Source organism: Hippopotamus amphibius, chromosome 1 (genome assembly GCF_030028045.1).
Source record: "Hippopotamus amphibius kiboko isolate mHipAmp2 chromosome 1, mHipAmp2.hap2, whole genome shotgun sequence".
Lineage (NCBI taxonomy): Eukaryota > Metazoa > Chordata > Mammalia > Artiodactyla > Hippopotamidae > Hippopotamus > Hippopotamus amphibius.
The window spans coordinates 39822645-39953598 of NC_080186.1; the positions used below are offsets into that span (position 1 = coordinate 39822645).

Genomic DNA, 130954 nt, shown 5'->3' on the forward strand with positions numbered 1-130954 from the left:
AATTTAGCATAGATACTTAAGGTTGTCAAATTAATTTTCCCCATACAGTTTGTACATTGGGGCCTTATTAAGAAATCCTTTGCACACCAATGTCACAAAAACATCATTCTGAGTTTTTATTTGTATGTTTTTTTCCCATAGAGTGAGCCAGTTTTCCTCAAGGACCCCTCCTTTTTCAACTGACATGTGATTCCACCTGTGTTTAGTTAGGATTTTGGCAAGGAACACAAGGCAGTTTCAGATGACATTCTGAAGATAATCAAATGAAGAAAATGTTTATTTAAGAGTGATTGGAATTAAGTGAGCCAACCAGACCCTCAAGGTCTGGCTACATTGGGTACTTACTATTCCTCGACATTAACAACAAAGGATGAAAAAGAGTGTTCCCAGAGCCTAGGCGATCCAGAGCCCTGGGTGATGGGCCACACACATGAGTTGTAGTTGTGGGGGGAGGTGAGCAAATTGATGAAGTGTGGCAACAAAACAGGAAGGGAGCAAGGAAAGAGATGCTTTGGCCTTTTTTTTTTCCCATCCTTCAGTCTCCCACTGATGACTCTCATAGATCAGAAGAGACGGGATCCCAGGTGACTGACTTAGTAGAGGTCAGCTCTGCAAGCTACAGAATAAAGAAAAGGAGAGAATGGGTTTGAGGGGACAAATAGAGAAAGACCTACATACACCACTTATATCAAATATCACATTTACTTTTCTTGACTCTCTAGTCTATTCCATTTGGATTTGTCTTTTTTGCACCAATACCACTCTGGGTTTTTTTTCTTTTACTACGGCTTTATTATATATGTTAATCTCTGGTAAAGTGAATTTAGAAACGTTTCTCTTTATTGTTTTATGATTATCTTAGTTATTGGTAAATGTTAATTCTTCCACACAATTTTGAGATTAAACTACCCTATTGCTCCTAATATTCTGCTAGCATTGTATTAGAGTTTTATGGTCTATAGATTAATATGATGGCAACTTTTATCTTTAAAATGTTAATATTTTCCTCCTCCATGAATATGATATTGTTATCCAGTTGTTTAGGTTTAGAAGAATATTCTTAAAATTCCAAAGAGATCTCACACATTACTTAAGTTAACTTAAGCTGGAGAAAAAGAGTACTATTTTTTCAAATTTGTTTGCATTTGTCTATTTTCTCATTACTTTCCATGTAAATTATGTCATCCACATTTGTTCATTTTTCTCCTTCCTTTCTCATACTTGTGCTAAACTGACAGTTTTATTGTCTTATTGTGTTAGATAAAAACCTTTATTTAGATTTAAAGAGGAAGATTACAGAGATTTTTTTCTCATTAAAAATAATGTTTATGGAGATTTTTATAGATAACCTTTATCAAGATAAGGAAGGTCCTTCCTATTTTCCATTTTCAAAGACTATAATCACAATATTCCCCGATATAACATTCTTAAGACCGCATAGTGAAATTTCTCCTTTATAGATAGTTTAAATTGATCCAGATTATATGATACATAATAAACATTGTTTCATGCTTTACTTTCAAGGAGAGGCAGGTCAAGTTGAAACCTGCCCTTGCTTGAGAATTGTTGCTGAATCCTGATGGTAAAAATGAGTTTGAACAAGCAGTCCTGCACGCTAGGTGAGGTTGCCACCTTCGCATTTCTCTTGTGAAGGGATGTATACCTTAGACTGGAAAAATAAGCAGTTGCAGGCAGGCATCCATTGGGGTTCTTACAGAAAGCCCTGCTGATTGCTGTGTGACTATAGCACACCTGCTAGTAGTTTCTGTGACAGCAGGAACCCAGCTGATCCATGCATTGATCTACGAGGCATTTGGATGAGGCTCTTTCTGAAGGGCCTAGAGTCCTTCTTAGTCACATCCTCTATTTTCTGGGAACAAGTAAATGGGAAAATGTGAGATGTTTTTATTTGGTCCATCTCTTTCATTACTCCTTTGTTTGGCTATATGAGCTGCATAGAATGCTATCCAATATTCTTGACCTTAGGTCCTTTTTATTCTGTCTGGATTTTGTTTTGTCGTTTGTCTTTTTTTCTCATTTGGGTTTTTTTGCTTTTGTTTTTGTTTTTTGCTCCTTTTTCACTTCTTTCCTTGCAGAGCAGTTAGCTTTAGAGGTTAAGAAAAGTAATACGTACAGTAGGTCTCTATCACTTTAAAGAGTAGACTTCTTTCAGCTTTCATTAAAAACGAGCTAATAAATAGAAATAGTTATATGTATACCAAGCAGCAACAAATATATGCTACTCATTCCTTTGGCTTGATGATAATAATAATAAAAAAAAAATTGCCTCTGTTCAAGATATCCCTAAAATAGAGTAAACTAATTGTTCCATTTCCAGATAGAGTAGAAGCCAAGTTTGTGCCGTAAGTAACTAAAATAACTCTCTGAGAACTTAAAAATTTAATAAGTTGATTCATTTTATATATACATATGTGTATATACATTTGTGTATATATATTAAAACGTTTCATGACTCTATAAATCATGAATATAAATCTCCCATGCATATAAGATATAAGTTTAGTGATTCTTAGCCCATATGTGTGTGTTTAAGGGTGGATGAGATACATTTAAAATATCTGGAAGGAACCTAGGTCTTTAAACAATTTTGGGAATCTGGTTTACCAGTCTTGAAATGCTTGCCTTTGGTCTTTCATTTTGTTTAAGAAAACTTTAAAGATAAATAATTAGTAAAAATATTATTTATAATATATTTGCATTATAAAGAGTAACAATAAACTGAACAACCATGTAACTGCAACCTGTTTAAGAAAAAAAAAGACATATAAGTTTCATCATTAAACAAGATAAAAGAAGACCAAAGTTTGTTTTCATGGCCGGAGGGACAGCTTCATCAAGTTAAGGATCCAAGCTTCTATTTTACTTGTTGCCCCATCTTCAGCCTGTGGCTTCCACTGCAAGATCCAAGTTCTATCTAAGGTATAGCCATAGGATGGCCTTCAGTCTGGCTGTAAGGAGGAAGGAAAGGTGTGCCTCCTGAATTTAGGGATTAAATAAAGTTCTTTATAGTTCTGTTTACATCACATTGACCAAAAATCGGTCCCATAGCCTCACCTGGCTGCAAGGAATCTGAAAAGTGAAAAGTGTAATCTTTGAGTTGTCCAAGTTACTCCATAAAACCAGGTGTTCTTTCTAAGTAAGGAAGAATTATCTCTGTTAAGAGACAAACGAGCAATTTGTATGGCAAGGAGTAATTAATATATTTTAAATATTGAGCCTTTTGAGCTCTGGTTGTTGTAAATGTCTTCTTTATCAGGGCTTGCCATTTTACTTCCTTTATAGTGTCTTTAGATATAAACACACTATTAAATTTAATGGAGTTGAATTTAACATTCGCCATTGTCATTTTATTCTTAGTCTGAGGAATTTGTTCATATCCTAATTTCATGAAAAGTCTACTGTTATAAAATGGTCTAACATTTGCTTTGGCTTTCAATTCATGGCTTTGATCCATCCAGGATGCATCTGTGTGTGGTGTGAAGTGGAGATTCTAAGCCTATGCTTTTCCTGTGCAGTTGTCTCAGCACCATTCACAGAACAGTAATTCTTTCTTCATTGATTTGCAATCTTAGTCCTATCATGGATCAGGTTTCCATGTGTTTGGGTATGATATTGGGATCTTCATTTTGTTGATTTATCTATTTGTCTATGTCAAAGCTAACTTCACAATTCTTTAAATTACAGTAGCTTTATAATAAGTCTTGATGTCATTTAATTCAGGTTTTCTCACATTATTTTTCTTCTTCAGAAGAATCTTGGCTTTTTTTGGCCCATCACTGTTCTATGTATGTATTGGTCATCCTTTTAAGATTCACAATATAAAACAACAAAAAAAAACAAAAACAGAAAAAGTCAAATTTTTGACTGAATGTGCCTTGAATCTACAGAATATTTTGAATAGACTTGACTTTTAATTAAAAAAGAAACAAAATAAGTGTTATTCAGAAAATAGGATTTTTTGTGTTAAAAACTCAAAGGAACATATGGTTAAATTATTATAAATTACAAGTGATTTAAACAAATTGGTTAATAAAAAATCAGTTATTAACATCATGTTTGTGAAATTGTTTGTTGGATGTTGGTATTATTTTGGGTTGTATGTTTAGGCTGATTGCTAAGGATGTTTGTATTGTTCCAGTTTAGTTATGACCAATAATGTTATCAGGAAATTTATTGTAAATGTCTCTTGTGCATATGTGCATACATTTCTATTGATTACGTTCCAGAAGTAGAATTGCTGGATCATAGGCTATGTTTGCTTTCATCTTCTAGTAAAAGATGCTAAAGTGCTTTCAAATATCATCCTACCACCGTGAACATGAGGAATGCCCTGTACACTACATTACACCACATTACACCACATTATACCATTTTACACCACATTACACCACATCCTCATTAAAACTTGGTATTGTCAGCCTTTTTCATTGTACCCATTCTAGTGAGTGTGATATTGCACTGTGGTTTTAATACCCATTTTCCTGATTCTTAATGAGGGTCTGTACCTTTTCTTATCTTTACTGCTATTTGGGTATTTTCTATGCTGAGATTGTTTGGGTCCTTTAACTATTTTTCTTTCAGCATATCTACCTTAAAAATAATTTTCATAATTAAAATTTTGATAAGAGCCATTAATCAGTTGAAGTTTCTCAATTACCTACCCTCACTCGGTGGCAATGCTTTCATCTATCACACTCTTTCCAATCCCACTTATTTTTTAAATGGATATATTAAATCATTGCAAGAGACATCTTACCTGTAACTTTTCTCTCCTTTAATACATTATTTTATATTCTTGTATTGTAAAACACAAATCTCAAAATAGAATTGCACAGTTTATATTTTGCATTTACGCACTTTGTTTTCCAGTAGGTAAAATCTAGCATTTTATTTATTGACATATTTGAGATTCTTCATGAGCCAGATGTTGCTTAACTGTTGAGTATATGAAACCAAATACATGTCCCACGATCTGGCATGCTGACACGTATCTCTATACTTAAGCAGTGTTTGCTTGTTTGTTTTTTCCTCTGTTTAGGATCCCTAGACAAAAGAGCTGTGTCCAAACTTATCACTAAATGTGTGTTGGAGGAGGGTGCCGATTTAGACAGCAAGAGTGAGGGGGGAAATAAGGAAATAAAGCAAGAAAGGAGAGGCATTTATCTTCTGACTTTTTCTAATTTCTTATATCTGATTGATCCAAGTTTATCTGGCAGGCAATTAACACACCTTTACATCTGAGTTTTTTACACAGGCTCTCTGGCAGCTGCTGGAAAATTTAGACCTCACCACCCTGATGTGGCATTTCCTTTAAATGTTGAAGTAGTGGGTGGAGTCAGAAGGTCCACGGATCCTGGCAGGTCAGCCCTACTCATAACAGTGGGATTATGAATGTTTTGCTAAAGCTGGCCTGTTGCCCACAAGAGAAGGCACACAGGTGTTCCCATTAGGAAATGAGGCAACATCAGAGGCGGCAGCCAGGGCTCTGAACTGAGCAAGCGGCTTAAGCCAAGATGCAGATAAGGCCAAGTGAGTGTGGGATACTCATAGCTGGGTTCTGTACACCTTTTATGCTCTCTTCTACCATGGCTGCCATTCACAGTAGTAACCGAATGAAGGCAATGAGCCACAGTGAAGGCAATGAGCCACAGTAAAGGCACAGGAAGGAAAGAGGAAGAGACATAATCTCATTGGGTCCGACACCTGTGGTTTGACTAAGTCATTTGGTTGCACATCAAAGGGAATTCTCTCAAAAGGCAGGATTTCAAAATTCTCTGTTTGTTTTTTATTGTGTGTTACCATGATTCTTGCTGCCTGATGCTACAATTGCTATTTCATTTTCCAGGTGTGATGGAGCCTGCATTTTCCTATGTCATTCTCCTCTTACAGGTGATAGTTATAATCTCAGGTAGGGATATCTACCTCTTTTTCACGGTGTGTCACATCTATAAAGAAGAATAATGATGATAAATGAAACTGAAGGAAACGAGGAAACTTTTTCTGTTCTACTCTTCCTCAGATTCTATCCTCTCTGTTCTAGTTTTGAGGATAGAAATGAGTATTAAAACAACTTATGATTATAAAATGTTATTTCAATTCCTGTGTCTTTCTGAGCTGCAATGACGTGCCAAGAAGAGACAGATAACTAACAGACAGATAACTAAGAGACAGATAACTAAAGAAGCTAACATCTTCCCTTGGGAGGCTCAAATTCTCACTGGCAAATTATAATGAATAGATCCCTTATATTTAAGAACAAACTACTATCATTTATGCGATGATATGAATTATAAGTTTAATAGGACCTCAGATAAAGGAGAGGTTGGTGTGAGCTGGAGATGTCCACAAATTTTTCTTAGAGTAATAGGCCTTAAGTTTGATAATTTAGATACCTTACAGTGAAAAGGATAAATGTTTGCAGAGACATAAATGAATTTGGTGTAATCGAAAGGAGGAAAAACTAAGATTATGGGAGGAGCTGTGTGATAGGTACCTATAGTGTCAGAGCAAATTATCCCCCAAATTAGTGATTTAAAGCAACTATTTTATTATATCTCACATCTTGTTGGTCAGGAATTCTGGCCAGTGCTCAGCTGGGTGACTCTTCTGTTCCACATGACATAGACTGAGGTCTCTCGGTATATTCAGCTGGTGGGCAGAGTAGTCCAAAGGGCCGAAGTTAGCTTCATTCACACATCTAGCACTTTGGTGGAGGAGGCTGAAAGGCTGGGATCCACTGGGATTGTCAATTGGCATGTCAACATGCCTTTCTGTCATGATGGTCTCAGGGTTGTCAGACTTTGTATATGGCAGCTGACAGCTTCCAGAAAGAATGGTACAAAAAAAAAAAAAAAAAGGAAAGAAAGAAAAGAAAAAAGAAAAATGAATGAGACCTGCTCATTTCTTAAGACAGACCCAGAAATTATTGCAGGTTGTCTTCTGCCATATTCTACTGAGCAAAGCAATAGCAGAACACACAGTTTTAAGAGGAGGAGACATAGGCACTTTCTCTTCATGGATGGAGCATCAAAAAATTTGTTGCCATCTTTAACTAGCCAAAAATTGATACTGAAAAAAGCTGCTAGTGTATTTGACAAGTAAAGGCTGTTGTTTAGTACTAGTGATCCACATCTCACCTCTCGATGGTGGGCACCACCCACATTCCTTCATTAAATGTTTACGAAGTGCCTACCATGTTCAGGTAGTGTTTTATGCAGTGGGGATAATGAAGAGGACTTTTTTAAAAGATAGTTGCTGTTGTGTGGCTTACGTATTAGTTGGTTATGAGAGAAAATAAGGACGGGAATTAAAAATATCAGGTAGTGATAAGTGCTATGAAGATATGATTAGGGGAAATGTTAAGTGGGTGGTGATAAAATTTTTCTCTAAGGAGTTGACATTTAAGCTGGGACCTGAGAGATGAGAAGAGTCTGAGAGAAGAGTGCTGCTGTCAGAGTGAAGATATCCCCGAGAGCAAAGTTCAAGTCAGAAAGGACTTGGCATCAAGAACCGGGAAGAAGGCCAATGTGTCCAGAGCAGAGGGACCCAGGTAAAGCATTCTCCTATGGCATTCGGAATAAATCCTTGGTCTCTGACTTCTTCCACAGAGCAGTTTACTGTGAGCCGCTCCAGGAGCCACCAGGTGGTCCTGGCGGGTGGACGTGCTGAGCTCAGCTGCCAGCTGTCCCCACCACAGCGCCACAGCGTGCAGAGCACATGGAGGTGTGCTGATTTCTGAGCACTATTCCCAGCTAGTTTACCTGCACAAGGATGGGGAAGAACTCTCTAGAGAAAGAACTCTCAACTATATGAACCGCACAGTACTCCTGAAGGACACCCTAGGAGAGGGCAAAGTGACCCTGGGGATTCACAATATCAGTGATCTTGATGGGCGGCAGTACCACTGTTACTTTAAAGATGGTGGCACCTATGAAAAGGCCATCATGGATCTGAAGGTGGCAGGTAAGGACAGAAAAGTGTCATCTCCAAGTTTCCTTGGTAATGCTACCCTGGATCACTTCCTGAGAAAGTCTGCATATTTAGGTATGTGCATAATATACATAAACATACACATGTAGGGACTCCCTTGGTGGTCCAATGGCTAAGACTACGTGCTCCCAATGCAGCCCAGGTTCGATCCCTGGTCAGGGAACCAGATCCCGCATGCTGCAACTAGAAGAGCCCGCATGCCCCAACAAAGATCTCGTGTGCCACAACTAAGAACTGGCGCAGCCAAATAAATAAATAAATAGATAGATAGATAGATATTAAAAGAATACACATGTACATACATACAGACAAACAAGTATTATATATATCCATAAATATTTATATATCCATATCTTCTTTTAAATGCTAATACAGTATATACTTTATTTTGCAACTTGCTTTTTTTAACTTAATAGTGTAAACTGAAAGAAATTTCATATAAGTGTATGACTTTTTTCATATTCCTTCTGTGGTTGCAAAGCTTGCCATTATTTGGATGATTCAGATTTATTTGACCCATATTCTGTTAAAGAACATATAGGTTGCTTTCAAGCTTTTGGTATGCAAGCAATGCTCTAATTAATAATTTAAGTAAATTCCTACATATGTAATTTCACACATGTGCAAACCTATGTCTGTGTATGAAAATTTTAGCATAAGTTTGTCAAATCACACACACACATACACACACATATGCATACCCCCCCTCCTTGGGCTTTTAATTAGACTTCATTGAATTGATAGAGCAATTTGGAGACAACTGACATCTCTTTCTGCACCTGGTACAGTTCATTCTCCTGCTTCAGTATGAGCCCTACAGGATCCTAATCCATAGCATCACTTTCTTTTTCTTTTTTTTTTTTTTTGAACTTTTATTGAGATATAATCGACATATAAGAACTGCATATATTTAAAGTGTACAATTTGATTTTTTTTATTAGTAATGTATATATGTCAATCCCAATCTCCCAATTCATCCCACCCCAAATAGCATCACTTTCTTTCTTTCATTTTTTTCTTTTCTTTTTTCTTGGGGGGTTCGCACTGCGCAGCTTGTGAGATGTTAGTTGAACCCATGCCCTTGACGGTGAAAGCACAGAGTCCTAACCACTGGACAACCAGGGAATTATTCCCCATAGTATCACTTTCTATGTTGAGGTTTTTGCATTGGCAGTTGTCAAACTCCTTTAACGAAGGGCCCCCTCTACTTCTAGAGAAGTCCAAGCTGCTCATTATTCTCAAATTGCCTGTAGGTAATCAGCAAAGGTCTCCAGGGGAAAGGTCAAGAACTAGCTTATATCCACGTGGGTATGGGGTGGGGTCAATGCACCAGGATCTTCACCCTTCTGAGCCTCTGGGTTCCAATCCTTGCTCTTTTACTCCCAAAAGTTCTCTAAAAAAAACCCCAGGGTCATTAGTTACCCTCCCTGACAGACAATGACCAGGGGCAGAAATGACTAAACGCTCCCAGAATTCCAGTCCTTTACCTCTTCAAGTCTTGTAATTGCTTTTTATCTTGTTAGAAGTTGGAGCAAATCTTAGGAGATGTTTTTTGTATTTCATTCAGCTTTGGGTGGTCTTCAGCAGGAAGATTGGTTCAGAATACCTCATCATTATTACTACTCTAAACACATCATTAATACTTTTTAAATTGTATTTAATTATTTGTATAGTTACCTACTCCCCAAAATAAACTGATTCGGTTTCTGTGATCAAAAAGTGATGATGCAAATTTCAAAATAGCCAGTGTAGAGATGGGGATACCTAGTGGAATTTGGTTTTAGTTTGGCTTTTTAAAAATTATTTTTCTTTCTGTATTGAGGTATGATTTACATATAGTAGAGTGCACAAATCTTAAATGTACAGCTCAGTGAATTTTTATATATAGGGACACCCATGAACTCATCCTTCAGATGAAGATATTACCCAGATGGTTCCATCTTTCCCCTTCCTAGTCAATACCACTTTCCTCCTACTGAGGTAACTAACTTCTATCACCATAGCTTAGTTTTGCCTCTTCTAGAACTTGATATAAGTGAAAACATACATTTAATATATATGATTGCTCACCATTATTCATTTATATTGTGAATAGCAAAAGTTTGTTCTGCATTTCTTTGTAGTGTTCTATGCTATAACTGAACATTTGGGTTACTTTCAGTTTTGGACTATTATGAGTGACACTGCCATGAATATTCTCGAAAATACTTTTTGGTGGACAGGACATTAATTAACTCACTTCTCTTACATCGATATCTAGGAGTGAAATTGCTGGGTCATAAGTATTGCTTAACTTTAGTAGGTACTAATAATTTGCTGTAGAGGTTGGACCCATTTACACCCCTGGAGCCGGCCATATGGGAGAGCCCTGCCATCCGCTCCAGTCGTTGGTAATGTCAGTCCCAATGCTGTGCATTGTAAACATTCTGTTGGGGGTAAATTGGTATCTCCCTGAGATTTTACTTTGCATTTCTCTGATAGCTGGTGATGTTGAGCATATTTGCCTATACTTGTTGACCATATGGATATCTTTTTAAAAAAAGAAAAAGCAAATACCTCTCCAAATTTTCTGCTAATTTTAAAAAGCAAGTTTGTCTTATTGATTTATAGCATTTAAAAACATATTTTGGATTCAGATTCTTTCTCAAGTGTATTGTGAACAACTTCTCCTAGTCTATAGCTTGCTTTTTCACCCTCTACATGTTGTCTTTTGATGAACAGGCATTATTAACCACCATAAAGTCTAATTGATGAATCTTTTCTTCTATGGTCAATACCTTTGGTGTCCTGCTAGCTTTGGACTGGAGTATTATCCCTGCCCTAATTTGCGCATCCCTATTAGATTTACAACATAGATAGCAGGCCACAAAGAGCAAGAGGGAGCATTTAGTTTTCAATTTTTGAGTCCACACCAATAATTATAATGTCATTTCTCACTCCTCTTTCAGCTCTAGGCTTGGATATACAAATTAATGTTCAGGCTCCCGACACGAAAGGACTCATGCTGGAGTGTAACTCAGGAGGATGGTTCCCACAGCCCCAGGTGGAGTGGAAAGACAGCAGGGGAAAGGTAATTGCACACTTTTCAAAATCCTACTCAAAGGATGGAGCTGGATTATTGCACCTGAAGGTGAGTGTTCTTTTCAAAAACAGCACCCACGGTCCTGTCACTTGCTGCTTTCATAACCCAGTCATTGGTCAAGAGAAAAGGGCAGGTATTATCCTGCCAGATGAGTGCTTGTGGCTTGGTTCTATCTAGGAGGAACTGTTTCCATCAATGTGACAAACTAAAGATAAAATTAACTGAAATAAATAAATGTGAAATTGCTTTATGAACTAAAAACTGTTCTAGACGTGTAATATCTAAACCTTATTAAGTTCCTGGGAACAGAGAAAACACAGATGCTAGAGGGGATTTTTTTTAATGGCAGTTATTACATTAATTAAAGAGCTCTTACTCTGTTTAACATGTTAAGGCTTCAAAAGTTATATGTCATTCAAATGCTAGATCCACTATTTCTAGCTTTCTGATCTTTGTCATTTGAGTGCTAGCTCCAGTCTTTCTGGATTTTCTAGATCCAAATAACCTTCAAGACCATTGATTTTTCTCATTTGGAAATGATAGCATAGATAGATGGTATTTTGAATTTGGAATGAAACGTTGCAAGTGAAAAGGCTTTACAAGACATAAGGCAATATGCAGAAATAAGATTTATTTAATAATTATGGATGTCAAAAATGGACTTTATTACCACCTTATGAGGAAACAGACACACAGAGCAGTCATTTAGTAAATATCCAGCAACCACTAAGTGCTAAATGCAGGATGGAGGCCCAGCTACTCATCCATGATCCAAGGCTATTTTTCTCTGACAAAGGGTAAGTGTGATCAGAGAGGTGAGAGGCAAACATAGTAAAAATTGTGTACTTTGTGCTTCAGCCAGTGAATAGATACAGTCCCCAAAGTCAAGGTGGATGGAAAGGACAGAAGGAGAGAAAGAGCCCATTTTAGTTAGGACAACAGCACAACTGTTGTACAGAAAGACTTCCCAACAGTATTTGAAACACAACAGAAATAAGCAAATAGTTTATGTGGTTCTCTCTAATCCCTGAGGTAACTGTGGTACTTGGGTTCTATCTTTCTGCTCTGCCATCTCAAGGGCTCTAGTTCCCCTTGCATGGTTAGAGCTAACTTTCATCATTATAACTTCATCCCAACTCTTGGGGATGTGGAAAGGGAAGAAGCAAAAAACAAGCATTTTTCTTTCACAGCTGGAAATTGCATGTATCACTCCATTTCTACACCACTGACTCAATATGAATTGCCACAGCTAACTGCCAGGAAGACTGATACATGTAATCTTTCACTTGTGACCGTGTGCCCACTTAATAGTTACACTTGGGGCTAGCGACCCCCTAAACGACCTGGAAAACCTGTGGATCAAGCAGAACTAAGTTTATGGTCCTAATGCAGTCAGGGAGATCATCATCTTGACAGAGTACTAATAGGATCCTAAAACAGAGATATTAGGGGGAGATATTTATATAGTTTTAGGGCTTCTACTGGGTGATTTTAAAGTAGGCCTTGCAATATAAGAAACTGGTTAAAATTTGCAAAGTTTATAATAAGTAGCTTTGGATTGGTGAGTACGGTAAAAAAAAAAAAAATGAAGGTCTTGAAGTGAGTCTTGATGAGGCCATCATTAGTCTTGTTGAGCAAGCTTTTCATTCAGTCTCATCTCCCAGGAGTGAGTATTTCCTGAAGCCAGTAACCAGGAAATATTTCCATTTTTAAAATACAGGCACAGGAAAATATGCCTAGCATCAAAATTGTTTACCACCAGGACAGGAAATTGATGGATCCTGGTATTGCTTTCCATAGGGACAGGGAATTATTTTGGTTTTGTTTCTCAAAAAGCACTAATACTAAAAAGAAGGAGAGGACATTCCCTGAGATGCCTCATCAGTACTCACCAGGCGGTCTTTGGATGTGATCTCAGATCAATGTTAGCCCTATTGCTAGAGTTCTCCTAAACAGAAGGTAACTTTTTAACTAGATGCAGTGCACAAAGGCTTAGTATTGTGTAATTACAAAATAACCTTTTTTCCTCACTGTCATAGAAGAATAAGTAGGAGGTTCATAAAGTGAGTCTCAGAAGCCCTTTTTGCCTGTTTGTCAACACCCCACTTTAGGTGCTTAGGTCCCTTTGTAGTTCCCAAACTGACTCCCTTAGTTAACTCACAATTTCAATCTTCTTTGACCTCACACTGTTCTCCATAGTGGTCGTATCAAGTTACATTCCCATCAAAATTGTAGGAGGGTTCCCTTTTCTCCACAGCCTCTCCAGCATTTATTGTTCCTAGATTTTTTGATGATGGCCATTCTGACTGGTGTGAGGTGATACCACATTGTGGTTTTGATTTGCTTTTCCCTAATAATTAGTGATGTTGAGTACCTTTTCATGTGTTTGTTGGCCATCTGTATATCTTCGTTGGAGAAATGTCCATTTAGGTCTTCTGCCCATTTTTGGATGGGGTTGTTTGTTTTTTATATACTGAGCTGCATGAGCTTGCATGGAAACAACCTAAATGTCCATCAACAGATGAATGGATAAAGAAGATGTGGCACATGTATACAATGGAATATTACTCAGTCATAAAAAGGAATGAAATTGAGTTACTTGTAGTGAGGTGGATGGACCTAGAGTCTGCCATACAAAGTGAAGTAAGTCAGAAAAAGAAAAACAAACACCATATGCTAATGCAATGCATATATATGGAATCTAAAAAAAGGTACTAATGAACCCAGTCACAGGGGAAGAATAAAGACACAGATGTAGAGGACAGACTTGAGGACACAGGGGTCGGGGAGGGAAAGCTGGGACAAAGTGAGAGAGTAGAATTGACATATATACACTACCAAATGTATAATAGATAGCTATTGGGAAGCTGCTGCACAACACAGAGAGATCAACTTGATGATTGGTGATGACCTAGAGGGGTGGGATAAGGAGGATGGCAGGGAGGTTCAAGAGGTAGGGGATATAGGGGTATATGTACAAATTCAGCTGATTCACTTTTTTATGCAGCAGAAACTGACACAATAGTGTAAAGCAATTATACTCTGATAAAGATCTGAAAAAAATGTTCATTTATACCGTTTTTTAAGATTCCACATATAAGTGATATCATACGATATTTATCTTTTTGTCTGACTTCACTCAGTATGACAATCTCCAGGTCCATCCATGTTGCTGAAAATGGCATTATTTCATTATTCTTTATGGCTGAATAATATTTCATTGTATATATGTACCACATCTTATTTATCCACACCTCTTTCAATGGACATTTAGGTTGCTTCCATGTCTTGGCTATTGTAAATAGTGGTGCTATGAACACTGGGGTGCATATATTCTTTCAAATTATGGTTTTCTCCGTATATATGCCAAAGAGTGGGATTGCTGGGTCATATGGTAGTTCTATATTTAGTTTTTTAAGGAACCTCCATACTGTTCTCCATAATGGTTTTACCAATTTACATTCCCACCAACAGCGTAGGAGGGTTCCCTTGTCTCCACACCCTCTCCAGCATTTCTTGTTTGTAGATTTTTTTGATGATGGCCATTCTGACTGGTGTGAGGTGATACCTCATTGTAATTTTGATTTGCATTTCTTTAATAATTGGTGATGTTAAGTGTCTTTTCATGTGCTTTTTGCCCATCTGTATGGGTAGGGCTTTTTTAAAAAAAAAGATATTTTCTCTGTATCCCTCAAAGGATTATATTTCACTTTAACAGATTATGTAAGATCTCATTGTGGGGCATTCAGCTCCATCTAGACTATGTGCTCTCACACTTTTGGTGGGGAATTGTCATCTATGGACTCAGAGAAAAATAAAAGTTTACTAAGTTATTAATTTATTTCTTCCAAATGAGTTTCTTAGATTTTCTTTCCTCAGAGTAAAAAGCCACATACTACAACTCATTGAAGGAGAAAATATGACTCGGATATATGGTAAACCTTTATGTGATAAGGAACAAAGTATAATTTTTGATTCATGTAAGCATTTTAAATTTATTTCTTTGTAATTATGCGGTATTACAGATTCATATCAAAATACCTTAAAATACAAATTATTTAAATGAGGAAAGTAAAAGTGTCCCAAATTTACATGATAGAGAAATATTGCTCACATTTGGACACACATCATCCAGTAACAGAGTAGGGAAGAAATTAAAGATAAGTTCAGATACTGCTAAGACTGCAATAATTGCTAAAACATATTGAGTGCTTACAATGCGTATGGCAATAGTCTAAGCATGAAAATATTAAGTAAGTGAAAAATGATATATCATGTTCATAAATGGGAAGAATCATTCCTTTAAAAGTTTCAAATCTCTCTCCCCCAATAAAGTATTATTTCAGGATAGTTCCAATATCCCAATAGTTTTTTTCCCCATAAATTGATAAATTGACACAAATGAATGTGGATGTGCACAGGCTGAGGAATTGCCAAGACACAACTGAGGAAGAGGGAGAGAAGGAGGATCATAAGAATAAGGAATATGGAAGCAGAATGAAGAAGGAGAAGAAGAGAAAATATAATGGAGGCTGAATAAATAAAAAATCTTTAATATAAATCGAACCATTTTTTTCTAATTAGGATCGTTAATATAAGGTATTACATCACAATTTTTTTAGTAATGAAGTTTAGCAATTTGGAGATTAATATAATGTAATAACTGTTAAATATTACTTTAAACAAGTTTTAAATTTTGGTTTAATAATATTTTATTTAAAAACTTTAATTTTATATCCATAGTGAAATTTATATTTTTTAAAGAATTTCATTTGTCGGGGTGTGATATCAGAATTATATAGTCTTTGTGATATCTAAAATCCTTCCTATTTTTATTTATACTCTTGAGTCCTTCACAAAGCATGAAAATTAACTATAAATTGGATAAATTTGAAAAGGTCAACAATAAATCTAGATTCTGAATTGTGTGGGGATAATTATTCAAAAAGATTTTTTTCCCTTTTACAAACTCAAATGGACATTGATATAAATTGTTTATCTATATTTTCTCGAGCAAAAATTTGGTAAAGGTTCTTTTGTGTTTTTACATAAAACTATGCAGGTTATTAACATTATGTAATTTAATTAAACACTTTTATATACTAATCAGTCATAATAAATTTTTTGAGATTATATCAATCATAATCTTCCTTTCGAGGGTGAATTCTCTTATTTTTCCTGAAGACGCTTTAATTTTGTACTTTACTAGAATTGTAGTTCGTCAAATTGTTTCCCTTAAGAAATATGATAGGGCTTCCCTGGTGACACAGTGGTTAAGAATCCCCCTGTCAATGCAGGGGACACGAGTTCGAGCCCTGGTCCGGGAAGATCCCACATGCCGCGGAGCAACAAAGCCCGCGTGCCACAACTACTGAGCCTGTGCTCTAGAGCCCAGGAGCGCAACTACTGAGCCCACATGCCACAGCTACTGAAGCCCGCGAGCCTAGAGCCCATGCTCTAGAAGAGAAGCCACCGCAATAAGAAGCCTGCGCACCGTGACAAAGAGTAGCCCCCATTCGCCATAACTAGAGAAAAGCCCACGTGCAGCAACAAAGACCCAACTCAGCCAAAAATAAATAAATTTTTTAAAAAAGGAATATGACATATGGTTTCCATTTTTACTGGTAAGAAAACTGCTACCACTCTGATAGCTGTTCCTTTATCGATAAACATTTTTTCTCTCAGACCGCTTTTAAGATTTACTGCACCTTAGTTATTATGAATCTATGTATGAATTTATGTTTCTTTTTCTGGCTTAAGCGTCATAGTGCTTCTTGAATTAGATAATTCTCATCTTTCTTCAAGTATAGAAAAATCTCACCAAGTACATATTTAATTTCATTACTTCTCTTATGTTCCACACAAAGCCTCTCAACTCTTTTGGGTATTACCAGCAGAATGGCTTAAACCACCACCACCTGCTCCTATAGGTGTCCTGACATTAAAATATTTCATTTTTTGTTTACCCTTTTCAACACAACTGGGCTACAGCAGATTTTTTTTTTTCAGTTTAGAGAGTCAGAAACACTCAAACTTGACATTTAGTCACTGACTAGAATAAAATGTGGGAATAGGACACATTTCAGACCCTCTCATTTTTGTCCCTGCCCCACTGGATGCAGAAATAGTTGAAACTCTAGGACTCTCCATTTCCCCCACATGATGGCCTTCTTGTCTCTCCCAATCCCTCCTGTTATATCACCAAAAAAGGCCACCAAGTCAATTTAGGTTTTCTCACCCTTGGTGGCTAAAAGTCTCAGTACCAATGCGTTAATTAATTAATATATAAAATATTAAAAATTATTTTGTATGTGAAAAGGAATACATTTTAGGTGTAAATTGTTTAATCCCAATTTTATGATATGTTTGTTATAATACATATTTGAAAATAATTTGAGCTATTTGAACACTGCCAATGAAGTTAACTTTATTCCCTTAAACAATTAAACTCTAATTATATATCCAAAACACTATTTTGAATACTTTTTGAGTGCATTAAATAACAAATAAAGTAGAGTGAATACAAGCTAATTACCACATTTACCTTTATATCTATTATAAAATAATAATGATATGGGGTTAAATAATTTCATTATTATTCTCTACTCATTTTTATATCTAACTGCATATATAATTTGATACATTTTAAGGTTGCATAATAAGTATTTTTGTAAATTTTCAGGTTTATAACAGTCTTACAGGAAACAAAAAAGTGAAAAATTATTCTCAAAAGAATAACGGAAAATTGTAAAGCATTTTCTATTAAAACCAACAGTAAATCAAGGGTAACTCAGTGTGGCAATTTGAGGTCATCAAACAAAAATACCTTTGAACTATTTTAAAAAACAAAACATGGCTATAAACTTTTATGGAAAAATATTTTTTTAAAGGTGCTGAGCATGGAATAGTTCTGCAAGATAGAAAAATGTATAAATACAATCATTTTTGAAAAATCTGAATTTGGGCCATGAGACGAGAGCTCAATGGTTTAGAATTTCAGATACATAGAGGAATTTAGTTTATGACAAAGATGAAATTTGGTATCAGTACATAAAGATGGATTATTTAATAAATGGAAGGACAACTGGGTATTCTTGGGGGAAAATATTAGATTTCTGTCTCAATTCTTACAATAGAAATCATTTTGCATAGATTAATTTGAAAATATAAAATAAATAGAAAAAGTGGCTGTATAATCTTGGAATGTGGCCAAGAAAATTCTTTCTAAGCAATCACACCAGCTGGAAACCATGAATAGAAGAAACTATTGAATTTTGCAACAGAAAAATAAGTAAATAAATTGAATTATAAAGGTCAATAAAAGGTATAATAGATCAAGCATTAATTCATTAAATTAAAATTTTAATTCATTAAAAATATGCCCTGCAAAAGCTTTTTTTTTTAAAATCTTCAATATCTCATTACGAGAAAGGAAAGACAAGCTACAGACTTAGAAAAAGTATTTGCAAAAGATGTATCACATAAAGGATTTGAATCCAAAATACAGTAGTTCCCCCTTATCTGCAAGGGATGCATTCCAGGACCCCCAGTAGATTCCTGAATCCACGAGTACTGAGCGTTATACATACTATGTTTTCTCCTATACATACACACCTATGGCAGAGTTTAATCTATAAATTAGCCACAGTAAGGGAACATCCAAATTGCCAACATCACTACTTTTGTGCTTTAGGGTCATTATTAAGTACAATAAGTGTTACTTGAACACAGGCCCTGAGATACTGTGACAATCGTTCTGATAACCGAGATGTCTACTAAGTAACTGAGTGGGATATGCTGGATGGAGGAATGATTCACATCCTGGACAGGACAGAGCAGGACAGCATGAGATTTCATCAACCTACTCAGAATGGTTCGCAATTTAAACCTTATGAATGATTTCTGGAATTTTCCATTTAATTTTTTCAGACGATAGTTAATCTTAGGTAACTGACACTGAAGAAAGCAAAACCACAGATAAGGGATGGGGGAACTACCGTATACAAAGGCTCTCAGAACTCAATAATAAAAAAACAACCCAATTAAAAAGTGGACAAGAGATCTGAACATACACTTCACCACAAAAGATATATGGATGGTAAATACACATATGAAAAGGAGCTCAACATTGTATGTCATTAGGAATTACAAATTAAAGTAATGAGGTACTACCAAACACCTATTAGTATGGCTGAAATTCAAAACACGGCAACATCAAATGCTGACAAAGATGTGGAGCAAAGGAAACTCTCATTCATTGCCGGTGGGAATGCAAAATGGCACAGTCACATAGGAAAACAGTTTGGCAGTTTCTTAAAAAGCTAAATATGTGCTTACTACATGTTCTAGCTAATCAGGCTTCTAGGTAAGACCCAAATGGGTTGAAAACTACATCCATACAAAAACCTGAACATAAACGTTCCCAGCATCTTTATCCATAATTGCCCCCAAACTGGAAGCAACCAAGATGTCCTTCAATGAGTAAACAAAGTGCAGTACATTTAGACAATGGAATATTATACAGTGATAAAAAGAAATGAACCATCAAGCCATGAAGAGATATGCAGGAACCTTCAATGCACATTGCTAAGTAGAGAGGCCAGTCTGAAAAGGTTACATACTGTATGATCCCAACTATATGGCATTCTGGAAAAGGCAAAACTACCGAAACAATGAAAAGAGCAGTGGTTGCTAGGGCTTCAGGAGGGGGGAGGGATGAATACGTGGAACGCAGGGTATTTTAAAGTGGTAAAGTGGTTCTGTATGATACTGTAATGGTAGAAACATGGTGTCATGCATGTATTAATGTAGTAACTTTGAGGATTTCAGGGCTGATCGAGGAAAAAGATATGACCGTGAGATGGCGGTAGCACACAAGAAGCTTTTATTTGAGCAGCATTTTAACAGGGTGCAGTTCCCACAGTATGAGACCATTTAGAGGTACAAGGAACACCACACAGAAGAGGAGGAGGGCAAGGGAACTCCCAAAGGAGACGTGTGTTGGAGAGAAGGCTTTGTGTCTAGTAATGTCACGTCACAGCACAGTGAAGAGTAGAGGGCTCTGCAGGGCAGCAGTGGCTTGTGGTCTCTATAGCTACAGGGTTTATCTTACCTATGGCTAGCAGATGTTGGGTACAGTTTCACAGTCCATACAAAGCAGACAAGCATTACATAGCTAAAAGTATGTCCTAGAGTCTGTATGACCTAGAGTCTGTCATACACAGTGAAGCAAATCAGAAAGAGAAAAACAAATACCGTATGCTAAAGCATACATATGGAATCTAGAAAAATGGTACTGATGACCTTAGTGGCAGGGCAGCAATAGAGATGCAGATGTAGAGAACGGATTGAGGACATGGGGCTGGGGGAAGGGGAAGCTGGGATGTAGTGAGAGAGTAGCATTGACATATACACACACTACCAAATGTAAAATAGGTAGCTAGTGTGAAGCTGTTACAGAGCACAGGGAGATCAGCTCGATGCTTTGTGAAGACCTAAAGGGGTGGGATAGGGAGGTTGGGAGGGAGGCTCAAGAGAGAGGGGATATGGGGATATACGTATACATACAGCTGATTTACTTTGTTGTACAGCAGAAACTAGCACAATACTGTAAAGCAATTATACTCCAATAAAGATTGAAAAAAAAACTATCGGATGTGTAAAAATTTGAGTTTGGCCCTGGCAGGCTTTTGCGCTAATGAGTCTCAGCCTGCTTTAAAAAGAAGTAAGCAACATAGGGCCAATATACAGAGGCTACTTGCAATCATTTATATAACAATTTGTTAAAACCCAGAGAACACAAAGCGTGAACCCTAATGTAAACTTTATTTAATAATAATCTATCAATATTGGTTCATCAATTGCAATAAATGTACCACACTGCGGAAGATGTTAGTGGTAGGGGAACCTTTGGAGGGGCAAGAGGAGGAAGGGAGAATGGGATCATACAGAAACTGTGTAGTTTCTGCACAATTATTCTATAAATCTAAAACTACTCTAGAAAATAAAGTAGTAAAATTTTTAAAGTCAATGAGGATAAAAAGGAGGACAAAATAAAGTGGGACTTTGGAAATTTCAAAATTTACAAAATAAAAAATCAAAACAAAAAACCCTCTGCGTATTCAAAATATAATCAACAAGTCAATAGACTGAATTACAAACTGGTCAGGAATATGTGAAATGGTATAACAGATAAAAAATTAATTCCTGATATTTAAGAGTGCTTAAAAAGCAGTGAGGAAAAGCCCAACAGTGCAAAGGAGACATGAAGTAAAGGCACATGCAGGCAGTGAGAAAAAGAAAAAAATTTTCTGAAAGATACTCAATCTCACCCATTAATAAAAAGGTAAAATATAATCACCTTGAGAAATTATTTTTAAGTTTGGAAAAGACAAAAAGCCCTGATACCTGTAATAGGTGAAATACTGATACCAGTCGTTGGTGGAAATGTAGACTAATAACACTTTCAGAATAACATTTTCAATATCGTAATAAAATGGCACATAACCTTTGAGCGGCAGTTCTACTCACTGGACTATTTCCTGCCTATGTACTCACGGGTATGCTCAAAAGATGTGCAAGGATGTTAGTGGCAGCATGATTTTATTAGCCAAAGACTGCATATCACCTACATCACCAGGACTTCTGTCATTTAACAAACAGCTTTTGCCAGAAACTTTAAAATCTTATATTCCATTTGTTGTCTCGGGCTTTTTTTACCTATCTCTAAGTAAGCTATCTTTACTTTTGCTTTGCACAGATCCCTTTACAAATGCGAATTTTCATCACCTGTCAAGCTTCCACCATCCTGTCCCATCCTCTCTCATCTGATGCCCTATTTTCCTAATAACTCACATGGATTCCAAGGTGGATCTGCAGCGTAGACCACTTTCTCATGGTGTAAGTGGTGCACAGATCATGTCCCCCAAACACGAATATTGGTTCTCAAGGGCAAGTAGTAGGTTTTCTTTATTTGTTTCTTCTCCCTGGAACCTAACACAAATCTCGATAAAGAAGACTTGCTGGTTAGAAATAATTAATTTTTCCTAACCATTAACTGAATCTTATCATACATATCCTCATTACATAACTACTATTAAATCTAGAAACAGTGGCCCCTTTTGTTTGGTTCTTGCTTTCTCTGGCATACTTGATATAGGCATGGCTCCTAGGAGAGGAGAAAAATTCATACCTAAACTTGGTGATACCATCTGAAGGAGGAGCATGGCAAAGAAGTGTCCAGAGGAAGATTGTCCTGTAGTTTCCATTAGGCCTGTGATAAGAAATGAGGCCGGTTTAGAAACAATGATAACAGGAGCAAGAAGTTGCAGAAGTCACATATTTCCACATCTTTTTTCTGCAGTAATGAACTGTCAAATAGTGTTGCTAGATAAAATGTAAGACTCCCAGTTACATTTTAATATCAAATAAACTGTGATCATTTTTTAGCATACATATTTTCCATGCAACATTTGGCTTCCTGTAATTTTTATTTACTAAATCTGGCAACCCTACTCTTAAGAATATCATTATAATCACCAAGTCCAGCCACTGGCTTCTTCGCCATTAAAAGATTTCTTCCTTTCAGGCTGGATGTCGTTTGTCTTCTGGTTTGTAAACTCCATCAGGTGAGCTGCTTCCCCAAGGAAAGTGGCTGCAGGTCTAGGGAATGGGTCCCAATCTCTAAGGTCCCAGCCGTCTAAGCATATGCCACAGTTGGTTACAAAGGAAAGTTGAAAGACAGAGACTTAGCTTTATTTTTCTGGAGGGATGAACCAAGCAGCCGTTTAAGAAGGAAATCTGACTTTCTTCCCTTTTTAGTTGGCTCAATCCCTCTGAATTTTCTGCTCCTGGAGAACACGATTAGAGACAGATTTGTGGACCCACATGGCCAGTAAAAGCAAGGGAAGAATGAAATGGTCTTTCTCAGCCAATCATGAAAGCTTTTTGTCAGTTCTGTTATAATGGCTTGGCTTTTGACTCAGCACACAAATGCAACAGTCATCTTTTTCTCCCTCAAAAAAAAAGATTTGCTAGGTGCTAGGGTTATGGTGAAGTGAACAGACAGGTGAATGGTTATATCATGTGAAAATGCCATGCTTTGTGCCTGATACACAGATGCATGCTTGGAAGTAGGAGTGAGCTACAGCAGCCAGTGGGCTGAATTCAGAGCAGTTTGGCTGATGATCACTCATGATGACCCTGGCTCTTCACCCTTTGCACTGACAGTTGGGCTGTTCTGAAGGGATTAACCCTTTGACTCGGACAATGGGAACCTGAGGGGTGGGTGATCATGAATAAGCCCTCATGGGGTCAGGACAGGTAGAAAGACATTTGGATTTACCTTTAAGAGCCTGAGGCAGTCCTCACTAGCTCCTGTGTTCTGACTTAGAATGTGCTGACACCCCTTGGCAATCAGGAAGCTGATGCCCTAGCTTGGGTACATGACCTAGCAAATGACCTTCCAGTAGATACACAAGATTGGGCGCATAGAAAGAGTGGCCACCATAGTGCCCAGGTGGGATGGCGTATTGCCACGGATGCTGGAGTGCCCTTGAAACACAGTGACTTGGTTAATGTAGTAATTTTATATTTTGTATGTTCTAAACAATACCCAATGCAACTACCAAAAGAGTCTGGGGTCTTCCACCAGAGTTCCCAACTGGTGAGGAATTGGTAAATTGATCATATTGGCCCCCACCCTTCAGATGAGGGTTCTAAATATGCCCTGGTTTGTGTGGACACTGCATCTAGCCTAACCCAAGTTTCCTTCTGTCCCCATGCAAGCCAGGCTGCCACTATTAGGGGATTAGAAAAGCTGAGTGCCATGTACAGACATCCTCACTGAATAGACATTTCAAAGGTCATGATGTGCCAGGCTAGGCAAAAGTACATGACATTGAACGTAGGTTCCACCTCCCCTAAAACCCACAGACAGTAGGGTTAGTGGAAAGGAAAAAATGGAATATTAAAGCAGCAGATTAAATTATGACAGGTAAAACCACTTCAGCCAGGTGCACTGAAGTACGGCTCAGGCTTTAATACATTTGAATGGTCAGCCAGGAGGACCTGTTGCCCCATATGCCAGACTGGGGATCCCTGCCCAGACACTCAGTGCTGTGAAGTTATGGAAGTCATGGGAAACAGTCACTTCCCTGCCTCTCACCATGGATCAACGTGCTACGCTACTGAGAATACCAAGCCCCATCACGCCACATTACCTACTGGAATTTGCAGAGATGTCCCACTGGGATGGAAGAGTTACATTGCGCCCCTGGGTGAGGTGAACTATTCAATCTCCACTGGGATCCTGTTGTCTTGCTGCAAGCTAGACATGTTGAAACATACTCTACCTGGACTGGAACACACTCCACTGAGAGAGAAGAAGGTGGGGGTCCTGGTCTGGCTCCCAGTTCATCTCCTCACACCTGAGAGTACTGCCTCCCTTGGCCAATATGTATGGTACATACAACCAGGTTAATTGCCTAAGGTTGCCAACCTCCCTCTCCTCAAGGTCAGGAGGTACATTCTGTTTTCCACTGGTACAATCATTTGGCCACCATTTGTCCCCTCCACTAGCCTGGAGGATGTTGTAACACAGATAGAAGCCCTTACTAAATTCACCCAACAAGCTTTAAATGATAGGCAGAAAAGCCTGTCTTTACCACCCACAGAAACGGTCCTGGTCAGTTGAAAAGTGAAGCAACTCAAATAAAGGTAAGACAACCAAAGGCTCAGATCCACAGAAATAAAGATTTGAGGGACTCCCTCAGTTAAGAACCTCATGGGGTGAAGTGCTGATTGAAGGGAAGGAGAACACAGGATGAGAAGCAGCAGAGGCAGATACAAATTACCTTGTTTAGACTTTTGTGACCAGCTGGGTCTATAACAGCTATGTTTAACATTTATTAACTATGACTTTTTGCCCTTTTTGCCCCAGACACTTTACATGAATAATATTGATGGTGATAGTCTAGGTCCCAGCCAAGAAATCTGGCCAAATCAATATTATCCATCAACAAATGGTATCTCATAGGACTGGAAGCCCCTTCGGTGAGCATACAAACTTCTCACCCAGCTGAAGACTAGATTATGGACAAGACTTGTTAAAAGGCATAAGTTTGTGGACTGTGCTTGGTATCTCCCTTTACCCATCCAAGTCCACTTTCCACATGTCTGCAAAGCAAATTTGTAACAAAATTGGAATGAAAGCCCATATGAATATTTAATATAGGGGATAACAAGAGTGACTTTGCTATAGGAAATGTCCTTTGAAACACTGGTATAGGGAACAAACAAATTTTAATCTCACTCAAATGAAAACCCCAATCAGGTATATATTTCACACTGTACGAGTTTTAAAACAAGTTTGAACAATGCGGTCTTAGTGTTTCGTGGGTACAGAGTTTGGAAAATGGAAAAGTTCTGGAGGTGGGTGGTGGTGATGGTTGCATAATGTGAATGTACTTAATGCCACTGAATGTGCACTTAAAAATGGTTAAGATGGTAAATTTTATGTTATGTATAGTTTGCTGATATAAAAACACTTTTAAATATTCAAACAAAAAGCAAATATGACAAAGGACTATAAAGTTTAACACAAATCACGTTTAGCCTTCCAGGAAAGTGAATCAGATCACAAAAGAAGAGATGCGTATCTTTAAACCAGTGTGATCACAGCAGTTTTCCCTGTGTTATAGAAAAATCCACCCCTATTCTGCTAATTGTATTTTTATTTTAAGCTAAATGAAGTGTTTCTGATATATGTTCCTTGCCTATTGAGGGTGACTGGGTTAAAATATTTTTATGAAGGTCATTCATGTTACATTTTGAAAGCCAATAATTTTGCAGGTATAATTTTTTAAAAACTCACCATAAATATCCCACAGTGAGGTATTTCTGTTTATCTCTATTTTTGTTCATCTCAGCTAGCAACATTAGAGAAGAGGAATCTTGGTTGCAAGGAATATTATGCAAAGGGGACTGGTCGCACTACTGCTAGGGGACTGGTGAATAACATGCATAAGAATAGTACTGGGTTGGCCAAAAGGCTTGTTCAGGTTTTTCTGCAACATCTTATTTTCTTCACTCCTGATCAAACCAGACTCTAGAAACTGAGCCCAGCATTTGCTGTGAACCATACTGCAGAGTGAGTTGCAAATAACCCACAAAGAAAAACTGAGAAGAGATTTTCCCTAGAGGTGACTGAGACTTCTCAGTTCACCTCATCCTTTGGAAGCCCCAGATCTCACAGTCTTCAAATATAGGTCTGTCAAGACTCTAGAAATGCAAGGACAGGAGACTCACTTACCGGAAGGCACAAGGAAGAGGAAGAGATGGAGGAAGTGATGACCGTCTATGAAGAGAGGGTGTGTCCCTGAATCTTCCACTTACTTGATCCTGGTGATTCCAAGTCAGCCCTTTGTTACCCCTAGAGAACGAGCTCCAGCCTTGGTCACCTGGGGTTCCCCCTGTGTGGAGTCTGAAGGGGACCAGGCAAACTGCCTACCAAAGTCCTTTCTCACTGTGGCCACCCCACTCTAGGCACCTGATTCTGCCAGCCTGGTCTTATGTTCCTTTCCAAGGGAAATTCCAAGGAGCCTGGCTGTTTCACTCTGTGGGTAGGAGTCTTTGTTCACGTTCAGTGATTGCACCTAGCATCACTGTGCTAGCATCACAAGCGCTAACATGACTTGCCTCACTCTGCAAGGAAGCAACACGTGATCTGATTTATACATTCCCTAAAGTTTGTGCTGAATAAAATGGCCCTGATAAAGACTTATATTCTGAATGCTGTACCTTTACCCAGAGAGGAAAGGAAGGGAGCTGTGGAAGCACAGATAAGAGGCACTAAATTCAGATGAGACATTCATGGAAGCTTCAGCGAGGGGATAATGGTTCTGAGGAGACTCTTGAAACAAAATGAATGGTTAGCCCTGTGGAAAAAAAAAGGAGCAGGGTAGGTTCTCCAGGCTGAGGGAGCAGCAGCTGGAAAGACATGAGAGAAGACGGTAAATTCAGAAAATCTGAAGTAGTTTACTATGGCTGTAATGGGAGATATGATATGAAAATGATAGGAAATGAACCGTAGAGAGAAAGGTAAAATTATGAAGTTTGTAATTTTAAGGAATATCTATAATATATACTTGAGTGTATATATATATATATATATATATACACACACACATATATACTTAAACCTCATATAATATAGGAAACACACATACATAAGTATGATACATAACTACATACATAAACATGTACATGTATGCACAAGTATATGGATGTATTTACAAATTATTACACGTATTTGGGTATGTATGCTTATATACATAGAAATATATGTACATGTGCATATGTGTTTATATACACAGGCATGCATACCCTAGTGATATACATCTGTACAATACAGGTATATGTGTAAGGGATGATATATACGATTATATCTATATAACTACGTCTATATATGAACAAATACACAGACTATATGGATATATGTTAATATAAAAATATATATGATACCTACATATCATCAGGGAAGAGTGCAACGAGAACTTAAAGTAGTAGCAGAGCAGACGATGCATAATGGGAAAGATTTGATAGAATGAAGAAACTGAGGAAACTGCTTTTCAGGATGTCTCTCAGATTTCAGCATTCCACTGACCAGATGAATGGAGAGAATATGATTTGAGGTATGGCGGAGAGGAAGAAGAACAATTTTAACACATAAGAGCAAAATGTGGTGGTTGGTATGAATAAGTTTGGTTTGGAACAGATGGACTTTATCGTACCTTTAGAATCCTAAGATTACGTTCAAGAAGCACTTGGTTGTTTGGGTCTAGAGCTCATCGTTTGTCTTTGTTCTCCTCTTTGAGAGCTTCAGTTAGGGCAGCTACTGGCCTTTTCACGGTGCGGTCCCCAGGAAGCCTCCTCAGGTCCTTCGTCCTCTCCTGCAGGCCCCCAGGCCGACGGCTGCCCGCGCTGCCCTGCAGCTGCCCCCTTCCGCACTCTGCATTGCTGTCACAACCCTGAGCTCCCTTCCTCCTTGATGCACTCCAAAACGAGACAACTGGCCTCTTATTTTTCACAGTATTTTGCTGTCAGTTCTTTTAGGGAATTAGGAAGGTTGATGAAGTAACTTAGGTAGAGATGCAAATAATTCTAAAATATTAAAAGATGCTTAGAGGGCTGATCTCTGGCCTGGATATCTGGATGCGCTCCTAGAAGAGGCTCTGGGGTCCGTGGTGGAACACTGCCATTTCATCTCATGGGCTGGACAGAAGATCATGATACTTCCTTTTCCTGGTTCCTTCCTCTATGCAAAGCAGAAATGTCTACCTAGGTGATTAGCACCCAGGTTGGGACCTCTCAGAAGTCAGTCTGAGAGCCTCATAGAACTGGATGCTTGAATATGAAACAGAGGCCTGAGAAAAGCCCCAAGGAGAGACACACTTACTCCTCCAAGACCAGCTCCTCCACACTCCCCTCCTGGTGACTGTGCTATAGAATGGGGCTCCAGCAGAGTCAAACCCCTAAATCTGACCACAATCTGTTGACAATCACTGATCTACTCTCTGTCTCTACAGATTTTCCTTTTCTGGGCAGTTCATATAAATGGAATCATATGATATGGGGCCTTTTGTGACTGGCTTCTTTCACTCAGGAAAATGCTTTCAATGTTCATCCATGCTGTAGCAGACATTCCTTTTTATGGGTGAATAGTATTTTATTTATAGATATACCACTTTTTTTCTTAACCAAGAAAAACCAATTTATAGACTTTATTCAGTTTTCATCTTCTTTTTCATTTCCTTTAACTCTGCATCCCTCATTATAGTAAACTACTTTACTAAAAACCGAGATATAATTGACATTTAACATTATATAAGTTTAAGGTTTACGATGTATTGATTTGATACATATCGCAATATGATTGCCACCATAGCATTAGCTAACACCTTTAACAAGTCAAATAATTATCATTTATTTTTTTGTGGTGAAAATAATTAAGATATTCTCTTAGAAACATTGAAGTCTGTAACACAGTATTGTTTGTTTGTTTGTTTTTGACATACAATAAACTTCATATAAAGTGTACAATTTGATTTTTTTTCTTATTAGTAATGTACATATGGCAATCCCAACCTCCCAATTCATCCCACTCCAACCTCCCACCCCCCTGCTTCTTTCCCCACTTGGTGTCCATATATTTGTTCTTTACATCTGTGTGCCTTGCAAACCGGTTGATTTGTACCATTTTTCTACATTCTGCACGTGTTAATATACAATATTTGTTTTTCTCTTTCTGACTCACTGCACTCTGTATGGCAGTCTCTAAGACCATCCATGTCTCTATATATGTCCCAGTTTCATTCCTTTTTATGGCTGAGTAATATTCCATTTTATATATATACCACATCTTTTTTTTTTTAAGAAATTTTATTAAGATACGGTTAACATACAATAAATTGCATATATTTAGAGTGTACAATTTGGTATTTTTTTTCTTATTAGTAATGTATATATGGCAATTCCAATCTCCAAATTCATTTCCCCCCAACCCACCCCGCTTTCCACACTTGATGTCCATATGTTTGTTCTCTACATCTGTGTCTCTATTTCTGCCTTGCAAACGGGTTGATTTGTATCATTTTTCTATATTCCGCATATATACCACATTTTCTTTATCCATTCATCTATTGATGAACATTTAGGTTGCTTCCATGTCCTGGCTATTGTAAATAGTGCTGCAATGAACATTGGAGTGCATGTGTCTTTTTGAATTATGGTGTTCTCTGGGTATATGCCCAGTAGTGGGATTGCTGGGCCATATGGTAAGTTTATTTTTAGTTTTTCAAGGAACTTCCATACTGTTCTCCATAGTGGCTGTATCAATTTACATTCCCACCAACAGTGCAAGAGTGTTCCCTTTTCTCCACTCCCTCTCCAGCATTTACTGTTTGTAGCTTTTCTGATGATGCATTCTAACCTGTGTGAGGTGATATCTCATTGTAGTTTTGATTTGCATTTCTCTAATAATTAGTGATGTGTAACACAGTATTGTTAACCATAATCACTATGCAGTGCATTTGCTCTTCAGGACTTATTTATCTGCTGATTGCAAGTTTGTACCCGTAACCAACATCTTCCCAATTCCCCCAACCCCCAGCCCCTAGTAACCATTTTACTCTCCGTTTCTACAAGTTTGGCTTTTTAGATGTCATTGGTATTTTTAAAGTTCCCCCAGAGGACTGCGTTATGTAACCCAGGTTGAAAACTGTTCCTCTATAGCTAATGGAGATTTCTGACTTGCCCTTAAAATTTTTCAGGGCTTTGACAAAAAGAATTCTGAGAGGCAGGGTAACGGAATTTTCTCAGTTGGAGGTATTAGAAATGAATTCCAAATCCTATTAGCGCTGATGTTTAGTGACTATTTTTATTCCCTAGTACTGAGTGTGGGACTACTGTGTTATGGAAAAACAAGCTACATCGTGTATCAGAAGTGATTTCATGTGTTATCTCCATCTATTGTATAACACAATGAGAACGCTTGTTTTGACTCTCTGTTTACAGAGTCAGAATTTCAATGTGGTTGATGGGAAAACTGCTCTAACAAAGGAGGATGATTTATATGATCTTAAAATTTTTCTTTGATTGTTCACATAGGTAATCACCACAAAAGAAAAAGAATGAGGAATGAAATGTTATCAAAATTCAAAATTTTCTTACATCCAAACACAGTGTGAAGGATTTCTGGCTTCTATTTGGGATTCATGAAGTTGGAATCCCAACAATAAGGAAAAGCTGGATAGTCAACAAAGTCATAAACTTTTCTTGATCCCTGCTGAGTTTGCAGGGAAAACCTCCATGAAATTTGAAACGAACCTGAAATTCCCATGAATGGAAGAGACACGAGGTCTGACTCACCTGAGGCAGAGCACAGGAAAAAGAGGGACCACCGTAGAAACTGGTATGAAAACTTGACTAAAATGATAACGAATAGATAAAGGCCAAGTGAGGGCTTTCATGAGAGTACAGATGATGCAGACGTAAAAGGAATTTGCACCCACCTGCAGGATCTTCACTGTGGACCCCAGTGGGTATTCGTGAGAATGACTGGAGGCAGGTCAAGAGACTAGTGAGAGCCTTCCTGTGATACAAGCTAGGAGAGGGCAGATGCCCGTCTGTGGGAAAGGCAGAGGCTACACTGATCCTCCTCCCATTGGAACAATAGTGTTAAGATGCTGGTAAGAGGGCAGCAAACCCTATCACCCTCACAGCACAGATGCAGACCTGTTGTTAGATCAAAAGGGAACAGAAAAGGTTCTCTATCCCTAAAGGTGGGGCAAGAAACTTTATTGTGACTAGACTGTTGAGACAGCTCCCAAAGGAGGAAACTAGGATGACTTAGAAAGCCCCTTGCCTGAGACCCGGGCATGCAAGACCTGCCTAAGTTTGAGCTAAACTAGGATAACAGAGAACACACTCCCAATGCCCCTCACAAGAGTAGCAAGCACTGAGTGACAAGTATTAGCAGGTTCCTACTGAGGGAGAGATCAGAGCACAGACCTTCTCTGATACACAGGCTCGTAAGGCAAGCCTACAGCTTGGGGTAGTACAAGAACCTTGAGAAAAAGCCTCTGACAAACCAGTCCCCTACTCCCAAACAGAAACACATCAAGATCAAGAATGACAAAGAAAAGCTAAAAAAAAATATGTATATAAACATACATATACGTATATATAAACATCTATATACATATGTACATATCACACATAATATAGATACATAGATATATGTACACATCATCATACATCACCTATAATATATGTATCTGATATGTACATATTCTTGTACTTGTCTTTTGGTGGACAGGATCACTAATATCTGTCAGATACCTAGGAATGGATTATTAGCTTATATGGTATACATATGTTCACGTTGAATAGATATTACCAAATAGTTTTTCAAATTGTAACAATTTACACAAACAATCCTACTAGCAAAATCCTACAATTTACAACAATGTGGATGAACCTGGAGGACATTATGCTAAGTGGAATAAATCAGATACCGAAGGGCAAAAACTGTGCTATCTCACTTCTATGTGGTATCTAACAAAGTCACATTCATAAAAGTACAGAGTAGAATGGTCATTGCCAGGGGCAGCCAGTGTGGGGGAAGTGGAGCGATGTTGGCTAAAGGGTACAAAGGGTCAGAAACGCAGGATAAATAAGCTCTGGAGCTCTAACCTACGGCGTGCTGAGTATAGTTAACGATACTGTATTGTATATTTGTCCTTTGCTAAGAGAGTTGATCTTAAGTGTTCTCAACACACACACACAGTTGTAACTATATGAGGTAATGGATATATTAATTAGCTTGGTTTTGGTAATCATTTCATAAGTACACATGTATCGAAACATCATGCTGTACACCTTAAATATACACAAGTTTTATTTGTCAAGTATACCTTAGTAAAGCTGAAATCAATCAGTTGAAATTATGGAAATGGAATATCCTTTCAATCTAAATGTCCTTCAATGGGAGAATGGATGAACAAATTGTGGTACCTCCATACAATGCAATACTACTCAGCATTAAAAAGGAATGTACTATTGTTACACACAATATGTATGAATCTCAAAAGCTTTATATTGAGTGAAAGAAGTTAGTCTTAAAATATTACATACTTTGTGGTTCCATTATGTGACTTTCTCAAAAAGACAAAACTATCATGATGGAGAACTGATCATTTGTTGCCAGGAGTTAGAGGGTGCATGCGTGTGCATGCTTGTGTGTGTGTGTGTGTGTGTGTGTGTGTGTGTGATTCTGAGGTCATATCATAGGAGGTTTTGGGATTGATGGAACTCCTCTGTATTCTGATTGTGGTGGTGATTACACAATCTGTACATGTGTTCAATTTAGTATAACTGTATACCCAAAATAGGGAAATTTCACTGTATGATAATTAAACAAAACCCAGAATAATCTGAAAAAAGAAAATTGGTTGACAGTATTTCTTCCTTTAGCACTTTAAATTTGCTGCACTATCTTCTGGCATCCTTTGTTTCTGAGGATAAATCAGTGATCATTTGAGTTGTTTCTCCATTTGAATTTTTTTTTCTGCTTTGTCTATTTTCAATGTTCCCTTTGTATTTTAGCAACTTGATGATCATATTCCTAGACATGATTTCCTTCAAATTTATACTGCTTGGGGTTTATGAGATTCTGAAACCTGTAAATGTAAATATTTCTCTTTTAGTTTATTTTAGAATTTTTAAAAATCTGCCCTATTTTCTCTCTTCTACTTCTAGTATTTCAGTTGCATGCATGTTAGACCATATTGTCATACAGATTCTTAATACTACGTTCATTTTTATTCATTCATTTTTCTCTGTGTTTTCCTGATTGGATAGTTTCTGTTTATCTATCTTTAATTTTACTAATGTTTTCCTTTCTTTATCTCACCATTAAACAGAAACCTACTTAAGAAAGTGCAGATAACCATAGGTAGCTTTAAACACTACCCTGATTTCCCCAATTATTAATATCTTGCATTAGTGTGGTTCATTTGTTACAATTGATAAGCTAAAATTGATATTTTATTATTAACTAAAATCCATAGTTTACATTCGAGTTCCCTTTTTGTGTTATACATTCTTGACAAATGTGTAATGACATGTATCCTACATTACAATATCATATAGAATAGTTTTACCGCACTAAAAATTCCCTTTCCTCCATCCATTTATCCTTCATCCTCTCCCCCGATACCCTTACAACAACCGATATTCCTACCGTCTCCATAGATGTGCTATTTCCAGAATATCATATAGTTGGAATCATGTAGTATGTAGCCTTTTGTTTGGCTTCTTTCACTTAGCAATAGGTGTTTAAAGTGCCTCCACGTCTTTTTGTGACTTGGTAGCTCATCTCTTTTTATCACTGAGTATTAGTCCATTGTATGGATGTCCACAGTTTATTTATCCATTCACCTATTTTATTTTAGCTGCTATGTGGAGCATGTGGGATCTTAGTCCCCCGACAAGGGATTGAACCCACAGCCCCTGCACTGGAAGTGCAGCATCTTAACCACTGGACCACCAGGGAAGTCCCTATCCATTCACCTATTGGAGGACATCTTAGTTGCTTTCAAGTTTTAACAATTTTGAATGAAGCTTCTATAAAAAATCATGTCAGATTTTGTGTGGACATAGGTTTTCAACTCATTTGGGCAAATGCCAAGAAGTGTGACTGCTGCATCATATGGTAAGAGTATGTTTATTTTTGTAAGAAATCACCAAACTGTCCAAAGTGTCTGTATCCTTTTGCAATTCCACCAGCATTAAATGAGAATACCTTTTGTTCTCCATGCTCAGCACATTCGTGTTGTTAGCATTTTGGATATTAGCCCCTCTTAATAGTGTGTAGTGTTACCACATTGTCATTTTAATTTACAATTCCCTCATAATTTATGATGCTCAGTATCTTTTCATATGCTTGTCATCTGTATATCTTTTTTGGAAAGGTGTTCACATCTTTTGCCTAATTTTGTTTTATTTTATTTTCATTTATTTATTTATTTTTTACTTGAATTCAATGTTTACTTAGAACTCAGATTAATGAGGACAAAGACATCATAAGGAAAATGATAAAAAAAATGTCCTACAGGCTTTTCCATAACCACTTTCGTGAATATTATCTGACTATATCCACACAAAAAAAATCTGTCAGTTAGGCAAAGCGAGCATTCTATTGATATTTATTCTTTTATTTTTTTATTTTTTCTTGGTTTTATTTTATTTTTTAAGCTCTTTATTGGAATATAATTGCTTTACACTCTTCTACCAGTTTTTGAGGTACACCAAAGTGAATCAGCTGTATTTATATGTATATCCCTATATTCCCTCCCTCCCGTGAATCCCTCCCACCCTCCCTGTCCTGGCCCTCTAAAGCATCACCCATCATCCAGTTGATCTTCCTTTGTTATACAGCAACTTCCCACTAGCTATCTATTTTACATTTGGTAGTGTATCTATGTCTATGCTACTCTCTCACTTCATCCCAGCTTCCCCTTTGCTCCCCATCCTCCACCCCAGCCCGTGACCTCAAGTCCATTCTCTACATCTGCATCTCCACCTTTGCCCTGTCACTGGGTTCATCAGTGCCATTTCTTCAGATTCCATATGTATGAGTTTGCCTACTATATTTGTTTTTCTCTTTCTCGCTTACTTTGCTCTGTATGACAGTCTCTAGGTCTATCCACCTCATTACATATAGTTCAATTTCACTCCTTTTTATGGCTGAGTAATATTTCATTGTATATATGTGCCATATCTTCTTTATCCATTCATCTATTGATGGGCATTTAGGTTGCTTCCATGTCCTGGCTATTGAAATAGTGCTGCAATGAACATTATGGTACGTGTTTCTTTTTGGATTATGGTTTTCTATGGGTATATGCCCAGTAGTGGGATTACCAGCTCATATGGTAATTCCATTTTGGGATTTTTAAGAAACCTGCAAAATGTTTTCCATAGTGGCTGTACCAACTTACATTACCACCAGCACTGCAGGAGAGTTCCCTTTTCTCCACACCCTCTCCAACATTTATTGTTTCTAGATTTTTTGATGATGGCTATTCTGACCTGTGTGAGGTGATACCTCATTGTGGCTTTGACTTGCATTTCTATAATGATTAGTGATGTTCAGCATCTTTTCATGTGTTTGTCAGCCATCTGCATGTCTTCTTTGGAGAAATGTCTATTTAGGTCTTCTGCCCATTTGTGGATTGGGTTCTTTGCTTTTTTGGTATTAAGCTGCATGAGCTGCTTGTATATTTTGGGATTAATCCTTTGTCAGTTGCTTCATTGGCAAGTATTTTCTCCCATTCTGAGGGTTGTCTTCTTGTCTTGCTTATGGTTTCTTTTGCTGTGCAAAAGCTTTTAAGTTTCATGAGGTCCCATTTGTTTATTCTTAATTTTATTTCCATTATTCTAGCAGGTGGGTCAAAAGGGATCTTGCTTTGATGGATGTCATAGAGTGTTCTGCCTATGTTTTCCTCTAAGAGTTTTATAGCATCTGGCCTTACATTTAGGTCTTTAATCCATTTTGAGTTTATTTTTGTGTATGGTGTTAGGAAGTGTTCTATTTCATTCTTTGTCATGTAGCTGTCCAATTTTCCCAGCACCACTTATTGAAGCGGCTGTCTTTTTTCCATTGTATATTCATGCCTCCTTTGTCAAAGAAAAGGTGCCCATATGTGTGTGGGTTTACCTCTGGGTTCTCTATTCTGTTCCATTGATCTACCTTTCTATTTTTGTATCAGTACCATACTGTCTTGATTACTGTAGCCTTGTAGTATAGTTTGAAGTCAGGAAGCCTAATTCCACCAACTCCGTCTTTCCTTCTCAAGATTACTTCGGCAATTTGGGGTCTTTTGCATTTCCATCAAATTGTAAGATTGCTTGTCCTAGTTCTGTGAAAAATGACACTGGTAATCTGATAGTGATTGCATTGAATCTGTAAAATGCTTTGGGTGGTATAGTCATTTTCACAATGTTGATTCTTCCAATCCAAGAACGTGGTATGTCTCTCCATCTGTTTGTATCATCTTTGATTTCTTTCATCAGTGTCTTATCGTTTTCTGCATATAGGTCTTTTGCCTCCTTAGGCAGGTTTATTCCTAGGTATTCTATTCTTTTTGTTGCAGTGGTAAATGGGAGAGTTTCCTTAATTTCTCTTGCTGCTCTTTCATTCTTAGTGTATAGGAATGCCAGAGATTTCTGTGCATTAATTTTGTATCCTGCTACTTTACTAAATTCATCTATTAGTGCTAACAGTTTTCTGGTAGAGTCTTTAGGGTTTTTTATTGCATAATAATATCATGTCATCTGCAAAGAGTGACAATTTTACTTCTTTTCCAACTTGGATTCCTTTTATTTCATTTTCTTCTCTGATTGCTGTGTCTAAAACTTCCAAAACTATGTTGAATAATAATGGTGAGAGTGGGCACCCTTGTCTTGTTCCTGTTCTTAGAGGGAATTCTTTCAGTTTCCACCATTTAGAATGATGTTGGCTGTTGGTTTGTCATATATGGCTTTTATTATGTTGAGGAAATTTCCTTCTATGCCCTTTTTCTGGAGAGTTTTTATCATAAATGGATGTTGAATTTTGTCAAAATATTTTTCTATGTCTATTGAGGTGATCATATGGTTTTTATCCTTCAGTTTGTTAATATGATGTATCACATTGATTGATTTGTGTATATTGAAGAATCCTTGCTTTCCAGGGATAAACACCACTTGATCATGGTGTATCATCTTTTTAATGTGCTGTTGGATTCTGTTTGCTAGTATTTTGTTCAGGATTTTTGCATCTATACTCAACAGTGATATTGGCCTGTAATTTTCTTTTTTTGTGACATCTTTGCCTGGTTTTGGTATCAAGGTGATGGTGGCCTCATAGAATGAGTTTGGGAGTGTTCCTCCTTCTGCTATATTTTGGAAGAGTTTGAGAAGGATAGGTGTTAGTGCTTCTCTAAATGTTTGACAGAATTCACCTGTGAATCCATCTGGCCCTGGGCATTTGTTTATTGGGAGATTTTTAATCATAGTCTCAATTTCCATACTTGTGATTGGGCTGTTCATATTTTCTATTTCTTCCTGGTTCAGTCTTGGAGGATTGTACATTTCTAAGAATTTATCCATTTCTTCCAGGTTATCCAATTTATTGGCATATAGTTGCTTGCAGTAGTCTCTCATGATCTTTTGTACTTCTGCAGTGTCCGTTGTTACTTCTCCTTTTTCATTTCTAATTCTGTTGATTTGCATCTTCTCCCTTTTTTTCCTGATGAGTCTGGCTAATGGTTTATCAATTTTGATTATCTTCTCAAAGAACCAGTTTTTATTTTTATTGATCTTTGCTATTGTTTCCTTTGTTTCTTTTTCATTTATTTCTGATCTGATCTTTATGATTTCTTCCCTTCTGCTCACTTTGGGGTTTTTTTGTTCTTCTTTCTCTAATTGTTTTAGGTGTAAGGTTAGGTTGCTTATTTGATATTTTTCTTGTTTCTTGAGGTAGGACTGTATTGCTCTAAACTTCCCTCTTAGAACTGCTTTTGCTGCATCCCATAGGTTTTGGGTTGTGTTTTCATTGTCAATTGTTTCTAGGTAATTTTTGATTTCCTCTTTGATTTCTTCACTGATTTCTTGGTTGTTTAATAGTGTATTGTTTAGTCTCTATGTGTTTGTGTTTTTTACAGTTTTTTTCAGGTAATTGATATCTAGTCTCATGGCGTTGTGGTCAGAGAAGATGCTTGATATGATTTCAATTCTTGAATTTACCGAGGCTTGATTTGTGACCCAAGATATGATCTATCCTGGAGAATGTTCTGTGTGCACCTGAGAAGAAAGTGTATTCTGTAGTTTTTGAATGGAATGTCCTATAAGTATTAGTTAAGTCGAGATGGTCTAATGTGTCATTTAAAGCTTGTGTGACCTTATTTATTTTCTGTTTGGATGATCTGTCCATTGATGTAAGTGGGGTATTAAAGTCTCCTACTGTTATTGTGTTACTGTCAATGTCCCCTTTTATGGCTGTTAGCATTTGCCTTATGTATTGAGGTGCTCCTATGTTGGGTGCATAGGTATTTACAATTGTTATGTCTTCTTTTTGGATTGATTCCTTGATCATTATGTAGTGTCCTTCCTTGTCTCTTGCCAATAGTCTTTACTTTAAAGTCTAATTTGTTGATATAAGTATTGCTACTCCCACTTTCTTTTGACTTCCATTTGCATGGAATATCTTTTTCCATCCCCTTACTTTCAGCCTATATGTGTTCCTTGGTCTGAAGTGGGTTTCTTGTAGGCAGCATATGTAATGGTTTTGTTTTTGTATCCATCCAGTCAGTCTGTGTCTTTTGGTTGGAGCATTTAACCCATTTACATTTAAGGTGATTATTGACATGTATGTTCCTATTACCATTTTCTTAATTGTTCAGGGTTTGTTTTTGTAGGTCTTTTCCTTCTCTTGTGTTTCCTGCTTAGAAAAGTTCCTTTAGCAGTTGTTGTAAGGCTGGTTTGGTGGTGCTGAATTCTCTAAACTTGTGCTTGTCTGGAAAGCTTTTGATTTCTCCCTCAAATCTGAATGAGATTCTTGCTGAGTAGAGTATTCTTGGCTGTAGGTTTTTCTCTTTCAGGACTTTCAGTATATTCTGCCACTCCCTTCTGGCCTGCAGAGTTTCTGCAGAAAGATCAGCTGTTACCCTTATGGGTTTTCCTTTATATGTTATTTGTTGCTTTTCTGTTGCTGCTTTTAATATTTTTACTTTTTGTTTAATTTTTGTTAGTTTGATTAATATGTGCCTTGGTGTGTTTCTCCTTGGGTTTATTCTGTATGGGACTCTCTGTGCTTCTTGGACTTGATTAATTATTTCCTTTTCCATGTTGGGGAAGTTTGCTGTTATAAGCTCTTCAAATATTTTCTTAGACCTTTTCTTTTTTTCTTCTTCTGGGATGCCTATGATTTGAATGTTGGCATGCTTAATGTTGTCACCAAGGTCTCTGAGACTGTCTCCCATTCTTTTTATTCTTTTCCCTTTTTCCTGCTCTGTGGCAGTTATTTCCCCCATCTATCTTCCAACTCACTTATTCATTCTTCTGCCTCAGTTATTCTGCTGTTTATACCATCTAGAGTATTTTTAATTTTGGTTATTTTGTTATCTCTTACTGTTTGTTTGCTCTTTAGTTCTTCTGAGTCCTTATTAACTGTTTCTTGTATTTTCTCTACTTTGCTATCAAGATTTTGGATCATCTTTACTGTCATTACTCTGAATTCTTTTTCAGGCAATTTTCCTATTTCCTCTTCATTTATTTGGTCTTGTGTATTTTTACCTTGTTCCTTCATCTGTGACATATTTTGTTGTCTTCTCATTTTCCCCCCACTTTGGATGGGCGGGATTGTGTTCCTGTCTCACTGGGTATTTGGCCTGAGGTTTCAAGCACTGGAGTTTGTAGGCTGTTGATTATATCTGGGTCTTGGTGTTGAGGTGAGAACCTCTGGGAGACCTCACTCTGATGAATATTCCCTAGGGACTGGGTTTCCCTGTTAGTTCAATGTTTTGGACTCAGAGCTTCCGCCTCAGGAGCTCAGGCCTGACCCTGGGCTTGTGAATCAAGATCCCACAAACTGTGTGAAGCAGGAAAATGAAAAAAATTAAAATAAAAAGTAGGAGAACAGCTGAACAACATGAAGATAAAAAATACAATAGGAATAGGAAACTAACAGATGTGTTAGAGAACATTTAAAAAAAAATAGATGGAGCAACAACTGGAAGGTAAAACAACTTCAATAGCTGAAGTTAGGAGGTGGGAAAAATAAAAAAGGAAAAAAAAGGAGAGCCAGAAAAGGCCTTGGCTGTGGGGGCAGGGCTTAGACAAGTGTGGGGTGGGGGTGGTGGGGTTAGGCAGTTGGCAGGGCCTACACTTAGAAAAGGCCCTGGGAGTGGTGGGGAATGGAGCTTAGGCCCAGTGAGGCAGAGGGGCCCAAGAATGCCTCTGGTCCTGGTGCATAGAACCAGGTCCATGTATCCAGCAGGCTCCCTGGGCCCAAGTTGGTGGGAGAAATGCTGAGCACCTTCCCCATTCCTCCAATCTCAGAGGGTCCCTCCCCCTTGGGTTCTCTTCTTCCTCACCCCCTCCCTCCTATTCCTCTAGGACCCTCACAGCTGGAGGGGACACTGGAAGGCAGGAGACCAGACTCTGACATCCAACAGGCTTCCCAGGTCCAACTGGGCTAGGGTAATGCCTGCGACACTTCCCCAGATCTCCCAGTCTCATAGGGTCCCTGCCTGCCTCTCTTCCTCTACCCCTCCCCCTCCCCCACTCTCCTAGGTCCTAAGCAGCTGGAGGGGGCCCTGGAGTGTGAAAGACAAGGTCTGTGAGCCTAGCAGGCTTCCCAGGGCTAGTGGGCAGGGGAAATACCTTCTCTGCCTCCTTTGATCCTCCAATCCCAGAAGGCCCGCTCCCCTGCCCGCCTCTCTTCTTCTCCCCTTCTTTCCTCCTACACCCCTAGGAGCAGTGAGACCTAGAGGGCCCCTGGATGACCAAAGGCCAGGCCTAGGGGCACAACAGGCCTCCTGGTGCCAAGTGGGTAGGAACATTTCCTGCAGCATCTCCCCTGATGCTCCGGTCCTGTGAGGTACCCCCCCACCACTGTCTTCCTCTTTTCCCCTTCTCCTCTCCTCCCTCCCTCCCATGCCTGTATGACCCATTCAGCTGGAGAGGGCCCCAGAGACCGAGGGACCAGATTTGGGAGCCCAGCAGGCCCTCCAGGCCCAAGTGGGCAGGAGAAATGTCCTCCCCACCTCCCCTGGTCCTCTGATCCTGGAACATCCCACCACTGGTCTGCTTCTCTTTCTCTTCCCCTGCCACGCTCCAAAGTCCCCAGGACCAAGGCATCTGGGAGGGGACCCTGGAGAGTTGGAGGCCAGGCCTGGGACCCCAGCAGGCTCCCCTGGCCAGTGGGCAGCAGAAATGCTTTCCACTCCTCCCCCAATCCTCTGATCCCAGAGGGTCCCTCACCCATTCTGCCTCTGTTCTTCTCCCCCCACCACTTCCCTCCTGTACTCCTAGGACCAATTGCTTGGAGGGGCCTTGGAAGTTGTAGGACCTGCCCAGAAGAAATACCTGGCATCTCCTCCCCTATTCTTCTGACCTAGAGAAATCCATTCCCACCCCCGCTGTCTGCCTCTCTCCCTCCCTGCTGTCCCTCTCCCCGCCACACCCCCAGGGCCCAGGCAGCCTGAAGGGGGCCTTGGAGGGTGGAGAACCCCACTGGGGAGCCCAGCAGGTTCTCAGGCCTGGGAGCTCAGCAGGCCTCCTGGCCTCTTGGGCAGGAGAAACCCAGATGCAGTTTCGCCATCTCCCCAGATACCAAGGGTCTCTCCAGGCGGGAACCTCCCCCTGCCACCACCCAGGGGTGCCGGTCCCATCCAGCTTCTTCTTCCCTGTCCCCCTGATTTCCTCCAGGTCCTACCTGGTTGCCCCGGGGTTCCTGAAGTCTCCTTGGGCCTCAGGTCCCCCACCGGCCTACAGCAACTGATCTATTTGTGGGGAGACTTGGACTCCACATCTTCCCATGCTGCCATCTTGACTCCGCCCCCGGAAGTATGTTTTTTAAATGTCGGTTAAAGTAATTTTGAAGTTAGTTTGGAACAATGAATATTTGTAAGTGGCAAAAAAAAAATTTAAAAGGGAAAATGAGGAAGAATTTTCTTCATCAGATTAAAAATTGATCAACTATAATAAAGTAATTGTGAATAAATGTTAAAAATAGTTTGTGGTTATTTCCAACCATAGAATATTATGTACTGTCACAGGAATAGGCCACTATATCAACGATAAAAATTAGGAAGAGTAGAAAGAGATCCCAAACATGAAGAAACAGTGTATAACAAATGACAAAGTATTAAGTTTAGTGCATTGAAAAAAAGAGATGAAACATTTCCTATAAGATATTGGAATAATTGTCTTTACATCTGGAAGAAAAAGACTCATACATATAACCATGTACAGAAATAAATTTCATGTAGGTTAGAAATTTAATGCTAAAACCGAAACAAGGGACTTCCCTGGTGGCACATTTAAGAATCCGCCTGCCAATTCAGGGGACTCAGGTTTGATCCCTGGTTTGGGAAGATCCCTCATGCTGGGGAGAAACTAAGCCTGTGCACCACAACTACTGAGCCTGCACTCTAGAGCCTGTAAGTCACAACTACTGAGCCTGAGTGCTACAACTACTGAAGCCCGTGTGCCTAGAGCCCATGCTCTGCACCAAGAGTAGGCACCACATTGAGAAGCTGATGCACCACAATGAAGACAAAGAGCCAACACAACCAACAAAACAAAACAAACCTGAAACAATACACATTTTTTAATGGAATACACTGTATAACCCTAGTATTAAAGAGACCTTGTTGAGAAATGCAAGTCATGAAAGTGAAGAAACATCTCTTTGTCTCCATTATCTTTACACCCTAAGAACTCACTAGAGACAGTTAAGGCTGTCTTACAGCCATTGAGCTTCTCAATCACGAGCATGTATACAGGGTTCTGCTTGATTGTTTCCTTTATAATTAGGAAGCATTTGCACTGGAATTGTTAATAAGAGACAAGAGAGACTTCCTTCAATCAACTATAGCCTCAAGGTAAATTCTATTCCCCAGACAAGCTCAATTCCAGGCTCTGTACTTACCACTGAAACAGCTCCATTGATCTTTAGCCCCACCCAAATACAAAAAAGGTAAAGAAAGTGCAGGACCTGAAGGAGAATTCTGCTTTATTAGCTGTAAAATTCTTAATCCAGTGATGTTCCATGTGGTAGGTTTACTGATCTTCAAATTCTTTCAGGTGTTCTTTTTAATCCAGACCACCTTTGGATGACATTTTTCGTTTTGCTTCTGTGCGTGATATTGTTTTGGACCATTGGGCTCCTTTGCTGTCAGTGTTTCACAAAAGGTAACTGCTGCAACAAGGTGGAGTCATTAAGGGAATCTCTCTTAATATGATGCCTACGTCACATGGGGTGCTTTAGGCAAAGCTGCATGACATTTGTCAATGAATGCCAAGCTTTACGTAGGAAGATTTAGGGCTTATTTCTTACTTTAGAAGTATTGAACTTCACACCTCTCAATTATGAGCTTCCCAGAACAATGCTGTTTTAGGAATGAGGTCAGTATAGATGTCTCCTGAGTTGTTCAGACCCACAGTTACTTCTATGCCCTCAAAGGATTGCTCTGTCTCAAAGTCTATTCAGTCAACATGAAGTGAATCCAGCGTCTGCCTCACTCAGAATCACTTAGTGGGGGAGGCATCCTGTGAGTCTTGCTCTAGGATACTTAACTTGATCAGAGTCTTCTTACTTGCATAGATTCCTATTAACTTTCAAGATACTACTGCCCATCAAGGGCTTGAACAACACCAACATGAAAAGAGGTCTATAAACCAACAGGTTCTTTACAACCAGACTCTTCCCTCTCATTTCATGGTTAAACTAAATGAATGTATCACCCTTCTGTGTGAACATATCACTGAATAATAGTGATATATTCCATCAGGTAAAAGAACATCAGACATTTTTAAGAACAACCTTTTTCCCAACTTATGTCCAAGCAAAATAGATTATATATAGTTGAGTAAACTGCTAGTGGGAATGTGAATCTAGAGATTGAACAGACAACTCAAAGGAGATGAGTCAAAGGAGAAGATATAATCTATTGTCCCATTTCCCTACCTAATTCATAAAACCCTATACCACATTTATTGAGTGTCTACCTTATGCTAGACATTGCAATAATCATTTTACAGAATTTACCTAAATTAATCCTAAAAGGCAGTGCTATTCCTGTCACCACTTTATAGATGAAAATGTCATGGGTCACATAGCTCATTAAGTGGCCGAGCCAAGATTGGAATGCAGATGTATCTGGCTCCAAGTCTCATGCTCTGGCCATAATGCTTATTTTCAGTACTTGGTTTCAGGTTTCTGCTTGCAGACCTTAATGATTGAGACATGACTATTCTATAGTTATCATGAGAATTTTCTTCATTTTGGAAATAAAATCTGTTGATATGTGATTTCTACCAATTACATCACAATGAGTAGCTCTTCTCTAACTTCCCCGGGAAAGTCTTCTGAAGACTTGAGATCGTAATTTTACTCCAGTTAAGTTTCTTTGAAAAGTATCTCATTATTTCTGGTTATTTTCTTTTAAAAGTTGATATAAATCAAAGAATAAAGATAAATATTTTGGTAATATATGGTAAAACATTTTAATGATCTCTGTTAAACTTGTAGAAATAAGCCTCTTGATAGGAAAATTGAAGCTGAGGGGTTTAAAGTGTGTTTTTTTTTCTTTAAGTCAACTAAGTGTCACCACTGCTACATCTGTCTAATCCCACAGCCCTCAGAACCCCCCAAATTTAATGAAGATCCCTAGGGCATCTGTCCAGTTCCCCTCAGCCAGATTAATTTGGTGCTAGATTAGGTGGTGAGAATTAGGAAAAGAAACTACTCTTAGTCTTGCTAGGTCCATAAGTCTAATCTTACTAGGGTCTGCCACCAGTCACAAAGTAAACTCACAGCCTAGCCCTACCTAGGTTGAGTGGGCATGGAGCAATGACTGTGCTTTTTCTGATAATGGTTCTTAGGTCAGTAATACCCCACATTCCTGCATTCCTCATTTATTATTCCTAACTCTCTCTGTTCTGGTGTTCTGATACACTTGCATTCATTTTTTTATCTCAAGCGTCGTTCAATTACTGTGTTTTGTAGTCTTTTCTGGAATGCTCGTTACATATCTGAAGTTCCTGAGCAGAGGTAAATGGGTTTAATAGTGGTGACTACTACTAAGAGCTTAGCAGCTCTCCTTGCCCTGGAAACGTTTCCTCAGATTTAGCCAGAGCTGTATGACTTTTTCCTCATAACCAGGAAGATCAGTGGTTCAGATGACATCTCAGAGGACCAAATACTAACACTAAGATTTTTGTGGGTGTCAAGGACTGAAGCTGCTTTGACTGCTACCAGTGTTTTCAACTGCACTTAAGGACATAGCTCCTTCTGCTCTAAGGAAAAAGAAACATTCTGGCTTCAGAAGATGTGATTGGGTCCAGTCACTATAATTTACTTTACTGTGGCCACTATTGGTGTGTATTCATGACTCTAGGTCAATGTTCTTGTCAATTTGGGGCTTAGAGTCTACACTGAAAATATAACGTCAAGCATAAATCCAATTGCAGTACTCACATATACCTCTTAAATTTGCATGCAATTTCAGGAAGCTTATGAAACATTGAAATCTTTCCTTGGACCAATTATGAAATATGGTCATCATTTAGAGATGTAGTTGATAAACTAATATAATAATATTCAAAACAAGATTTTGGCACTTGGCAGTTTATAATTTAGAGGTTTCTAAGGGGTATGTATATATGGGATGCTTGCCTTCTAATCAAGGCAAAGAAATGCTTTATTTTACCTGAGGCACTGCTGTCAAAGCACAGAAGAGAATTTTAGAGACTTAGGGTGATCACTAGCAGAGGTTTCTCTGTTCCCTCACTTCCCTTCCTCATGCTAGACAGCCTTGAACCAGAACATGCACAGGCCTATATTTCATTTGAATAAATACATAGGAATTAAATTGGATCATACATTAGGTGTATGTTTAACTTTATAAGAAACTGCTAACATGTATGTACTATTTTACACATGACCTGCAATGGATAAGAGAACACTTAATCCTCATGTTTTCCAATTTAGGTCCCATCAGTCTTTCTAATTTTAGCTTAGTGTGTTTAGTGGTATCTCATCTTGGTTTTAATTTGCTCTTCCTAAACATTTCATATAATTGGAATCAAACAGTATTTACTCATTTTTGACTGACTTCTTTCTCTTAGCATAATGTTTTAAAGGTCCATTCATGCTGTAATATGTATCAGTTCTTCATTCCTTTCTATTGAAGAATAATATTCCATCATATAAATATAGAGCATTTTTTTCATTCATTCGTCAGTTAATGTTCCTTGGTTTGTTTCCAATTTTGGCTACTATTAATAATTCCACTGTATCTGAGTATAATATTTTGAGTAGATATATGTTTTCATTTCTCTTAGATATATACCTAGGAATGCAACTGCTGGATCACATTAATTCTTTGTTTCACATTTTTTTAGAACTGCCAAAATATTTTCAAAATTGGCTTTATCATTTTAAATTCTTACAACCAGTGTGTGAGAGTTCCAGTTTCTACATATTCTGACCAACACTGCCTGTCTTTTTCATTATAGCTATCCCGGTGTGTAAATTCATTTGTTGTACTTAAGCATTGCTCAATACGGTTTTTTATTTTTGTTTCCTTAATAAGCAAAGATGTTGAACAGACTTCCTTGCACTTATTAGCTATTTGCATATTTTCTTTGGATAAATATCTATTTAAATCACATGCCAATTTTTAAATGGGGTTATTTATCTTTTAACTGTTGAATTATAAGTGTTCTTTGTATATTCTGGATACACATCCTTTATCATATATATGATTTGTCTATGCTTTCCACATTCCCTGGGTTGTCTTTTTGCTTTCCTGATAGTGCTCTTTTCTTTCTTTCCCGCACACCGCGTGGCTTGCCGGATCTTAGTTCCCCAACTAGGAACTGAACCTGGGCCCATGGCAGTGAAAGCACCAAGTCCTAACCAGTGGACAACCAGGGAATTCCCCTTGATGGTGTTCTTTGAGGCATGAAAGTTTTTCCTATGCCCACTGAACCAAATTACCACAAACTTAGTGTCTTAAAACAACATACATCTATTCTCTTACAGTTATGGAGGTCAAAAGTCTGAAATGGATTTCACTGGTCTAAATCCAAGATGTCACGGAGCCTGTACTCCCTTCAGAGAGTCTAGGGAGAATCCATTTTCTTGCCTTGTACAGCTTCTTGAGCTGCATTCCTTGCATTCCTTGGTTTATGGATTACTTCCTTCATTTTCAAAGCCAGTAGCGTAACATTTTAAAATCTCTCTCTGCTCTGTCTTCACATTGTCTTCTCCTCTGTGTATGAAATAAACTTCTGCCTACCTCTTATAAGGGTACTTGTGATTGCATCGGGCCCACTCAGATATTCCAGGATGATATTGCCATCTCGAGATCCATAACTTAATGACATCTGCAAATACTCTTGTACCACGTAAGGTGCCATGCATGAGTTCCAAGGATTAGATGTGGGATCCGTTATTCAGCATACTACACATGTGCTACCCTTCATGAAGGAAGAATGGCTCCAGAAATGAAGCCACAAGCCTAGAAGCTAGAGCCATGAGTCACAGAGGTTTATCCCCAGGACTTGAAACCTAATAGAGTTTTCCCTGTTGAATTTTGAAATTGCGTGGGAGAAGTGACTACATTTTCCCTCTCTTTTTCTTCACAATTCAATGAGAATGTCTAAAATATTATCCTCAGGGCCTCCCTGGTGGCACAGTGGTTAAGAACCCACCTGCTAATGCAGGGGACTCGGGTTCCATCCCTGGTCTGGGAAGATCCCACATGCCGCGGAGCAACTAAGCCCATACGTTACAACTACTGAGCCTGAGCTCTAGAGCCTACGAGCCACAACTACTGGAGCCCATGTGCCTAGAACCCCTGCTCCACAATAAGAGAAGCCACCACAATGAGAAGCCCGAACACCCCAATGAAGAGTAGCCCCCACTTGCTTGCTGAAACTAGAGAAAGCCTGCTCACAGCAATGAAGACCCAATGCAACCAAGAATAAATAAATAAATGTTTATTAAAAAGAATGAAAATTAAAAAAATAAAATGAAAATTAAGATATTATCCTAGCCTGCTGCACCGTTATATTTTAGGAGTGAGTAATTGGTTTTCTAGTTCCACAGTTCCAAAGACAAAGAGGAATTTTACCCCAGTGAGGATTATACTTATAGAGCCTCACTCATTGCCAAATGTATTTAGTTTTTTTGCCAATTTTACTTCCTTAAAGTTGTAGGACTGTGGTCCCATTTCCTTATTGACTGTCAGCTGGAAGAATACAGGCTGCCTGGATTTCTTCACATGCTTTCCATGTGGCTCTTCTAGCAGTGGTGGGTCAAGTCTATTTTATCATTTGAATCTCTCTGACTTTTCCTTCTCCCACATCTCTCTGACTTCAGCCATAGAGAGTCTCTGAATTAAGGACTCATAGAATTGTTCACCTAAATAATCTTGAATAATCTCCATATTTTAAGGTCCATAACCTTAATTACCTCTGCAAAGTCTCTTTTTCTAATGTAACATATTCATGGTTTCTAGGCATTGGGACACAGATATCTTTAGGGGTCCATTTTGTCTATAACAGTCTGGCCCCTAAAGATTCACATTCCTCCCAAACATAAAAGCCACTCTACTCATCCCAAGGTACCCAAAGGTTTCAACTTATTATAGACTCAACTCAAAGTTGATAATAAAGGGGATTATAACAAAAGGATATTAAAGAATGTATTTTATATAGTTATTGTAAGAATTAATTGAATTAGTCCATTTTAAGTGGTAGAATAATGACTTCTAAAGAATACATTCTCAGTACAAGTAATATTAAATGTTATTTCTTGAATATTCTCTCCCCCTAATTCACAACTTAAATAATTTCCTAATTTTTGTACTTTCCTCAGTCTCTATTTCAGATCCTTTGTTTCCCTTGTATGATGACTGGATGTGGGATATGGCAAAGACGATAGCTTGTCCGATGGCATTTTTCACTCTACTAATCATTATTTTAGGCATGACACTAAGAGGTACATGGGTGGGAAGAGTCATGACTCTGAGGCTATCATTTTTCCAGCACAGATTTATTTTCCATTCTCTGCAAAGCCCCACTTGCTGCCTGGTCATTAGCCCAAGGTTCATCCTGTTTCCAGAGAAAAGACAAAGTCCAAAACGATGTTTTGCCAAGTTGTACATTAATATACTAAGGTTACTTAATAACTAAGGTTAAATTGCAGCAATTCAAGTGTGCAGTAAAAGAGTGACTCAAGCTTCTTCTGCCCTTTATTTTGGCCAATAACACACAGAATCATAGCTATGCTTCTCAGACTTATCATCCTCTTCCTGCAATATGTTGGGCAATTTTTCTGTTGACATCTCTATCTCTAGCACCCAAAAAGAAGAATGCAATGCACGTCTCTTCAAGCATATTTTGTGGCATTGTTTTCCACATAGATCAATTTAACCTGCTCTTATATATTACTCCATTCACTGGAAATCACTAAGAGTTGATCTTACTTGGACATTATTTAACTCTGTTCACCCTGCTTCCTTGAACAAATTTCAGCATTTCCCCACTTTTGTTCAGCCAGAGAATTCCAAGTAATAGGTATTAAGCCAGAGATGCTTCTGCTTTTGTTGCCAAATTTTGTTTCTGATATAAATGAGGCCAATAAATCCTCAGATATATGATCTTCCCCTCAAAATTCCCTGCAATCAGATTGCAATTCACAAAGCTATGAGTAACTCTCATTGCTTTCCTGGTATAATTTCTTTTAATGGGCATAATATTAAGTGGACATTGACAATCTTATAGGCATCACTAGATGTTAGAAAAAACAATAACAATGTATATGGAATCCTGAGGGCAAAATGTGTTTTGAGCCTACAACTTTGCCCATTCCAGATAATTTCTCAAAAGTAAGAACAAAAAAATAGTCAAGGGCTTAAAGAATGCACCATTTCTGTAGACTCTATTAAAGTTATTTAAGAAAAAAAATTTCCCAAAATGGAAATGAGAATATCCAATAAATTAGATGAGTAACTAATATATAAGAAATATGAAAAACAACTTACTCAATGAAATGCTAATTTAAAAATAGTTATATTATTATTGCAAAATAATGACTATTTAAATAAAGTAATGTGAAAACATATTAATAACCTAGTCATTGAACATCAGTGGCTGTTAATGTCACAGAAAGAGAGAAACCAGAGATTATATTATTCTGCATGTTAAGAACAAAACACTACCTATGATGTGTTCTTGGCAGAAAAAAAAAGAAAGAAAGGAAGAAAGAAGAAGAAAAGAAACCTGAATCTTATTAAACATCTACTCTAACCTCCAATTTACAGGAACATAACAGAATAAAAGACCAAGATGAACACACTAATACACTATACAAAATGACAGAGATGCAATCAGCCAAATGTAGAAATGAAAAACACTACAGAACAAATGATACAAATTCTTCAATAAATATGTTGCAAGAATATACAGATTCAATGCAATTCCTGCCAACAAATCAATGGACATTTTTACAGAAATTAAAAAAAATTAGACCAAAATTAATTATGGAAACACAAAGGGCCCCAAATAGCCAATGCAATCTTGAAAAAGAAAAACAAAGCTAGAGACAGCACAATTCCTAAATTCAAAACATATTTCAAAGCTACAGTAATGAAACTGTATGATACTGGCACAAAGGCAAGCATGTAGATCAATGCAACAAAATGGAGAGCACAGAAATCAACCCATGCATATATGGTCAAGTAATTTTTGACAAAGGTGCCAAGAACGCGCAACAGAACAAGGATAGTCTATTCACAAATAATTTGGAAAAACTGATATACAAATGCAAAAGAATAAAATTAGACCCTTATCTGAAATCATACACAAAAATCAACTCAAAATGGATTGAAGATATACCCTTAAGACCTGAAATTGTGAAACTCCTGGAAGAAAACATAGTGGGAAAGATTCATGACTTTGGTCCTGGCATTGATTTCTTGGATGTGATACCAAAAGCCCAGGCAACAAAAGGAAAAATAATTATTTTATTTATTTATTTATTTTTGGCTGCATTGGGTCTTCATTGTTGTGTGTGGGCTTTCTCTAGTTGTGGTAACTGGGGGCTACTCTTTGTTGCAGTGTGTGGGCTTCTCATTGAGATGGCCTCTTTTGTGGTAGAGCACGGGATCTAGGCACATGGGCTTCAGTAGTTGTGGCACACGGGGTTAGTTGCTCTGTCGCATGTGGGATCTTCTGGACCATGGCTTGAACCCATGTCCTCTGCATTGACAGGTGTATTCTTTACCACTGCCACCAGGGAAGCCCCCAAGAGCAAAAATAGATGTGGAGCTACACAAACCAAAATACTTCTAAACAGCAAAGGAAACAATCAACAGAGTGAAAAGGCAACCTATTGAATGGGAGAAAACAAATTTGCAAACCACATATCTGAGGCAGACAGTGGGAGTGGGAAGGGATCTCTCCAGGTCAGAAGAATAGGGGAAGCACTGCCAGGTATTTCTTCCAGGTGATCCTCCACCTTCCAAGGCCCCTCTGGGCCATTGGTCCTAGAAGAACAGGAGAGAAGCAGTGGGGTAAAGAAGAGAGGCGGAATGGGGGAGGGACCCTCTGGGATCAGAGGATCGGGGGAGGAGTGGAAGGCATTTCTGCTGCCTGCTGGTCCGGGGAGCCTGCTGGGGTCCCAGGCCTGGTTCCCAACTCTTCAGGGTCCCCTCCCAGATGCGTTGGTCCCAGGCACTTTGGAGTGTGGCAGGGAAAGAGGAAGAGAGGCAGACCAGTGGTGGGACATTCAAGGATCAGAGGACCAGGGGAGGTGTGGAGGACCTTTCTCCTGCTCACTTGGGCCTGGAGGGCCTGCTGGGCTCCCGAGTCTGGTCCCTCGGTCTCACCAGCTGAGTGGGTCATATAGGCGTGGGAGGGCAGGAGGAGAGGAGAAGAGGGAGAGAGGCAGACAGCCGTGGGGGGGACCTTGCAGGACCGGAGGATCAGGGGGGACACTGAGGGAAAACTCCCTACCTACTTGGCACCGGGAGGCCTGTTGTGCCCCCACGCCTGGCCTTTGGTCATCCAGGGGCCCTCTAGGTCTCACTGGTCCTAGGAGTGTAGAAGGAAAGCAAGGGAGAAGAGGAGAGGCAGGCAGGGGAGGGGACCTTCTGGAATTGGAGGATCAAAGGAGGTGGAGAAGGCATTTCCCCTTCCCACTAGCCCTGGGAAGCCTGCTACGCTCATGGACCTGGTCTTTCATACCCCACGGCCCCCTCCAGCTGCTTGGGACCTAGGAGAGTAGGGGGGTGGGGGAGAGGAAGAGAGGCAGACAGGGACCCTATGAGACTGGGAGATCTGGGGAAGTGCCACAAGCATTACCCTAGCCCAGTTGGCCCTGGGAAGCCTGTTGGATGTCAGAGTCTGGTCTCCTGCCTTCCAGTGCCCCCTGTAGCTGTGAGGGTCCCAGGGGAATAGGAGAGAGGGGGTGAGGAAGAAGAGAACCCAAGGGGGCCTGACCCTCCAAGATTGGAGGACTAGGGGAGGTGCCTAGCATTTCTTCCACCAAGTCGGGCCCAGGGAGCCTGCTGGGCACCTCGACCTGATCCTTTGCCGCCAGTACCAGAGGCATTCCTGGGCCCCTCTGCCTCATGGGGCCTGAACCCCATTCCCCACCACCCCCAGGGCGTAGGCCCTGCCCATTGCCTAACCTCCCCCCTCCTTGTCTAAGCCTGGCCCCCACAGCCAAGGGATTCTATGGGTTTTTTTTTCCTTTTTCCTTTTTTTTCTTCCCACTTCCTCACTTACGCTATTGCAGATGTTTTACCTTCCAGTTGTTGCTCCATCTTTTTTTAAAAATTTTTTATAACACATCTGTTAGTTTCCTATTATCATATTTTTTATCTTGCTATTGTTCTGCTGTTCTCCTACTTTTATTTATTTATTTTTATTTTTTTTGTTTTCCTGCTCCACACAGCTTGTGGGATCTTGATTCACAAGCCCAGGGTCAGGCCTGAGCTCCTGAGGTGGGAGCTCTGAGTCCAAAACATTGGACTAACAGGGAAACCCAGTTCCCAGGGAATATTCATCAGAGTGAGGTCTCCCAGAGGTTCTCACCTCAACACCAAGACCCAGCTATACTCAACAGCCTACAAACTCCAGTGCTTGAAACCTCAGGCCAAACACCCAGTGGGACAGGAACACAATCCCACCCATCCAAAGTGGGGGGAAAATGAGATGACGACAAAATATGTCACAGATGAAGGAACAAGGTAAAAATACACAAGACCAAATAAATGAAGAGGAAATAGGAAAATTGCCTGAAAAAGAATTCAGAGCAATAATAGTAAAGATGATCCAAAATCTTGATAACAAAGTAGAGAAAACCCTAAAGATTCTACCAGAAAACTGTGAGCACTAATAGATGAATTTAGTAAAGTAGCAGGATACAAAATTAATGCACAGAAATCTCTGGCATTCCTATACACTAAGAATGAAAGAGCAGAAAGAGAAATTAAGGAAACTCTCCCATTTACCACTGCAACAAAAAGAATAGAATACCTAGGAATAAACCTGCCTAAGGAGGCAAAAGACCTGTATGCAGAAAACAATAAGACACTGATGAAAGAAATCAAAGATGAAACAAACAGATGGAGAGACATACCACGTTCTTGGATTGGAAGAATCAACATTGTGAAAATGACTATACCACCCAAAGCAATTTTCAGATTCAACGCAATCCCTATCAAATTACCAATTTCATTTTTCACAGAACTGGAACAAGAAATCTTACAATTTGTGTGGAAATGCAAAAGACCCTGAATAACAAAAGCAATCTTGAGAAGGAAAGACGGAGTTGGTGGAATTAGGCTTCCTGACTTCAAACTATACTACAAGGCCATAGTGATCAAGACAGTATGGTACTGATACAAAAATAGAAAGGTAGATCAATGGAACAGAATAGAGAACCCAGAGGTAAACCCACACACATATGGGCACCTTTTCTTTGACAAAGGAGGCACGAATATACAATGGAAAAAAGACAGCCGCTTCAATAAGTGGTGCTGGGAAAATTGGACAGCTACATGACAAAGAATGAAATAGAACACTTCCTAACACCATACACAAAAATAAACTCAAAATGGATTAAAGACTTAAATGTAAGGCCAGACACTATAAAACTCTTAGAGGAAAACATAGGCAGAACACTCTATGACATCCATCAAAGCAAGATCCCTTTTGACCCACCTGCTAGAATAATGGAAATAAAATTAAGAATAAACAAATGGGACCTCATGAAACTTAAAAGCTTTTGCACAGCAAAAGAAACCATAAACAAGACAAGAAGACAACCCTCAGAATGGGAGAAAATACTTGCCAATGAAGCAACTGACTAAGGATTAATCTCCAAAACATATAAGCAGCTCATGCAGCTTAATACCAAAAAAGCAAAGAACCCAATCCACAAATGGGCAGAAGACCTAAATAGACACTTCTCCAAAGAAGACATGCAGATGGCTGACAAACACATGAAAAGATGCTGAACATCACTAATCATTATAGAAATGCAAGTCAAAGCCACAATGAGGTATCACCTCACACCGGTCAGAATAGGCATCATCAAAAAATCTAGAAACAATAAATGTTGGAGAGGGTGTGGAGAAAAGGGAACTCTCCTGCAGTGCTGGTGGTAATGTAAGTTGGTACAGCCACTATGGAAAACATTTTGCAGGTTTCTTAAAAATCCCAAAATGGAATTACCATATGAGCTGGTAATCCCACTACTGGGCATATACCCAGAGAAAACCATAATCCAAAAAGAAACACGTACCATAATGTTCATTGCAGCACTATTTCAATAGCCAGGACATGGAAGCAACCTAAATGCCCATCAACAGATGAATGGATAAAGAAGATATGGCACATATATACAATGAAATATTACTCAGCCATAAAAAGGAGTGAAATTGAACTATATGTAATGAGGTGGATAGACCTAGAGAATGTCATACAGAGTGGAGTAAGCCAGAATAAGAAAAGCAAATACCATATGCTAACTCATACATATGGAATCTGAAGAAATGGTACTAATGAGCCCAGTGACAGGGCAAGAATAAAGATGCAGATGTAGAGAATGGACTTGAGGACATGGGGTGGTGGAGGAGTAAAGGGGAAGCTGGGATGAAGTGAGAGAGTAGCATAGACATAGATACACTACCAAATGTAAAATAGATAGCTAGTGGGAAGTTGCTGTATAACAAAGGAAGATCAACTGGATGATGGGTGATACTTTAGAGGGCCAGGACAGGGAGGGTGGGAGGGATTCACGGGAGGGAGGGGATATGGGGATATATGTCTAAATACAGCTGATTCACTTTGGTGTACCTCAAAAACTGGTACAAGAGTATAAAACAATTATATTCCAATAAAGAGCTTAAAATATAAATAAATAAAAAAAATAAAAAACATACTCCCAAAGAATTCCTTTCTGGAATGTCTTTAAATGAATAATTTGGGATTACTTTTTTCTTCATGGAGGTAAATATTCCCATTTAAAATTGAGTATTCCTCCACAAATATTTATGTCTTTTTGAGGTTTTTTAGACAGAGTATGTATTGTTTTTTAAATAGGTTCTGTATTTGCCTTGTGACTCTATTTTGTGGCTAATGTTAAGCCATGTTATTTTTTTCCAGATTTCCCTTAGGGATTGAACCTCGTATTATTATATCCCTATTCTAGTTCCCCATTAAGAAAATTTCATAAATATGTGCCTTTTCGTTGCATATTTACCACAATATTTGGTATTATTTTGGGGGTGAGTTTTTCAGAGAAAATAAAGTTTACCTTGCAGAGTTTTTATAAATTTCCTTTTTGTTTTATGTTAAATTTTTAACGTGAATAGGATAAAAGTCTGAGAACTTTATTGCATGGGATATGAAAAGTTGTAACAATATTGTTCATACAGCCTATGAAAGCCTTTTCTTCAAAATTATTAATTATTACATAATCCAACTTTAAACATTCATTTAAAGAGCCATATTATATGGCTCTTTTTCTCAAATATGCTTATGTTACAGCCTATTCCAATCTGAATCCTACCTGACACTAATAATTGGATATACCTATATGTTTATTAATTTGCATAGGAAACAACTGTTTTTAGTGAAACAATAAGAATCATTAGAAAGATTTAAAAGAGGTTCTAGTGGAAATTATTTTTGTCATTGATAAAAGAGTGAGATCAAAACAAATGCTTTCAACTATTGTTTTTTGCCTGCTGTGTTAATTTGTTTTCCTCCTTCCTCTCTCCCTATTCCTTCTCAGATACTTTGCAGGTTTCTCCTAATCATCTAAAGGACATCTAAAAGGTGAATGTTCCAAAATTCAGTTCTAGGAAACTGGTTTTTTATTTTCTCTATCCTTATTCACTTTATATCTTGTCCCGTTTCATTGTTCTAAACATTCCCCTAGGTTGTAGACATGCACATTATGTCTCAAGCCTCGTCTTCTCCATAGAACTTTAAACTCATATTTAACCCCTAGTTGACATTTCCCTTACAAGTCTTCTAAGCAAGGTCTCATCTCTCAGATAGGCTCATTTCACAAACTTGCCCATCTCAGTAGATGAAAACTCACCTTTCATGATTCTGGCCCCTAACCTTAGAATCCTTCTTTATTCCTCTCTTCCTCTTTCATCACACATTCAATCCATCAGTAATTCGATCAACACTACATTTAAAATATTCATAGAGTATTACAAACTCTTACCCTTTTTCTGCTATTCCTGTTTTCCAGATCATTCTTATAGACTCCTATCTGGTCAGGGCAACATTCATTTTTTTCAGTCTGTTTTTGAATCCTCCAAGAAGATTAGAGAGGATTTTTAAGAGAAAAAGCTGTGCCCTCAATCAGGCTAGAAAGAGACTCCCTGAAGTGATACCTGAAGGTAATTTGACTCACCCACCACGGTGCTCCTGTGATCAACCCTGAGTTCTGTACATAGGTGTTAGCTAAGGGAACATTTGTTGCACATAAGATATGGCTTTTTCCTGGTTGGCCTTTGACAACCACCTGTCATGCCTGCCAGTAACCAGAAAACCTGTGCTTTAGTTCCACATTTTACATACTGTTGGCTCAACTGGCTTCTCTTGACATTTGTCTACCTATAAGTGGCCATAATAATTCCTCCACAGTGAATTTTCAGAGTGCTTTAATTGACAATATTAGTACTGAATATTATATGACAGTAAGCAAAGCTTTTTGCTATACCAATTCATTTGAGATACATAAAAAACCATGAAGTGTGTTTATACTCATTTCTAAGATGAGAAAACTGTAGCTCAGGAATATAAGCAACATCCTTTAAGTCATGAAGCTAGAAACTTGCTCATCTTAAAAATGAATACTGTGAGGTCTAATGAGATAATGAACTTTAAATACTTTTAAGGCTATAATGTGTATTTTAATTATGGTTTGTCATTATTCCTATAAATTTTTTCTTCTAAAGCCATCTTCTCAGCACCAAACATCTTTAGAACCAAAACTCATAACAGTTAGAAAGAGTTACATTCAAAGCGTGCTTGACAATATACAAAGCTTTTTAACATTAATTATCCCATTACTTTCTCTTTTTGTTGCTATATTGACAACCAAACTCTGACGAACACTCAGCAGCTGGGATGATATTTGTTCATTTCTCTTCACCTGTTAGAGGGTTGCAAATGTAGCAAGTCATGTTGCCCTGTGACTGGTTTCTAAGCAGAGAGTCATCTTCATGTGAAATAATCTGACTCCATCCTGCGAATAGGATTTTGATAAATGTGGAACTACCTCTCTTCTGCTGTCTCTCCACTCCATCTGAGGCTGTGAGAACCACCCTCCTGAATTACACTCCACCATGAGTCCCTCATTGCCAGGAACCTGAACATGGATTTGTGTTTCCAAGCCTAGTGCTGGGGAAAAGGAGACAGAAAGATCAAGATAGCTACTGCATTGAGGTTGGGTTGGAAATCTAAAAAGAAAAGAGTCTCATTAATTTTATGGTCTTCATCAGAAGATGGGGCAATACTCAAATTCACATCCAAATTACAAATCAGACTAATTCTGGTACTCTGCAGATAGACACTCTGTCTATCCAGCGCATAGTATATATTTGCAATAGATATATAGATTTTTCTGACTTTAATACTCAAATACTTTTAAAAATATGAAAAAAAGAAACACTGATATATTTTCCATATATTTCACCTTAGGGGGTCAACAAGGGCATTGGTATGCAACATTCTGACATAAAACCTACCTGCTACACTCAGATTCATGCTGGCCATATCACTGATGCCACTACCTTTAAATGAACACTGATATGATCCATCATCAGAAACACTGATATTACCAAGTCTGGGAGTCACTTTGCCCTCCCCAATGGCTTCTTTTACAAACTGTGCAATTCACATATTCTGGGGCAGGTTCTTTCACTTCATGGTCATCTCTGTATAGGTGAACAAGTTTGGAGTGTTCACCTCTGAACCAGTGCACTTCCGTGTGCTCTGCCCTTCGTGGTGGGGACAACTGGCAGCTGAGCTCAGCATGTCCTTCTACTGTAGCCACCAAGTGTCCCATGGGAGTGGTTACTGTCCAGTTTTCTGTGGAGGAAGATAGAAAATCAGGATAAAATTTGAGCCAACACCATCTCTGTTGCTAGACATTGCCAGGACACACAGTTCTCATCTGACCTGGCCATTCTAAACATCCAACTATGACTATATCCCATTCTACTCAAATCGGTATTTTATTTTTTTGAAAGGACCAATGGTACTACATTTTTCTCTTTAAATTATATTCACTTGGAGGATTCTGAGAATATGCCAGAGCAGAAAGCACCAGAAATATGTCTCCTAACTTAGACAGAAATTGCATTGGTATAATCTGCCTGACGTAACTATTTTGGAACTCTGGAGTCTATTGAAGGCCTTCAAGTTCCAGGGAAAAGCTTGGATGGTAAATCACATTAGTTTTGGTTAATTTTAGTTCTTAGCACAGCAGCAGCTACCCATCCCACAATCCCAGCCTTGAGACAGGCATTTGTGTACCTGTCCCTGGAGCAGTTTTCACACAGCTTACAGGAGCCAGAGTGGGCAAAAAGGATCCTGACCTCCAAACATGGAGGACCTGAACGCTGATCTCTGATTGCTGCTTCTGATCACAGAGGTGTAGACAAAGATTTGGGTAGCCATTGCTGTTGCACATGTCTCTGTTAAAGCCCCTCCCCCTCTAACTGAAGTGACCCCCAAGGAATTGAAAAGGCCAGTACCCTTTCATTTACTCCTTCACTTTTCTCTTTTTCCTGAAAGTGGAAAGACAAAGAATCTTGAGAGTAATGAGAGAAACCAGCTGATCACATACAAGGAAGCCTCATTAAGATTACAAGCATATTTCTTATCAGAACTTTGGAAGCCAGAGGCAGTGGGCCAATATATTCAAAAAGCTAAAAGGAAAAAAACAAACAAAAAAATCCTGTCAACTGAGAATCCAATATTCAGTAAGCTGGCCTTCAGAAGTGAGAAATTAAGACATTCCCAAATAAAAAAAAAACAAAACAGGGAGTTCATTACCGCTTGATCTGCCCTACAAAAAATGCTCAAGGGAATTCTATAGGATGAAATGAAAGGACACTAGACAGTAACCTGAAGCTGTGTGACGAAATAAAGTACTCAACAAAAGTAAATACATGGGCAATTATAAAAACTATTATTATTGTAACAATGGTTTGTGACTCCACTTTTTGTTTTCAACATGATTTAAGAGACTAACACATTTTAAAACCCTTATTAGTCTAAAAGCTAGTATTATTGTAACTTTGGTTTGTAAGTCCACATTTTATTTTTCATAATTTAAAAGACTAATGTACCATTATTATTTTATGCTTCAGGGCACACAATGTATAAAAATATAATTTTGTAACATCTACATCTGTTGATGGGGACAGAGTAGTTAAAGGAGCAGAGGTTTTGTATGTTATTGAAGTTAAGCTGGTATATATTTAAAACAGAGTGTTATAGCATTAGGATGTTAAATGTAATCTCCATGGTAACCACAAAGAAAATAACTATAAGACATATATACAACAGGAAATGAGAAAGGAATTTAAATGTTTCACTACAAAAAAATCATATAGACACAAAAAAGTAAGTAATGAAGGAAATGAGTGACAAAACACTATAAAGTACACAAGAATAAATAACAGTGACAGAAGAAAGTCATTATTTTAAATGTAAATGGACTAAACTCTCCAATCAATGGACAGAGTTGGCAGAATGGATAAAAATACATGCTGCAACTATATGTTACCTACAAAAGACTCATTTTAGATTCAAAGACTTAAATAAGTTGAAAGTGAAAGGATGGAAAAAGATATTCCATGAAAATAGTAACCAAAACAGAACAAGGGTTGCTATACTAATATCATGCAAAATAGGCTTTTCCCCAAGCTTTATTGAAGAATAATTGACAAATAAAATTGTATATATTTAAAGTATATAATTCTCAGTCATTATTGTTTCAGATATTTCTTCTATTTCTTTCTCTTTTTCTTCTCCTTCTAGTATTCCCATTCCATTTTTGTAGTCCACAGTTCTTAGATTTTCTCTTCTATTTTTTTAAACTCTTTTTCTACTTTTCAGTTTTGAAAGTTTCTATTAATAAATCCTCAAGCTCAGAGATTCTTTCCTCAACCACGTCCAGGCTACCAATGAGCCCATAAAAAGAATTCTTCATTTCTGTTACATGGTTTTTGATATCCATGCTTTCTTTTCCATTCTTTCTTAGAATTTACATCTCTTTCCTTAGGCTGCTCACCTATTCTTGCATGTCGTCAGCTTTTTCCATTAGAGCCTTTAGCCATAGTTATTTTAAATCTCCAGTCTGATAATTCCAACAATCTTGCCATATCTAAGTCTTGTTTTGATGTTTGCTCTGACCCTTCAAACTGTGTGGTTTGCCTTTTAGTATGCCTTGTAATTTTTTTGTTGAAAGCCAAACATGATGTACTGGGTAAAAAAAAAAAAAAATCTGGTTAAAGGCTTTTAGTAATTTGGTCGTAAGGTGTAGGGGAAGGAGAGGTATTCTATAGTACTGTGATTAGATCTTTGTCTTTTAGTGGCCTTGACTGTGACCTTCATAAGTGCTTTTCAGTTTTATCCTTTGTTATTGGGACCCAATGGCTAGAGGGGTCTGGAGTTGGATATTTTCCTGCCCCAGGTCAGTTATGCTCTGAGAAAATGCCAATAGGCTCTGGTAAAACAGTTTCTCTTGAGGGCAGACCTTATCAAAAAGAGCATATTTCAAAGTAGTTACTCTTCCCCTCCTACTGCTAAAAACACAAGGGCATTTTTTCCAATATTTGCTGTGAGAACCTAGTGAAAATCATGGAAGTAAAACTCACAAAAATGAGTTCTCTCATGACTGGGCCCTCTTGGAGTTTCTAACTTTCAGACTTGTCCACATAAAGCTTCCAGAAGTTCAATCACTACAGTTTAGATTTTGCTACCCTGGTACTGGTTTCCACAAAGATTTATGGCTGGGAAGTTGTTAGCCTCCGTATCTACTTCTCCGTCTCTCCAATTTGGGAAGGAGCAGTTTGTCCTGTGACCTCACTTCTTTGTTGGATGTAAGAAGAATGGTTAATTTTCAGGATTTTCAGCTTTTTGCTCGATAGTAGGACATAGTAATGACTTCCAAGCTCCTTACATGCTGGAATGGACACTGGACATCTGCCCTCGATCCTTTCCACAGCTGTGACTCAGTAAGAAGACAGTAGATGCTCATACCTGAAGTTGATGTCATCACTTGTAGGAGAAGGCTCACATAGTACCCAGAAAAAGAAGAGGAGTTAAGCTTCATCATGCCTGGAAAGGTGACAAGAAGAAAGTCATAGGCTATGAGATATGGGGTAGGAATTGTCAAGATACTCAAAATTAAAACAAGAATTTGCAAACAATGCAATTGACAAAGGATTAGTCTCCAAAATTTACACACAGCTCATGCAACTAAATATTAAAAAACCAAACAACCCAAACAAAAAATGGGTGGAAGGTCTAAATAGATATTTTTCCAAAGAAGACACACAGATGGCTGAGGCACATGAAAATATGCTCAACATTGATAATTATTAGAGAAATGCAAATCAAAACTATGAGATATCACCCCACACCAGTCAGAATGGCCATTATCAAAAAATCTATCACAAAAACAACAAATTCTGGAGAGGGTATGGCAGAAAGGGAACCCTCCTACACTGTTGGTGGGAATATAAATTGATACAGCCACTATGGAGAATAACATGGAGGCTCCTTAAGAAACTAAAAATAGAGCTATGATACAATCCAGCAGTTCCACTCCTGGGCATATATTCAGAGAAAAACATGGTTTGAAAGGATATATGCATCCCAATATTCATTGCAGCACTGTTTACAATAGCTAAGACACAGAAGCAGTCTAAATGTCCATCAACAGAGGAATGGATAAAGAAGATGTGGTACATATATAAAATGGAATATTATTAAGCCATTAAAAAGAATGAAATAATGCCACTTGCAGCAACTTGGATGGACCTGGAGATTATCATAATAAGTGAAGACAGAGAAAGACAAATATCATATGATATCACTTATATGTGGAATCTAAAAAAAATGATACAAATGGACTTATTTACAAAATGGAAACAGACTTAGAGAATGAACTTACAGTCGCGGGGGCGGAGAAGGGTGGTGGGGAGGGATTAGAGTTTGATATTGACAGGTACACACTGCTATATTTAAAATGTATAACCAACAAGGACCTACTGTATAGCACAGGGAATGCTGCTCAATATTATGTAATAACCTCAATGGGAAAAGAATCTGATAAAGCATAGATACTTGATAATGTATCAGGTTGCTGTACACCTGAAACTAACACAACATTGTTAATCGACTATACTCCAATATAAAATAAAAATTTTTTAAAGGATCATAAATAGGGACAAGCTGGGACTCTCCTTTCAGAGTATAACTCCTCTCAGTGCTCAGTAAAATGACCATGTCCCCCCACTTGGTTCTGATCAGGAGATGACTTCTCAATCCTTCTCTCCCACTAATTCACACTCTGCTGTTTCTCTCTCCTTCACTTATGATCTAACTAACTAAACACATATTTCTTCTGGCAGGTGTAACAAATGGAATAGAAAAAAATATTCTAAGTGAATGAATGGGTGGAGAGAACAAAAAGTGGCAAGCACAAAGGCATCAATGCCTCAATGTGCATGATAAAATAAGGGAGGTATTTTTCAGATTTATGTCCTTGAATAATTAAGATGAGATCTAATTGTGGTGGAACTAAAATAGCTTGTTAATGATTTTATACATTATTTATTCTCAAAAGTGCTGAAATGTTAACTAGGCATCTTATACTTTATCTGGCAACCCTCCTCTAAACCATAGTCAAAACATTGAGTTGATTTACAAACTCGGTAAGTAAACAACAAACAAACATGAGGTAACAACCACTGAAAAAAGTGGTTCAAATGATATACATCTTAAAGGGAAATGTGAGACTTTATTCACATCATAGTTATGTGCTAAAGAAATGAGTCAAGATCTGAAGGAAGAAATTCCTCTGGTTCTGGGACACAAAGTCTGTCTACTACTGGAACTTAACAAAATTTATCCACTATTGAAAAAAAACAAGAAAGGCCTATCTGGCCTTTATAAAGCCCATGTGAAAATATTTAAAGTAATGATGATTTATATTTTATTATTTTACAAATCTGACAGATATGACAAATGATTATCAGCAACACTGGTCCATTAGAAAATTCACATCCCATTTCATGAAAGTAGGGGGTGGGTTGGCATAATACCCAGAAAAGCAGATTACAATTTCCAAAGGAATGTAATCTCTAAGTGACTCATAGTTATTCTGGTATCTCCCTCTACTACCTCTCACTCCTGTTTAGAATCACTAACTTAAACCTTGAATTTGTGAAAGATAAATACTAATGTTTAAAAGCAAGCTACAAGAGAAATAAAAGCACATGTTCATATGAAGACTTGTACACAGATTTCATAGTAGTTTTATTTGTAATAGTCAACAACTGGAAACAACTCAAAATTTTACATGCAAATGAATAGGTAAGCAAGTTGTGGTACAGCCATGTGATGTAATGTACTCAGTAATTAAAAGGAATGAATCAGTTTTACATAAGTGTGGGTCTCAAAAGGATTGTGTTAAGTTAAGAAACCAGGCAGAAAATTATACACATTATTCATCTTAAATATATACAGTTTGTTATATTTCAATTATACCTCAATAAACATTTTTTTATTGCAATATAATTGCTTTACACTCTTGTACCAGTTTTTGAGGTACACCAAGGTCAATCATCTGTATTTATACACATATCCCCATATTCCCTCCCTCCCTCGACTCCCCTCCACCCTCCCCGTCCCAGTCCTCTAAGGCATCTTCCATCATCGAGTTGAACTCCCTTTGTTATACAGCAACTTCCCACTGGCTATCTATTTTACAGTTGGTAGTGTATATATGTCTATGCTACTCTCTCACTTCGTCTCAGCTCCCCCTTCACCCCCCGCCCCCCAAAACCTCGAGCTCTCCAGGCCATTCCCTGCATCTGCGTCCTTATTCTTAATAAACATTTTTTAAATCTACTTTTTAAAATACAATTAAAACATTAGTAATAATCTTTTATGGGGTATTTATATTTAATAACTATAATATCTATACTTCAGGAAATGATTCTTGGCAACCGGGAACACCTACCATGGCATTTAAAACATTGGCACCACTGTAAGTTTTCTTTGAGGTCTTTAAAAAAGAGACTGGGGAAGGGGTTCCATTTCTGGGACCCAGGGCAGATAGGATCAGTCTTTAATTATCAGCAATCCAATATCGAAATGTGAAAGCAGATATTCTCTTTTGAAGCACCTCACTGCCTGTTACTTTTCTAAATCCCCAGGTACCACTATTCTGTGATGAAAAGATTGGCAAAATATTACAGAATTAGAGCTAAAGGAACTACTAACACCATGCTTAATGAGGTGGAATATAGCCTTGTCTCTAACCATCGTTCACAACCTGATCACTTCCTTGAGCTCCAGAATCCAGAAGAAATTTCTTTCCAGGTCCTTCAGAAAATTGTCTCAGTGTCCAAGGATGAGTCAGCAGTGCTCCTGCACCAATAGTCGGTAACAGATACTCTAGTCAAAGTGGGTCTTGTGTACCAGAGCATCCACCTATCGCCTGCCAGCTGAACTTTTTTTTCCTTCTAAACTTAAACCAGTATCCTTTCCTAGAGACAACAGTAAGGTGCCTGTTGTCTGCATCATAAAATCTCAAACCCATTTGTGGCTGCACGTTGCATCACATGTACTGACATGACATGCCTTAGCCTGAAATGACATCTGAGCTCAGGAGTCTTTATATATTTTCCCCTTGATCTTTCCTTAACATCATAAAAATGCTGGGGAAAATGTAAGGGGAGTTCTTGCTCTTGTTAATAGTCATATGCCCTGCAAGTTACCTATGTAAGAACAATTTAAAGTTTCCTCTTCCTCATCCAGCCTTATTGAATACTGTCTGTTCTCCCCCATGACAGCTCTGTTTTCTTGCTGAAAACCATAGTACATTCAATTTAGAGAAGGACACAGGACAAGCACTGGGAAAAGAATTTTCAAAGCTGTTTTAATTAACCAAACAATGAAATTTTTTTAAAGATTTGTTTTATTTATTTATTTATTTATTTATTTAGGCTGCATTAGGTCTTCATTGCTGTGCACGGGCTTTCTTTAGTCGTGGTGAGTGGGGGCTACTCTTCATTGTGGTGAGCTGGCTTCTCAGTGCGGTGTCTTCTCTTGTTGTGGAGCATGGCCTCTAGGTGCGAGGGCTTCAGTAGTTGTGGCACACAGGCTCTAGAGCACAGGCTCAGCAGTTGTGGTGCTCAGGCTGAGTTGCTCCACGGCATGTGGGATCTTCCTGGCCCAGGGATCGAACCCATGTCCCCTGCATTGGCAGGCAGATTCTTAACCACTGAGAGGAGGCCCCCTGGAATTGTTAAATTAAGAGGCTTAGGCAGTCTGTGCTGGAAATTATACAGTCCTTAGGGACTTTAATTATTGTGTCCTAAAAAGAGGCATGGGTATAGGTCGCTAGTACAGTAAGTCCCCTACATACAAACCTTCAAGTTGCAAACTTTCAAAGATGTGGACATGCATTCCATCAACATCAGGTGTGAGTGAAATTGCAGCTTGCCCTCTGTCTCCTATTGCTGACGATCCTTCAGCTCTACCATCTCCCACCTCCTCTCCCTCCTCCAGTCAGTAACGCTTTTTGCCTGTTCACTTGATGCCAGTCCCTGGATGCCAGCTGTTGTACTGTACTACTGTACTTTTCAAGGTACTGTACTGTAAGATTTAAAATGTTTTCTTTATTTTTGTGTTTGTTTTTTATGCATTATTTGTGTGAAAAGTATTATAAACCTGTTACACTACAGTACTAGCCAAGTGTGTTAGTTGGGTACCTAGGCTAACTTTGTTGAACTTACAAACAAATTGGATTTACAAACGCTTTCTCGGCACAGAACTCATTCACATGTAGGGGACTTACTGTATCGCAAAATGCAGGTATAAAATGAGGCTTATGGAGGACAGAACTTACAAGCTGATAAGTACAGGACCATAGACAAACCGCTAATTCTCCCTCTTCCATAGAAAGCTGTTCTGAGGCCAGGCATGGCTGACCTGCAGGCAGCATGGTCAGTGTTCCTCTTGTAAATCCTCCACTGTAATGCTCTGCTTCTAAGAGATGAGAAGTAAGAAGCATTTATGTGACTCTAAAACAAAGGTAACTAGTCTTATCCTGCTTTCTTGAGCTAATTTGAGCCATTTCTGCTGAGCTACTGCAAGGAGGAATTAGAAATGAGCCTCCAGTGCCATCTAGATTTTTTTCCTCAGTACATCTCAGACACTTGGCAGTTCAGTAAATATTTCTTTCCGTTGTATATCACTGTCTGGACTAACCTGGTTTGGGATCAGAGGAGAGTTTCATAGAGATTCAAAAGTTGCTATTCTTTTATGCACATAAATTTTATAATTACCTAACAATTTTCAGTTAAAAAAAAAAAGCCTGCTGGGATTTTGATTAAATCAGTTGATATGTTGAGACTTCTGATCCATGACTATGGGTATTGCTCAACTTATTTAGGTCGTCTTTAATTTATCTGATTACTAGCGAGTGTAATAACTTTTTGTTAGATGTTAGGGGATTTCCCTTTGTGGAAAGCACATAACAAAATGCTGTCTTAGATGAGGCTCCTGAGAAACTGTCTCTAAGATGTGGAATTGTATACAGGAAGTTTACTGGAGTATACACTTGGGATCAACACCGATGATCAAGTGAATGAAGTAGGATTTAGCAGGAAGAGTTGTTGAACTGTAATGGGGTAGGTTGAGGTAACAGGAAGCTAGGATGGTCCATTAGGGTTGCTCCACCATGAGATGGGGGTGGAGGGGTAGACCTTCATACCACTGCAAGGACAGTCATTGGTATGGGCTGCCCTTGTACTTGAAGAGGGTGCGTGACCTTTGACAGAGAGCTTGCTTTGCTTGAGGACAATTCCCATAAAGGCACTTAGCTGAGAAATTGTAATCACTGATGCTTCTGGGAACTTGGGGAATAGGTGACTCAGTCTTGAAGGGAGATCTGGGGGGCCCACCAGAGCATCTGCTATATATCACCCCATGCAGTGCTTCATCCATGTGTACTGAATAGTAAATTAATCTAGGAGTCTGCATGCTGTCTTTTCCGGGTCACCTTAGAGCTGATCTTAAGGCCACAACTAACACTTACCATGTCCCTCTTCTCCTACCTATTCTAGATTCCTCAACCTTTCAGCTATCCCTCTCACAGCATCTCTGTGAGCCTATGTAGCTAAACTCATGTGATGACTGAGATCCTTATCCCTGAGATGTGTAAGACCTTTATTACCATGACCTTCTCAAGCAATGGATGTTACATTTTTCCACTTGCTATTAATATTTGGCAAGGGGAAGGCTGTCAAACAACAAGAAGGAGTTTTGGAGCTCATGGAAAAGTTCTATATCTTGAATGTGGTAGTGATTACAAGATAGACATTTCTAAAAATGCATCAAACTATATTTTAAATGGGTGCATTTTACTGTATGTAAATAATATTTCAATACAGTTTTTTAAAATTGAGAAATGGAGTAAAAAGTGAAGCTCTAATGGATCATCTGGGTGCCAAACTATGTAAATTATACACCAAGAACCTTAAGTGTTTGTTGAAATGACTCAGAAGACTTAGTTGATTAAAAACAGCTTTATTACAAAGGACATAATACAGTAACAACAGAAGAAGGATATGCATTGAAAGGGGTTTGGTCTTCTTGGTCTACATATGGGGTAGCATCACACAGGATGTGCATTATCTCCAGATCTCAGATCCCCATTAGTGTTACTTGAAGTATCCCAGTGCTGCAAAGCCCCAATTCTGCTCATGGTAGGGGTCTCATGTTGAACTGTTCACATAAATCTATTCTAGCTATGTGATCAGACTTAGTCTTGGAACCCTGATATCCGCTACTCCCTGCCCTGCCCAAAATCTGGTGCTAATCTTAAATAAAATTATCATTCCTAAACAATGAAAACAGGCTGATATGCTCTTGCTCTGTAACAACTCACAGATCCCTGGTTTCAGAACATCATGTATCTTTAGTTGATAGATTTTACGTTATTTACCAAGAGTCAATAGCTCTGGAGATAAGCATTCAGTCAACCCAAACCAGATAAGATTAACTGATGCTGTAAATAAACATACTCTTCCCTATCTCCTTTGAGTAACATTAGCTCTACCTCTTCCTGATGATAAGCATAAATTACCCCTGCCAAGATAGTGGCAACTTTCCTCACCTGCTATTTACTTGGCATGAGAAACCCAAATATTGAACAGAACTTCTGATTCTAGCTATGATGAAGTAACAAAGATAGGACCTAACATTGACAAACAATGTTAAAACAAGAAACAAGAAAAATATGCGAAGTAACTTTTTTTTTTTTACTTTTAGGAAACAGACACAATAAAATCAATGAGGCAATTCTACAATCACCTAGGCTTCCAGTAGGCAAATCTTTGATTGTAGGCAGAGGAAAAGAGAACACAAACAAAACCCCAAAAGGCCTTGCTGAGTTGAGAAGCCATAATAGATTTCAGGAGGCTAAGTGGCAGGAGTAAGAAAGGCTGAGTTCCAGAAAGAAAGGAGCTATGAAGAAGAAGAGCTACAGAAGTCTTCAAATAAAGCACCTTGAAAATTTTCTGACTATTAAATAGTGAGTGAGTAAACTGAAACTCTGCAAAACTGGGCAAAGAATGAATAACATTCTCTTAATATCAACACCAGATAAAGACACTGCAAGAAAAGAAAACTGCGGACAAATATCCCCTTATGAACACTGATGCAAAAATCCTCAACACAATACTAGTAAACAGAATTCAGTAACATATTAAAAGGATTATATAATATGAACAAGTGAGGTTTATTCCTGAATTAAAAAGATGGTTTAATACAAAAAAATTGATGAAAATAATATATCATATTAACAAAATGAAAGAAAAAAACCACATGATCATTTCAATTGCTGCAGAAAAAAATATATGACAAAATTCAAAATCCTTGTATGATAAAAACACTCAATAACTAGGAATGGAGGAAAACTACCTCAACATAAAATATATGAAAACCCACAGTGAACATCATACTCAGTAGTGAAAGATGAAAACCATTTCCTCTAAATCAGGAACAAGATAGGGATGTCCACTTTTGTCACTTCTATTAGACATAGTATTGAAGGTTTTAACCAGAGGAATTAGGCAAGAAAAATAAATACAAAGCATCCATATTGCAAAGGAAGAAGTAAAATTATCTCTGTTCACAGACTATATAGTCTTATATACAGAAAATTCTAAAGATTCTACCAAAAAAAAAAAAAAACTGTGTGAACTAATAAATAAATTCAGCAAATTAGCAGAAGGCAAAATCAACACACAAAAATCAGTTGCATTTCTATACACTAACAACAATCTGAAAAGGATATTTTAAAAATAATCCATTTACAACAGCAACAAAAGGTATAAAATACTCAGGAATTAGTCAAGGAGGTGAAAGAGTTGTTCAATGAAAACCACAGCACATTTCTGAAAGAAATTAAAGAAGACATAGACAAATGGAAACATACCCCGTGTTCATGGATTGGAAGACAATATAGTTAAGATGTCAATACTACTCAAGTCAAACTACCCAATGAAATTCCTATCAAAATCCCAGTGATATTTTAAAAACCCATCTGAAATTCATATGTGACCTCAAGGTATTTTGAATAGGCCAAAAAAAAAATTTAAAAAGAATAAAATTGGAAGACTCATACTTCATGATTTCAAAACTTGCTGTAAAACTATAATAATCAAAACAGTGTGATATTGGCATAAAGATAGATCAATGAAATAGGATAGGAAGTCCAGAAATAAATGCTCATATATATTGTCAAATGATCTTAGAAGTACTGCGAAGGCCACTCAATGGAGAAGGAGGCCTTTGAATAATACCCCATGGATATCCACATGCAGAAGGATGAAGTTGGACCCTCACTTTATACCAAATACAAAAATTAACTTAAAATGGATAAAGACGTAAACATGGGAGCCAAAAATAGAAAACTCTTAGAAGAAAATATAGGGAAAATTTTCGTGATGTTGGACTTGGCAATGATTTCTTGGGTATGAAACCAAGAGCACAGGCAAAAAAAGGGAAAAATAGATACATTTGACTACATCAAAGTTAAACTTCTTTGCATCAAAGGACACAATTAACAGAATGAAAAGGCAACCCATAGAATGGGAGAAAATATTTGCAAATCATATGCTGATAAGGATTAATACCCAGATTATATAAAGAACTCTTAAAACTCAACAACAAAAATAACAAGTGCCCTATTCAAAAATGGGCAAAAGTTGAACAGATATTTCTTCACAGAAGATATACAAATAGCCAGTAAGCATATGAAATAATGCTCAACATCACTAATCATTAAGAAGATATAAATCAAAAAAAACAATGAGATATCACCTCATACACATTAAGATAGCTACTATAGAAAATTCAAAAATAATTTTTTAAAAAGACAGGAAATAAGTGTTGGCAAGGAAGTGGAGATATTGGAACTTTGGGGCACTGTTGGTGAGAATATAAAATGGTACTGTTTCTGTGGAAAACAGTATGGTGGCTCCCCCAAAAAATTAAAAATAGAATTACCATAAGATCCATCAATTTCACTTCTGGGAATACATCTAAATGAACTGAAAGCAGAGTCTTGAAGAAATGTTTGTGCATCTGTGTTCAAAACTGTATTATTTATGGTAAATAAAATATATGACTAAAATGTGGCTACAATATAAAATCAACCCAAGTGTCCATTGATGGAACAGATAAGCAGAATATAGCATACACATGCAATGCAATATTTTTCAGCCTTAAAAAGGAAGAAAATTCTGATATATGTTACAACATGGACAAATTGTGAGGATTCTATGCTAAGTGAAATAACCCAGTGGTTAAAAGATAAGTACTCTATGATTCCACTTATATGATGTACCTGGAGTAGTCAAATTCAAGGACGTAGAACATGGGATGGTGATTGCCAGCGGCTGGTGGGAGGAGGAAATGGGATTTACTGTTTAATAGGTATAAAGTTTCAGTTTTGCAAGATGAAAATATTTCTGGAGATGGGTTGTGATGGTTGCACAACAATGTGAATGTGTTGCACACTTAGAAATGATTAGGATGGTAAGTTTTATGTCACTGAATTTTGCCACAATCTTTAAAATTAGGGGAAAAAAAAGACTGAAGACTTCAGCCTAGCTTAAATTAATTCAGTGTGTGGAATGATATGACAATTTTAATGTTCACCTAACAAAAAGTTACTTCGCTTTTCATGGTAAAATTAAAATTCTAGTTGAAAAAATAAAACTTTATGATGGAGACCTCTCAAATTACAAAAATTATGCTCAGATAAATGTAAATCTCCCTTTCCTTTTATGCTTTTCATCTTGCTATCAACCTCATTATTCCCTTATTTACAATTTATCCCATAAATTCTGGCATGATTATTAATAGTCTTTTAATAGTTTGTATTTCTATTTTTTTAATTGATTTATTTTCTCTTTGGACCAAGATTGGAATAGCAAAATATTTGAGGTGTGGTTTTTTTTTTTTTTTCAATTTTCCAAGTTTTTACGATCTGTATATTTGTATAGCAATTTCTTTTTCCTGGTTTTTTATCAGACAATTTGTTCTCCACTGTTTCTTCTTCAGAGAATTTAGCAAGGTTTTTTATTTCAGGATTAACACAGAATCAAAAATGTAGCCAATACTCAATAAATGGTAGCTATAATCATTATGAATTTTAGGCAAGCTCACTTGTCACTGGGTAGACACTGGATTAGATGATGAGGTTGGCAAATTTTTAGTTAGAGAGACCATTTACTATACAAATAGGTGACTGTTACTGTAATGCAGCTGAGAAGCTGTACACTCAAATGCACGCATGACTCCATGCTATACTCATTTTGTAAGTATTCCATAAGGTCTTTAAAAGAATAAAAATAACAGCATCCAAAAATAACCAGTGCCTCCTGTTTGCTAGGTAATTGTGTCCAAGGTCACACAGCCAGTAAACAGTAGAACCAGGATTAAAATTCAAGATCTGTATGACTCACTTCTGTGCTCTTTCCATAGTACCTGACTTCCTCTTTAAAAATATCATACTTAAAAAAAATCTCTCCCCTATTTCTCTGTAAATTTTTTCCACAAGGTATATGTACCTTTTCCTCTTCTATCCACCAACAATCAGTAAGAAACCATGGATAACACACACACACACACACATACATGCACATATACAATTCCACACACATTTTTCCACTTAACATGTACAACCTCTGTGTAGAAGTTTTCTTTGAAATCAAGACCTCAGACTATTTATTTACTAAGGAGAAGGGGAATTTACTAAGCAACTGAAAAAATATATCCTACCAAACAGGCTATAAATCCACACTTGCAAAACCTATTGGCACAAAACTATACAAAGTATCATTCACAATGAACAGCATTAACAAACAGATGTTAGGGTAAATCCAAGGTCTATAAAGAATAAAAGACAGTACAGAGCTTAGAGTCTGAGAATCTGTTTTTGGAATCCCATCATGTGATAAGGGACAACACATTCTATCTTTGAGTCTGTTTCCTTATTTTTCTCGTGGGGATATAGATATCTACCTGACAGCCAAGACTCTGTGCACAGGAAAGTACAGATCCTCAGGTCCTTTTCCAGACTTACTGAACTGGAATCTCCTGAAGTGGAGATGAAGGAAAGTCAAATATTTTCTCAGGAAACTAGATTCCCTAGGGCAATGGATAAAGATACAACACTCCCTGGTAATATAAAACCATGGTGATACAGGAAGATGATTGCGCAAAGTACCATCAACATAATCCAATTAAAGAGTTAATATGGTATTGTATGTATATGCCACTTTTGCTCTATCCATTTATCTGTTGATGGATACTTGGGTTGTTTCCATATCTTCAGCATAGTGCCTAGTTCACACTGCAGTATTCTACTCTTCAAAATTTGTTGAAAGGATAGACCTCATGTTAAGGGTTCTTACCACACACATAAAAAACAAAAACAAAATCAAAGGGACACAGGGTCTTCCCTGGTGGTCCAGTGGTAAAGAATCTGCCTTGCAGTGCAGGGGATGCTGGTTCGATCCCTGGTCAGGGAACTAAGATCCCACACTCCGTGGGACAACTAAGCCCACGTGCCACAATTACTGAGCTCTCACGCCTCAACTGGAAAGACTGCATACTGCAAACTACAGAGCCCACGTGCTCTGGAACCCGCGTGCCACAACTACAGAACCCATGAACCCTGAAGCTCTCATGCCACAACTAGAGAGAGAAAATCCGCACTCCACAACTAAGGAGAAGCCCACACACTGCAAGGAAAGGTCCCACATGCTGCAACTAAGACCCAACACAGCCCCCAAAATCAATCAATCAATCAATCAAATAAACAAACAAAAAAGCAAAGGGACACTGGGAAACTCTGGGAAGTGTTGGGTATGTCTGTTACCTTGACTATGCTGATGGTATCACAGGTGTTTACATATGTTCAAACTCATCAAATTGTACCCATTAAATATGTTCAATTTTTTATATATCAATTTTTTATATATCAATTATACCTCAATAAAGTTCTTTTAAAACAAAAGAGTTAACCATTAAGGACAAGTGCTCTTTCTCCAAAGCTATTGACAGAAATGTTGTCTCTTGGTACTGACAAAGATTCTTTGCTTGATCAACTTTCATCAGGGTCTTGAGCCTTTCCTAGACCCATCTGTGCACTTCCTTGTAAAATCTAGTTTTAGCAAGAACCCTGCTAAGTCAGTCTAACCAGGATCACTCACCCTTGATATGTGATATCCTCAGCGTCTGACCAGGTTCCTCATCCTCCACTATCCCCCGTATGATGTCTGACCACCCTGACCTGTCTTCATTCAGCAAAACTCCTGTTAATCGGTTTAGCCAGAATCCCCCTTACCCCTGATGTTTCCTCTTAGAGATGTTCTGTTCACTGACTTCCACACGGCTCCTTGGCTATAGCTTCCCACTTGCCAATATTATATTTGGGGTTGAGCCCAATCTTTACCCCTTATTGTAAAATTTCATTCCATCCTACTGGATGGTCCTGAATAATGTCTGTCTTACCATCTTTAACAAGGGACATTGAATATTTTTTAAGTGTGCCATGGTGGCTCCCTTGAAGAGATAGTTTGGGACTTAATCCTAGCTGTCTTCAATATTTTGCTTATGTATCCTCTAAAAGGATTTGAGTAACTCTATAATCCCTTGAACATTTATATTAATATCTAAAATTTTATACAAGTTAAAATAGTTACAACAGGTATAATTTCTAGACTTTTCTAAGTATTGATATTTTAAAATAAAGCTTCCCCAGAAGATATTTTTTCAGTATGAATATGTTAGGTTTGAAAATTTTTTTAGATTTATAACCCTATTGCAACTTTATGCAACAGAATTATAAATTAGAACAAAGACCAAAATTTCCCAAAGAAGAAGCAATAGTAACGTAGTAACCTTGCTTCTGTTTTCAGTTTGCTGACATCTCCTGCAGATTTTGGACTCAAGACTGCAGTATCAACTCTTCCCGGGACCTTCTGGCCTGCCTCACACATTTTGAACTTGCCAGTCCCATGACTCATGGGAATCTCATGACTCAATTCCTCTCTCTATATATATATATATACACACACACATATTCATATATATTTGAATAGATAGATAGATGGTAGATAGATGATATAGATAGATAGGTAGATAGATAGATAGATAGATAGATAGATAGATAGATAGATAGATAGATAGATAGATGATACATGGATAGATGAGATAGATTAGATAGATGATAGATAGATAGATGATAGATAGATGGTTGATAAATAGACTGACCAATACATATCAAAAATGGAAATTAACTATATTACCTCTCCCTGACCCAAATAATAGAGGGATTGGGAACACTTTTGTATCCCTATACTATGCAATACTGAGCTCACATAAAAATAACTTAGCTATGTGGTCAAGGAAATCATTGCTCCTAAAATTAAGGCAGTGAACCCACAAAGAGAGTTTACTTATCAAGACTAACAACTTTTTCACCAAGACTTTAAGACTCTTTCCTCCAGAGTTCCCATCACTCCAGAGTTTTTCTTGAACCTCACTCTTTATCACTAGGAAAGACCCACCTTAAAATCACTGAATCTAAAGCCTAAAACCCTACAAATAACCTTGCTTCATTTGCTGGATTAGCAATTTCTCCTTCTGTTGGTCATTTGGGAACCTGAGATTGACATCTTTTACTGCATTTTTACAGATATAAATGCTGATAAAAATTTCTAAGAAACAAGCAGTATCACTCAAGTTTTGAAACTCCACTGGAGAAGATAAACTAAGCCAGAAGTTATTTCTTCAAAAAGATACAATTGACGAAACTTTGACAATATTGATCGGAAAAAAAAAAGTAAGTATGAATCAACAATACTAAGAATGAAAATCACAATTTAATTGCAAAATCAGGAAAAAATAAAGATAAGATTGAAACAATTATTGCATACCAATATATTTGAAAATAGATGAAATGAGAAAGTTCATAGGAAGGAATCAACACGTTATGGCAGAGATTACAAATTTCCCTACAATATCTGTTATCCTTTCTTCTATTTTATTAGAACTTGATTTTTTAGGTGAGTACATAGCCAAATGGAGTATAAACAGCAATGTTAAGCATCACTTGTAGCCCTGTACGTTGATGAGACTAAGTCCTGGCCAATTAAATATGAGTTAATGATGGTCCTGCTCCAAGGAAGTATCCGCAGAGAGAGGACGTGTTCTCTTTTCTTTACTTTGGTTTGGATACTTTCATGGACCACAAGTTGGAACCCATATATTGAGAATAGAAAACAACAAAACTGAAGAAAGTCCTGGTGATTACAGAATGGACTTCCTGCATTAGTGAGAGGAAAAAAAAAGAAATTGCCGTCTTGTTTAAGCCATGATAACTTAGAGCTTACTGCCATCTGCATCTAACCCAATCTTAGAAAAACCTAAAATTGATGAATTGGATTTCATCAAAATTAAAAATTTTTTATCCATTACACCATTTTCACACCATTAAGAAACTAAGTGGAAAAGACTTCAACCAGAAGAGAATATTTGTAGCATATACATCTGACAAAGGGTTTGTATCTAGAATATATAAATAACTTTTATAACGCAACAATAAATTTTAAAACAACCCAATTTAGAAAGATTTAAACAAGCACTTCAAAAAAGAAGGTATATAAATGGTCAATAAGTAGACTAAAAAATGAGCAACATTACTAGGTATTAGGGAATTGCAAAGTAAAACTACATTGAGGTTTCACCCCAAAGTCACTGAAATAGCTAAAATGAAAACATTGACAACCCAATACGTTGCCAAGGATGTGACAACTCCTATACACTGCTATTGTGTCTAAGACTGGCAGTTTCTTGTAAAGTAATGTATACATTTACCTAATGACCCAAAAACTCTACTCCCAGGCATTACTCAGAGAGAAATGAAAACATATTCACAAATCTCTTTGTAAAAGAATGTTCATAGTAGTTGCATGGTCTGGCCACTCAAGATGGCTGTTCTCTTGCTCTCTGTACATCCCCTGCTCCTCCAGGGCCTGATTCACCTACACTCGATTCACATGACTGACCTTCCTACCTGCTTGCCCCGGGCCCCATCTAATGATTGTTCTAACGTTCGATCAGAACTCTCACTATGCTTATCAAAGGGGAGATGAGGGGCGGGCCTCTCTGCTGGTTTCCCTGGTAACCCATGAGCCCACCTGATGTCAATTCACCCTATAACTGGTAACCTCCCCCTGCCCCCAGGAGCAGAGACAGCCACCTTGTCCTGCCTGCTATCAGCAGCACACGGTGGGGTGTGGCTCCAGGACCTTGCTTCAGATGGGTAAGCTCCCCCCTCCATTTAAGCACTGATGTCTCTGTTGCTGCCTCCAGGTTTTTTCTTCAGTCTTAGAGCTGGGCAAGCACAGACCTTGCAGGCCTGTGGGATGCAAACTAACAGCAGTCTTATTCATAACAGCCAAAACTAGGCATAGTCCAGGTGCCCATCAACAAGCAGATGGATAAACCACTCTATATTCTGGCAGTGGAATACTACTAGGCAGCAGCAAAGGAAAACGAATGATACATGCAATGATGTGGGTGAATTTCAAAACATTACACTGAATAAAACAGACACGACACCAGAAAACGAGTACAGTGATTCCATGCGTATGAACTTCTAGAATAGGCAAAGCTGTAAAACTCGTAGAGTGGTAGTCACTGGAGGAGTGAGGGATTGACTAAAAGGGGTAAGGCAGCTCTCTCCAAACTTTTTGGCACCAGGGACCGGTTTCTTGGCAGACAGTTTTTTCGTGGATGGCGGGGTTGGGGGGATGGTTCAGGCGGTAATGCAGGTGATGGGGAGCAATGGGGAGCAGCAGATGAAGCTTCACTAGCTCACCTGCCGCTCACCTCCTGCTGTGCAGCCCAGTCCCTAACAGGCCGCAGACCAGAACTGGTCCGTGGCCCTGGGGCTGGGGACCCCTGGGGTAAGGGAACTTTCTATGATAATGGAAATGTGCTATAAGGCACAATTAACAGCATATTCATTTTTCAGAATTCATTGAACTGCACATGAACAGATAACCGAACAGATAACTGCATTATCTGTTTCACTGTAGTATTAATTTATGCCTTGATTATAAACAAGGGGATGATTCTATTGATTACCTCCATTTTTCAGGGGTGAGGAAAGATAAATTAGTTGATCATCAGTTGGCCCAGGATGGGAATTTTTCCACCTCCCACTAACGTTTTCCTTCCCTTGGGGATGTTCACCCATCTCTATGCTACATTAGATTTCCTTGACACTTACCAGAGCCCATTCCTGAGGTATGAGTGGGAAAGATACAATGGATAAAGAGGAAAATATTGACTAGGGGAAATCTTAGAGAATTCTGTTTTTGAACATTGGCCAGAAGCAACAGTAAAACACGATAGGTTGTTCATATGTGAAAAGATTCTCTGTAAAGAAAATCCCAAGGAATTGCAAAAACAAAACAAAAAACTCCTGGAGCTGATAAGCAGTTATAGCAAGGTTGTAGGACACATGGTTAAGATACAGAAATCGATTGCTTTCAGTTCTGTCTTTGCAATTTCATATGAATATGTCATTATTTAAAAATAAAAATTCCTAAGTGGGAAAGTTTATCTACTCTCATAAACTACAAATATCTGTAATCTTACCTACTTTCAATAAATTAAAAGCTGATAATTCATCGAATGACATCAAGACCTGCAGCTCCACCCATTTACTAATAGGATGTAAGCCAAGAAATCCACAAAAATATCTGAAAAATGAGACGATTTATTTTAAAATTAACTTATACTGAAACACACACACACCTGCAGCCCCACCTCTCAAAGAAAATTACTAGGAATATAAGCAGCGTTTGGCAAGACAGAGCTCTTTGCAGGAAAGAGCTCTCTACAGGAGGCCCCTTTGTCTTGTCACTAACCTTAAACCAGGCACTCCCATGCTCTGCGCGTCTCTGGCCCTAGCACACCTTTCACATCTTTTGCTCACACAATACCTTGCCTAATCTGTTGGTTCTTCTTGTGGATCAAAGAAGTAGAAATAAAGAATAAGTAATTAACAGATGACCAGATCTTTTCCCTAGCTTCCCCTTTAATAATCTCGCAAACTGTGTGACCAAGACGGCACCTAAAGAAAAACCACAAGAAGTCAGCAAGCTTGCACACAGTAGGGAATGGCAGCTGCTGACTCCCTATCTCAATGATTAGCTCAATGATTAGCTTACTTCCCTTTTGCCCTTTAAAAACTTTCATGGCCAAGCAGGATCTTTGGAGTTAGCTTTTGGGGGGACCCTGAGTCCACTACCTCCCCAGATTGCCGGCATTCTGATTAAAAGCAACTTTCCTTTCTACCCACAACTGCTTCTCAGGTATTGATTTCCCAGCAGTGAGCCGCTGGACCTGATTTGGTAACAGTAACATTTGGATATATTTTCATCCAATATTGTGTGTGTGCTAAAAAAAAAAAAATGAGTGCTTACAGACTTTAGCACGCATTGGAATCACCTAGAGAACTTGTTAAAACACAAACCACGGGGCTCCACCCACAGAGTTTCTGATTCAGTGGGTCTAGGTAGAGTCCAAGAATGTGCATTTCTGAGAAGTTCCCAGGTAATGCTGATACTGTAGATATAGAGACTACCTTTTAAGATGATTGCTAAACACCATGATTGCATTCTCGTAAGTAATACTAAACTAATTGAGAAATAATACAAAAGATTAAGGCAGATTGCGAATTAAAATGTCATCTTTATAAATCATTGGTATAAGTTAGCATATGTGAGTGGGTGAGTGGACAATCTAATGATGATTTCCAGTATTGGGCTGATTTATCTGCCCAATTACAGGCAGTGATAGCCTGCTCCCATAGAGACAGAGACTTAACTGCTAAACTTACTTCGTGGCTGAAAGCAATTGAGAACACATGTTTCCTGTGAGTTGCCTATTCCTTAGATAGATGGGAAGGAGTTTCAGAAGACACATCTCAGTTCCTGATCCCAAATTTATACCATGGAAGTGTGATGAGTAGTAAGTAAGGAGGTAGAGAGAGGTCACCGGTATTACTCTAGTAACAGAAAAAGCTGCTTTCACAGGAAGTAAACCTCAGCAGTTGGGAGAAACACAGCCCTTACAACCACCACTGCCATCCTGCTTCCTCTCCTCCAATACTGTTAAATGCTTCAGTCTTTCCAGTGGCCCATTGTTGTCAATAGGTTATAATGGTTATCCACATTCATCCACTGGTATATCCGCGTCTCTGGTTATTTGGCTAGATATAATTCCTAGAAGTGTGAAATTACTGGGCAAGTAATTTAAGGCTTTTCACACATAGTATCCAATTGTCTTCCAGAAAGGATGAAGAGGTTTGCACTCCTGCCACTGCTAATCATGGCACTGTACTGCAGCGTAAGCAGCAAATAAACCTCTGTATGTCAAGCCAGTGAGACAAGAGTGGTGTTCAGTACTTTACAAACATTTTTTTGATGTAAACTCGCTGTAGCCCAATGAAATGGAAACTGTTATTAATACCACCTTGTGGAGACAGAAACAGATTTTGAACAGGACTGTTTGAAAACGCAGCTGGTAAGTAGCTGAGTGGACACTCAAATTTAGTTTTCTCTGACTTCACTCATCATGCTTTGGATCACAATTGATTTGAAAAAAAGATTTACAGAGATTACATCATGGCTTGAAGTCATGTGAGGTACAACAGGCATAGGTTACATGAGAATCTTGCTGGTGAAGAGTCCCAGCTCCTTCAGGGCTCTATGTGTTTATCTACTTATCGTCTACTCATTAAGATTAAATTCCTGGGGCCCAGGGTGGCCTGGCATAGTCATTGGCAAAGACTACGAGAGAACATAGTCATTGGCAAAGTAGATGACTCCTCAGGACAGTCTGGAAAAATTCCTCTCTCCCCCTTTGCATCACACTCCAAAGCCTTCACACCTCTCCCACCTACTCACTGGCCCTTTGCCAATGCCTAAGCCTTCCCAGCCATGAGTCAAGCTCTCCCTCCCACCCCCACCCTGAAAATTTGAAAGGGAAGTGCAGTGAAAGATCAATAATGCATACTCTCCTAAAAGCGATATCTGATGGACAGCATGAAAAGTCTTTCACTCTAGAAAGAAAGTTCAGTCATTTTTTCAATAATTAGTTATTGATTATGTGTCTGGCATTATGCTGGGGATAATATGATGGGCAGAATCAGGCCAGTCCCTCCTTTCTGTAGTTTATGGGAAGAATATGAATCTATGAGAGCACAAAGCAAGGGGTGGGTGCAGGAGCATTCACAGGACAAAGGCAGCAGCATGTGCAAAGGCCCTGCAGTGGAAGGCCACAGCGTGTTGCCAAGAACAAAAGACTACAGTGAGTAGAGCGTGGAGAGCAAAAAGGAGGGCGCTTTGGGGTAAGTGAAGCTGCAAGGGTGGACCACGCAGGCACCAGTAAACTCTGCGGACATTCCTGGAAAAACAGTGGTAGGTTCTAAGCAGAGTGTAGGTTGAGTGATATGGGTGGAGTTACATTTGCAAAGGTCTTTCTGCCTTTAGTGGGGAGAACAGATTGGAGGAGGGAGAAAAGGCCAGGTCAGTGGAGCTGCAAGCACTTAAGTCACTTAAAAATGCTTCCTCTCGCCTGCTCCAGACCACACCCTGCGGTAGGACAGAGCTGAGGTGAGGACTTGACCCCACACACAAGCAGCTCACAGCCAGTCTTTTCCTCTGTCCACATGTGTTTCTGGCCTGTCCGGTGCTGCTTTAGGGAGACACCCCTTGGGACTGAACTTGAAAAAAAATCCTGGCTTTCATAATCGTCTGTTCGTTTCTCTAAGCAGAGATCTGCATTTAGGGGGGAATTATCACAGGACAATCACCTCCCTCCCAACACAACCCTCACATTTAATTTTTTTAACTTAAATATCCTGAACCAGTTTTTAAAAAAACATTCTATATTTGCAGCAGAAAAGCCAGGCTACCACTGGGTTTATTCATAGCCAGGACTCCACTTCACAACGTAAGTCACCACAGGTTTTGTAGTCCCCATTTAAGTAGCAAGTGTCCAAGTGATTCTATCAGCTCTGATGTGGGGAACGTATGATCAGTGAGAACAGTGGTTTATTCACCATAAGGTCCCCACAGCAAGCACTAAAAGAGTTTGACTGAGAATGACATTACCAAATCAAACATTCCTTTCCTTTTCAATTTGGTTTTCTTGAGGCTAAATGCTAAACTTTGCAGCTTTTGTAATTAAATATAATCTGGATAGAGTCAAATCAACTATAGCAGACAATAACTACTTGGCTTTTGATTCTCTGAACAGCAATTTGGTTCTCTTTACCAAACAGGATAATGCTTTAGCCAACGTCTTTAATTTAGATCATGCAATACATTTGTTAGGGAACATGGCCAAGAATAGAGCTGATTTGTTAAGTCGCTAGAGGTTAGACTAGAGGTTAGAGGCAACCCTCTAGGTTGCCATAGCAGCATCAACTATCACAAGTCCACCACATATACCATCGTGTCTCCAGGAGATTTTGGCAAGTGTCTTTTTGAAATCTCGATGTGAAAAACTTTGTCTGCTGATCCCACCATATAATTGATGTTAAAGAACTTGATTGTTTCATCAGTAGATTCTCTTACATCTCTTGATCAGTGAATCTTGAAAATACAGGAAAAGGAGTGAGTCTAACACAACTTGAACTTCATGGCTCCCGTCATTCCCCACGTCTCTCTCCCAGGATCCATAGTTCATCTTTATGAAGTTGGGAGTCTCCTTTGATGTTTAAATGTAGATGGGTGTGTGTTTGCTCTCCATGCATTTACCCACCTTGAAGGGAGATACCCTCTCTCCCGCTCCTGATGCTGCTACTCACTGGGCTCTACATCCCTCCAGCCCCAGTGGGGGCTCTCTAGTCTCCCTCCCAGACCAGTGGTTTGAGGTGATGTTGTTCCATGGACCACACCCTCCCAATTTCCCCATAAGCACAGACTCCTCTAGTCAAGGACCAATCCCCTCTCCCTGGACTCAGCTAAACCTGTTACAAAGGAGAGGTGTGCTGCTCCCCAAATTTCGGTTAATTACAACGTTAATGTGCAGAACAAGCCCCCAGGATTTCTCGCCTCACCCTTCTGCTTGGACTCTGTCTTCTTTCTTTTCTACTAAAACCCTACTTATTCTTCCTGCCCGCTGAAATCCAACCTTCTTTAGAAAGTTTGAATAGCATCGCCACTTGACGTGACATAGTCCTCTTTTAAGTTCCTTATAGGCATTATACGGAGATTTTAGAGTAAGACATCCGCCTAGGTTGGCATCTAAATTGTCACAAACGAACCGTTTGGTCACTCTGTGCCTTGGTTTCTTCATCTGCAAAATCTCATAGGGATGCCCTGAGGATTAAATCACACTATAAGGTGGTTTGCCCTGGTTAGGCACTCAAAAGTAGAAGCAACCATCAGTATGATTTCCATCTCTTACTGTAGTAATTAGGCTTGCTTGTGTAATAGTGTTTATGAATTCATCTTTGCTTCTTCCCCCACTTCCAACCCCTCCTCCACTGTGAGGTCCTCGGGGGACAAGCTCACTAATTCATCTTCACTCAGCCTTAGAAAGAGGCTGGGATGGAAAGTGTTCATTCATTATTAGATAAACTGAAGTTGTCTAGAACGCTGTGCTGTCTAATCTAGAACCCGCTACCCATATGTAGCTATTCATATTCAAATTAATTACCATTAAATTGAATTAAAAATTTTGTTCCTCAATTGTACTAGTCACATTTCAAGTACTCAATAGCCCTATGTGGTCAATAGCTACCATTTTGGACAGCACAGGTTTGGAATATTTCCATCAGAGCAGAAAGTTCTATTGGAACACACAAGTCTAAATGCTAAATACAGAGACATACGGTCCAACAACAGCTCAGATTTCCAGCTGCCCACATAATCCTCACTGATGCTAAACACTGCAGGTAGATGGGGTCACACATAAGATAGTGTCTAAGTGCCACAGAAGGCTTTACACCTCATCGCTAAAGGTAAACTGCAGTGGAAGAAGCTGAAATCTGCTCTATTGCCCCACCTTGTGTCCAACTCTTGATATTGCATATTCAAAGTGAATAATTCGTATTGATAAATGCCTATTTTAAAAATTAAGATCTCCAACTCCTAATTTATAACCACCCTCTTTCCCCTTTGGTAATCAAAAGTTTGTTTTCTATGTCTATGAGTCTATTTCTCAGATTGGCAGATACAGACTACTATATATAAAAGAGATAAACAACAAGGTCCTACTATATAGCACAGGGAACTATATTCAATATTCTGTAATAAACCATCATGGAAAATAATATGAAAAATAATATGTATATAGATATATAACTGAATCACTTTGCTGTACACCAAAAACTAACACAACCTTGTAAATCAACTATGCTTCAATAAAAAATAATAAAATAAGTAAATAAAAAAAAGAATAAAGATCTCAAATAAACAATCAAACATTATACCTCAAGTAATGAGAAAGAGAAGAACAAAATAAGCCCAAAGTTATTATAAGGAAAGAAATAATGAATATCAGAGAAGAAATAAACGAAACAGAGACTAGAAATACAATAGAAAAAATCAACAAAACTGAGTTGGCTTTTTGAAAAGATAACAGAGTTGGCAAAACTTTAGCTAGAATAACTAAAAAAGAGAGAGAAGACAAGTAAATAAAATCATTAATGAAAGAGGAGACATTACAACTGATACCACAGAAATACAAAAGATCATAAGAGGCTTCTGTGAACAATTATATGCTAAAAAACTGGATAACCTAGAAGAAATTAATAAACTCCTAGAAACATACAACCTACAAAGCTGGAGTCAGGAAGAAATTGAAAAGTTAGAACAGACTAATAATGAATAAGGAGATTGAATCAATAATCAAAAATCTCCCAATAAAGAAAACCCCAGAATCAAATGACTTCACTGGTGACTTCTACCAAATATTTAAAGAAGAATTAATACCAATCCTTCTCAAACTCTTCCCAAAAATCAAAGAGAAAGAAACACTTCCAAACTCATTTTTCAAGGCTTGCATTACCTTAATCCAACAGCCAGACAAGGTCACACCAATAACAGAAAATCACAGGCTGATAACCCTGATGAACATAAATGCAAAAACCCTCAACAAAATACTAGCAAACCAAATTCAAAAGCACATTAGGAGGACCATGCACCATGATCAAGCGGGATTTATCCCTGGGATGCAAATCAATAAGTGTGATCCATCACATTAACAAAATAAATGATTAAAATTATATGATCATCTCAATAGATGCAGAAAAAGCATTTGACTAAACTCAACATCCTTACATGATTAAAAAACCTCTCAACAAATTAAGTATAGATGAAAATGTACCTCAACATCCTTTTGTGATAAAAATTCTTAACAAGTTAGACATAAATGAAATCCACCTCAAAAAGTCAGGTATACATGAAATGTACCTCAACGTAATAAAGACCTTGAACTTAGCCCACAGCTAACGGAAATATTCAATGGTGAAAAGCTCAAAGCTTTCCCTCTAAGATTATAATAAGACAGAGATGCTCACTCTTACCACTTCTACTCAACATAGTACTGGAGTCCTAGCCAGAGCAAATAGACAGAATAAAAGAAATAAAAGACATCCAAATCAGAAAGGAAACAGCAAAATGCCTCTGTTTGCAGATAACATGATCTTATATGTAGAAAACCCTAAAGACGCCACCAAAAAATTCTTTGAAGTAATGGATGAATATTGTAGAGTTTCAGGTCACAAAATCAACATACAAAAAAAGCTTTCATTCGCTACACTAAAAACAAATATCTGAAAAAATAAAGAAAAAAAGTCCCATTTATAATAGTATGAAAAAGAATAAAATTCTTAAGGATAAACTTAACCAAGGAGCTGAAAGATCTATACACTGAAAACTATAAAATATTGACAGAAGAAATTGAAAAAAACAAAAATGGGGAAATATGCTGTTAATGGATTGGAAGAATTAATATTGTTAAAATGTCCATTCTACCCAAAGCAATCTCTAGATTAAATGCAATTGCTATCAGAATTCTAAAGGCATTTCTCACAGGCATATAAAAAACAACCCTAAAATTCATTTGGAACTGCAAAATACCCCAAATAGCTAACGTTCTGTTCTTGAGCAAGAAGAACAAAGCTGAAGGCATCACATGTCCTGATTTTGCACCATACTACAAAGCTATAGTAATGAAACAGTGTGACATTGGCACAAAAACAGACACACAGATCAATGGAACAAAATAGGGAGCCTAGAAATAAACCCACACAGATACAGTCAATTAATTTTTGACAAACACGAAGAGTACAAATGGGGAAGGGATAGTCTCTTCAACAGATGGTGTTTGGAAAACTAGGTATTCACATGCAAAAGAGTGAAATTGGACTTTTATCTTACATCATGCCCCAAATTAATTCAGAATAGGTTAAAGCCTTAAAGGAAAGATTTGAAATTGTAAAACTCTAGAAGAAAACAGAACAGAAATCTCCCTGACATTTGTCTTGGCAATTTTTGAATCTCATATCAAAAGCACAGGAGATGAAAGCAAAAATAAATAATCAGGATTACATCAAACTAAAAAAGTTTCTACAGAGTAGATGAAACAATCGGCAAAGTGAAAAGGCAAACTACAGAATGGAAGAAAATATTTGCAAATCATATAACTGTTAAAGAGTTAATATCCAAAATACATAAGGAAACATAACCGAATAGCAAAAAAAAAAAAAAAAAAAAAAAAACCCCACAAATAACCCAATTTAAAAATAGGCAGAAAATCTAAATAGACGTTCTCCCAATCCCCCTCAAATAAAAATAGGCAACGTGCCTGAATGGATATTTTTCCCAAAAAAAGACATACAGGGACTTCCCTGGTGGTCCACCAGTTAAGACTCCGTGCTCCCAATGCAGGGGGCCCGGGTTCGATCCCTGATCAGGGAATAGATCCCACATGCCACAACTAAGAGCCCGCATGCCACAGCTAAAAAGATCCCGCGTGCCCTGACTAAAAGCCCAGGGCAGCCAAATAAATAAATAAATAAATAAATAAATAAATAAATAAATAAATAAGCATTTTAAAAAAAAAAGAAAAAAAGACTACAAAAGACCAATAAGTTTATGAAAAGATCCTCAACATCACTAATCGGAGAAATGCAAATCAAAACCACAATGAGATATCGCATCACACCTGGTGGGATGTTTATTACTGTATCAAAAAGAAATAAAAAGTGTTGCTGAAGATATCGAGGATGTACACTGTTGGTGGGAGTGTAAATTGGTACAACTATTATGGAAAACAGTGTTGAGGTTCCTCAAAAAATTAAAAATAGAGCTACCATATGACCTAGCAATTCTACTTTGGGTATATATCTGAAGGAAACAAAATCAGTATCCCAAAAAGATATCCGCACTCTGGTGTTCACTGCAGCATTATTCACCTTAGCCAAGATATGGAAACAACCTAAGTGTCCATCAGTGGATGAATGCGTAAAGAAAATATATATAGGCACGGGTGCGCACGCGCGCACACACACACACACACACACACACACACACACACACACACACACACGGGAATATTGTTCTTCAAGAAAGAAGGGAATCCTACCATTTGTGACAACATGGATAAACTTGAAGGGCATTATGTTAAGTGTAATAAGCCAGACAGAGAAAGACAAATACCGTATGGTATCACTTGTATGTGGAACCAAAAAGAAGTTGAACTCATAGAAATGGAGAATACAATGGCGGCTGCCAGAGGCTGGGGGATGGAGGAAATGGAAAGAGGTTTGTCAAGGGTACACACTTTCAGTTGTAAGATGAATGAGTTCTGAGCGTCTAATGTAAAGCATGATGACTATAGCTAATAATGCTGTGTTGTATACGTGAAGTTTGCTAAGAGAGTGTGTATTCAGCATTCTCACCAAAATAAAACGGTCACTATGTGAAGTGATAGATGTGTTAATTAACTTGATTGTGGGACTCATTTCACAATGTATACATATATGAAAGCATTGCGGTGTACACTTTTTTTAATTTTTATTTTTTATTTTTTTGGCTGCGCTGGGTCTTTATTGCTGTGCGCAGGGGCTATTCTTTGTTGCAGTGCACAATCTTCTCAGTGTGGTGACTTCTCTTTTTGTGGAGCACAGGCTTTAGGCATGCGGGCTTCGGTAGTTGTGGCACATGGGCTCAGTAGTTGTGGCTCTCAAGCTCTAGAGCACAGGTTCAGTAGTTGTGGTGCACAGGCTTAGTTGCTCCACGGCATGTAGGATCTTCCTGGTCCAGGGATCGAATCCATGTCCCCTGCAATGGCAGGCAGATTCTTAACCACTGTACCATCAGGGAAGTCTCTGTGTACTTTAAATATAGTACAAGTTTATTTGTCAATTATACCTCAATAAAGCTGGGGTAGGGGGGAAGTAAGACTAATTCTTGCAGGTCCATAGCCCCACAGATTCTGCATAGGAAGCAATATTGTGGGCTTACACAACGTGATTTTTTTTTAATTAATTAATTAATTTTATTTATTTATTAGCTGCGTCAGTTCTTCGTTGCTGCACACAGGCTTTCCTAGTTGCTGCGAGCGGAGGCTACTCTTCATTGTGATGTGCAGGCTCCTCATTGTAGTGGCTTCTCTTGTTGTGGAGCACGGGCCCTAGGCACGTGGGCTTCAATAGTTGTGGCACATGGGCTCAATAGTTGTGGCTCACGGGCTTAGTTGCTCCATGGCATGTGGAATCTTCCCAGGGCAGGGCTCGAACCCGTGTCCCCTGCATTGGCAGGCGGATTCTTTACCACTGTGCCACCTAGGAAGTCCCACAACGCGATTTTTTTAATGCAGTGGACTCTGAATACTTTTTTTCCACGCCAAGGGCTAATGGAATTCACACACGAATCTCTTGGTCCTCCAGGCTCTTATCTCACTCAGAGTCATGCTAGTCATGGGCGTCCACCAGACACTTTACACTTGACTGCCTCGTATAGCCACAGTACTTGAGCATCTTTCCTCTAATCCTCACAATAATCTCGAAGTCTGCAGGATTATTTTCACTAGGTTAGAAAAGAGAGACTTGGAGGGGGAGAAGCAATTTGCCAAGGTCACACAAACAGTAAGGCGAGGAATAGGCAATCAAACCCAGGTTTGACTGACTCCAAATGCCCGGCCCTTTTCTCTGGCTCCAATTCTAGCTGAAACTTCCCTTGTGGGAAGGGCTCTGATCTCCACCTTCTTCTGAACCAAGACAGCTGTAGCCCAGAACTAGGAGGTTCAAATTCCTGAAGTTTTTCCCAGGCACCATCTGTCTTTGTCTGATGTTCATTTGTGAAATTATAAGAAGCTGTGGTAGACAGATGGGCTGAGAGTCTCTGAGCTTCAGAGAGAAAGTGTGGTTTCAAAGTGTAGCGATGGTAAAAAAAAAAGACACCCACATAGAGATTTATAATTTTAGAGATGTATAGAAAGTCAGCGTTTTAAGGAGTTTCAGAATATTTTAGGAAGATAGTTGGTGTCCCAAAACCTTCAGAGAGATGCAGAAAACTACAGGTATTTGCATATTTCAGAGAGATATTGGAAGAGTTGATCAGAGAACATGAAAAAAAAATCAGAGCAAATTAACTTTTCTGATACACTGGCTCCTATGTACCAGGAATGCCTCAGAGAACTTTTGACATTTTGCTGCAATTGAAAAGCCCTATGAATCCCTCATCTTTCTACAGGTATTATACATGGAAGTTTAGCTTTGATTATAACATAGGTGTGGGAGGGACTGGAGAAAGTATTGTCATCTACTGGTTTCTCTGCCTGGAAGAACAGTGGAATGGAAGATGCTAAGATTTGTCCTATGTCTCCTCCCTGTGGCCATCTGTTGTACTGCACAGCCCCAGTCCCAGACACAGCAGGGTCTGAATTACCTGCTCTACGAGCCTAGACCTTGTAAAATAATTCACACATAAATATCTCCCTTCTCTGAATTCCTATCACAATTTAAATAGCTACAGTTGTGTGCATTCATCCTGCATTTGACACAACACCATCAGAGCATTTCCCATGGATCCAGTAGTGGGCAAAGTGTTTTGTATCCTCTCCTTTAATAGTCACAACAAGGAAGCCAGGTATCCTGATCACTGAGCCTTAAAAAGGTGAGGTCACTTGCCTACAGTCACACAGTTAATACGCTAAAGTGTTGCCATTCAAACCTACCTCTGTTTGACTTCAAGTCCCTCATCCTTTTCTCTGTTCCCACCTCCGAGCTCTCCAGTTGAATTCCCTTAAAGGAAGACATCCAGAATCCACTTTATTTCTGCCAGTCACAGGCCAAGCACAGGGCTGGATACACAGTAGAAGCTTGGTGAATGCTGATAATTTAAAACTAATTGATGATCGAGTGATCATTACTGATCAATGTCTGATTGATGTCAGTGACTGCTTAGAAAGCCATCCTAGGACAAGCCAGATGGTTTTCCTGAAACCTAACAGGCTTGATGATGTCACAGAAATATTGTACACCTCCATTTGCTGCATGATACAAGGGCAGTTTTTCCCTATCCCATTTGCCACCATCAGGATACAGGGGAACCAGGAGCCCTACAGAAGTGGGTAAACTTCCGGAGGTAATTCCTGCAGGGAAAGGGGAGGAGGGTTGAATGCTGCAGACTATCCAGAGCATCAGAGTCTTGGTTTCACACAATGGAGTCTAACAGAGCAACCATCACACAACTTATAAGGGGCAAATCTCTCCCTCAGCAAGATTCCCTCTTTCCAGTTGTTGGGACATCATGCTGACAGCTCCTCACAGGCGATGTCTTCTAATTGCAAAATAAAATCCAGGCGGGTGGTCTGGTCCAGCCTGGCAGGCAGGGGGCCCCAGCCAGGGGTGGAGCAGTGGGAGTGGGCTGGAGAGCCACCCAAAACCTGGTGCAGGAGGAGGTCCAGCTTAGATGTCAGGAGAATGCGCTCAAGTCTTGCCTCCTGATCTTGGAGAGCAATTGGAACTCGCTGAGCCTCGGTTTTCTCACATGAAACATAGGACTGTAACTTGCTTTCCATGAGAAGAGAAGTAACACTTCCTGATCTCAGAGACTATATTCTCGGCTGTGCTACCACATCCCATCAAATATAAACACCAATGTCCTTCGTCTAAGGTTTGAACTCAGCCTGAATTCTCCAACCCCATCTCCTGTCCCAGAGGGAAAACTGGAGTCTGGAAGAACCTGAAATGGAACCTCACACACCGTGAAGATTTGGCTTCCCGGACTCTGGGCTCAGAGAGACATCTGTGCTCACAACCCTCCCATCACTCATCACACTATATTCTAAGAGTCTGTGCAAGGACAGACCATGAGGTCCTCAAGAGGGGTTGGATCATTGGATCTGGTTTCTTTCTGAGTCTGTGGTGCTTACTGTACACATAGCAGGTGTCTGCTGGATGCTTCTTGAGGGAAACATTAGGAAGGAGCCCAAGCTCCACCATTTCCAAGAAGCCTTGGGGGTAAGATGGTGAAGAGGAAAGAGTACTAACCTTGTAGCTGGTAGACTTGGGTGCCCATCTCAGCCCTGCTGTAAACTCACTCTGTAGCCTCAGGAAACTTGTTGACTTAGAGCCTCCGTTCCCTCAACTGTGAAGTGGGGATAATGCCTCTTATTCCCAAGTACCATGCAGGGCTAGTGGGTGGAGATAATAAGAGAAGGGTGTGACATTTAGACTATAAAGTTGGCATGGCTGGGATTCCTAATGTCCCCCCAGCACCCATTCTTCTCTGTTAATGAGTAAAAACAAAAATCAGAATCTTGACAGGGCACAGGCCAACCCAAATGATGATCGCATTTTCTATCTTTCCCTGCAGCTAGATGTGATCACATGACTACGTCCCGGGCAACAGAGTATTAGCCAAAGTGTTGTGTGTCATTTCCAAGAAATGTACACTGGAATATAGAGGCAGTGGCTGGAAGACAGAGGTGATGGCTGGAATTTGAGCAGCCATTTTAAACAATGAGATGGAAGATGGTAGACCAGCAAGAAGAAAAGAGTTGAGGTCTCTCAAAAAACTATGAACCAACTTATCAGTCCTGTTCTGTTCATCTCCTGACATGAACATGAAAAAAACCTTCTTATTTAAGCAATTTTTAACTTGCACGTATATCACAGCCAAAGTGAATCCTAGCTGATGTAGGTGGTGCTGCTAGTGACAGTTGGCATGGTTTTGAGCTTTATAGTTTATGAAGAGCTTGCATAGGAAAGGAGGAACTAATGTAATACACATTCAATCATTTATTTGACGAGAATGTGATGAGGATCTGCGGTGTGCCAGGCCCCGTGCCGTGTGCTAGAGACAGAAATGAATCTGATAAAGCCCCTGCTTTCCAGGAGTCCCCTGCTAGCAAGGGGAACAGACAAGCAATTATAGCACAGTTGATAGGAGTTATAAAGGAGGGGGCGACAGGCAACTGGGGTACCAACTAAGCCAGAATCTAGGAAAGAACACGGGGACAAAAGGTCGGGATGGTGGAAAGAGCAGGAGCCCGGGTTCTAGGCTCTGCCTCCAGTTGCTAATCCCAGGCTCTTCTGAATCTCCTCGGCCAGTTTCTCGTGTGAGGCCGCAGAGAACTCGCATCCTGTTTAGTTTCTCCCCAGCAAGATCCAGGTGCTCGTTGCCGAGTGCTCCAGAGCCTTGTTTAGGTGGCCGCAGGCTCTGCTTTCCGAGGAGGATGTGACAAGGTGGGTGGTGGTGACTCAGGCATGAAGCCACCGCCCCCCCCCCAACCCCACTTGTGCCCTGGAAATTGTCAGGACTGAGGGAGTCTCCGGTGGCCTGACTGCTCTAGGCGACGGCCAGTTCGGAGTCACTCAGGACCACGTCGCCCACACCGAACAGGTGCCGGCAGCGAGCAAGTGCCGGCTGAGTGCTCACGCCTCACACACACTTGCTTGATACCTCGGGATGCTACTGCGAGGTGAACTGTGAAACCCCCACTCCACCTACAAGGAAAGGGGGGCTGAGAGAGGGAATGTAAGCCCCTAACCCCGCATGACTCACGAGTACCAAGGCCGGGTGGGGTCCAGGGGTGCCTGGCCTAAGGCTTGGACGCGAGCCCTCACCCTTCTCCCGCTTTTCAGGACTCTTAGAACCAAAAGGCCAGAGGGGACCAGGTTGATAATTTCCTCTGTAGCACTTTAGAGCTCCAAGGTCATTAGAAGCGACTCCAGACATCTCGTTTAACAGATGAGCAAGCAGACTCAGAGTGACGTGGTAACAGATAGATCCACGTGTCAGGGGTCACCAACGTGCTGGTGGCAGAAGCAGAGCTCTCTGGCTCCCAGGCCACACCTGTTTCCTCTGTGCCGCTGCTGCCTTCTGCCACTTGGGCTCAGTTGTTTGCTCTTGGATTGAACTCCGGTTCCTCATAAAAACGACGTCTGCAGAGAAGACAGCTGATGTCAGGCACTCACCCCCTCCCGAGGTCCTTTTGCTGAATCCTCGGGGAACCCCCAGGCTGCCCGGGGTCTTAGCTCGCAGTGTCCCGTCAGAGCTGCTGCCGCCCTAGCTGAGGACACAGCCGGGAACAGCCCAGTGCCGTCAGTGCTGTGAAGGGGAGCACATGGCCCCCAGCCTGGGCACCAGGGAAGGCAGCAAAGAGCAGCCAGGGGAGAGGAGGGGAAGGAAGAAATGATCTGTTGGTCAGCAGACTCCCTGCGGCAGTAGGAAGGGCAAGGACGGTGTAGCCAGGACCTTAAACACCCTAGGCCTGCAGCAGTAGGGAGGGCAAGGACGCTGTAGCCAGGACCTTAAACACCTTAGGCCTGCAGCAGTAGGGAGGGCAAGGACGCTGTAGCCAGGACCTTAAACACCTTAGGCCCATGTACCAAGCAGGAACCCTCCCTGCAGCCTCCAATGATGGGCGCTGTCCAGCTTTCGTGCTCCAGACCCTGGCCTATCCCTCTGCCGGTGTCCCTTCCCCGTTCAAGATGCCTCCAGCCTAGGCCATCTTCTTCCTTAAGTCACCAGGACTTTGGGCACGCATAAAGTTCTGCCATAGACCCTCTGAAACTCTCCTTTCTTGGCTTCACTAGAGGGTGAAAGAGGCTGCCTCCTCTCCCTGCAGAAAGGGGAGCAGAGGGGTCGCCAGGTCACTCCAACAACTTTTTTGCAAAGCAATTGCCACAGGGTTCTAGAACACTTCTAAGAAAGTTTCAGCTGGTCCAGGGAGTGTCCTCCAGCTGAAAATGCCCATTATTTGAGCCACACCTCCTGCAGGAAAGGGCATGCACAGTCAGCTGGGCTCAGTCACTGGCCGAGAGCAGCTGGGGCAAGTGAGACTTCAGGGTGTGTTCAATGCCGAGAGGGGTACTGGGGCAGCTGGCGCCCTGAGAGTGAAAGTTGCCACAGCCGCGGTGGCATGGCTCCCGGGGTGTCCTGACTCACTTTTAGAAATGGGGGGGGAGGGTACTACGTACCTATTATGTTGTCCTAACACATTGGACCTCAGCCAAAACTGAGACAGAAAATGTCCCATTTCAACATCTTGTTGCAAATACATTATCTCACTTAATAATCCCCACTCTTTAAAAGGTACCTCATTTTACAGATGCAATGCAAAATCTTGGCCTTGGTGGGTTAAATGATTCTCTCATCACCGCACAGCTAGTGAGCAGCAGAACCAGGACTCCAACTCCAACTCCAGGTCATGGCTCTGCTACTTCACGGACGCGGACTCCTTCTGGGAGCTCAGGGGACAGCGATGCCTCCTGCGTTCATTGGCATTGGATAAAACATTTCCACATCCACTGTTTTATCCCATCTTCCCAACTACCTATGAGATAGTTCCTGTCTCCTTTTTACAGAAGAGAAAAAGGGGTCTGAGAAATGGAAAATGCTGGGCCCCCATCACCCTGCTGGTGAGTGGAGGCGTCTAAATGAGCCTGGGCTGGCCTGGCCCCAGGTTCTGTGTGTCATCATCACTACCCCAGTCAAGCTACTGGTCCTGTGTGTGTGTGTGTGTGTGTGTGTGTGTGTGTGTGTGTGGGCCCATGCGTGCATGTGCCAGTCACACCTGTGCATGAGCTGTGGCCCAACACCAAGAGTTTCTTCCAAGCTCCAGACAAAGCTCACGTTTCCCGTGTCAGCCCCACCCCTCTTCTTCGCTAGAGAAACCTGTTTGCCGGGTATGTGGGGACAACAGCACAGCAGTCCCAGCAGCTAACTCTGAACTGTGGGCTTCACACCTGACCCTGGGGGCCTGGAGAGCCCTGAGCCCAGAGCAAGATCTCTTTCCTGGGACAACATCAGGCAGCAAGGACAGGTGCTGTCCCTCAGAACCCCAGGCCCAGTGGGCTGGAGTGGGTTTTCAGGGCCTGCCCACCACCTCACCTGGGGGAGGAGCCAGGCTGGTCCACGTCCTTGACTTGAGCTGTCAGAGGCCAGGCCAGAGGTACACCACGCTGGGGAGCTGCTGCCCGGAGCTAAGACCGAGACGCTGGGCCCCAGAGGTTTTGTCCACGCCAGGCTGCCCAGGTAGGGGTCTGGCAGGGATCACTTAATGATGAATGTGCTTCCTTCCTTTTCTATCCTCTCCTTTCTCCATCCCCGGGTCTCCATCACCATTTTTCTCAGTCTTACCCTCCATATAGCAATCCTTTCCTCTTGGAATTGAGCCTCTAGCCTGCCCGCATGAGCCCTCCATCCTACCCTATTGTGTGATCTGGACCTGGGAGCAGTCCAGCTGCCTTGTCCCTTTGGTGGCTGGGGCGGGAGGCCCCGTGAAGAAGTGAGTGCCTATCCTGGCCTGCGCAGATGGAGTGGTTTTCTCCTCTAGCACGGCTCCTCCTCCAGGACCAGGCCTTGCTCTCCTCTCTCTGCCCACTGCAGAGAGCACAGAAACTGCCTCCCACAATGCCGGGCACCACTGAAGTTGTATTCTTGGGAATGGTGCCCCCTGCAGTTGTGCAATGGGACAACCACGACAAAGGGCCCAGCCCAGAGTGTGTTCAGTGAGTGACTGGGATCGATGAAATGAGATTGCATTTGGATTTGAATTGAGAGGAGCAAGTGAAAAAAACAAATAGCATCACCAAGCCATGTGGGCTGAGAGAGCAGTGGCAGGAACAGGGCAGAGGTGGCCAGGGAAGGAAGGGTGGCTGAGGGCTGGGGTGGCAGGAGAGGGGACTTACAGGTCTCTGGAACCAGGACCCAGACCCAGTGGGGCTCCTGTCCCCACAGGACTAGGAGAAAAGGGACGTGCGATGCAGCACAGCGTTTAGAGTGAGTCAGGCCTGGATTCAGAACACAGACAAGGCACAGCTGTGGGACATCACCAACGAGCCTCAGCTTCTCTCCCACCTACAGGACGGGGGCAAGAGAACCAGCTCATCCAGTTAGTGTAACAATCGTGATGGTATTTGAGGTGTGATCCATCTGGGCTTCTGCCACAGACTGGTAAATATCAGGCCTTACCCCTCATTGTTCTGGAAGAGGAAATTCTCAGCAGGAAGGTTGGCAGCTGAGAGTGGTTTTTCAGGAAGAGCTTGCAAGTAGCCAGGGTAGGGCCGGCCAGAGGAACAACCCAGCCTGTGCTGGTTTCTCCCTGGGGCTGGGAGTGCCCCAAGGAGATGGGGGTGCCCAGGCGGCAGCATGTCCCTTCCACATGGGACACTCGGGTTCCACGGCGTGGGTTGGTGGGCTCCCGGGGCTGAGGGCCTCTGTATTGTCAGCATCTCCTCCTCACGCTCAAGCTCGCCTCAGAGCTCCATTCCCTCAGCCAGAGGCCTTACCCCTGACTACCCTGTTTACAGAGTCCGTCCCTTTGGGATTGGAGCAAACCCAGGACTGCTTCTCACCCACGGCTCTGTGTCAGGGATGAGTATATGCAGGTGCCGGGAGCTGAGTGGAAAGACCACCAAGGGCTAGGGGCCCCTAACGTGGAGGGTCCCTGGGCCATGGCACAGTGGTCAGGGCAGGGACCCAGGGAGAGGAAGCCACGAAGGTCTGCATGCCTCCCGCTCAGTAAGAGCAGCCCGGACCCTGTCCTCTCCATCCTTTCAACTAGGTGCCCATCTCTGCCTAAACCTCTGTGCCAGCTTCATGCATGTGGCCCACACCTAGTACACGTGTGCACGCACACACATACACACATATATCAGGAGAACATGCATTCTTTGCCCAACCCCAGGGTACAGGCCAATCCCCCACTGACAACTCCTATCCACCCCAACGGTGGCAGAAGCAAGGTGGCCACAGGCTCCTGCCCTCTACGTGCTTCAGGCTGAGGCAGACCCTGTCCTCAGTGACCCCAGCTGCGGGGATGATTGTATAAAATATCCAGGCCCCAGGTTGGGGGCTCAGGGCTCAGCGATACTACAAAGTCTTGAGCTCTGAGCAGAGGCTTTACGATATCTATTCTGGTGGTTTCAGAGCCTTCCCCACCCCCTCCCACCCCCACCCTGCCCCCGGCATTTTCTGGGCTCTGGATGGCTACGTTGCCTGGTGAGCTCACAGATGAGTTGAAGAAGCCTCTGAAGAGCAGCTGAAGTGAGCCCAAACCTGCTGGCTTGGGGTTAGGTGAAATGTGTGTGTAGGGGGGGAAGGGGGCATAGGGGCTCAGCCTCAGGCACCTGTGAGGGGCGACTGGGGGGCAGGGGCACATGGGCAGCAGAACCCCGAGGGCCAGGGTGGGCCCTTTGGGTGGTGGGTGCAGGAGGAAGTGCAGCCTCAGGTCGTCTGTCCCCCTGCTACACTCACCTTGCCTTCTCTGGAAGAGCGATCCGTCTGGGAGCGCCCTCTGTGGTCCAGCAGCCTGAGCTTAGACCTTTCCCTCTCCCCCTGGTCAGTACCTGAGGATGCGGCCAGCCTTGTAGCCACAGCCCCTCCGCACAGCTCACCCCCAGAGAACATGGGGCTGAGCATCTAAGAATCCTGGTCCTTCCCATCTTTCCAGTGATGCCAGTGCTGGTCCCGTTTCCCCTGTCGCTCTGGCTGACCTGAAAAACTCTCCTTCATCTTTAAACGTGAGCAGGAAGGACCCTTCCTCTGTAAAGACTTGGAGCTGCAGCTCTGCCTTTCTGGCCTCGGACGCTAACAGGCGCTGGGCTCCACGGAGCCCCCCCCCCCCCCCACCGCAAGCTGGGACTACGCTGGCATTCCTCCCAACCCAGTGCCCCACTCCCTGGGCTCAGCATGGCCTGTGCCTGACGTTCTGGGACAGGGTGCCAGGGCGCTAGGGGAGAGGGGGTCCCAGGGCCTGTGTTTCACTTCCCTTTCTCCAAAAGGGGAGGGAAGAGGGCCTGGCCCCCCACGCTCAGGCCTGGAATCCTCATAGGGTGCTGAGTGGGGGTGGCAGCCAGCAGGCGTCCTTACCTGCTGCCCTGGCCTGGACCCCCGGCTTGTGTGTGTACCTGGGTGCAGAGCAGATGCTCACAAGACTGAAATGCCCCAAGTTCCACCATTTTAGAAGGACAGTAAGAGCACGCCTGTGCGTCTGGTTTCTGGGCCCTTTGGTGGTTGGTATCCATTTCTTGGTGTGAACCCCAAGAGGGTGCAGTCACTCACGGTTTACAGAGGGTCTCAGGAGTGCATTCCAACCTCATCCCAACCTCAGTGGCACTGTGAGGCCACGCTGAGGAGGACACCAGGCTCAGTCACTTAGCAACCTGCCCACGGTCGCTCTGCTGTTGGGTGAGACATGCTGTTGGGTGAGACATGCAGTTGGAATTTAAAAGTAGGCTGCCCAGGACTCAGGCCAGCCTGAACCCCCATCTCCTGACTCCCTGTCTCAGTGCATCTGCATCTAAGGGCAGATGGTCTTCCCTGGGCCCAGGGTGACCTCTGCCCTTTTCGGGAGCACTCACTTGTCACACACAGGGCAGGAGTGTGCACCCAGCAGATGTGAATTCTAGCCGTGCTCTGTAGCTTGGAATAAACCATGTCTCTGTCCAGGCCTCAGTTTCTTACACCGTAAAAAAGGGCAAATGACACCTGGGTGGGTTGGAGGCGGGAGCACATGACACGGTAGACCCTTTGCAAGGGTCACAGCAGACCCCCCACCTCCCCGTGTCCCTTCCACTGGGCATAAAGAAAGTGCATGGATCTGACCATTCAGAAACCCCGACTCCAGACCCGGCTCCACCTTTACTTCCCTGTGTCCCTTTCCCTCCCGGTGCCTCAGTTTCGCCTCCACACAAGCAGGAGCTTGAACACCTTGATTCTGAAGTCCCTGCCAGTCCAGGCTGCCCAGACTCTGCTCACTTCCTCCTGCTCTTCCTCCTACTCCTGCTCTTCTGGGGTTGGAAGTGTGCATGTGTGAGCGTGCAAGTGTGTGTGAGCGTGCAAGTGTGTGTGAGCTTGCAAGTGTGTGTGTAGTGGGGTCAGAGAAAGGGAGAGAGGCCTACGGAGCATTGGGCTGGCAGTTAGGGCAAAAGGGGGGCCAGGACTTTATGTGCCAGTGAGGCTCAGGGCTTTCTTATTGACCAATGGCTCTCCAGGCTGTTTAATCATTAAAGGAAAGGAATGAAGCCAGGGGCGCCTCAAAGTCCAGCCTGGTGGTGACTGAGGAGCAGCTGAGCACTGAGCTGGCAGCAATGGGGCCTGGAGTTTCGGGAAATGGGGTCAGCACTGGGACAGTTCCCCGCTCAGCGCCGGGTCCGGGAGTCAGCCTGCACGCCCAGGACATCGCCGTCCTGGTCGTCTACTTTGTCTTCGTCCTTGGCGTTGGAGTCTGGGTGAGCAGCCCGGAGGCTGGGGGTGGGCAGGGGAGGCAGAGGCAGGCTCCCATCAATGGCTGGTCATGGAGCTGCGGGCAGGGGTGGGCAGGAGGAAGGAGTGTCCAGGAATCACGGCGGCCGATGTGGAAGGACTTTTTAAGGGATCATCCTCGGCAACCCCTCCTTTTAGAGATGGGCAACTAAGGCCCAGAGAGGGGTGTGACCCGACTGATCTCACACAGCGAGCCCAAGGCAGGCCAGGCCTGAGCCCCAATCTCCCCACTCCCTGTCTCTGGGCATCTACTGCCTTTGGCCCCACACATCCCTGGCCTCCCCGAGTCCCATTCCTGCCCTCTTCCCCGTGCTGGGATCCCCAACTCTGCAAATGCTTGACTCCTGGCCCTACCATGTCCTCCACTACATAGCATCTTGGCAAGGAGCCGTGCTTTCTAAAGGAGCTGGGGTGCGCGTGTGCTCACGGGAAGGGAGCCAGGCAGATCTCAACGTGCTTCTCTTCTCCATTGTTCACTGGAGCCTCGGTGCCCTGGACGGGGGCGAGGCTTGGAGGTTGAGGAGCCCGGAGTTCAGATGCCAACTCCAACAGTTAGGGCTGAGTGACCCTGGGAACATACGGAGCCTTAGTTTTCTCATCTGGACAATGAGAGTATAAAAGACTATGCGGTAGAGTGGCCCTGACGGTTTAGGAACATGATGCATTTAAGTATCTGGCATGGTGCCCAGCACATAGCCTGCAGCAATAAATGACTGCTGCTATCTCTGCAGAATTCCAGGGAAATGCCAGCACCTTTAGACTTCGCTGTGAGGCAGAGAGTAATTTGAGCCCCAGCTGGTCACTTACAAGGGTGTGGCAAGGTCAAGAATCCTCCCTGGGCCTCAGTGTCCTCGTCTGTAAAGCAGGATGAACAGTCCCTGCTTCCCAGGCTGTGTGAGGAAGCGATGGGCAAACAGAGGCTCTCTAGCTCCTGGGAGGCGGACGCCCCTGAAAAGCACCGACTCCTCTGTGACTTTGGACAAACTGCTTCCCATCTGGGCGCCCCAATGTCCTCATCTGCAACGCAAATTCTTTCTGTTCATCTGTCCTCCCCCAGGACCAGAGGTGATATAGGAAAATGCAAACAAAGGCTTGACAGGCAGCGATCCCGGCACACCAGTCCTGCCCTAGTGACTAATCTATCACCTTCTCTTGGGGGAAGAGAAGGTTCTTTCAATTTCCCTCTCTCTTCCCCTCCTTCGGGTATTTCTCCTGTCTTCACACCCAACCAGACACCTACTGGCTTCAGCATCTTAATAACGGCTTTAAGTGTATCCTCCCCTCCCCACTGCCCTGTACTCACCCCCTGCATCCCGAGAGAAAGTTCTCAGTCCCCACCCACGTTCAGTCTTCAGAGTCATTCATCAAACAGGCCGCTGCTGACCACTCCCCTGCGCAGGACAGCATTTGCTCCAGTCTGACTTCAGTGTGGGGCAGGAGATGCCCCCGAGCAGAGTCCTGCCTCTGCCTGGGGCCCAAGGGCTGTGCACCCTCCCAGCCCCCGGAGTGGAGTTCCGCTGGGCGGTCTCCCTGCCATGGTAACCTGAGGATGAGACCCCAGCTCGTTTCCTGAAGCAACGGTTGGATGGAGGTCGGGATCGGGCACACGTGCACAGTGAAAATACTCTGGGCACATGCACAGCGCCGTGCATTCATGAGGGCGTTTCTCACACACACGCACACACACACACACACACCCCCCATTAACTCCTTTGTTCTTTGCACCAGCTCTGGGCAATGAGCAGGGAGGCCCAGAGAGGGGAGCTGACCCCCCCACTCCAAGCCATGTAGCTTAAGACGGTGAAACCTTCAGCCCCAGCTCCCACCGCCTGTGTCCCCACAGCACCTGCACCGAGGGGCAGGGAATCTGGGACGGAGGGCAGAGCCTGGGCAGGCTCGGGAAGACCTCACTCTCACCATTTCCTTTCCAGTCATCCTTCCGTGCAAGCCGAGGGACCGTTGGCGGCTACTTCCTGGCGGGGAGGTCCATGAGCTGGTGGCCCGTGAGTTGACCTTCCTCCCTCCCCTCTCCCCCCCTCCCAGTTCCCGCCTCACCTTCTCCTGCCTGGACCAAGGCTGCAGCCTGCAAAGGGTTTCCTGGCTCTGGGCTCCTTCTCTCCGGTCCAGACGCACGGGGCCACCTGAGAGATCTTGCAAACACACAGTTGGGACCTGTGTCCACTGGGCGCCTCCCGGGTGTGGGTCCCAGACCAGACACTGGACCTGCAGAGCCCACCCAGCGACGCTCAGAGCTGAGCCAGGCAGACAGACGGATAAACAAGGTGACGGCTGCTGAGCTGGAGGGAAGCATGGGGCCTGGGAGCGCTTGGAGGAGGCCTCTAACCTCCAGACAGTGGAAGTGGGATTAGGAAAGATTTTCTTGGGAAAGTGACACATACATACTCAAGAGCAGTTAAATGAGGGAAATTCTAGAGGTGAAATCCCACCAACCACAGGAACTGACCCTGAGGCCTTTGTGAACCCCAGTCGGGTCTCCCCACTTATCCCCTAAGCTGACTTCCTCTTCCTGAAACAGGACAGAGGCAGGTGAGCCCTGCCTCCAAACTAACAGTGGAGTCCTCAGCCCTGGGGGCCGCACACGTCACACACGGCACGTGTGCGCACACTCTCACACACACCTGCACACTCACACACTCACACACACACCACCAGCCCTCTGCACAGCCCTCTCTTGGTTCTCCCCACCCTCCCCACCCACCGCTGGTGACGGACTCACCAAAGAGCAGGGGAGCCCCGGAGCCTGCAGGGTTCTCTGGAAGGGTGAGGTGTCTGGGACAGGGAGAGGTGAGCACAAGAAGCATGACAGAATCCCCAGGGATATGGGGGGCTGTGGGCCTGCCAGCTCACAGGGACAAGGACAGAGACAGGGTCCTTGGTGCTGCCAGCCACGCCCACCCCAAATCACAGCCCTGGAAATGAGTCAGCAGGAGGGACAGAATCAGGACAGAGCATGTCTCCTCTGGTCCATTCGGGAGAACGAGTAGGGGCCAGCCTCGACATTCAGTTCTGCAGAGAGCAGAGCACCGGGGTGTGAGGAAACCAGAGGCCTCTGAGCAGGAGGGGGTGCCCCAAAGATGGAGATGGAGCAGGACGTGGGCATGTGCGCCCCGTGGGAAAGAGGATGTGGTGGTGCCCTCCTCGGGGGGACGGGGCTGGAGCTGAGGCCCCTGCGCTGAGAGCGGCTTCAGCCCAAGGCCAGGGTAGAACCAGCCATGAGTGAGGGAATCTTGATCACGCGGCCCCGCTGGGACGTGTCTGCTGCCTGTGGTGATTGTCCAGTAGCTTTGCTCGCTTCCCTCCTCAGCCAGTTCTGAGACGTGCCTTGCTCCCCTGCCTGTGCCCCGAGAGGAGTAGGGTTGGGAGCTGAGGGCAGGAGAAGCAGCACCACCCCGTGGGGTCCCCTGACGGCCTTGTCGATGTCTCCCTGAGCGATGCGCTGGGGGCCCTGGGCAGGGCTGAGAGCAGCCCCAGGAGCCTCTTCCTCCAGAGTAGGAGGCTCCGTACTCCCTGCTGTGACTGGGTGGTCCAGCTCAGCCTGCAGCATCCCCAGGACCACCTGAGGGAGGGAGGGAGGAGTATGTGCATGTGCTGTGCGTGTGCAGGGCCGGAGCAGGGCTCAAAGTCCTCAGCAATTTCAGGCCTTGGTTATCACTGTACTGCCTCTTCGCTGAATGTCTCAGTACTTCCCCTTCTTCTCACTTTCTACTGCCCAGCGCCACGATTTTATTAAGGTGGCAGAGGGTACAAGACTGGCTCTTCCCCTCCAGCCCCCAGTCCCTCACACCTCCCAATTAAGGATCCCATCGAACAATAAAAGATAACACTAATGAATGCTAAGTAACGCCCAGCACACATCCAGTAGTGATTGCAGGAGACAGGTGGCCAGGGCCGCAATCCTCATTCTGTCCCTTATTAGTTCTGGAACTTGAGCAAGTTATTCACCTGTGCCTCAGTTTCCCCGAATAGAATGAGGATGATAACAGAACCTTCCTCATGGGGCTGTCGTGAGTTAATGTATTTAGAAGAGAACCAGACACGTGGCCAAGCTGTTCGAGTACGGACTGCTATGACCGTCGACGTTATTTAACTAGCGTTGCCTCCTGTTGCCTCGGAGTAGTTGGCTGCCTCCTGGAGAAAAATTAACTCGACTCAGAGGCTGGCCCGGTCTGTGCTCAACCCCGCGGCTCCTCCCTCTGCCTGGCCCTGCCCTGGTGCCAGGTGCCAGAGGGCCTCCCCTCGCCCTCTCACGGCGGACTCCCCTTCTCCCTTCAGCTTCCTTCTCCCTGGAGGCCCTTAGATCCATGGCCTCAGAGCAGAGCTTTACCCTCCTTACATGGACCCTGCTTCCCGTGGTTTCTCTTCTTTCCCACTTTGCCTCTCACTCACTGGGTGACCTGGAGCCAGTGACTTCAGTTCTCCTAACATTAACTCCTACCTCTGTAAAGTGGAAAGATTAATACCCATCCCTCGAAATATTTGTGGAGATTAAGTGTATTAGTGCCTATAAAATGCCTAGCACAGCGCCTGGCATACAGTAAGTACCTAATAAATGTCAGTTCCATTCCTCCTCTCATTGCTCCCTGACTTCGTCTCCTCTCTCTGATCTCACATTTCCTGAGTTCAGGTTCTACTCTCTCTCTGCTCCTTCCCAGCTCCTGAAACTCATAATCCTGATTTCAGATTGATTCAGATGAAAACTGACCCTTGACACTTTACCCCACTTGTGCCTTGCAGATTGGAGCATCTCTGATGTCCAGCAATGTGGGCAGCGGCTTGTTCATCGGCCTGGCTGGGACAGGGGCCGCTGGAGGCCTTGCTGTGGGTGGCTTTGAGTGGAACGTAAGAAAGCTGGCCTGGAGGATTCTCAGGGATAAAGGGGGTTTTAACCCACCCCAGCCCACCCCATCCCTGGCCTTAGTGTGAAAAGGAACCTCAGAGGTGCTTGGAGAGGCTGCATGGTGAATCGAGAACCCACTTTACAGATGAGGAAACCAAAGCCTGGTGGACCTCATCGGAGGCCATGAAGGACTGAGATCAGACCTCTGGTCCCTTACCTCCCTGCCCAGGGCTCTCCTCTGCACAGACTACCCCTCCTTCATCTGCATCTAGAACATAGATCCCTTCTTCTCCCCACTCTCCCAGGCAACCTGGCTGCTTCTGGCCCTTGGGTGGATCTTTGTCCCTGTGTACATTGCAGCTGGTGTGGTCACGATGCCACAGTACCTGAAGAAGCGATTCGGGGGCCAGAGGATCCAGGTGTACATGTCTGTCCTTTCTCTCATCCTCTACATCTTCACCAAGATTTCGGTGAGTACCTGCTCCTGTGTGGCCGCCATGTCTATCTGAAAATGTTAGTAGAGGGCATGGCTTCTTGCTGGATGGATGGATGGATGGATGGATGGATGGATGGATGGATGGTTAGGTGGATGGATGGATGGATGGATGAATGGATGGATGGATGGATGGATGGATGGATGGATGGATGGATGGATGGGTGGATGGGTGGATGGGTGGTTGGATGCATAGATGGCTGGGTGGTTGGATGGAGAGATGGCTGGGTGGATGGATGGATGGATGGATGGATGGATGGATGGATGGATGGGTGGATGGGTGGGTGGTTGGATAGATAGATAGATAGATAGATAGATAGATAGATAGATAGATAAATGATAGATGATAGATAGATAGATGATAGATATAGATGATAGATAAAGGAGAGTAGAAAGGGAGAATGAATCCACACCCCTTCCTCTCATGCTCCCCCTCAGCAGTAGGGTAATTAGAGACAAATGATGAATGTTTGAGTGAATGAGAGTTCCTCATTCCAAAGAACTCACAATCTAAAGTTCATCCACTCTTCTATCCTGCCATTAGTTGATTTTTCTTTCAGCACCGAGCATTAATTGCTTAAAATGTTACCATAAGAAAGGGCCTAGTCTTCTGTTGACATAAACTCAGAAGAAAAACCCAGGTCAGATGCTTTGCCCGGGTCCACACAGAGCACTAGCTCTGGGACGAGCACTAATGTTCGGCTTCTGTGGCCTGGTCCGGGCCTCTCGCATCTCTGACACGTAGCAGCCCCTGTCATGGGTCACGGAACACTCATTGAAAAGGACCAGCAAACATGCCCTGGAGGGAACTGAATCATTCAGGTTTGCCAGGTCCAGGGCTGGGAAAACTGCAGTCTCTCCTTCCACCAATGGTTGTAAACAACCCTAAATCAGCTCTGGCAAAGGCTGCCACCCCAAGTCCTCCAATAAACCCAAACATGTGGGTATCCATGTCCCGTGTCATCTGTGCTGGGGCGCCTGCCCATCAGGTCAGCCGAGGCCCAATCCGGCAGCTGAGTGGGCCGGTGCCCCTTCAGGGAGCAGTCGGGGACCCTCTGGGTCCCCACCCTCTCCCTCCAGGGCCTCTTCCCGCTCCCTCCCCGACCCCAGCCCCTGCCCTGCTTCCTCAGTGTGCCACTGCATCCCTTCACCGCCAGCACGTGGCCCGGCCCGGCAGTGCCGCCAGACCACGCGGTTCTCAGGCTCAGAGCTGTCTGAGGTGCTCCTCTGCTCTACAAGCCCCCCGGCTTCTCAGTGTCTGCAGCCCAAGCCCAGCCTCCTGAGCACGGCATGAGGGCCGACAGCACCTGGCATTGCTGAGCGGGAAGGTGACATACCCTGGTGGCCATGCAGAGAGCCTCGGTGACCAGGTCTCCTGGGTTGCTGTCTCTGCAGACTGACATCTTCTCTGGAGCCCTCTTCATCCAGATGGCCTTGGGCTGGAATCTTTACCTCTCCACGGTGATCCTGTTGGTGGTGACAGCTGTCTATACCATCACAGGTAGGGCCGAGGGGAGGTCACATTGGGTGTGGGTGCCGAGAGTAGAGACAGGGAGGTGTGGAGAGGGAGGCTCCAGATGACACAGAGGTCCAGGGAGGGACAGAGAGAACAGTGACTGGGAGAGTGAGAAATGGAAACAGGAGGGAACAAAGAGAGAGGCAAACAGAGATACAGAATCAGAGGAAAAGACGGAAAGGCTCAGCACAGCAGAGAGAAGGGGAGACAGGAGGGGCAGAAACAGGAGGAAATGGAGCCAGCCCGAGAGAGCCAGGGAAGGAGGGGCACTAGGAGATACAGAGACTGACATCAGGGAATCGGGTGGAGGCTGGGGGACTGTCCCCAGGGCTAGAGTCACTGCCGGATGGTCCAGACAACAGCCACACGCACCCACCTTCTCCCATCTCCTCCAGAGCCTCTCACGCAGGCATACAGGCCTGGGCGCCTGGGACACGGGCTCCAGCAGACTTACTCCTGGCAGAGACAGCATGGAAAGATGGGGGAGTTTAAACAGGCATTGGGGTGGGGAGGAAGCGGGGGCCTCCTGGTGGAGCTAACAGCACAGCAAAGAAAAGGACTTGGGATATTACCAGACAATGGCCAGAGGCCATCAGGACAGAAAGAGCGGCGCCTGAGGGCCTGTGACTGTACCAGCCTCCACCTGCCGGGTGGGCCTGAGGAGCACGAGGGAGGGGAAGGCGGTGACCAAAGTCCACCCGCTGAGGGCTCCGTGTGTTCTCTGGTCTCCCCAGTGTGGCCCAGCTCAGGGCGGGCACCCCGAGAGGAACCCCCTGCGGGTGCTGACGAGCCCTCTCCTTGGGTCCCCAGGGGGCCTCACGGCCGTGATCTACACAGACACTCTGCAGATGGTGATCATGGTGGGGGGAGCCCTGGTCCTCATGTTCCTGGGTAAGAAAGAGTCCTGCATACAACCCACTCTCCCCTCTAAATGCCTCTCTGATCTGTCTCTGGCTGTCACCTCCATGGTTTGATTGGAACTTTGCAGAGCACAGAGCCATGTCCCCGCTCCAGGCCAGGGCTCCCAAAGAGCAGGATTCTCTCGACTCCAAACCAGCGGTCTTGAGCCTGAGCCTCACATCCCTGTCTCATTCCCAAGCCCCGCATGAGTCCAAGCTCAGGGACCCCACACAGGACTGGGATCCAGGGGGTGGGGGCATATGACAAGCCCAGTGGGACCTCAGGGCTGTTTCACTCCCAGTGGTCTCTCCCCACAGGCTTTCAGGAGGTGGGCTGGTACCCAGGCCTGGAGCGGCGGTATAGGCAGGCCATCCCTAATGTCACAGTCCCCAACACCACGTGTCACCTCCCCCGGCCCGACGCCTTCCACATGCTCCGGGACCCCGTGAGCGGGGACATTCCTTGGCCGGGCCTCATTTTCGGGCTCACGGTGCTGGCCACGTGGTGCTGGTGCACCGACCAGGTGATGCCCTAACCAAGCTTGGCCCACCGTGAACTGGGGTGGCTCCTGCGGGCACACTGGACATGTGGGTGCACAGAGGGTTGGGACTGGTTTGGGAACGGGTATGGGGCACAGTGCCCATGCTGGGGCTCGCCGGGGCTGCAGGGAGCCGGAGCCGGCCCACGTGGCACACCTGTACCGCTGCCTTTCCAGGTCATTGTGCAGAGGTCTCTCTCCGCCAAGAGTCTGTCTCACGCCAAGGGAGGCTCGGTGCTGGGGGGCTACCTGAAGATCCTGCCCATGTTCTTCATCGTCATGCCCGGCATGATCAGCCGGGCCCTGTACCCAGGTAAGAGCTGGTCTCCCTCTGGGCAACGCTGGACCAGAGCAGGGGCCACACACTTTCTATTAAGAACACATAGTACGTACGTTAGGCTTTGTGGGCCAAACATACAGTATACGTTTCAATAGAAGAAACGTCTATCTAAGTGTCACTTTAAAATCCTGCTTTCTCTTTGTAAGGGAAAGACCAGTTGAGACATTCATGGTGCCTTGAAAGGATATTTGCCTTTTATTAAGATATAAGACCTACAACCCAGGGAGTCTATCAGGCTTTACAGGGTAGTGTGTGATTGAGAAATTTACCAGACACCGCTAAATCATAAGACTCAACATCCACCTGCCCTTTGACCCTCTAGACACTGGCCTCTGCTAGAGTCACCAGTGAACACTTTCCTCATAGGGTTAGAGAGCAGGTATTGGGCCAACCAGAGAAGGCATGAGATGATTTGGCTCTAACTGCCATCACTTCTTCTGCAGATGAGGTGGGCTGCGTGGATCCTGACGTCTGCCAAAGAATCTGTGGGGCCCGAGTGGGATGTTCCAACATCGCCTACCCCAAGCTGGTCATGGCGCTCATGCCCGTGGGTAAGTCCCATCTCCCCGACACCATGCTTCACACCAGCTTTCCAGCCTCATTCAATTCCCGCTGGCCAAGAGGGATTAAGGATGGACATGCATTAAAGATGAACATGGATAGGAAGAGAAAATGAAAACATTCACCTCCGCACCTGGCTTGCTAATACACACACACACACACACATCACAAGCATCTGCAGGGCACTGCTCTGTGCCCTGGTTCTGGAGATGCAAGGATAAAAGGCAGGCCTCTGCTTTTGGGCCCCATGAGTCTGCAGGGTACCCAAGCAGAAGATACAGTACAATGTGACACGTGTGGGGACACAGTGGGCCTGAGGGAGCCCTAAGGAGGCACCTGACCCACTTTGGGGGAATGTGGAAGCGAGGAAATGCGGGAATGAGTCCTGAGGAACATCTTAGGCAGACAAAGGCAGAGGGGTGTAGGAAATGTCATTCCGGAGAGGAGGGGCCGCATGCGCAAAGGCCCCGGGTTGAGAGAGAGCATGAAGTCTGAACCGAAAGTTGTCAGTGTGGGCTCCGATGCAGGAAGAATGAAGACCACCTTTGTGGGGAGGACGTGGTGGCCACACCCCACTGTGCAGCGTGGCCTTTACTCTGAGGGCAGTGGAAGGTCACTGGGGGCTTCAGGCCAGTGTGCATGATCGGCTGTGTGCTTCAGAATCACTCTACACGGAGGGTTCAGCTTAGGGGGAGTCAGAGAGGTGATTACCGAGGGGTTTTCAGTGGTCCAGGTGGTAATGGTGGCTTGGACCAGGTCAGGGGCTCTAAGGATGGACAGAAAGGGTTTAAGGGTGATATTTGTTAGCTAGAATTGGCAGGACTTGATGACGGATTGTATTCGAGGGACAAGAAAGACAGAGGGATCCCAAGAGGACCTGCAGGTCTTGGGTTTACAATGATATTGAGATTGGGGTGATAGAAAGAAAGGCAGGTTTATGGAGGGACGTTGAGTTATTCCCTCCCTCCAGTAGAACAAGAAATGAATCAAAGAAATAGTGGAGATGGGGGTGGAGGCCCAGTTATGACCGAGCATCCACAGAGGTACTGGCTGAGGGAGGTGGGGTGGGAGGAAGGCACAGGAAGGGGTCCAGGATAACTCAGAGGTGTCATATCATTAAAGGAAGCAGCAACAGCCCTGAGGAAGATCCTGGCCTCGACTGGGGACACCTTGGGTCTTCCAGGGAGGCGTGCAGGAGGTGGTTAAATATTTGAACTGGGGGGAAAGAGGACTGGGGTGGGGCTGGCCAGGGAGTCGTGTTTCTAGATGCTTCCTCATCAGAATCATAGAGACTTCAGATATCGGGGGCCCCCACCCTCCCTTGTTACAGGTGGAAAACAGACCCAGAAAGGATCAGGACTAGTCCAAAGATCACACAGCTAGTGACTTGCAGAACCAGGAAACAAACCCATGGCTTCCGACTGTGGAAAACAGTAGGGAGGTCTCTCAAGAAACTAAAAGTAGAACTACCATAAGACCCAGCAATTCTACTCCTGTGAGTATATATCCAAAAAACCCCACAAAAATACTAATTCAAAAAGATACATGCACCCCAATGTTTATAGCAGCACTATTTATGTGGAAGTAACCTAAGTGTCCATCAACACATGAATGAGTAAAGATGGTGTGCATATATACAATGGAATGTTATTCAGCCATAAAAAAGAACAAATTTTGCTATTTGCAGCAACATGGATGAACCTGGAGGACATTATGCTAAGTGAAATGTCAGACAGAGAAAGACAGATACTGTATAATATCACATATGTGGAATCTAAAAATACAACAAACTAGTGAACATAACAAAAAAAGAACCAGACTGACAGATATCGGGAAGGAACTAGTGGTTCCTGGAGGGGGAGGACATTGGGGTAGGCGACAGAGAGGCACAGATTATCAAAGCCTGCCTTACGTGTACTGTACAACACGAGGAATATGGCCAATAGTTTGTAGTAACTGTAAATGGAAAGTACCTTTAAAATGTGTATCAAAATTAAATAATTAATTAAAATAAAACATTTAAAAAAATCCAGGGCTTCTGCTTCCCAGGCTGAGGCTTTAGCCCGGTACCATACTGTCAATGAAAAAGGTACAAAACACTGGAAAAAAGCACTCAATAATTAATAATCATGCTCCTCCCCACCAGGGCCCACTGTCTACAAGGTTTAAAATCCAGACTGAGATATCCAAGCTGCAGAGAACCTTAAAGATCACCTAGTCCCTCATCCCTTAATGGTGCAGATAAGGAAACTGAGGCTCTGGGAGGCAGATGACTCGGCCAAGGCCACAGAAGAAGGCAGTGGCAGAGCGTGGCCAGACCCGGCCTCTAGCTCCATGGGCCTCCTGCATTCCTGGATAGGCACCTCATTCAACGCCTCCCCAAACACTTCCCCTCCCTTAAACTCCTGACTCTGCTGGACGCTGGCAGCCTCCATGGTTCCTGGCAGAGCCGGCCTTAAGGGGCCAGCTGTCCACAGAGACCTCGTCTCCCCCCAGGTCTGCGGGGCCTGATGGTCGCAGTGATCATGGCCGCCCTCATGAGCTCACTCACCTCCATCTTCAACAGCAGCAGCACCCTGTTCGCCATTGACGTGTGGCAGCGCTTCCGCAGGAAGGCGACAGAGCAGGAGCTGATGGTGGTGGGCAGGTGCGCTGGCCCCTCCTTCCCGAGCACCCGCTCCCTGTAGGCAGACCCCACCTCCCCTCTCCTCCCTGCCCTGGGTAACCCCAAGGAGATGTGACTGGGTCTGGTCCCTGGGTCCCAGCGCCAACTCTACGTGACCTCAGGTAAGTTCCTCCCCAGCCCTGGACCACTCCGCTCCCTCCAGAATAAGGAGAAAAATCTCTTCCCCGCCTGTTCAGCTTCATCTTGGAACTGATCAAGAGAGTAAATGAGAGTAGCTGACAAAGCATTTAATCAATGAAAGATGAACTGTATAGATGAGAGGAAGTCAGCAATGTCTTCCTTCCAGTGTCTGCCAGACCAGCTCTGGCTGTCATCCCATGATAACAGAAAGACTATTCGCTTGCTCCATCAGACTCACCCCGAGCATCCATCCTGCGTCATACCTTTGTGCTAGGGACACAGGGGCGGCTTATATGGTCCTTCCCTGAGGGTGCACACAGTTCAAGGAGAAAGGCAGAAACACAGGTAATGCAGTGAGGTACCTGCCCTGATGGAGATGTTCACAGGAAGGTTGTCTCCAAAGGATGCAGAGCTTTGAACACTCAGCTGAAAAAATTTGAAATTTATCTCATAGGTATTCATTTTATGCTTTTCAAAATAAAACTTGGTGGCTATTTTTTCTTTTTCTCCCTAGGTTGGGGATTTATATTGGGTTGGCCAAAAAGTTCGTTCGGGTTTTCCATAAGATGTTACATAAAGAGGCCCTTTCTGAAATCTTTGCTTCATAATTTAAGGCTCTATAACTCATGTTTCCGGACTAATGTGCTCATTCCTCCCCTTTGGTAGATGGTCCTTGAGTTTAGATAACTTGCTCTTTTCCATCTCCCTGCCTCTGTGCTCCCTGCCCGCTCATCTGTGTGCCTCGGCCCTACGCACAGGGACTGACCATCAAAGGATCTGAGCCCGGGACAAGTTGTACAAAGAGGTGGGGGATAAGAGGGGAGTGAACGGCAGGAAGGCCATTTGGCAGCTGCTGCTCTAGTGTGGCCTGAGAGAGAGAAAAAGCGAGGGAAAGGAGAGGAGAGGACAGGTGTGCAGAATTCTTTTCTCTCTTTCCTCACCTGCCAAGTCTTTCCGCCCCTTTTTTCATCAGTCAGTGAGGTTTGGGCGCCATCTCCTGGCAGTATGCATTATTGCACCCAACACGCCTAAGAAAAGTTCTTCAACCAGAGACCATTTACTGAGGTGGGTGGTGAAGGGGAATTGTATGGATTTCTTCCTGCAAGCAGATGGGCTACACACCTTCAAAGGTGTGTGGACCTTTAAATTAGAAATTTAATTTAAAAATTCTGGGGTTTTTGTATTCTGTAATTCTAATATTCTGGGATATTGAGTCTAAATTTCCGGAATCTGCATTGGTGATCTTGCCTTCCAACAGTCTCTGATTCAGCGACCATGCGTTTGCCTCCTTTCTGCCTTCCCGGTGGCCCACACCACCTGCACCCGCCCCTCTGCCATGCCACCCTGAGCGCTCCTCACAGTGCCCTGTGCTCTGCCGGCAGAGTGTTTGTGGTGCTCCTGGTCGCCATCAGCATCCTCTGGATCCCCATCATCCAAAGCTCCAACAGCGGGCAGCTCTTCGACTACATCCAGTCCATCACCAGCTACCTGGCCCCGCCCATCACTGCCCTCTTCCTGCTGGCCATCTTCTGCACGAGGGTCACAGAGCCCGTGAGTGCAGCAGCGCACCTGTCTCTCCCAGAACATCAGAGGGTCCGGAGAGCTAGTCTGCCCATAACCTGGACCGCCCCCTCCAGGCTTCCATCCCCCCATCGACAGCATTGGGTCTAGATTTATTCATTCTCGCAACAAACGTTGATCAATCCCATTATGGAGGCTGGGGGGATGCGATGGTTTACAACGTTCACATAGGTCTGCCATCACTGGGCCAGCGGGAGGAAAGGTGATTCCATGTGCAGTCACAGCAAGGTATCACGGCTGCTATGAGAGCAAAGAGCAGAGGCACCTAAGCTGTGGGACGCCTGGGCGGGGGTCAGAAGTGGCATCTGAGTTGAGATCTGAAGGATTCATGGGAGGGGAAAGAGTGTTCCAGGCACGAGGAACAGTGTGTGTAAAAGCCCAAGCAGACGGGAAGATCTCCAACACGGTAAGGTTCTACATGTTGGCAAAATAATAGCAAAGAGGATGATGAAACAAAGTGTGAGCTTACAGGGGTGCCTGCCCGTGCTCATTCATGAAACTGCACTGAAATCTAACAGGCCCTGGGAGGTACCAGGAGGGTAACCTTGGTCACTCCCCAGGATAGCCTAGAAAAGACAGGCCCAAACCCACTGGCCTGGGGAGGCAAGGACGTCATGGACATGATCGCACAGGGGCCACGTGAGAGCCCAGGGTCATCATAAAGGAGACCATAGAAACCCCACCCCCAGTGGAGTAGCTAAGCCAGGCCTTTGCTGGGTCTGCTAATTGCAGAGCTCGAGTCCCCCTGCTGACAAGCAGAGTGCACACCAGGACTCAGTTGAATTCTGGAGGTTTCTATTCATTCCAGAGTTTTTGAAATTGGGTCTGCATCTCATTTTTGAAAATATAAGCCTTCTGACACTTACATACGGGGAACAGGTATAGGTTAGGGTCCAAGAGTGCTACAGAGAAGATATGGGAGGTGCCAGAGCTTTTCTTTAAAAATAAGAAAGGAAGAGCTCTAATTCTGATTTCTCATTTATCATAACAGAAAGTTAGGGAGGAAGATCCTGATTTTCCCTGCTGATTACAAAAGCAAATTCCATTCTAGTTGAATATTAAGCATCTATCCTTAGTACTCATTAATTTACTTATCATCGTATGTGAGTGGGGTCGAGTCACTGCTTCAGTCATTGTTCAGCCATGGAGCCTAGTCTATCTGACTGCAGAGCCCGTGCCCTTTCCAATACATCACTCTGCCTGCCTTTAGGTTAAGACAGAGCCTTGGCATTCATGGGAGCTCACTCAGGCAAACTCGCGAACACCGTGACAGACCGTGGCGTTTAGCTTCCTGGGGTCTCCCGCCTGGATGCCAGCCCTGGTCTACCCTCTCTCTGCAGGGAGCCTTCTGGGGCCTCATGTTTGGCCTGCTGGTGGGGCTTCTGCGCATGATCCTGGAGTTCTCGTACCCAGCCCCAGCCTGCGGGGAGGCAGACCGGCGGCCGGCCGTGCTCAAGGACGTCCACTACCTCTACTTTGCACTCCTCCTCTGCGGGCTCACGGCCATCGTCATCGTCACTGTCAGCCTCTGCACAACCCCCATCCCTGAGGAAAAGGCAAGTGGAGTGCTAGACTGAGGTCCCCCAAGTGCTCGCCTACTCCCAGTGCCTGGAATTCCACCAACAACTTTTACATCTGTTGTGGTCACAGATGTCTGGGGATGGCAAGCTCCTTGGGCTGTTCATTCCCAAGTGAAGAGTAATTCATTCAATTGGAAAATTCCTCAGCAGGCACCTACTCTGTGCCAGGCACCGTACTGGGCTTTCAAAGACGAATGGTCCCTGCCAGTGACTGTCCATGAGGAGCAGGGATGGGGGCGGGGGAGGGGAAGACCCAAACCAACAGTTACTCTACCAAGAGAAAGTGCAGAAGGACCAAGCTCAAAGGAAGCATAGAAGGAGAGGCAGTCACCCCCGGGGCGGGGGTGGGGGGGGGGTTCCCTGACAAGGTCACTTTGAGTTCAACCCTGAAGAAACAGGTTTATGAGAAAAGAAACAGTCTAGCAGAGTAAGAGCTCAAATTGAAGTCCTCACCCCTCCCATGCTGATGGATTTACCAGTCCTCAGACACTGATGCTCAATCTTTTGAAACCATTTTTCTTTAGAGCAAAAGGGTATTTGTTTGCTCAGGCTGCCATAACAAAGCACAACAGGCTGAGTGGCTTAAATGACAGAAACTTATTTTCTCACAGGTTTGGAGGCCAGAAGTCAAGGTATCAGCAGGGTTGCTTCCTCTGAGGCCTCTCTTCTTGGCTCACGGTTGGCCATCTTCTCTCTGTCTTCACGTGGCCTTTCCCCTGTGCCTGCCTGTGTCCTAATCTCTTCTTCTAAGGACACCACTCATATTGGATTAGGGCCCATTCACAAGACCTCATTTAACCTTAATTACCCCTTTAAAGATCCTCTCTCCAAACACACACTCTGAAGTAGGGAGGTGGTTAGGACTTCAACATATAAATTTGGGGGAACAGTATTCAGCCCGTAACAGAGCCCATGCCAGAAACTGATCCTTGAAACACTGAAATAATAACACTCCTTACCTTTAGAGTTTGCGAAACAATCTATACCCTTCGTTTCATGAACTCCTACAAACTAGCAGAGTATTGTGAGCCAAGTGAGCTCAGGTGAGCCAAGAGGCTGACTTCCCTGGGGGCTCACTCCAGACATGACCTCCCCCCACTGCTAGATCCTTCAGCTTCCGCACTGTCCGCTGTCTCATTCCCACACCGAAATCCTTCCCCATGATAAATCCCCTCCCTAGTGACCCAGTGTGATCTATGCTTTTAAAAGATCACTTTGAGAGTTATGTGGAGAAGGGATTACAGAGGCAACGTCAAATGCAGGAGACTAGTTAGGAGATTTCTGGAATTGTTCAGCCAAGTGATGATGGTGGCTTGGACTAGAGTCCCTAGTTGCCATGGTCGGAATGTTTGTATCTACCCCCCCCGACCCCAAATTCATATATTGAAATTCTAATGCTCAATGAGATAGTATTCAGAGTTGGGGACTTTGGGAGGTGATTCGGTCATGAAGGTAGAGCCTTCATGAATGAGATCAATACCCCCATAAAAGAGACCTCAGAGAACTCCCTTGTCCCCTTCTGCTATGTGAGGGCACAGTGAGAAGTCTGCAGCCTGGAAGAGGGCCATCCCCTGACCATGGTGACACCATGATCTCAGATTTCCTGCCTCCAGAACTGTGAGAAATAAATTTCTGTTGTTTATTTAAAAAAATAAAATCCCTTCCCTGGCTCCTGTTCTCCTCCAGGTACAGTTGTCTCCCTCTCTGACCCTCAACAGCAAACTTTGAGATGAATGGTCTCCATCCCCAGCCTCCACTTCCCTCTCATCTACATCCCAACCCACTGCAGTCTGGCTTGGGTCCCACTGCCCTCTGGCATTGCTCTCACCAAGATCCTCAACAACCTTGCTACTAAAAATCAGTGGTCACTTCCCCATATTCATCTCAGGTGAAGTCTGAGGAGAACCAGACGGTACTGCCCACATCCTGCATCCTGGAAACCTCTCTTCTGCTCATTGTATTTTTCTTCTACCCTTCTGACAGCTCTGCTGCCATTTTCATGGGATTTTCTTCCCACCCCTTAAATATCATTGTTCTTAGGGACCCACATATGGCCTATAACCCTTCTCACCCTGCACTGGCCCTGAGCTATCTTATCCACACCCATGAATTTAACAATGATATGCATAAAGATGAAACTCAGTTCTCTATCTCTGAACAAAACCCCTCTCCCAAGATTCAAACCCAAAATCCAACTTGGTGACATAAAGAGACACCATGTGCTGCTAGCGACACACAGTGTTGGTAGAGCAAGGAAGCAGCCCAGGCTCTCGTGAGCCAGAAGAGAGACACAGCTGGGTGCTGGGTGCCTGGTGCAAACTATCCCAGGAGAGGGACCCTCATGCTGCACTGCTGTTTTTTGTAGGAATTTAGAGGCAGGTCAGGGGTACATGGTTCAACATTGTAACAAAGAGCTGCCTGGCCAGGAAAAGAGCCTGTTGGAAAGGAGACAGTTCAGAGGTCAGGTAGTGATGGTTGGGTCCAACTGAAATCAGCCAAAGAAACTGCTGTGTTCTCTGCTGAGCCACCAAAAACGGAAAAGCCCCCAGCCGTCCAGAAGCACAGGTTTGCTTCCCTCCCCTGGATGTCTCTCCTCTGAGGTCCTACAGGCTCTTCAAGCTCATGCTATTTGTGTGTGGATGACCGCCTGCCCCTGACCCCAGCCTTTCTCTCTCTCTCTCTCACTCCCACCATCACCAAGCCCACTCTTCCTCCTGCCCGCTCTAGCTCCCTGAGGGGCACCCCTACCCCTCTGATGGTCCAGGGCAGCCCCGAGAGCCACGTCAGCCGCTTCCCTCTCCCTCACCCGCTGATTTGATCAGTCACCACGGCCTGCAGATCTCACTCCTTAGCCTTGAGACTGTCCCCTCCTATGACCTCAGAAGCTCTATTTATTCCTGTTTCACTTTTGCAGTCTCCAGGCTGGATCCCATCAGTTCACTCCAAGGGCTCTTCCTAAAGCCCAGAACTTAGCCTGTTCCCTCTGCCTGTGGTGTGCAGCCACTCTCTACCGCCTACTAGTTTCATTTAGTATCAGCTCCCCAGCCTGACCTCGGGAGCTGTTGGCATGGGCACCGCCTGCCTGTCCGGCCTCGCTTCCCCCTGTCTCTGAGCTCCAGAGGTTAGGGTCCAGGCCTGACTCGCTGTGTTTTCGGCCCTGACACGAGCCCTGTGTGGGGCAGGTGCCGGGAGTTCAGATTTTCCAAGGACGGGGCATTCTGGGCTCAGAGCCAGGCCACCTCCTCCAGCCCTGTGCTCCTTTCTTGTTCTCCTCGCTGCTCTGCAGGCCTCCTGGGAAGAGGCCCCCTCTCCTTCTACAGCCCGACTTCCCTCCAAAGGTCCCTGAGCTGAGTCTATTTGCTTTCCCTCCAGCTCGCTCGCCTGACGTGGTGGACACGGCACCGCCCCCGCCCTGAGCTGGAGAAGGAGGCCTGGGAGAGAACAGCAGGGACAGCGGACACGGCAGGGACAGCAGACGTGCCATCTGGGGAGGGCCCTGCAGGGGCTGGAGGGGCAGAGAACCCCAGCCATGGCCGGGAGCAGCCTGCAGGTAGGCTGAGGGCACATGGGGGGGAGTAATGGGGACGGGCACCAGGGGTCCCCAAAGACCCCATCTGGGGGGGTCATTGAGGATGGGGTCTCTAAGATAATCCCAAAAATATCACCCCTCCTCCCTTCCCACATGGCTATTAAACTAGTAAGGCAGATGGGAGCCGAAATATTGCCCTCACTCCTGATAAAGTGTAGGTGCAAAGATTTGGTTTACATCACGGGGACGTGCGCTTCCTCAGGCTGAGCTGCTCGGTCCTCATGCAGGGAGGGGCGTGTGCTCTTAACACCCCGCCCCCTGCAACACAGTGATGCTTCCGCTAGACGACGGTTTGGAGGTTCAGTGTGGCACCCCAGCTCCGCGCCCAGCGTGCGGCTTGCACCCCAGCTAAGCTGGCCTTTCCACCTGCCTCTGCTTTCTTCTGTGAGCCTCGATTCTTTCTTGGGTTTCTCACCGTCTCTCTCCTCGCCCTGCCCTCTCCAACCTTTCTCAAACCTCGCCCTGCCGCTCCCCTGCCTTCCTCCCCCCACTCGGACTTCTGTCCCTCAGCCCCACGCAGGTCCTGGGGACAGCTGCTCTGGGGCTGGCTGTGCGGGCTCTCGGCGGCCCCGGAGCAAGCGCTGAGCCCCGCCGAGAAGGCCGCGCTGGAGCAGAAGCTGACCAGCATCGAGGAGGAGCCGCTCTGGAGAAGAGTCTGCAACGTCAACGCCGTCCTCCTGCTGGCCGTCAACATCTTCCTCTGGGGCTATTTTGCATGATTCCGCAGGCCTGGCTGAGCCAGGCCTGGCAGGCGGGAGATAGCCTTTCCTCCCACCTCGCTGTCCACACCGAATCCTCAGAGGCTGAGTCTGCAGGAGCCCCTGAAGAGCACACCATCCAGGCTGCACACTGATGGGTGGAGCCAGGAGGCCCAGAGAGGGCCCTGGGCCTGGGTCAGGCCACACAGCAGGACTCGCACTGGGTCCCGGGCTTCAGCTGTCTCCACTACAGTACCTTTCACTCCTACCTCAAAAACACTGTTTCCACCCTCTGGTGAGTCCATTCAGGAGCTTTCACTTTGCATGTGTCATGAGGTCAAAAAAGTGGACTATACAAGAAAAAGTGGCAAGAAAGATGCAAAAATCTTCGTGCATCTTTGCTCACTCATATCCCTTCCTTGTCCCCCTTCTCTCTCCTTTACTCTCTGGCTCCCAATCTCCAGTCACCTATTTCCAGCAGGGATCTCCCCAGGAGGGCCTTATCCTTTCATTAGCGGCTCCATAGTGATGGCTGTCAGACCAGAAGGAATGAGGGACCAGGGTAGAGGGTAAGCATGGTAGCAGATGGCATTTGGGTAGGGAGCTCCCCCTTGGCACTACTCAAATCTGCCTCTTCCTACCCTCACATCCAAACGTGCACCAAGTCTCCAAACGTGCTCCAAGTCTCCAGGCCTTGAGGAACTTGAAGGCCAGCTGGAGAGACATGACTTGCTGGAGACAAAAGGTATCAAGACTGGCTGCTCTGTGCTCCGAGCAAGCCCTGCAGAGGGGCAGCGCGGACAGCCTAGGAGCCCCTGCAGCTGCGCCTGTGCCCCCTCCCTCTGCCTGCCAGGCATCCGGCTACCCTGAAAACACAGGGACCTTGCCTGGGTGTCCCTCCTCCAGGAAGCTGCCCACAGCTGGATCAAAGTCCCATTTCTGCTCCCATACCCCCTGGACCTGCTTCTGTAGCAGCACTGATCACTGTACTGTGAGGTTTACCTGCTGGATCAGACTGAACACTCAAAGGAGCGGGGACCAAGGATGGCGTCCCAAGTGACTTTGTACCCAGAAAGTAACAGATGTTGCTTTAGTAACAGTAAAAGTTGAACTGGTAATTCTCCAAAGTCCTGGTAGGCTTTGCACTGTGGCTGGCTGGGTGGGGAGGTGCGGAGCGGGCGGTGGGAAGGAATATCCTCTCAGCTGGAGTTTCCACGCTGAGTCTCAGATGTCTAGAATGAAACCGCAGCCTTGTTCCATTGCCAAAGACACCTGTGAGAATGTGCCTTCCTTTTTCTGTCTTCCTGTCTAAGCTGTCCCTGCTCTCAGGGAACCCTCTTTAATGCTGCCTTTGATCATCACTTTATGCTAATCACTCATAACTGAGTACAAATAAAATTCTTGTTTTGAGGGTTTAAATACATCTGAGTCTATGAATACCTCCTATTGCTGCTGCCTCCACATTTCTGTGTCCACTGACCTTTCCTTGTTCTGTGTCACCTCACACGGCTGTGCTGTCCTCACTATTCCCCAGTGACCCTTACCGGGAACTATGCTATTTCCCCTAATTTCCCCCAAACCATTTACATAAGGCATTTGTGTGCAACCGATTACACTGAAGGTCTGGAGAGGGGAAGAATTGTAAACCACGGAAGCACAATTTAAAATTAAATACTGAACACCCCTTTTCCCCAGGGTTCCTCAGCAGCCTGCTATGAGAACTTCCCACAGGTCTCTCCGTGTTCAGCCTCCCGCTACTCACCGTGGTCCCCAGCCCCGCTCCGTGCAGCTTCTCTCACGTGTCCCTCTCCTCCTTTCTCTCTTGAGGGCCTCCTCCTCGGTTCCCCCTCCCTTCGTTATGCTGAGTCTCCTCTGGGCTCCAGACCTATCTGCTTTAACCCAAAGATTCATGAGCACGCCGTTAAACATAGTAGGACTGCAGGAAGGGTGACCACCTTCCTTCCCTACCCTCCTTGCCTGGTTAACTCCTACTCATTCCTCACATCTCAGCATAAAAGTCATGTCCCTGCTAAGGGAAGCCATGACGTCCCAGTCACGACCTTACCTTGGCCACCTGCATCCCAGAGCGAAGTCCCGCACCCAACATATAGTCTCATGGTCCCCTGACTTTACCTTCAAAGAAAGTGTCAGAGCAACATATTTGTATAATTATTACATTAACATTTATCTCATGCCCTAGACTGTAAAGTCCCCATCACCTAGAAAGGTCCCTGGCCCATGATGGGTGCTAAAAAGTGTGCTGTGAATAAGGGAAAGAATGAATTAATGAGTGAGTGAAGGAGTATCCTTAGCAGAGGAAAGCAAATATTCAAAACAGAGGCGGGGAAAATCATGGCATAAGCAGGAAATGAAAAGTTGTTCAAAATGTCTGGATTGGAGGGAAGCCTGGGCAGGGCCACTGCTAGTCCACATGGCTTCTCTGCACAAGTGAGCAAAAGGCACCACCCTTTCTTCTTGTGTCTGTGACGCCTCACCAGGGCTCCTGGTGGCGGCCAGAGCCCAGGCTGCATTGCTGCTCCCACATGGCCCTTGGCCAGGTGCCTGTGTGCAGGACCCCTGCACATCTAGGAGTAGTAGCCCCACCATGTTGGGGAGTGCCTGGGGAGGTAAGCGGGGGTTAGTCCGGGGAGGAAGAGCCCTGATAAAGATCCTTGGGACTTTATCATCTATTACCTGGATTATTGCACCAGTCAAAATACTGTTATCTCTGTTCTCAATCTATCCTCCTCCAATTCACCCTATGCACGATGGTGAGAGTGATCTTTTTTTTTCCTTTTTACTTATTTATTTATTTTTTTGGGGGTACACCAAGTTCAATCATCTGTTTTTATACACATATCCCTGTATTCCCTCCCTCCCTCGACTCCCCCCACCCTCCCCATCCCAGTCCTCTAAGGCATCATCCATTCTCGAGTTGAACTCCCTGTGCTATACAGCAACTTCCCACTGGCTATCGATTTTACAGTTGGTAGTATATATATGTCTATGCTACTCTCTCACTGGCGAGAGTGATCTTTGTAAAATGCAAATCCTGTGTCACCTACCTCTTTTAAGATTCTCTACAACGTTCCCTAGCCTGGCATGAGGCCCTACCAAAACTGCCAGAAATACCCCCAGGGTTCAGTCCTTGGTCCCCATTGTCTAGTCCAGCCAAAGAGAGCCTATTCTGTGTGGTAGTTAAGAGCAGGGACCTGGAAGCCTGACCTCTGGAACCAAATTCCAGCTATGCCACTTGCTAATTACATGATATTGGGAAAGTTGCTAATCCCTGTCCTAGTTTCCATTTTACGAAATGGAGATGGTGATTGCAGCTACTTCATAGAGTTGTTGAAAGGATTAAATGAGTTAATTCACATAAATTATTTAAAACAGTTCCTGGAACAAAACTGAAGTCAGTAAACATTAGTTATTATTACTACTATTAGTAGCAGGTGAGATGGGCACATATGGAGGCAGGAGCAACATGGGAGAGCAATTAATTCTTCCTGAGGAATCAGGAAAGGACATAACAGAAAGTTCTTAGTGGAGCTAGATTTTGTAGGATGAATAGTTTTCTAGGAGGTCATACAAGGTAGAGGGACAGCATGTGCAAAGTTGGTAACGGCAACTGTGTATGCGGGGTTCTGTAAAATAAGGATAATATTTACTCATTTGCAAATACCAACTCTGACCACTTAACTTTTTTAAATTAGTTAATTAATTAATTGTGTTGGGTCTTCGTTGCTGTGCGTGGGCTTTCTCTAGTTGTGGCAAGTGGGGGCTACTCTTCATTGTGGTGCGTGGGCTTCTTATTGCGGTGCCTTCTCTTGTTGCCTAGCACGGGCTCTAGGTGCGTGAGCTTCAGTAGTTGTGGCACTCAGGCTCAGTAGTTGTGTCTCTTGGGCTCTAGAGCACACGCTCAGTAGTTGTGGCACATGGACTTAGTTGCTCTGAGGCATGTGGGATCTTCCCAGGCCAGGACTTGAACCCATGTCCCCTACATTGGCAGGCAGATTTTTAACCTCTGCGCCACCAGGGAACTCCCTCGGACCATTTAATTTCTCCTTATAAATCATGTGTATAAGGCAGTCAAAGTTTATTGACCAGGGACAGGACAGAATGAGCAGTCGCTGCATCAGAATCTGTCACCGCCCCACGCATATCCCCTCAGGCATGTTTGCTGGGTAACTTTGCGGAAAGCCCCTGCAGTTCTGCTGAGGGCTGTGTCCAACTGCAGAAAAATGCTTGGCCCCCTGCAGAAACAGGCTGGAAGTGCTGGGGAATTAAGAACCTGGGAGAAAATAAGAGTTGGTGGGTAACTGTGGAACCACCAGTTCCTTGTCCCTCCAATGGGACAACTCTGTGGCTTGTTCTAAACCAACTCCAGAGGTTCTCAGGGGGATTGAGATCCAGCTGCCCACAGAGTTAACATGTTCATTACCACATCCCGAAGGGCTGCCTTCCCTTCCCTGTCTCATTTCCCCAGCCCCCTGCTGTGTCTCTTGAGATCACCTCCTAAATAAACTACTTGCACTTGGTTTTGTGTACTACTTCCAGGGAGACCAAACTAAGAGAGTCTTTAGGGACTTGAAGGTCCTCAAGTCCTGTCTTAATTTTGCTACTTGCTTTGGGACGTCCCATACCTCAGTTTCTTCAACCTTAATGAGGGAGGTGCAATTAGTTGAGATGAAATCTTGGGAGCCTTCTAATGCTGACACTGTGCGCTTCTGATTCAGTTTCACAGGGGTCTCCTCGGGGCGGGGGGCAGAGTGGTGAGCGGCAGTGGAGGGGGTACAGGGAAAGCAAGTCACGTGCTGCCACACTTGAGTGGAAACAGGACAAAGAAAAAAACTGAAAGCAGTTGTCATAAAATTGAAATGGGTTTGCCATGAGCAATGATAACATTAAGAAGCAGCTTTGGACGGCGAAAGGATGATGTTTAAAAACAAATTGGTGTTCTTAAAAATATCATGACAAGTGATTTACAATTGAGCTTATATCCCCAAAACACTCAACTTAATATGTGAGACTCATAACTATATCCCTGGGTATGAGAGTTCACATCAGTTAGAAGAGGGTAGAAACTGTCAAAAGCCCAGGCAAAACTGCGTCAGTTTTCCATTAACCTAGAACTAGTGTTTCTCTAGACTTCCAGCCCTAAGTAATATGACTGTAATTTCTTCTTTTCTCCAGGGTGAAAAGTTGAGAGGACTTTAAAGGCTATATATAAATATAAATCCTAGAGACTTAAATTGAGGTAGTTATAGTTTACTTTCATATTTTTCAGATCAAATCTCATCTTTAGTCAGGACTCACAAAGAAGAAATGTCAGATTTTTACTGTGATCTTACATAAACTCTATAACTTTCACTTAAAGAGGAAAGAAGGGACTTCCTTGGTGGCACAGTGGTTAATAATCCACCTGCCAATGCAGGGGACATGGGTTCAAGTCCTGGTCCGGGAAGATCCCACATGCCTCAGAGCAACTAAGCCCTTGTGCCACAACTACTGAGCCCACGTGCTGCAACTACTGAAGCCCGCGTGCCTAGAGCCCATGCTACACAAGAGAGGCCAGTGCACTGAGAAGCCCATGCACCTCAAAGAAGAGTAGCCCACACTCACCACAAATAGGGAAAGCCCACATGCAGCAACAAAGACCCAATGCAGCCAGAGAAAAAAAAAAAAGAAAAAAAAAAGAAAAGAGGAAAGGAAAAAAATCCACTATTATATCTTCCCCTGAATAGAATACAAAAGCCTTGGTCCATCTCTGGGTGTAGTCTGTATGTAAAGTTTAGGATAATATATGTCCAGAATGGGAAAGAGCCTCAGGAGTCAGCTAGTTTAGCCCTCCTTTCCTCCTCAGTCCAGGTCAGAACAGCTCTGACAGCCTCCCTGACAGGCAAGGTTAGGCAGCATCTGCTTGCGCACCTCCAGTGAAGAGAAGCTGACTACTCTTGGAGACAGAGAATCCATCGTCAGGTGACGCTGATGATAAGAAAGATCTTTCTTTTGCTGCCTAAACTTTGTATCCCTGAATTTCCACCATTTATACCACACACCAAACAATGTCAAATGAATCGTTTACTCTAAAATTACACCCCCACTATTTATGATTTATTTAGTAAAGAAATAATTCACAAAACTGGGAACTGTAGAAGTTCACATTTACCTAGGATGGGAAGTACACAAACACTAGCAAAATAGGTCATTTAAAAAACCCTCATAACTATTTTGTAAAGAGTACTTTCCTATCCATCATTGCATTTGGTTCTCAGTCCCATTCTAGGATGTTGAATTATTTACAAATGAAGAAACTGCTCAGAGAGGTGCAGTGATGTGGCCAAGGCCTGCCACTCAGTAGCTGCGATGGTCCTTGAACACAGAATTCTGTCTCCACCTTCAGGCCTCTCCCCCTTGCACTACTACTTTTTGGGAACGTTACTCTAGCTTCTGGGCACATGGACTAAATGGGCAAAAATTCTACAGCCCCAACAGTGGTCAATCTAATAAAAAAGGCAGACAAGTAAGTAAGTTAGTGAAGTTCACTGCAGCCAGGACTGAGATTAGATGTAGGAACAAAATACTTAGTGAAAACAGAGAAAGGAGCAGCAAATTACCTGGTAGAGTGGGGAGGGCTTCACAGGCATGACATTTAACTTGGGTTTTGAAGGGTGAATAGAGATTTCTGTGTGCAAAAATGGAATGAATTATATTCCAAGCAGAAGAAACAGCACAAAACAAGTAGGGGGAAAGGCATGGCGTGTTTGGAGTAGAGTGAGGTACTCGGTGTGGCTGGAGCATCCGGTGTGGAGGAGAACAGAGCACATCAGCTGGGAGAAGCTGGCAGACGCGACCCTGAGGACACAGAACGCACCCAAGAATGGGATAGGGTCGTGGAGGGTGAGGAAAGGCAGTGAACAGACCCCAGGAGCACCTTAGTATTTGTTGTAGAAAGATCATTATGGCCACAGAAACAGCATAATCTAAAGGGTCAGAGGCTGCTAAGGGAGGGAAATTTGTGAGGTTACTGCAGTATCACTGAAAAGAAACAAGGAAGAGTCCATCGACAGATGAATGGACAAACAAAATGTGGTGTACACACACCCTGGAACCCTGTTCAGCCATAAAAAGGTATGCAATTTTGATGTATGCTGTAACGAATGGACCTTAAAAATATGTTTAGTGACATAAGTCAGACACAGGACAAAAGCTGTATGATTCCATTTACATGAGGTACACAGAATAGGCAAATTCACAGACACACAAAGTAGAATAGCACTTACAGGGCTGGTGGAAAAGCAGGAATGGGGAGATATTGTTTAATGGGTACAGAGTTTATGTTGCGGATGATGAAGTCTGGGCATAGATAGTGCTGATGGGTACACAGCATTGTTAACGTATATAATGCCACTGAATTGTACACTTACAAATGGTTAAAATTACATTATACATTTTACCACAATTAAAACAATAAGGATTGGTGGATGGATATCCTAAAGCAAGTATAGTAAAATGATGGGTATAGCTTTGAGCACACTGATGCTGAGGTATCTGCAGGGTAGCCCACCGGAATTGCCAGAGAACTTTTTGTGTCTGTGGATCCGGAGCTTGGTGAAGGGATCAGGGCCTAAAGCTTCCCTAAAATTCTTGCTTGGGAAAAATGCAACCTACCTCATGGAACTACTATTAGATCTGTGCTTCTGTGCTGGGGGTGGTGGTCCTGCCCAGGGCTGTGAAATAATTTTAGGACAGTGAGTTACTTGAGACTTTATTTTGTGGGGGAAACTGGGAAAGGCAGGAGGCAGAGCTTCTCTTTGTCCAGTCAGGCTTCTGGGAACTGGTTGGTTCACATGTGTTATAACAGAATGTGAAGGTGGAGGGGAGAGACAAGGACAGGGCTTGCTGCCCAGATGCTGGCAGTTCTGTGCGGAGGAGGCCCCAGCAGGGATGGCCTCAGCTGCAGAGCCCCCTTGCCCGGGGTCCCACCCTCGTGAGGGCAGCCTGTACCCAGTGACTAATGATTATAAAGGCACAGCTGTGTCAGCCTAACATGAGACAACTCTGAAGGGTCATTTTGTTCCAGAGCTCTCCAGCGGGGTTGGCCAAGGCTGCTATCAGGTCTACATTACAGCTCAACCACCCCTCCCTTCCACGGGTGTGGATCTAGGCACTCCCTGACAAACACCCTGCACGCTAAGCTCCAGTCTCAGAGTCTGAATCTCACCTGTGACAGAGGACTAAATGTCCAGTGTTTGACTTCGCCTAGTGTTGTATTCACGATACTCCCAAGTGTGCTGACTAGATCCCTGAAGGCAGCCCCTAACTCTGGATTCTCCATGTGTACTGGTGAGTAGCTAATAGCTATTTTCTGTTTTGTAAGATAGAGTGTTAACAGGCTTCAATTAATTCAGTTGGACAAGTAACAAAAAGACTATCGTGTTCAGCAAATAATTCCATCCTGGCTGCCCTAAAGATCCCCCCCCCCCCCCCCCCCGCCCCACAGCAAAAGCTATTAACGTGTTTTATTTTCTCTCCTGCAACCCTGAAGTGTCTGCTAACATTTGAAGTCTGGCAATAATCACTGTCCCCCAGCCATGTTTCTGAATCTTCAGGCAAATTCATGGCTGTCCCATTTTCTGAGTCAGATGTTCTAATCAACTAATCCATTCTAAACAGCCTTGTTTCTGGATATAAAGAAGGAAAAAAAAAATAAACCTCTTTAAACTTCAGGGTCACAAGATTGCACTAGAAAAAGTCCTCAGTGGACACACTGGATGGTCACAGATTATAGGTTTTATTAATACAAATCAACATAGTTGAGAGGTTGATGCATTTGGAATGAATCAAATGAACCAAGATTGAACACAAAATATTGCTCATTCTAAACCTCTTAGAGGGATTTAATTTTTTTGGTTTTGTTTTGCTTTTGTCTTTAGTCACTTCTTTCACAATATATTTTAAAGCCCAGTAAATTAAGCAAAGTATATCTTGCACTGTACTTAAAATAATTTCAGGAACACAGATTGATTTAAAAGGATATAGATATATAAACTTTTATAAATAAAAGGGATTTCAAATGGGTTCATTCTTTAAAATTGTAGCTGCCTGATTAACAGCAGCAAATTTTTACTGAGCATTGACTATGTGCAGCCACTGTGCTCAATGTTATATACGTACCGTCTTGTTTAATCCTCCCAACCCACCTGAGACAGGTAGGGCCTCTGGGTACAATGTGAATGATGCCACCCGCAGTTGTGCAACATGGCAGCCCTGGGGGTAGGTTCATTTTCTCTTTTTTTGCTGAGGAAGGCATGGAGGCACAGAATGATTCAGCACCTTGCCACCAACTCACACAATTGGTGCATGATACTGATAGGACTCAAACTAGGCTGATTTACCTAAGCCAGGGCTCTTACACTGCACTGTACCTCATCCTCTGCTATAAGATACAAGAGCTCATTGTGGCAAGAGAGACAGTGTCATCTCCGTTATCATGAGTTCCTCTTTGTTCTAGCTGTTCCCTTTGCCTTCATTGTCCTTCTGTACATCTCTGCCTCCCAAAACCTCATGCATCCGTTAAGGTCCACAGAAAATATCCATAAAAATGTCCCTGGCCCCCTTCTTCCTGTAGCAGAATTAACCACAGCCTCACTTTGTCCTCAGAGTACTCTGTACCTGAATATTTTCTGGTTTTCCAAGATAGACTAGTAATAGCATTCAAAAATGTTTAATGAATGCAACTCTAGTACTTGTAGCACTGATTTATTTATCCTGTTCCTTGAGATAGGAAAGGAGCATTTTCTCTTGCCCCTTTACTCATCCATCCCCACCTCTCTCACTTTATACTCTTCCTTTAGCCTCTAGAGTTGATAACTGGACTTGTTTATATTTACTATAGTATATTCCATGTTGAAGTGTAACTCACCTGTCTGTGCCTTTCTCCTTAGGACTCTAAGTTCCTCAAGAGCAAGAAAGAAGTTTCACTCATCTCTGGATCCTCTTTCCTTGGCACCTGGCACTTACCCCAGCTAAATGCTCAACAAAGTTCAAAGAAATCCCTCTGTGGCCAACTAAAGTTGTCTATGGGATGTGTATTTCCATATGTCTGAGTTCAAGGAGAGAAAAGCTCTTAACTATATAAATCTATAGGATATAATTCAGAATGTATTTATTGAAATTGAGGTCAAATGTTATTGAAGGAATAAAAATGTATTAGCCCGTTTCAAAATGGCCGCACAGAATATACAAAGCTCTTTCATATATTACTATATTTTAGCTCTTTCATTTGTGTTGGGATTGAAGAAAGCTTTCCATTTCAGAAAGAAAACACCGTGAGTATAAATAAAATGTACCATAATGTCTGTACTGGGTTAATGATAGATCTTGCATCATAGGTTGTGTGATACTATAGTTAAAAACATGCATTCCAATTCATCTGAGGGTGGAGAGTGTATGATATAGTAAATCATCATATAAAGGAATCTCTATGTAGTCTAAATGTACTTATGCTTCTCTCATATTAAAATTTATGTGAAATTAGAACATTAGGCCAAAGTAATTTTATCCTTAAGATGTTCAACTGGATTTGGAGAGACTGTTTACATTTACACTAACACCTGCACTCTATGGATACAGCGGTTCATCCATCTAGGTGGAGCAAGAAGCAAACAACTCCTCATTAATAGTCAAAGCTGGTGACATAAGATCAGTACCTAAAAGCTCCCTAACAGGACATTTTCATTCTTGTGTTATACAATCATATCAAACTGGTAACCAGGTCCCCAAGCCCACTCTACATCATAAATGGAAAATTTGAGGAAAGAAATTCTGAAATAATGAGATGAATTGTCAACGAGGGAAGGACTAACACCAAAGCAGCATAAAAG

The 130954-nt window shown here is 42.5% G+C and overlaps 1 protein-coding gene and 1 pseudogene across 7 annotated transcripts; one reads left to right on the top strand and one right to left on the bottom strand.

Annotated features, from left to right (window-relative positions):
- Window positions 1-58032: 58032 nt before the first annotated feature.
- Window positions 58033-92428, bottom strand: LOC130858095 (selection and upkeep of intraepithelial T-cells protein 8-like; annotated as a pseudogene).
- Window positions 92429-96056: 3628 nt separating this feature from the next.
- On the top strand, window positions 96057-121475 carry SLC5A9 (solute carrier family 5 member 9). Of its 7 annotated transcripts, XR_009049282.1 has the most exons (16): window positions 96196-96375; window positions 100356-100574; window positions 102540-102611; window positions 105364-105468; window positions 105772-105936; window positions 107355-107460; window positions 108286-108366; window positions 108693-108898; window positions 109091-109226; window positions 109697-109804; window positions 112311-112461; window positions 114003-114171; window positions 115542-115757; window positions 119154-119331; window positions 119881-120363; window positions 120533-121475. XR_009049282.1 is itself a non-coding variant. In XM_057710231.1 (15 exons), the coding sequence occupies exons 2-15, from the start codon at window positions 100434-100436 to the stop codon at window positions 120087-120089; spliced, it is 2043 nt and encodes a 680-aa protein (XP_057566214.1). In that variant the 5' UTR covers window positions 96057-96163; window positions 100356-100433; the 3' UTR covers window positions 120090-121475. The 7 variants fall into 7 exon arrangements, 6 of the variants coding, with proteins under 6 accessions (XP_057566214.1, XP_057566201.1, XP_057566222.1 ...); XM_057710231.1 differs by lacking the exon at window positions 96196-96375 and adding an exon at window positions 96057-96163 and having other exon boundaries at window positions 119881-121475; XM_057710218.1 differs by having other exon boundaries at window positions 119881-121475.
- The last annotated feature ends 9479 nt before the right edge of the window (window positions 121476-130954 follow it).

What these genes read in the sequence shown, in the direction of transcription:
- SLC5A9 (XM_057710231.1), top strand. Translation starts at nt 100,434, where the DNA reads ATGGGGCCTGGAGTTTCGGGAAATGGGGTCAGCACTGGGACAGTTCCC. An exon ending in CATGGCGCTCATGCCCGTGG is followed by an intron (nt 109,805 to 112,310) that starts GTAAGTCCCATC and finishes GTCTCCCCCCAG; the next exon opens with GTCTGCGGGGCCTGATGGTC. An exon ending in TGGCCGGGAGCAGCCTGCAG is followed by an intron (nt 119,332 to 119,880) that starts GTAGGCTGAGGG and finishes TCTGTCCCTCAG; the next exon opens with CCCCACGCAGGTCCTGGGGA.